This window comes from Engraulis encrasicolus, chromosome 2 (assembly GCF_034702125.1).
Source record: "Engraulis encrasicolus isolate BLACKSEA-1 chromosome 2, IST_EnEncr_1.0, whole genome shotgun sequence".
NCBI lineage: Eukaryota > Metazoa > Chordata > Actinopteri > Clupeiformes > Engraulidae > Engraulis > Engraulis encrasicolus.
In genome coordinates, this window is record NC_085858.1 from 50,079,705 (window position 1) to 50,192,204 (window position 112,500).

The 112,500-nt window shown below is 42.3% G+C and overlaps 5 protein-coding genes across 10 annotated transcripts in view; 3 read left to right on the plus strand and 2 right to left on the minus strand.

The window, feature by feature from the left end:
• Positions 1–19,234: 19,234 nt before the first annotated feature.
• Positions 19,235–24,353, minus strand: pla2g10 (phospholipase A2 group X). The gene is made up of 4 exons (XM_063216519.1): positions 24,227–24,353; positions 22,474–22,642; positions 20,954–21,060; positions 19,235–19,793 (listed from the first exon to the last, which is right to left on the minus strand). The coding sequence occupies exons 1-4, from the start codon at positions 24,261–24,263 to the stop codon at positions 19,645–19,647; spliced, it is 462 nt and encodes a 153-aa protein (XP_063072589.1). The 5' UTR covers positions 24,264–24,353; the 3' UTR covers positions 19,235–19,644.
• Positions 24,354–24,832: 479 nt separating this feature from the next.
• zc3h7a (zinc finger CCCH-type containing 7A) lies at positions 24,833–54,066 on the plus strand. Of its 6 annotated transcripts, none has more exons than XM_063190289.1 (23): positions 24,833–24,986; positions 26,243–26,344; positions 27,482–27,521; positions 27,953–28,150; positions 28,926–29,084; positions 29,794–29,874; positions 31,315–31,368; positions 31,499–31,535; positions 31,854–32,296; positions 33,164–33,413; positions 38,306–38,403; positions 39,162–39,312; positions 39,990–40,148; positions 40,478–40,683; positions 41,791–41,891; positions 43,555–43,736; positions 44,434–44,510; positions 44,850–44,986; positions 48,437–48,542; positions 50,333–50,441; positions 52,433–52,566; positions 52,784–52,947; positions 53,268–54,066. In XM_063190289.1, the coding sequence occupies exons 2-23, from the start codon at positions 26,277–26,279 to the stop codon at positions 53,455–53,457; spliced, it is 3,144 nt and encodes a 1,047-aa protein (XP_063046359.1). In that variant the 5' UTR covers positions 24,833–24,986; positions 26,243–26,276; the 3' UTR covers positions 53,458–54,066. The 6 variants fall into 6 exon arrangements, with proteins under 6 accessions (XP_063046359.1, XP_063046400.1, XP_063046385.1 ...); XM_063190330.1 differs by having other exon boundaries at positions 38,366–38,403; XM_063190315.1 differs by having other exon boundaries at positions 24,834–24,986; positions 44,853–44,986.
• A 3,154-nt stretch (positions 54,067–57,220) lies between these two features.
• On the minus strand, positions 57,221–60,471 carry snn (stannin). The gene is made up of 2 exons (XM_063190353.1): positions 59,873–60,471; positions 57,221–58,885 (listed from the first exon to the last, which is right to left on the minus strand). Exon 2 carries the CDS (start codon positions 58,757–58,759, stop codon positions 58,496–58,498), a length of 264 nt encoding a protein of 87 aa, XP_063046423.1. The 5' UTR covers positions 58,760–58,885; positions 59,873–60,471; the 3' UTR covers positions 57,221–58,495.
• An 88-nt stretch (positions 60,472–60,559) lies between these two features.
• On the plus strand, positions 60,560–65,710 carry litaf (lipopolysaccharide-induced TNF factor). The gene is made up of 4 exons (XM_063190342.1): positions 60,560–60,696; positions 62,978–63,256; positions 63,424–63,580; positions 64,640–65,710. The coding sequence occupies exons 2-4, from the start codon at positions 62,986–62,988 to the stop codon at positions 64,746–64,748; spliced, it is 537 nt and encodes a 178-aa protein (XP_063046412.1). The 5' UTR covers positions 60,560–60,696; positions 62,978–62,985; the 3' UTR covers positions 64,749–65,710.
• Positions 65,711–110,820: 45,110 nt separating this feature from the next.
• LOC134440328 (glutamate receptor ionotropic, delta-1-like) overlaps positions 110,821–112,500 on the plus strand; it is a 447,219-nt gene continuing 445,539 nt past the window's right edge. The window contains exon 1 of the mRNA XM_063190363.1: positions 110,821–110,899. Within this exon, the coding sequence (XP_063046433.1) occupies positions 110,821–110,899 (79 nt within the window). The remainder of the gene's footprint in view (positions 110,900–112,500) is intronic.

Below are 112,500 nucleotides of genomic sequence, written 5' to 3' on the forward strand. Positions count from 1 at the left end.
GCTGAAATAGCATTTGGTATCAGAAAACATTGTACAGTGTCTAACAAATGTTTAATTGCATTGTCATCACTATGAGAAGCAGTGTTCTTCAGTGGTGTCAAAATGTGCAGACTATATTTTATGAAAAGGACATCAGTTTGTGAAATTTCCCAAACCAAAAAGCTGAAATCAAAACAATGAAATGAAACACAAAAAAAGGGGGGGAGAGAGAAACATTTCCTTAAAACCTGATGTGTATAGTTATGTACGTGCTTGATATCCGCGGACATGGGAGGGAAGGGGGTGGTAGAACACGCGTCAACTAAATTGTCCAGTGGTCATATCGGGTGGGGGTGGGGGTGGGGGTTGGGGTGTTCTGTGGTCGGCCATGCAGGAGAAAAGGCCAGGCCATGTCTCCTGACACAGAGCGCTCGCCCCTGCTGATGGCATGTGACTCCACGCAGGTTTCAGTTGCACATCCACCTCTCTCCTCCTGCTCCTCCTCGCAGCAGTGACGTCTGCAGCGGACTAGTAGGCCTCCAGTACAGGCGTATAAGCTTGGCTTTCGTTTCGGAGTAGGGTAGGGTCGATTGGATACAAATCAGTGCTGTTTGCATCTATCACACATCGCCTTCTGTGCTCAATTATGTTGTTTTTCCTCAGCAGGCTGAGGCTTCTTACCGGCAGCAAGCTCTCTCGGCCCGCTTCTGTACACTGTCTAAAGTTTACCTGATAGAAGGTCCAGTATTTGATGTGTATTCGTGGTATAGTGAACAAAGTGCATTACAGTGACATGTAAGGTAATGTGTTAAGTGCACATTGCATGTTAATATATCCTGAAAGGATTTACTGACTTGAGGTAAAGCTGCAAGAAAGACAAAGTATGCGAGGTTGAAATTCATTTTCTTAAGCCAAGTAAACAAATATGTTCACAGCAATTTGTACGTCAGTGAAGTATGCCACACATTAACTGGCAGAGGCTTGCGAAGGTCCTTGTCATTAACACTCATGCTCTATGCGGTGTGTGTGTGTGTGTGTGTGTGTGTCTGTGTGTCTGTGTGTTTGCGCGTGTGTGTGTGTGTGTCCATAAGCTGACCTGTGTACAGTGGAGTGATCAAGTGAGATAATTCATTCTCCAGTCTGATAGGTCTATAACTACAATCCCCATGTAGAATACAGTTGCATGAAGTTCTATTGGCAAAGGCGTCTGGAAGTGACTAAGGCTAATCTGTATTCGATCAGGACCGCTCTTTGCAGTGAGTCATGAGCATGACTTGCAGTGGTTTTTAAAAAACGCCCCGTGAAATGTGGTTACAGCTGTTGAAATTGATTTCAGCTATTCCAAATATTAACAAGCTTGCCACCCAAGATGGCTAAAGGAATGATTAGGTCATTTAAAAAAAAAAAAATGCACAGTCATCCCAATATTTTTAGGAGCACCTTTATTAAAATACAAGGCACTTACCATTCATGAGACGCTGTCATTGGAAACGCACACTGAATTATTGTGCATAGTATTGTTAATAATGGTGTATCATGAGAGCCAACTGGAAAGTTGTAGAAGGTTGACTTGACAGTAACAGTAGGTGTACCTTTGTTATTAAAATACAAGACGCTTGCCATTCATATTTTACTGAAATAAGACACTGTAATTGGAAACGTACACATAATAGTGACTGTGCATAGCATTGTTACTAATGGTATACCGTGAGAGCAAAAGTGGAAAGTTGAGGATGTGTTAATGAAGCTTAACTTAACTTAACTCCATCCAGATGACGTACAGTATAGCGGAGACCCTGCAACCTGAGCGGCATAAAGAGTTACGACCCCCTCGGTCATCTTGTATTTCCAGACTTTTAGTCTTATCATGCCAAGCACATGCATTGTCACGCCAAATATAGCCCTGTAAGATCAAGTAACTGAATCAACTCAGGGCACATGGCAACAGCTTCCTCGCTATAAAAAGAGATCCTGGTCGATCTAAATGAGAGCATTAGGCCAAGTGACTAATGTTAATTGTTTGGACGATTTCGGTATCTGCTAGAATGGATCCCGTTGCTTGCCGGAAAATGTTTACTATTGGCCGGAATCAGAACCAGGCAGCACGTCGAGTCTTTTTTCCCCCCTGTATCCATTTCATGGCCTGTATGTAACCAATATGCAGTGTCACTTGGGCTAGAGGTTTGAGTGTTGTGGGATTGGGTTGACCAGCTGTGCCAACTGCTTTAGGCTGTGTTTGTGTCCTGTCATCGTAACAGGAGAGAGAGCGAGAGAGAGAGAGAGAGAGAGAGAGAGAGAGAGAGAGAGAGAGAGAGCGAGAGCGAGAGGGCATTTCATCTGGGAAAGTCATTATTGACACCCCATGTACGTAAACGAGGAGCGATGGCCACGACTCACCCCCCACAACATGGCAGCCAGCGCATGCGGCCCGGGCGGGCGGGCGCCTCACTAAAGACCTGACAGACGCACAGCGGTCGCTAAAACGATACCCATATATCTTATACCCTCGGCAAAGGCCTGGTAATGACCACAAGATGTTTTTTGATATCTAAAATTGAGTAGTTCACACTTGTCCCGATGAGACAGGCCGATGTGAGTGGTTACCTCCGTCAACACGGTTGTGCTTTTAACATGGCTGGTTGGTTTGTACGTCTGTCAACAGCCTAACTCAAAAAAGTTATGAGTACATATAGATCACATTTTCAGAATGGGCCTAAATTATCGGAGGGAGATTTGAGCTGCCTTGGCGGAGGTCTGTGCCCCTTAAGTTATATATACATTATAGTGTAAGTATCAGTGTTGGTAGTAGGGCAGTAGGCAAAAAAAAAAATTGCAGTCAACTTGTAGCCAACTTTTTCTGTTTTATTTTTGATGGGGAACTTCGTGGGAGAGAGAGAGGGGGAAGGGTCGACTTAACTTGGGTCTCCGCATACTGTATATGTTGTGGCTCCTTAGCCCACTGAGCCTCAGCACCCCTCCACTCCTCCTCTCCATGTTTTTAGGGACTCTGGTGTCAGCCAAATGGAACAAAGCCATTTTTGTGCTCATTATAAATGTGTCCATGGGCATTGGAGAGCATGTCATGTGACTGCTTCTGCCTATATTTCCAGCCCTATGAAAGGGAGTTCTGTGTAAACCACCCCTCTTCCCCTCGAGTCATGATACATAATTGTTTAGGGGGTGCCAGTGATTCCGAAATAATATCCAAGTGTGTTATCACAAGACAAAAAAGTGAAAGAATGAATAGAGAAGAGAGCGTTTTTTTAACTGAGGGTTATGGTGAGAGAGAGAGAGAGAGAGAGAGAGAGAATTTATGAAGAAGAAGTCCAGAGTCAGGACTTTCCAAATTCCCCCTTGCAGAGGCCAGAGGCGTGTGCCCTGAGTTACATTAACATTGTGACGTGAAATGGTTGGCTTGGATTGTCACAACTGGCATGTAGATTCCTGCCTCAGCAGACTTGAGGCCTGCGCTTCCCGCATGCATCTGTTGTGCTACTTTTATTGCTCCCGTCCTGTCTTGTCCCAGCTGCAAGTTCTGGTGAAGCATGTGTGCGTGCGTGTGTGTGTGTGTATGTGTGTGAGAGAGAGAGAGAGAGAGAGAGAGAGAGAGAGGGAGAGATGATGGCCAATAATGTTCTGCGAGAAGAGGAAAAGTCATACTTCTCGTCCTGTCACGTCCTCGCTGTTCCCCCTGTTCAGGGGAGAGAATGTACGTGCTCAGCTTTTGGCATGGAAGACGTATGTGTGAGGAGTCGAGACTGGAGAGAGATACCATACAGACATAAGAAGCCCGCTACATTGAGACTGTAGACCTCAGGGTTACCTGCTCACTGACAGGGAAATATTCAATACCCCCTGCCCTCTCTCACACACACAAACGTGCACACACTCACACCCACACACAAACACACACTTCTACGTATATGATGTTGAAGTATCATGTTGAGGTTGTAAAAAGTCAGCGAGAAGGCTTCTGTCTGCGAGTGTGCTACAGATATTTAATGTGCGCTGAGTAGAGATGTCCGATAATATCGGCCCACCGATACTATCGGCCCGATAATACATAAAAATGTAATATCGGTCAATATCGGTATTGGATTTTTGACCTATCAAAACCGATATAATAATGCTTGAATTATTGTACTTTTTTCTCCTTAATTATTTTTCTATTTTGCACAGAAGATGTTAATATTTGGAAAGCTTTGTTGCATTCAATAATGCATCTAGTGGGGCGTTACAATAAAATTAAGCATATTTTGTTCCACAACAGGAGATGTGTAATGTTACCTAAAATTTGTTTTGAGGTAAAATAACCCACATATATCGACATCGGTATCGAAAATGGAGAGTTGGACAATATCGGCATATCGGATATCGGCAAAAAAGCCAATATCGGACATCTCTAGCGCTGAGCCTTAGCCAGACGCAACAGGCAGTCAGATACAACCACCGATATGTATGCTGACTAGATGCTGCCTTCAGCCTCCTGCTACAGCAGTGTTTCCCAACCAGGGGTACGTGTACCACTAGGGGGACGCGAGCACACCTCAGGGGGTACTTGGAAAAATGTATGTAGGCCTACAACAAATGTATGGAGTGTAGTCACATTGGGATAGAGGAACAGATATAGAGCATGGGTGAGGGGGGTACTCATCATATGGCATGTGGCTTAGGGGGTACGCAGGACAAAAAAGGTTGGGAAACACTGTACTACAGCATCGCCATGTTGTCATGCAAGCAGACTCCTGTCTATTTCAAATACACTCGTGATCAAATTGGAAAATGCCAGACTTTTCAGTCGGCATGGACGCATTAATTAAACTGTCACAAAGACAATATAGAAAACGTATCTATGGAACACAACAATGCCAGGGTGTGAGGCGAAAACATATGGCTTCACACATACGTACAACAAGAGGAAAAACAAGATGCAGAAATAAGCAGGCTAATTAGTTTCTGTACAGGCATACAAGGAATAATAGAAAACATATAGCCTTTTTTGGCAAACACATAGCCTATTGGCCTATAGACCTCCCTTTTGTTTGGCATATTCTGTCAGATATGAATTGCTAAGGTTGGTTGCTCAAGTATTGTGCTGCTTTACTTTTAGAATGTTTGTGATTTGTAGTGACACCTCAGCATTCCAACATATGTGCAAAGATTTCCGCACTTCTCCTCTTGTCTGCACCGTGTACAATATTGCGTCATAGTTATTGCGTCATAAACCACTACGTGCTGTTAGTGAGTTAAGTTGTGTTGTGAGGAGTGTTTGTGGGTGAAGATATGATGATTCAACTCTCAAATTAGTAATGCAATCTTCTGATATCGGAGACCATTCCACAACAGACAAAGATGATGCAAGTCATTGCATTACATGGATCTGTCTCGTGTCAGTTGCACATTGATCGTTAAACCAAATAATTAGACCAGTGATTCCCAAACTGGGGGGTCAGGGCCCCTAGAGGTGTCGCGAGCGTACTGAAGAGGGGTCGCCGACAAAAGAGACAATGTATAAAAACGAGACATCCACAGGTTAACAGCTAACATAATCCATGGTTTGTTTAGTAACTGTATTCTGTGTGGTTCATAGATGTATTTGCTGTCCTGTGGATTTCTGGCAATATCAGTGGACAAAGTAGTAATGGAAAATCTAGCAATATTAATTAACAAAAAATGGCCTAGGCCTAATATTGCTAGATTTTCCATTAATAGTTTGTCCGCAAATGTTGCTAGAAATCCATTGCTACACTTACTATGGTTCGTGATGTGTTGCAAAAGTATTCTTAAGTCCCCACTGCAAAAGTTTGAGAACCACTGATTTAGACCAAAGTGTGTTTTATTTGTTTTATTTTTCCATGTACAATGTAAGTTCCATACTGAGGAATTTTACCCAAGACATTTTTGTCTTAGCATTTAAATAATCCAAATTACGTGTAATTGCATTTGACATTTATTGGCCTATTGTGTTCAGCCGCTTGCTTACGCATAGCTGATTTAGATTTTTCTAATTGCGCACATTTTAAAGCACAATTATCTTTGCTTCATAGGTCATTTTCAAACTGTGCTTTTGTTTGTACTGCTCAGTGAGAAAAAAGAAGGCTGTAAAATTGGTAACAGGATTTAATATCTGGTACAATGACGGCAGCTGTGGGTTCATGCAGTGCACTGCGCGGCCATTCTGCCTCTGTAATGTGTTGAGTCTGTTTTTATTAGTTTCCCGTTTTGACGCTGAACTACCAAACGCTGTGTTCTGCTGCTGTGCCACTGTAATGCTTCATGACGAGGGCTACAGGAGAGAGTTATAACCCATGTGTCCCTGTCAGCCGGGAGGCCTAACTCGTGGGGCCTTGATTTGCTTAAGATTTGAAATTGCAGTGAGAAAACCGGTTCAGACATTCAGGTTGCTTTGTAAGTTTTTGTCTGGTGTGTGGTTTGAAGTCAAACCTGTCCCCTGCATTGCTACAATCATAGCGCATTTTGCAATTCAAGATAAGTTTACATAGTAGCGTATTAGCTTATTACTGGTGTTGATAAAATAAGCATTATGCCTGTCCTGGTTTGTAGGATATGATAAGTACAACCTCTAAAACAGCCCCTGTTGAGATCTTCGAAAGTAGACTGAGATGACACACTCTCTATCACTGTGACGGGCTGTTCATATATGTGCCATCTGTTTTAAGCAGATCAGGTCTCTGCACTATTGACTCGACACATTCTGTGAAGAAGCACAGAGACACAGACACGCGCCTGCTCTGCTATGCTCTTCTCTGTTCTGGGGGTAAGGGGGTGGTTGCACACACGCAGGAGGCAATTGGGGGGTGCACTAGCAGGGTGAAGTATGTTGAAAAATCTCACATGACAAGCTTGCCCTCGCACCGGGCGAGAGGGATAGATTTACCCTTTCTCCCTCTGTGGTTATATTTAGAGCTTCGACAGAACCCCATGAACTGAAGACAACGTGATGCGCATAAGTGATAGTGTCCTTGCCTTTACTGTGCTCTCCAAAACAAAGCCAGTGTTTAGTTTGGGGGCCGTCTGGGGCGTAGCTGTGCACTTACGATATGATTTACAGTGCTCCGGAGGAAAATATCTTTAGTATCAATGTCATTTCTGAAAAGTGGATTTCATTGGAGATCAATTAATGAATGTTTTGAATTTAATATCATAATGGCATAGAGCTTTTATGCCGCCACTTAAGTCTGCGTAGGTTTTTGGTATTATAGGCTAGGGCTGCTCGATTATGAGAAAAATCAATATCACGATTATTTCAGTCAGTATTGATATCACAATATTTTTAGACGATATTTCTTGTAAAGACAAATTAATTGTGCTAAACAATTCACAATCTTCCCTCCCTTCAGCAGTTGAAGTGGAGGGTCATAGAGAAACACACAGTGGTATTCTGCACGAGTGTTGGGTAGCAAGTCTGCTCTGTGCTCGGAATGGCTCAAGTGGAGGGGAATGCATTGCGCTTAGCGTAACCTACCGTTTGGCAGTATAGATAAATGACAAAAATATTGTTTCAAATCGATATTATGAAATTGAATATTGTTTGACAGCAATATTGATATCATGATATTAATATGATATATTACACAGTCCTATTCTAGGCCTAATAATTTGTAATGTTAACAACAGTATGAAGTCTGTACAATAGTAATGCCAGCACATATGAAGACCTAGGCCTATCTGAAAGAAACAGCGAAATAGTAGGCCTACTACTAGACTTAATGCATAGTAATTCTAACCTACTGTAACAGTTGGAGTTGTTGAGTAGTAAATGTTAAGTAGTTTTGGATCCATTAATGCTCCGCTGTCTCTTCATGTAAAAGACGCATAAATGACAGTCTGTCTAAGATGCATGTGGTGCGCCTCATATTCTTGAAAGTGTGTAGAATTTATTGTTTTGATGGTTTCATATCAGCTCAATATGCCTAGCAAGCTAACTTCAGTTGTTGAATTGAATATCAAGTGGCTCACCAGTCCAAACTGGAACTGCTATCTTGGTGATCACAGCAGGATTAAATGTTTCACTTCAGACCCCAGGTCAATTAAGACTTGTGATTAAACTAATGATTTCTAGCAAGTAATTAAGACAGCTAAAGATCTTGTTCTAGAAAAACGCAATTAACTGCTTGAGTTGGATATAGAGCGCAGCCATTTCGAGTTTTTTTCCCCCCCTTTGACTGACTATACAGCACGCATCAACGTTTGAGGTCTCTATTCTGTTATGCATGTTAATTGACATGTAAGTTACTTACTTCTGGTTATCACTGATTTTTATTATTTCATTCATTCATTATAATCCAGACAGAAAGATATATAGACTTTGAAATGCATTGTGTTGAGAGACCTACATGTAGTTCTAGAAATTTCTTTCACGGATTTCCTTATGTTTTCGCTTGTCTGTCTTCTGAATTATTTGCAGAGAAACAGTAGTATGTCACAATTAAATGTTGAGGTTTTGTTGAAAATTGCTTTGGACATGTACATGGCTTAATAATAAAATCCAGGACTTAGTTCTGCCTGCTGGAGTAGCCTGTTCCCTATGTCATGGAGGGGGAGTAAAGTCCCCGTGATTAAGAGGACTGGCATCCCTCAACTTCCTGGGCTTCACATTAATGGCTCTCAGAACAGAGTTTGCACAAACCCCGCGCTCGTGTTGCTCACAGATTAAAATATAAAAAGAAACTGTGGAGCTGCATCACTTCAAAGCAAGGCAGGAACAGTCAGGCAACAGAAGTCTCTTTCCAGAACAAACTGGAAAAAAAGATTTATTTCATTTTATTTTAAGGCCCTTTTTGTTCAAGCACGAATGTGGATTACACAGTACATTATCAATACCACATTGAGCTTTGCTTGGGTAAAGAGAGAGGAAGACAGACAGCCATTCCTGTTCTTGTATTTGCATCGCTAGCAAAATGGTTGTAAATGACATTTTGAATAGGTTACAACTGTCAGTACCACATTGCTAAGTGGTGACATACTTTGATTAAAGTTTAAGCTCCCAGTCCACGACTCTTGGCTTGGCCTACCAGTGTTCTCCAAACAGCAGGGATCAAACAGAGTGAAAAATATGCTGACTCGTCCAACTGACATGGAACATTCTGGAAGACTTGACTTGACTTTTATGGCCTGTTCCTGCAGTCGTCTTTCAATGGGTTGGTCCCCAGTTGTACCATTAGTCAGCATTCTTCCCTCTCTTGTGCTCGCTGGAAGTGCATAGCATGACCACCCTTTGTAGTTGGATTGACTGTGAACAAGGGAGTCAGCAGGGGCGGAGCTATAGGGAGGGCGAGCAGGGCACTTGCCCCTGGGCCCAGGGCCCTCCCGTATTAGTGCTGGGGGCCCTATTGTGAGCTTGGCAAGTTGTATAGGGGGCCCTATCAGTGCCTTGCCCTGGGGCCTTGTGTGCAATTGTTCCGCCACTGGGAGTCAGTGAGAGAGGAAGAAAGCATGCAGACATCAGGAAGAGAGGGATGCATGCAGACATCAGGAATAGAAGAGAGGGGAGATGGCGAAGAGAGGAGTGGAAAAGCTTCTCACCGTGTCAGAGAGGTGCACAAGTTCTCTTCTCCTCTCTTCTCTTAAGCAGAGCCACATGAGATCCCCTCAGCTACAGCCAAACTAGTCGGGGAGGATGTCAGTTCATAGCAAAGTGCCTAACGAAGCACAAACACACCGTGTGCCCAACTCAATTTATCATTTATTTTTTTACTGCTTCTCTGCTTTGTCAACATCTTGTGATCCAAAATGCATGCGATGAGGCAGCTCCCCCCACCCCTGATGTATCCTTGATGGACACTATGCTGACACATTATCAACATTACATTTATGCCCTCCTCTGTAACGCTTTAGTATGAACCATTTTGTTTGGTGCAGCAAGCATCATTATATAGGCTGTTTTGTGTATGCACTTCTGTAAATATTTGTAAGTGATATTTTAATATTCTTTAACAATTCTGATTAACACAGATTGTCATTTTGGAATTGCAGAGCTCTTTATTTCCATGTATTTCCCCAAACTGCTCCAAACAATCCCCTTTACCTCTCCTGCAACGTAAAAGAACCTTCTTAGGTCCAGCAAATGTTACATGCTTTCTACTCAGATTGAAGGGTTTTTTTATGCTGTGTTCCGTCTTGGTATTGCCTGTCCCTTAAGGTTGTGATATCTCTCTCTCTCTCTCTCTCTCTCTCTCTCTCTCTCTCTCTCTCTCTCTCTCTCGGGCATGCAGAGATGCTGCGTCTGCTGCTGCTCTTATCGAAGGAAATGAGAAGGGAAGCCGCGGCACATGGCTTCGATTTCTCAAGGCTCCCATTCTGTGTTCCAGCTCTGCCAAATGGATTTGTGTGTCCTGCATGGAAGGATTGGGCTTAGGGATATGATGTGCAGGACAAAATGAGAGAGGCAAAGGGCAGGCTAAGGCAGGGCAGGGCAGGGCAGGGCAGGGTAGGGTAAGGCTGAAAAAGCCTGTATGAACCAAAGTGCCATTACAGGTCATACAAACGTTATATAGGTCTGATGAACTGTTTGTTTCCTCACTTTGGCAAATAGAACTACATTGATTTTAAATGGGTACATTTGTATCTTAAGACTGTAAGTCCATACCCATATCTCCACATCAATTATCAGATCTCTAGACTGTGCGCTGTCAAAAACCTATACAAAGTTTGGCATGCTATTGAGTGCACAGTAATCAGTTAATTTTAGATCAAGTGTCACGTACCTGCCAGAAGACAAGTGAGGGCACGCATGGCTTCACACGCAAGAAGCAAGTCACTCTGCAACCTCCTACAAGTCAAGACATATGTAGCCTATATTCCCAAGCTCTCTAATTTTGACATCGTCATTTCCTTCTGAACGTATCAAATGTTTTGATAATGCTTTCTATGAAGCATGTGTTGATAAGAATCTGGACATATTCATTTCAAGAGATACAGTCATTTCTTGGTTGTAAAGCTTAACTTGCCTAATCATAGGTGTTGTACTAGTACTTGTACTACTAGTCATAATTATACTGTATATAATTGCTGTTTGTTTTGAATAGTAATTTTAAAGTTTTGAATACTAATTCCATATACTGTGATACATTATGTATGCGTGACACTCAAGAAAAGTCACACCAATGTTTATTCCTTAGTATTATAACTACCGCCACAGACTGAAACTACAGTACAGTATACACACATTAACACATTAGGCTCGGAGGATACTTCTCAACTCCTCCTCTCAACTGTGGTATGGGGGTAATGCGTTTTTATCAGTGCTTGAAATCGTACAAAACCCTGCATGCGTCACACGTGACTGTGGCCAATTGATTCCCCTTTCCAACAGTGATAAATTGACGCAGCACCCGTCACATGGATGTGGGCTGAATGGAGTCATGGTTGGTTCGAGCATGAATGGCATTAGACAAGAGACAGGCTTCACCCCCCCCCCTTCCTGAATGGTGTGCATTTTCACATGTCTACAATGACTAAACATGTTCATTAATCACTCCGCTTTCCTAATCTGATTACCACTGAAATGCCACTATATATATATATGAATGCAATTAAGCTAACCGACCATCCCTGTTGCAGCTATCCCTGTTGCATGCTTTAGGCATCTCTTTGTGCTCTCCCATGACCAGTACATAAGAATGTGTGTGTTTTTTTTTCTAGGAAGTGCTGGAGCCGTGTAGAATAAATGTGCCCTGGCTAATGCAATAAGAGAGACATTTAAGGCATGGCCCCGGTGGGCAGACGCTGGTAGCAGCAGTGCTGGTCCCGCTCATCTTGAAATGCCACTGATGGACAGAAAGTCCCCTTCTCCCCGCCGCCGCCACTTACGTTCAGCTGCGAGATATGCACAGACAGGAGACTCACCAACAGAAAATGTCATGTGATAAATGTGCACTTAAACACAAATGCCTGTAACGTGCATGCTATTGTTATTATTTAAAGGCCACTTTGATTTTCCTCCTCAGTTGACCTACAGGTTAGAAGCAGAATTGTAATCTCATTCAAACTACAAAGAGATGGGCGACTGCTCCAGGTTAGAAGAATGATTGCAAATTTGGTGGTTTGTCAACTTTTAACTGGCTGAAAGCACTTTTTTCCACCCCTCCATTGCCTTGAAACCACACTAAGTAAGCTGGAGCAGGTCGTCTTTGGTTTTAACCAAGTGACCATTTCAGTTCCCTCTCACAGTGGTGACTGAAGACCAAAGCCTAGGGGTGGGCGGTATGGACGGTATACTATCGTAAAAGGTATTTTTTCCATCAAGGTATGGATTTTGGCCATACCGTTCTACCGTGATATAGCGCATTGCATCCTGCAGATGGCAGTATAGACAGCGTTTTGAACATCCACCCGACTGACTGCTCAACTCAAGTTGTAGCAATGTGGTTGTAGAGAAACAGCACAATCATCCCCTTTGAATAAGCTTCAAGTGTAAAATGTATGGTTAGTGTAGTGAACTATTGTTTGAAATGGTATGTGATGGCAACACATTTCGATTCTGGACTCCACAATTTACTGGGCACGAAATGCAAGCTAACTAGCTAACAGCCCAAGTCATTCATGTCTATGCTGGTGTCTGACAAAATGTGCTTATTTGTGCTAACATTGGTTGCCTTACATTTAACACATTGCGCCAGCCGTAACAGCTGTATGTTACTGTTTCCAGTTGAGATAATACCATTCATGATATCTGACTGGGTGTTAGTAACTAAAATGACTGTTCACTGTTTAAAATGTGGCATTAGCGATTTCGCTAACGTTAGCACGCTAACCGCTGGTGCAGTGAAAGCTGCCATTGCCATTCAAATGCATTAGTTCTGCAATGCATTGCTAACTGCCTCATGTGAAAGTTCGTTTTTCTAAACTTTAACAATGACAGCTTAAACCATTATGCTTGGCATAATCACAGATGCAAGCACACATTTCAAAATTACCATAAACAACTCCAGAAATAGAAAAAAGGTGCAATGAAAGATGTAGTTGATACAATCCACGTTCAGTTCTATTTACTCTCAATGTGTTCAGTTTGACACCCCTCCCTTTTCCCCCTCTCTACCGTAGTTTAACCCCTTCGACACTTGGTGAAATTGACAGTGTTCTATTGGGTAGCATTGCAAAATGCATTTTGCATAGGCTAGTTTTTGCTTGTTTAAAAAAAATAAAAATGTAATGGCAAGAATTCACACATATATGAAAGGACATTGTGTCATTTCCAAAAATCAAATGCAAAGGTTAAAAAAATGTGGGTTTTTTGGTCATTTTGCAACGCTTCAATTTTAAACAAATGTACAATAGGCCTACCGTGATATATACCGTGACTGAAATTATACCGAGGTATACATTTTTGGCCATATCGCCCACCCCTACCAAAGCCTATTCAAGTCTTGCTTTAAAACGTCAACCCCAGAAGGATGGTGGCACTAGAGATATGCGCAATGGGCCATGGCTCGGAAAGTGGCACACAGGCACACACTTAGTTCTTACTTAGACAGCAGGGTTTGTTTCTAGTGGAGCTGCAGCTTGGGTCTTGAGACCACAGGTGTGGTGATGCAATACCACTTTTTCCACAAAGACCGGGTTCTCCTCAAAGCGGTGGAGGGCTTGGCAATACGGCGCCCTTCTTTCCTGGCACCATCCGCTAAGTGGCAACACAGAGCACAAAACACTGTTTCCAGATCCCAAAGGGGCTAATTGAACTCTGACTCTTTGTTTTCTTGGATTGGAAACTGAGGCCGTGCTACTTATTTATTTTTATTTATTTATTTATTTTCATTTTTTTGTGTATTGACATGGTAGGTCTGTATTTGTATGTACTAAGGGACACTTTACTGGCCACTTGTCTTGGCTTCTGTGTGCCACTCAGCTAAGGCACATGCGACACTGTGGACACTTTATTTTATTATTTTATTATTTTTGGTGTGTGTGTATGTGTGTGTGTGTTTGTGAGTGTGAGAGAGAGAGAGAGAGTGTGAGAGATATGCCTGGGCAAATGTATGTAACAGTGAGCTATATATGGTTATTTTATGTGTAAGTATGTGTGTAACAGTGAGCTATATATGGTTATTTTATGTCTAAGTATGTGTGTAATGTCTTGTGAGCAATGTCTTTATTTATGTATATGTGTATGCTACTTGACACCTTAATTTCCCCCTGTGGTCAATAAACGATACTCTACTCTACTCTACTCTACAAAACAAGCATGGTACATTGACTTGATACAGCTACTTACAGAGAGGAAGTGAATTGTATTGAAGTGTTCTTATCCAATGTCTATCTTCCTGTAATGCCATTTTAAAATAAAATCTTTTACAATTGAATCATTTGTCTGAAGTTTGTTTAACTTTCATGAATCGTGTACTGTAAATTACAGCGAAGCACCCTGCCTAGTCACTGCAGGAGGAGAGGAGAGGAAAGGAGACAGTATGCCAAATATTTACCTGAAGGGTTTCCCCGCACCCTTTAGCTTAGCACAATAAACTATCTCTAAATACCCTCCTCAACAAACCCTCTCTTCCAAAAACCACAACTTGTGAAAGCTGTTGGGAGCATGGCACATAAGGAGCCCTGAAAGTAATTATACACCCAGCCATTAGGCAAATTACACAGCACAGGCTGAACAAAAAGTCAGCCGCACCAACTAGCGCTGCTCTCCGCTCCTCCACTCCTCCCCTGATCTATCCACTCCTGTCCTTTACGCCACTACTGCTGTGTCCTCTTCTGTGCTCTCCTCTCTTCTCTTCCCCCTATCCAATCCTCCCCTGATCTCGCACTTTTCTCCTCTCCCCCTCTTCCCATGTCCTCCGCTCCTCCTCTGTCCTCTCCTCCTCTTCTCCACTCTCCTCACCAACACAACCTCATTAACACTCTTTATTACTTGATTTAATCATTTTATGGGTTTTCAATCTCCAAGCTGACAAACACTTTGCTGTCATCAGGCACTTAATATAGTTGATGTGACATGGGGTTTGTTCTGTAAAGTATATAATTGAGTGATAAGCTATGATGTTCATGACACTGTTGTCTTTTTCAAAACACAGTATATCCACCTAGTTGATTCTTTGCATTCATCATGAGAATTCAAAACCTGTTGGCTGCATATAATATGCAAAGCACCAGTAAAATCACGTACAACTATTTGCATATTTGCAACTGCGTAATATCATACTACTAGTGTTGTAATTACATCCATAACAGTACGTCTAGGTCTACTTAATACACCTCTGATCAAGACTCATCATGCCCGGTGGGTCAAGAGAACCAGAGACATATGGCAGAGTAGCCTAACCACAGGGGATTAAATTAGCACTGTCATTATATTGTATGTACATATATAGTATGTGCGCATCGACAGTCCTATCCACATTCTCTCTCTCTCTCTCTCTCTCTCTCTCTCTCTCTCTCTCTCTCTCTCTCTCTCTCTCTCTCTCCTCTCTCTCTCCTCTCTCTCTCTCTCTCTCTCTCTCTCTCTCTCTCTCTCACACACACACACACACACACACACACACACACACACACACACACACACACACACACACACACACACACAGGCCTCATGCATTTGGAGGGAAAAGGCAGAGACAGCACAGCAGTTGCTGCTGCGGCACAGACACAGACACAGACGGCTCTCTCCAAGGAGGTAAACGGGCAAACAAGAAAATGAGAAGCGTCAGCCCCCCTCTCTGTGCTCCCAGGTCCCCATGTGACTGCGGCAGGCATATGACTTTCATAACTTCTTCACTCATTAGCCTGTGACGGCCCGCACACAATCGGCCGAGTGTTTCGTCGGGCATGCCCCAAATACCCGTGTCCCCAGCGCAGAGCTCAGGACTCCTGAGCCTGGCTCCTCTATCCTCTGTCTCTTGTGTCTTGCTTTCTTCCTCTTCCCCTCATCATTCCCCTATCTCTCCCTCTCTCTCTCTCTCTCTCTCTCTCTCTCTCTCTCTCTCTCTCTCTCTCTCTCTCTCTCGTCCTGGTATTCTCTTTGTCTTAATTTCTCCCTTTCTCTCCAATAGTAGGCTATATCTCCTCTTATCTCTCTCTCACTGTTTATCTCTTTTAGCTGTCTCTTTCTGACTCTGCTCCCTCCATCTTTCCTCATCCCTGCTTCCCTCTTCACCTCTCTCGTGCCTCTCTGCCTCAGTGTGCTGTATATCTCTGTCTCCCTCGGGGAGGGGGTATACTGTGGCGCTGCCTGCTGTTCTTGCTATCTCTGCTGGTGGCACATGAGAGCCCCATGTGAGAGAGGGGACGCGCTGGGGGGGCCACACACAGGTCGGACGGACGCTCGCCCACTTCTGTCAGCGATTCGATGGCAGTGGTCGGTGACGTCACCTGCGGTTTGCGGCCTGAGAAGAGGGACGTGCTGCAGCTCCACCTGACCTGTGCTCTCCACATTGGTTCACTCATAAGGTCAACGACGCCTCGTGACCGTGGCAGTTGCACTGTCATTGTGGTTATTTGCATGCAGGGTTCGTGGAGGGCGGTTGAGGTGGGATTTAGGGGCAAGTTTTAGAAGTTCATCGGGGCTCACGTGTTCTGCAAGCTAAGTGGAAAATCCAAATCATCATCATCGCATCATACATCAATTCACCAACCAAGCAAACATGTGCAGGTCTGTGTGTTCCAAAGTCATGTCAGCGTATCAGAGGGGTCAGAAGGGGTTAAAAACTGAGTCCAGGCCCTGCCGTGGTCAAACGGTAGGGCACTCGTCTACCATTCGGCTGACACGGGTTCTGTTCCTTTGCTGGCCCTTCCCTGTCCCTCTCTCTGTCACCACCGTCACTGTCCTATCATAAATTAAGTCAAAAAGACCAAAAAAAATCATGTCTGTCATTCACCACAGTTGGTCCATCCCTGTCTCAGGGTGCCTCTCAGAGGCCGTCCTTCTCAAACGTTGGTGCAGGACACCACCTGTTGGTTCAGTGTGAGTAAGACAGCTGTTAGCTGCAGTTCCTGGGTGCTGGAGGACCAGTGTCTGTTCTGAGGAGGAGGAGGAAGAGGAGGAGGAGGAGGAGGAGGAGGAGGGCTGAAGGTGGCTCTCTCTGCTTCCCATGTGACACACTCAGTGATGATCTCACTGCACAGCCATGCTGGGAATGACGTGCAGGAAGAGCGTCACGCGCACAACAAACAGCAGCAGCAACCAGGAGAGGGAGGGAGGGGCTTTTTTCCTGGGATGCGTCTCTCTCTCTCTCTCTCTCTCTCTCTCTCTCTCTCTCTCTCTCTCTCTCTCTCTCTCTCTCTCTCTCTCTCTCTCTCTCTCTCTATCTGCCTTCTGACTTTTTGTTCTCTTTTTTATAGGCAACAGCAGGAAGTTCAACTCACTCTTCCAAAATCCCTGAAATAACATCAGTTTGGTCATGGTTTTCTTTGAGAATGTAATAACCGACAGAGCACTGATGAAGGAAAACCCTAAAACGCTTGCTCTGGTCTGCTCAAAAAAACAAAAAAACCCTTGTGCTTGACCTTAGTGTCTTTTTCTGTGTGTGAACTTTCCCTCACTTTTGAGGCTGTAATAATCCAACATGGTCATGATTCTAATTGTAACTGTATAGGATGTCGGCACTGCATCTTGAACACATGTGGAATCAGTCTCAAATGAAGAAAAACAACATGACCTTAAACTGAGTTAGTAGAACAAACATTCCAAAGAGCTCTGGTACTCTGCAGTCTTTGAACTAACATTTGAGTCCATTATTCTTATTTCCGAGTTACTATAATTAGATATGAGCCACATCCACATGCGATTCAAGCGAAAAAAAATTCTACCAGAACTGAGTTGCCGTTTCCACGTAGCAGGATATTTTTTTAGCAGGGTATTTTTTTCTCCTGCTAGGTGTAAACGCAACATGTGGATAAAAAAAAAATCCTCCATTGTAACAAATGCGTTTCAGACCCCTAAACAGGATATTTTTTTCTCCTGCTATTTTTTTCTCCTGCACCTGGATTTTTAAATATCTGCTACGTGGAAACGGAAGGCCAAAACCAATGCAAAACCAATACAAGCAGGAGAAAAAAATATCCACATATAAAAGTATCCAGCTATGTGGAAACAGCACCTAAGTTGCCTTGGAATTGTTCCTGTGAAGAATTTGAAGGAAACTGCCTCTGATTCTACTTAAATGCACACATGCAGAGGACAATTATAGACCCGGGATGCACTTTCAAAGGTTAAACAGCTCTCCCCAATCCTTCTCCATCCTGATCTTTCAATCAATAAATGTAGGCTCATGATACACTGCTCTCTAATTCACTAAATAGTCCTACTATTGTAGTACCGGTAATCATACATGGGACAACAACATGACTTGGATGATCAGCCGTGGCCTAGTAGTTAGAGAGTTGGTCTTTCAATCTAGGGGTTGCTGATACGAATTCCCCCTGTCCTCTCCCTACACCTCCATCCATGGCTGAAGTGCCCTTGAGCAAGGCACCTAACCCCACATTGCTCCAGGGACTGTAACCAATACCCTGAAAAATAATAGTTGTAAGTCGCTTTGAATAAATGAAAGCGTCAGCTAAGTAAAATGTGATGTAATGATCACAATCTGTATGCTGATCACGTCAAGTTCTCCTTATATAGATGTTTCCAAAAGTCAGAGAGAATATGTCCAAACACCCTCTGTTGGTTGCTCAGAGACATTACTCATACATTTCCTCTATTAAAAACCTGTGTCACTGGTGATATAGAGCAGAGAAATTCACATTCGTGCTTTTGTTAGTCTGTACAACACGGATAAGAATCCATCCACCCTCTCCTTTCATGGCCAGCAATACTGACGCTCTTGATCCACTATTCATTACTGGCCTAAATTTAGTGCCCATTTTGAAACACTGAGGTCTTGTCACTGGATTCTCCTAAAATAAACCCTCTTTCTCACTTTACCGCTAAATCCTTGATATAGCCAGCCATACGCTGATGCAGTTAAGTAAAGTGGTCTAAACTTAAGTCTGGAAGACTTAGGTGGGTTTTAAGTAAAACACAGCATTCAGTTGTGCCTGTTATGTCATGTTTTAGTTTATGTTTTTATGTGTGTAATTTGAATGGATGAAAGAGATATTATTTCTGTCTAGACACTGGTCGACACACCTCCTGTTGCAAACACATCGATACTACGGGATGTATCTGACATAAAACGTAAGCTAAGGATAGCAGCATTTTTTTAATTTCAACTTATGTGACTACACTGTGTTGTCAAATTCGCCTATCCAAATAGACACAGGCTTCATTCAGAGATGTGTGAGATCATTTATTTGTCGCCATCACTATTTGACTTGACAGTCTCAGATAAACAAATAATAATAAAATAAATGTATAAAAACAGTAAAGAGTAGAAAAAGATGAACTTTGGCTATAAGAAATTGGACTAATAAAAAGATGTCCATGGCTTTGGAAACGTGCAAATGATGATCAAACATTTCCCCTTTTTGGAGGTCTGTGACTTTTCACCCACTTTTGTATTAACTTAACGTGTTGATCTTGACAAAAAATTGAGGACATTTCTCAAAGGTTGATGCTTTGTCCAAAATGAAGACTCTGGTACACTACATAGGGTGTGAGTTCCATTGTTTTGTTCCCTAGTGCACTACCTCTGTAGTGAGTGAGAGAATTCAGCCACTCAGTCACTTTATGCAACAAATAGAAAGCCCGCCGGTGGAGGATCAGTAGATATTGCAGGTTGGCTGCACATCACCACAGAGGAAGTCTGGCCAGACAGCGTTCTTCTTAATGAAAGGCGATCTCCTCAGGCACTTGGATACCTCCTTGTCACACCGACACAGCATCTTCTCACACTTGTCCTTCTCGGACTCTGAAATGAAACACACTCACACACACACACACACACACACACACACACACACACACACACACACACACACACACACACACACACACACACACACACACACACACACACACACACACACACACACACACACACACACACACACACACACACACGCAAGAAAGTCAGACTAGGGGATTATAAAGCATCAAAAGCTAGACAGCAACAAAACCATCACTGTCTGCCACGATGATGAAAGATTATTGTCTTTCATACATGATCCCTCTCATCGCGACCACATATTCCTGTATGAAAATCCCGAGCTAGAACAAACATGAGATGGCTGGATGCGTTGCAAAACATTAGGCCTAGTTCTAAGCACACACTGCTGAGCAGGCATCCAAAAGGCTCTCTGGTGGAGCAGACCAGGGGTGTCGTTCAGGGGGGTAAAGTCACCAGGGCCCCATGTACTGTATATAGGGGGCCCACACATAGTCCGATTTATGAAGATACACATGTATATGGCTGTGGGGGTCCATGGAAGCTGATTCTACATAGGGCTCAAAATGTGCTGCTACGCCCCTGATGTGCAGTCTGGACCACAGCCGAGGCAAGGCCTAAAATACCCAGAGGTGTGGGCAGGAGGAGACTCCCCCGGCTGGCCCCAGTCCCCGTGGGGTTGGGTCGGATTTGGGCTGTTGGGTTCCCCTCCCATCACTCATAATGAACGCACTGTACTCACAAACCACGGCTTCTGGTTGCATGCCTTCAGCCATGCCTGCTGACACATAGCATTTAGGCACGGGCAAAACACAAACTTTTGTTTGTTTGAAGCCTGCAGTGCAGTCACAATTAGATCTAAGAATGTTTCCTTTCAAATGTAAACAAAAGTGCACTTGCACTCTTTTAAAGAAAAAAAAGAGACCTCAACCTTTTTTTAACAAACCGCCCCTTGACCTCATCATAAGCCTGCCAACGCCCCCCTTAGCGTTAGGAAATAAAATGGACTTGTGCCCCGACCCCCTGCCCCACCTTCTAACTGGTGGTCCATGGAGACCCTGTTGAGAAACACTAATTTAGACGGTAGGCTTGGCAAGGGGAGGGTGCCGTGCAGGGGTTTGTGAGTTCAGCCTAATTCTGTTTCTGGCGTGTAACACACTGTGTGCAGGGCAAAATAGGCATACCACAGTCGGCCTCCTTGTCTTCACATGTCCAACGGTAGTTCCCGGTGTGCGTTTGGCAACCTGCGCGCTCCACATCACCGTAGCAGCAGTCGTGTTTATGACAGCACCTATTGAAAAGGGAAAGAGAACGGAATGTGTGTCTCACAGCACGCACGTCTGGGTTCGGTAGGTGTATACACAGTGTGTACAGGTGTCCGACTGCACAGATGAAGACTTTTCACCTAACTTAATAACAACAGCAAACATTACAAACAGGCCTATATAGCTATGTACATCACGTGTGTGTGTGTGTGTGTGTGTGTGTGTGTGTGTGTGTGTGCATGTGCGTGCGTGTGTGTGTGCCTGCGTGCACACGTGTTTATGCATGCTTTGAGCTGTCAGGGTGTTAATGGGAGGGTTATGACAATATATCAATGCATGTATTGCCTACATACAGTATGTATACTGTATGCATCGAGGTCTTTTACCCAAAACGGATGCAGAATGAATACTGGAGCTTTTCATTTGCAAGCGGAAGAACAACAAACCACCAAAAGGGAAAGAGGGCAAAAATACTCTTGTCTGCACTTCTAGAGGTGGGTCCACACAATTATTTCAGGAAGTAATGAATGGTGTTTCTTGTATTTTGATGGGCTTGAGGCTTCCACTGGCTGTCATTAGGGGCGGCGAGCGTACGGTACGAGAGAGGCCCCCCATTTTGTGTGTGGTAGAGAACTGGGTGGATCGGATCTGTTTTTAGGCAGCTCATTGAGAAATGAATGGGACGTGGGGAGAGAGAGAGAGACAGACAGAGAGAGAGAGAGAGAGAGAGAGAGAGAGAGAGAGAGAGAGAGAGAGAGAGAGAGAGAGAGAGAGAGAGAGAGAGAGAGAGAGAGAGAGAGAGAGAGAGAGAGAGAGAGAGAGAGAGAGAGAGAGACTGAAAACCGCAAGCCCTGCATGGAAAACACACACTGGGACTTAACGACTCATGAAAATCACACCTCGCAATTACTCACTGCACTCAACCAGAGGCACTGACAACAGGAAGTTCAAATGTGAAGAGAGAATGAAATGTGAACCATAAACTGTCTGGTTAATGATATCTCATCTCAAGGCCTGCTACTTTTTGGGCAAGACTGTGGGTTGGCTTGCTCCTTTCTCCTCCAATTGCCCTGGGACACCTAAAATGTTTTGAAATGATTCTGAAATGTATTTGTGGAGATGTGCGATACAGGCCTATACCATATCATGTATGAATATGCTACCAGACTGACACCTTCATTTTCTTGGGAAATTAATACATTGTATCTACTGCACTGTGCAAATTATCCATAACCTCTTGGGCTGGGTGTGATTGGCAGATTGTGTACAAAAACTAAACAAAACAGGAAAACGAAGATGGAAAGAGCAAAACAGAGTAAAAGGAACACACAGGTGCACCCCCCCCCAAAAAAAAAAAAAAAAATTAAAAAAAGAAATGAATAAAACACATGCACGGGGAAAAATAACACTGAAACAGATCTGCAACAAGTGCTCCTCACCAGTCTGCCCTGTCCCTGGGCCAGCCCTGGCCCCCTAGTCCACAGTAGCAGCCGTACATCATGTAGGAGAGGGCGGACCGGCCCGTGCTGCACTTGATGACTCCAGCCAGATCCAGCAGCCCTCGCTTTCTCCTCGCGGACCTCTGTGGTGTGGCGAAGGCCAATCCCACTGCAAATTCACATCACAGCACCATTGCATTTACATTACATTACATTACATCAGGGGTACCCAACATTTTCCAACTTGGGAGGCCCACTTGAAATTTTTACAAATGTTCGGGGCCCACCTCTGGCCCAATAAACAATACCACTCAAATGAATAGTCAACAGCAACACTGTAACAAGTATAATTTCGGGGCCCACTTGCTGGAACACCTTTGTGGCCCACCAGTAGGCCCTGGCCCACAGCTTGAGAATGACTGCATTGCACGTTATAACTTAGCAGCAGACACTTTCATGGAAATAGACTTACAAGATTGGGCATACACTGTTTGTGCTGTTTACTGTTCAGTCAGTTCATGAAGGTCATCAGCCTATAGGAAACACCAGGTCTACAACACAGATCTAGAAACTGAGGTAGGCCTATCTTTCTTAAAATAAGAGGTGGCTTGAACACCATGGCAGGGACTACTACAAGGACCACTTTATTGTCACTAACAACTTTAAAGGTGCACTGTGTAAGATTTGTGGCCGGAGTAGGTATTGCAACTATGCTGCTCAATGAAACGCTGCCTATTGCCAAATTTGACCATTTCATGAATATTAATAAATAATGCAATATTTACTAACATGATCACAGGACGGTAAGTTTTGCAGCTAAAAATGCTTATTTCTGGAAATTCAAAATGACGGACCACAGAGAAGATCCCCTTTTTCATATAGGCCTATGTAAAATGCAATTTCCCAGTCATAATGAATACTCTGAATTTAATGGTGGTGGTAAGTATTTGTTGAAAAGGTAGCATTTGAATGGACAGTGTGAATTCTGGAAATGAACAACTAAAAATATTACACAGTGCACCTTTAATGAACCAGCTTCAAAAAGCTTCACTTCTGGCTTGATGGACAGACAATTTCAATGAAGGTTGAAAAAAATAAAATAATCAATAGACCATGAAAGTAACGTTTTCCCATTATATAGGCCTACCCACTGAGTCAGCTGCCTAATAGGCCTATTTAAAATGTTATTATGCCATTGACAAGGTAACCATCATATAATAGTAGCCTACATATTTTCTTTCGTTTGAATATAGTGTGTGCTATAATAATCTGCCCTTTTTAACATTTTGTATTATACCGGTATTATTTTAGTGTACATTGTACCTATGTAGCCTATTCTCCTGCATATCTGTAGGCCCTACTGGAGAAAGAGTTGCTTTTACTACCTATGTAAATTGACAGTGATTGTATTCTGTTCTGTTCTGTTCTATTCTATTCTATTCTATTCTATTCTATTCTATTCTATTCTATTCTATTCTATCTATTCTGTCCTATTCTATTATGTTCTATTCTATTCTATTCTATTCTATTCTATTCTATTCTATTCTAAATAAATGGATAGGCCTACATTTGATTCATTCAGCGTTTTATTATTCGGACAGTTATTAGATTGACGCCCAACATACAAACTTGCATATTAGGCTATGTCCAACATCTAATCTCAGAAAGTCCGCTCATTTGAGACAGTAGCCACATGTTTCAATGTCTTTTGACTGGGAAAATTTAGAGTGAATAAAGTTGAAACAACACTTACCAAAGAGTAAGAAAAGTATCCAATTCAGTGCTGCCATTGTGCGTTCAGGTATTGACGCAATGGTAAGTACAGCAGTCAACAGCTTTTTTTAGACGCGCTGCAAAGTAATCTCCTAACCATCGCAGCCTCTGTCTTGAGCGCTCCGCTGTAATCTGCATGCACTCGATACAATTTAAATACTGTGCCACTGGAAAGGACTGCGCATGCTTTGGATGATCGGTAGCCTATTTAACCATTTCCATGCTGCAAATTTGACGATATACCTACAGCCTATTTATTTAGCCTACTTGTGAGAACTGCAGTTGCACACGCTAGGTAATAGGCCTACTACATGTTAGTTTTCGCCTATTAAAAATGTAGCCTATTAATTGCTATTAAATGTTTAGACTCTGAAAATGGACGAGGAATATGCCTAAATCTTATCTATGACACATTTTATCCGTTTATGCATGCATGTGCAGGGGAGGGGGTAAACAAACATGCGTTCAACTTTGAACTAGGCAACTTCATCCCAGTGCATCTGGCATGCAACTTGCATTCTCGAGTTTCATGTTGTGGATGCACTTGGTGGTGATCGGCAGGGGGAGCTGTTTCACAAATGCGGACACGACGACTTGGTTAGAAGGGCTACGAAACAATCATGAAAATGGTCTGGATCACATTGCCTGAATAGTGAAAGGAATAGCCAGCTAATGTCTTTGATGTGTTGCTAACTTTTCCGGATTTGAGAGGAAACTGAGTTACCATAAAGTTTATAACGGTGGGTATTCGATATGATTTAGAAGGTTTGTGATCGATCTTTTTCTAGAGTAGTTTTGGGAGGGTTCACAGAAAGCCAAAAGACATCTTGCGCGGCAAAAACCACATAGCTAGTTAGCACATGCTAGCTGTCCGCATTGTACGTTTATGGCCAGTGAACTGTCTGGCGTGTTTAGCTTTTGTTCGGCGCTCTTACTACTGTCCTTAGCTTGTACCGCCACAAAACCTTATTCTTTGTACTGTCTCACCAGTTCAGCTGCCGTTTCCTCAGGTATAGTCACCCATGGAAAATATGATAGCTTGTTTGTTAAATATATGTTACAAGACGGGCAACGTTAAGACAATGAATTTGGCTAGCCGTTTCTGCCCTCTCAATTCCAAAATATTGGCTAACCCATGTTCACGGCTGTCAGACGGTTTAGTTGTACGATTCCTACTAAACTGCAGCCATGTATCTATTGCTAGTCAGCCATAAATATGTTACATTAGTTTGCTTTTAAGCATGCACGTTCTCCATATGTTTCCTTCAGCTGCATTCCATGCCACCCACTTCAACAAAGTCGGTGGCATGCACGCCAAAATGTCAACTTGGCACAACATTTGGTACCGTCGACCTAGCTTTATATGCTTTGAACGTTGATCTTTCTGAGTGGCGTGTGGTGACTTAATATTGTGTGTTTAATACTTAAAGTTGCAGGCAGTCAGTTTAAGCACAGTATTGCCTTCAGAGGACGCATGCTTCCTTGTTTGATCTGTGTAGGTTGGTAGGTTAGGTAAAGTTTGAAAGTCCTGCTGTTGTCAAACTGTTAGCATAATCCACTAAACAGGAAGTGATTCACTCGTGATTTTATTCCATTCAGTCGTCAGGCAGATAGTTCTAGATAACTGCGTTGATGTGACCAGAACTAGAGCTAGTTGTGTGCGAGCAAGGTTTGTAGAACTACGTCTGTGTTCGTGGGTGAAATATCCATACAGTCGGCCTTTAAATCAACTGGTGTTTACTGTTAGATGATTGCACAACGTGCCTGTAACTTGTTAGTAATAATTCATCATGGTTTCTTTGTTACTAGGCTTCGTTCCTTTCAGTTGTTGACTAAGTTCTCTGAACAATAAGCACATTCGTGATTATCTTTGGGTGCTTATTAATAATAATGGTTTGCTGTGGAGATGGGCTTGGGGCATAAACTAACAAACCAGTCACCAGCTTTTCAATTGGTGTCTCTCTCTCTCTGTCTTTTTTCTGTCTTCTCCTTCTAGGTGAACCCACATTGTTCCTGAGGCACATGGAAACATGTCTCAGTTCTGTCAGGACCGAAGCAGTCGATGGCAGGACATCCAGAAGGGGCTGCAGTTCATACAGTGAGAAGGGGGCGCTGAGGGGTCGGGGGTTCACTGGGGGGTTACTGGGTAAAGTTCTTGTTATGAGGAGGAAGGGGAATAAGTGAGTCGACAGATTCTGCCAGCGACCTCACGTCAGTGTATTGTGAGCAGCAGTTGGCCCACTTTTGAAGTTCTTACTACATCTCAGGGCATGTTTGATTAAAAGAGCAGCACAGGTATCCTTAAGTGCTTTACCGTACATGAGATACAGAAAATGCTCAAAGGTTCATTGGAGAGGTTTATACATTTTGAACGCAGACCACCGTACAAAAGCTATAGTCCAACATATTTCATTAGATTAATAATTATTATTAGTAGTAGTAATTATGGTAGAAGGCGGTGGGTAACAGTGTTGCACTTCCTAGGTATTTCACGTTATGTGCCATGCAGAACAAGTGTCCAATAGAGATAGGACGGTAGCGAGTACATATCTTCATTATATGCGTTGAGTTAGATATACCGGTATGCTGTTTTAGGAACTAAATGTAGATGATTCCTGTAAAAATATTGATATCAAAATATCATCTCAATATCGCCATTGGATCACATGGTAATAATGTGAAAAACTACATCCTGTGGTCCTGTGAATATGGAGGATATGACTTCACTTAAGAGCTTAGTAATGGCTACCACCTTTTGGCCCTGTGGGAGACTTCTATTGCCCTCGCGTCATCCCAGAGCAGCTCCTGTCAGTGGACCCGCTGGGAGCTGAAGCATATGCTTGCGTCCACACGGACATCTAATTATTTTCCTCTATGACAAATGACTTGACAACACCTTCCACTCTCACTGGTCTCCTGGGATTATTTGATTATATGCTCCATGTAATTTTCCTTTGGGCGGAATTATACTCGTGTTGTAACTTGAGGCTATTTTGTTTATGTGCCTCCATGACGAATGACTTGACACTATTTTTTTTCTCTCTCTCTCTCTCTCTCTCTCTCTCTCTCTCTCTCTCTCTCTCTCTCTCTCTCTCTCTCTCTCTCTCTCTCTCTCTCTCTCTCCCTCCCCCTCCCTCCCTGCTTCCTGGGCTTATGATTTATTCTTCTCTTTGGACTCAACTGTAGTTGTGTTAAGTTGATGGTTACTATATTTTGTTTGTTTGATTCTTTGCAGATCCACATTACCTTACCCAGGAACACAAGATGAATATGAGGTATGACTGTCTTTTATTTTTGTTTTTTGTTTTCCCCCAAGAAGTGATAGACCTGGCAACGTTAAACTGCGGAAAGTGGTACACTTGGTAGACTGTACTTTTGTTAAGCTCATACAGTACTTACTCTGTTTTCTGCATATCTCTAGCCTCAATTTGTGGTCTTTGTTTTCTTTAATGCATGTCATGTTTGGTAAAACTGTATTGAGTAATGTGTAAGTGACTTGCTGTTGTGTGGGTCGGATTAAGCAGTGTGATTACAACACAGCACATCACTACATTCATTCATCTTTGCAGCTCATGAAGAAACGGGTCATGCAGCTTATCGAAGCACATCCTTGATGAGACATGACTTCCTGTTTCACCCTACAAGTATATGTGCCCTCATGACCGTGTTGTCGCTTACTGGGTGTTTTTTTTTTTTTTTTTTGCAGGTCTTTATCCGTCGTCTGGTGAAGAACCTGTTTGGCGAGGGAAATGACGTGTTCAGCGAGGGCGAGTGGGCACGAGCAGTGGAACTATACACAGAGGCCTTAAACATAGCAGAGTACGCCGAGTCAGAGGATATCGTCATATCTTCAGCAACAAGGGAAAAGATGTGCGCTAACCGCGCCGCTGCCTACTTAAATATGGTGAGTGAATGGCACCTGTTGCTTTGCTCATGCCGCTGTGGATGATTGCAGTCATTTCAATACAAAAGTCTAGCCTGTTCCCTACATCAGAAGGGGATTTGATAATGAATTCAAATCGATTTGCTTGATCAAAATGGAGTTGGTTTAAAAGTTTTTACTTATTTTGACCCTGCAAATTCATATAATTTTTTTTCGCGGAGATGTGAATGTGTCTGGGGCATAACATTGCAGTAAGAAATTGTTTTGCCTTTACAAAGATTTGCAAAATGTTGCAATGTTACTATGTTGTTGACGGTAGATAAGTTAATTTTGGAGTGCATTGTATTTGCTGGCTTTTCAGAAAAGTGTATCAGCTGCGTACCAGCTAAGGCTGGGTTCCTTTCCAATTTAAACTGGAAGGAAACTATGCCAAAAGAGCAAACACATCAACTGATTCAAAAAGCGCTGTTGTTCATACCGCTTTTTAGATGCGTCCTAGCATATCCATAAGAGGGTATGTCCGTCCGTCGGTCTTTCCACCTGAAACACATTCTTTAAATCGGACAAAACACGATCTTCGCCGTCATTTTTCGCGTTACATTGAATTGTATTCATTAATTTACGTCAATGAGCAACAAGTGGACGCATCTTTGACCGCCTGTCAGACTTGTTTATTGTTACTGTATGTCTGCCATTTGTATGTCTGCCATTTGTATGTCTGCCAGTTGTTATTATTGCTTTGATGACTGTTTGCTGTTATTGACTGGTATTTTTGCTTTTGATCTCCTCTGCACAGGGTTTGTACGATCAAGCTCTTGAAGACTGTGAAAAATGTCTTGAACTAAATGAGAGCAATTACCGGGCACTGTATCGCAAGGCGAGATCTTTGAAGGAGATGGGCCGCCACACAGAGGCCTATGATGCCGTCGCCAAATGCTCACTAGCAGTGCCCCAGGTGAGCGAGAGAGAGATGCGGTGCATGTTGGAGTCGATGTCTATATCAGTCTCTGAAGATTCGCATTCATGTAGGTCATGTTCGGTTGTGGTGTAGGTCACGTCGGTGTTTCCTGCACAACTTTCGTAAGTCAAGGTGGTGGGGTGGGGTGTTAACTGGCTTCAGATACACATGACGATTGTCTATTTTGTGCAGTTTCATATGGAATATTATATGAAAACCCTAAAAGTACACATTTTCTGATGAAGTAACTTCAGAAATAACATGATCCATCACACAAAATCTTTTCCAGGATACCTAGTCGAGGTGGTAGGTGTTTGTTGTCAGGGTGGTCGCCTTAAAAAGGTGCTGGGCAGAGGCATTGTGTCTTTAAAGATTCTCATTCATCCAGGCCATGTTAGTCTAGATGGTTTTTGCAGTCTGAATCAGCTGGGCCCTTTATCTGAAGAGCTTAGACATTTCTGACCTCAAAAGCCAGTTTCTCACAATTAGTCATTTGACTCATCTTCCTGTACTACCTCTCAATAATTGTCTCATGCAGCATGCCTTGTGTCTTTAAATTCTGTATTGTGTCTATACATTTTGTAAGTCAATAAAGTAAATGTTGATGAAGTTATTTATAATGTAATTTAACAACACTCACATTTAGTATGCAAATGTTTTTTTTTTTTTTTAACTGATGCATTTTACTTCCTATTTTCACTCCTAGGATTCCAAAGTCATTCAGCTCACGCATGAACTTGCACAGATATTAGGATTAAAAATTCGAAAAGCCTACATTCGAAGCAAGGTAAGACTTGGTCTTGTACTGTTGTTTGAAATTGTTTGAACACTTGCACACATTATTGAACTCCCCTAATCGCTTTTGGTTTATTGCAACACCAGTTGATGAACAAATGTAAGGTGTTGCTTGGACAAAGCATATTTGGAAGTATTGTGTATTTATGTTGGAAGTGGAACCTTTATCTCTACAGCCAAATGTCCAAATACTTAGTCTGAATGGTTAAGCAATATGTCAACAAGCCAAGAGTAGGTCGGCTTTGATCTGTGAGCGGTGTGTTTACGAGTAGACAGATGGTCTAGGAAAAGCACATTCCACCTCTGGGCTAGTGGTGTCACGTTCTCCTTCCTGTCCAGTGGACAGGGCTATGGCACAGTGAATTGTTGCTGTTGGAAGCTCAGCTCATCATAGAGTCTAGACCATAAAGGACTGTGTATATGAAGTTTGCTGCAACTTTGAGTCCAAATTTTACCTCTTAATAGGGCTGCACAATTGATCTGAAATTGTGGGGTTTTTTTTGCCATGAGGGAAAATCACGATTTAAACATGATTGCACAGGGAGTAAGCGCAATATACACTAGTGACCTGCCTTGGGGCATCCTTGATGCCAGAACATGTTGACAGGCTTGTGTGTCTGGCCAAAATCAAGCTATTGGCTTAACATGATTATTGCAGTTCAGTTTTTATTTTGTTCATCACTCAATGTAATTTCATGATTTTACATAACATTCTGCACAGAATTCAGTTGTTAATTGTTGCTGAGCAAGTGATTTCAGTTTTGATCCAAATTGTTGTGATTATCTTTTTTTTTTTCATAATCGTGTAGCCCTACCTCTTATTGTAAGATGTGGACTGTGTAACATTGACAAAAATACACTATAGAATCATAGTTTATACTCCATTCATTGTGTAACAGACAACAATGGAATGTAAACAAACAGAATTTCTGAAGCTCTGTTGTATGTGGAGCATATCAGGCCCTTATGCTTCCATTGCAGTTCCCTCTGCTCTTTCCAAATGATGTTTGCATTGTCATTATCTACTCCAGTCACCAGTAAAGGACTTGAGTGAGGGAAGGACTGAGTGAGGAAATGCAAATACAGAATGTTCAGAGATCACGATGTGATATGTAGCAGCTGAATTGAACATAATGCATATTATGTAATACATGTTACCACACACTGCAGATTTTATTTTTCATCTCTTGATGAAGAGGCTTCCTTGCCTCCTGGGGAAAATTCGAGACAGATGTGTGGGCGGTTACCTGTGTGTGTGCACACTTGATTGACGGGTCACCCTCAGTTTATATCTGTAGTCAGGCTGAACATTTTTAGCAACATCTAATGGCATGCCCTGAGAATTGTGTGTTATCTTGTTATGCCTGATCAGTGACCATGAAACAAATTCTTTTTTTTTCCTCGCAAATGGATCTGATTATGCTTCGAACAGCCTGCCTTAAATATTTTACCCGGTTCAAGTGTATCAAGTGCTTCAAATGACAAGGTGAGATGGCCAGTGCGTATGCCGCTTTGATTCAGTAATAAGTCTGCATGCGCTTTGAGCTAGTCTGTTAGAAATGTTATTAAAAAAAACTTGTTACAATTTGTTAAAACTGTACTTTTCTTTTTTTCAGTTTTCTGATTCTGCATCAGTGGACAATATTGAAACAGGTAGGAGTAGTTGCATAATTTGCTGTCCTTCATGGTCTATAACTGCTACCAAGCGAGTGTGGAGAAGATCTGTATATTTCGCTAGTTTTCTGCAAAACGGCTATTCTACTGACCAGTGGGACGACCATAGTAACTACTTTCAGTGACGTGTTGACCTTGTGCATGTTTTTAAGGTGCATTTTGTGACTATACAATGCTATGGTGGACAATTTGTCGGTCTGAAACCAGATTCGTTTTTTTGTGGGTTCACACCTGACATGGGTATGTTCACATTGATTTCTAATGTGTCCCTTTTTTCGCCCTCTCTCCCTGCCCCAGATGTGTCCCCGGCCTCCACAGAGCCAGCTGTCCAAGTGCCCTGCCCCCCTCAGCTGTCTGTCGAGCTGCCAACCTCCTCCATGCCAAGTACAGTGCCATCCCTGAGCACTCCCCCAGCCAGCCTCGTAGCCTTCGAAAAACCCATCGAACCCGAAAAACCCCAGCCCCCTCCACCACAGCTGACTGTCCTACCCCCCATCTCCTCCATCAGCCCCCTGCCCGCCATCAGCCCCCTGCCCCAGGTGCCCCCCCAGGTCTCCCTCCCGGAGCCCATTGGCCACGAGCCCAGCCCGCTGAGCAAGCCGGTGCTGGTGAACGGCAACAGATCCCATGAGGTGTTCCAGGTGCAGGTACCTGAGCCACACCTGGACTTTGATTCCAAGATCATTGGGGACGACCTGGATGACCTCCTGGACAACGTCACCCACGAGCAGTCCTCTGAGGTAAGGCCATGGTTAGCCTGACGATTATAAGTAGAGTACTTGTATTAATCACGAGGGAAATTAAGGTGTCTGACGTCTTGCATAAAATACACAACTACAAGATACACATTATAGCTCATGGCAGTAAACGTATAGCACACATTTGTGTACAGCAATTAACCTGGCATCATTTCACATTAACCCACACACTCACACTCTCACACACTATCTATCACTCCATCACTCTCGGTCACTCTCACTCTCTCACTCTCTCACTCTCTCACACTCTCACACTCTCACACTTTCACAATCACAGCAATTAGCATTAGGATTAGCACTCCTCTGAGGTGTGGAGATGGTTATCTGGGGAGCGCTATGGCGCAGTGCTTTAAGCCCCCCACATTTGGGTTTACATGCCCATAGAGACCTAGACTAGAGCCTGACCTGAATCAGGTAGGGGACAGTCAGCCTGACTATTAGCGAGCTGAGGAGATGATTAGTCTGACTTTTGGCAGTCATCAGAGGTGAGGAGATGGTTAGCCGTCCTTAGAGGTAGCGGACAACTGTTCAATATTTACAGTATGTGTTACTGAATTATTTCCCCCTTTCCAGTCTTCTATAATACAGTACAATTGACAATTACAACATTCTTCTGACCATTCTTAAGCACGTCTATTGCATGCATATATTATGTGATGTACTGTAGTGATGCATCTAAGGTAAACTATTATTTAGCAGAGGATGACTATTTGATTCCTGTTAATTGCTGCTTTACTCAGTGCGTAGTGATAAACTGATTCATAAAGATTAGAAAAAGTGAACACTGCTACTTCGGTGTACTGTTATCAGTTAACGTGGTTGTCTCTTCTGTCTCTCCCTCTGCTGTAGGCTATCCCTACGATGGACGGCCCCCTTCCTCTTCCCAACCGCATGCCGCCGGTCGGCACGCTGCCCAGCCCGCTCTTCATGCCCCCACCCAACTTCCCCCACCCCTTCCTGGCTCCGCTGGGCTCCCTCCCCTGCACCATCACCCTGCCCCCGCCTTACCACAAGCCCAACCACTACTCCATGGGTCTGGACCCCTTCCCCTCCGCCCTGGACTCCCTCGACTGCCTGTCGCTCTCCAACTCACAGACAGGTCAGATGCGGGTCCTCGGGTGTTTGTGTGTTAGTTGATGTGTTTTTCTATGTTCAACTCAGGGGTGCATTTCTTGAAAGCGTAGTTGTTAGCCAGTTAGCAACTTTGGTAGTTTCCAATTGGAAATTGCATTGCAAACAACAAAGTGCGATACAATAAGCGCTGAGTCAAGTGATTTGTATTTAGCATTCAACAGGTACAAGCGGATTGCAAAAAAGTTGGGACACTTGGTATTTTGTGAATAAAATCAAAATGCTGGCATTTTCAAAACATTCAATCTATGCATAAGATGCGCAATGGCACAAGGTCAACGTAGGAACAGTTAAAATGAGGCAAAAGCATTGTTTTGAGGGAAATATGTGGTCATTTAAAATTCGACCCATGCAACAAATCTCAAAGTTGGGATAGGACCAAAAAATGTTTTAATAGTTGGATAATTCTAAAGATAACACAAGGAAGAATATTTTGAAAGGAACTATATTAACTGCCAACATGAATGCACAAATAAAATACCATCACAGAGAGGCTGTGGCACTCAGTAGCGAAGATTTTGAGGGACTAATTACTGATCTATTACACAGAAAGACTGAATTATCAAAATTTCAGGCATATAAGGCTTATTTCTATAATGTAGAGTTCTGTGAAATAATTGCACGAGTTATGAGATCATGACAAACCCATCGGCAATAAGCAAACTATGACACTCCAACAATGACAGCTGTTGAAAAAATGACCATAAACACAACACTTGATTAAGGCACATGATGCAGACATTAAACAGTGTTGCAAGTGGCAAAGCTCATTCTAGATCAGGGGTCAGGGACCTATGGCTCTAGAGCCACATGTGGCTCTTTTGGGAACAGTATATGGCTCTTACTCACCTAGGGTTTACAACCGTCCCTTGAAATACGGAATAGTCCTTTATTTATAAATAAAAGTACGGGTTCCATATTGAGTTGAAACGTTTCTGGGGGAGGACTCCCAGACCCTCGCCATAATGAAGTTGACAGTTGGCAACCCTATACTTACCTGTTATCAATAAAAGTAATAACTTGACAGTACACTCTAAAATTGTTGGGCTTAATTGAAATACATGCTTTTCAATGTATTCAGTGTATGGTATGGCTCTCATGAAAACATTTTTTTTTAAATTTGGCGCTTATGGCTCTCTCCACCAAAAAGGTTCCTGACCCCTGATCTAGATGGACATAGGAGACACATGAAACTGTCCTGATTACAGAATGGAAAATATTTCATTCTTTTTTAAAATCATGGAGTCATGCACCCTCCAGGTTATGAAGAAAATGAATACTTCAGCTTGATTTAGTGGTCAGTCTGAAAGACAGCATATATGATGGTAAAGGGGTGCATAGATGCCTTGGTTATGGTCTTCTTACTCATGTAGAGCATTAAAATGAGGGCTGAATTATATATTCAGACTTTAAACAGCATACATAGCTACCAAGGCATTATATTGTGGAGCACAGCCTTTAGATATTGCCCCATAATGATGGCAAATTTCAATCTCTACTATGTTCCATCATAAGAGTAAACAGGTGACAGAATTGTTTTCTTGCAGTCAGGATATACCACATATTAAGCATAATAAGATGGTAAACAAGTCGAAGAACACGCCTATCAGTTGAGCTGCTGAAATCATGTCTCGCACATCAAAATATCAATTTTTTTTAATAAAATCATCCCATCAGTCAAAGTATTTAAATGTTAAGTCTCCTCCCTTGTGTTGTGTTTAGTCTTATCCAACATAAAAAACATTTTACTGGCCCTGTCCCAACTTTTTGGGAATTTGTTGCGAGGGTGAAATTTTAAATGATCACATAATTACCCCAAAACAATCATTCTGCTTGACTTTAACAACTGATATGTTGTCTGTACACAATGCTCTACCTTATTAAAATATTGAATGTTTTGAAAATGCCAGCATTTTGATTTTATTCACAAAATACCAAGTGTCCCAACTTTTTTGGAATCCGCTTTGTAGATCAGGGGACCATTCCATCAACGGCGATAACCCCAAATCCGAGTTCAAGTCGGTAAACTGTGCTATTTTTAGACACAGATCCGTTCCATCAGTCTTGCTAACCTGAAACTTAGCTGAGTTGCCACGGTAATTTATGCTCCAACTCTAACCTGGTAGCTCCCAGGTTTAACACCAGACTAAATGAATCAGTATTGTAAAAAATTAACCTGTAGGAAACCGTGTCACAATGGGCACGTTCCGCTTCATTCCCGCCATCATTTTACGAGATCAAAGGGAACCAGTCACTCTATTTTAATAGTCTATGATGTGATAATGCCTGTAAAAACTACAATAGTTACCATTGTCTCATTTCGGGGGATTTCTGATAATCGGCACTTTAAAAAAAAGAAAAAAAAAAAAAAAACGTTTATAGTGTTGAAAATAAAAACATGATATTGAACTTTCATGGAGACGAAGACATGAATGGCCCAGTGGGTAGGTGCGGTGCGTAATATGTGGTCGTGGCGGGTTCAAGGCTTGCATGGCCACATGTTATAGAATTGAAAACTTCATGACTTTGGCCTATTCTCTCCTTTGATGTCACCTTGTGGCTGGCTTCATTCGCTATCAAGCAATAGGCCTACAGTTAAAGGGCAATTCCGGCCAGTTTGGATTCATATCCCATCTTGGGTGGACCCAGGGAAAAGGATGAAAGGGGAAACCGCGAGAAATTTTCATGCGTGCTGCGCAAAGTTGTTCAATTGCGCTGTTTTCGGTTAAACCCTGGCCCGTCGGGCAGGTATTTGACCTGTTTTAAAGCTCCTAGCGTGCATTAAAACCTTTTGAACGATTTGGCCGTGGTGTGTGGGTCCATACAAGTCGATCTAGTGGTTCACAGTTCCATTAGGTAGCACAGGTACGATACAACAGGAGTTTTCAAAAGTGGCGCACCTACCTCTCTCAGCTTCCGCCTTCCAACTACGTCCGCAAAATGGTTTGCCAAAGTGATACTTCATAGTAATCCATTTTATTTTTGTCCACCAAAGACGAGCCACAAGAAACATATTCACACGTTCCCATGTCCTGTGTTGTTATTGTCTCGCAGATTCACTTCTCTGTCACTGAACGCAGTTTAGTGACGTCACGGTGTCACATGACTCCTGGAAGGAATAATTCTTTATCTGTAACAAATATTCTGGTTCGAAAAAGATAACCATGGCCACCAAACTCTTCAATTTAACCACCCCAACGGAGGATCCATCTCAAAATATCAAACAGTATATTACGACAGCGCCTCTCTCTCTCGCTTCTGTATAATAACTGGATGAGCGAATTGCGTTCCTTCCAGGAGTCATGTGACACCGTGACATCACTAAACTGCGTTCAGTGACAGAGAAGTGAATTTGCGAGACAATAACAACACAGGACATGGGAACGTGTGAATATGTTTCTTGTGGCTCGTCTTTGGTGGACAAAAATAAAATGGATTACTATGAAGTATCACTTTGGCAAACCATTTTGCGGACGTAGTTGGAAGGCGGAAGCTGAGAGAGGTAGGTGCGCCACTTTTGAAAACTCCTGTTGTATCGTACCTGTGCTACCTAATGGAACTGTGAACCACTAGATCGACTTGTATGGACCCACACACCACGGTCAAATCGTTCAAAAGGTTTTAATGCACGCTAGGAGCTTTAAAACAGGTCAAATACCTGCCCGACGGGCCAGGGTTTAACCGAAAACAGCGCAATTGAACAACTTTGCGCAGCACGCATGAAAATTTCATCCTTTTCCCTGGGTCCACCCAAGATGGGATATGAATCCAAACTGGCCGGAATTGCCCTTTAAATGTAGACCTTTATTCCTACATTTTACAGCATAGGCAATAAAAACACGTTTTCACAACCACCTTGCAGACGCCAACGCTTTAAGTTTGCATTGCAATGATTCAGCAAATGCTCTCTGCCTAACATTTTAGGCTAGCTTCATTTTATCCAAAAACTGATTCACCTGAAAGATGAAAATTAAAACACCTCAGGCCTATGATACAAGCATTTCATTTTTATGCATTGAAATGGTGGTACTCGAGGTTCGGACGAGGCTCCCTTTCATGATTGCGTCAAGAGCTGTCATTGCGCATGGTGGGGATTGAACGGGGGCCTCTCAACCAGAGTGCAGTTGCGTTACCACTCACCTACAAATGCTCACATCTCATCTCCGATAAAGACTTGATTTGACAAGGCATGCCCGAGTCTACTACATGAACGCATTTTCGACAATCGTTGATATGGACTTCCCCTGTACAACGTGCACGAGCGCAACGCCAGCTTTGATGAGCTCAGCTGAAGTGAAACCTCCCAAGGCGCAGCTGATCTTCAGTGGTGGAACGGCGTCAGCCTCAAGTTTAAGCTGCCGTTAGTTGAAACTTGGCTTTTGCACGTAAGTGCTGCTGAATTCAGCGCCAATGATGGAATGGTCCCCAGCTACTCCATGGCTACTCCTTTTGTGGAAGGGGAAACATGGCAGAGTTGTTTTACTTTCTCTACCAGGGACTGACATTTCATTCTAATGGTTGATTTAACAGATTTTCTGTTCCCCAATTGGTTATTGATTACAGCGTTTTCATTTGTGGATACATGTGCAGTATTTCTGAAAGGGAAGTAAGGGACTCTACATGAAAGACTTTACAAGCTGGTATGCCATAGGTGTTGCGCTGCTCTACTGTAAGCTTGACTCCTATGGATGTGGATGTTTGTTTTTTATGTGCTGTGTTTATGAAAGGAGAGTTGCGGATTCCGAATGCCATTCAGATTGCAACTCTATTTAGTCCAAGACACACTATGCGTTGCTGTTGTTGAAGTGAATGATGATCTAATTGTCTGTGGCCATGGCTCTTTTCTTCCCTATGTTTTAGACGACGCTAAAATTACCTCCCATTCTCTTTTCAATTTTGCTGCGCCTATGGGGAATCCAGGCTTCCCTCCACACCAACAGCTTCATCCCATTATTCCCGTGAGTACTTCTCCACGCCACTCATCCACCAAACTATAATGGTTGTGGTTGATCCAAAGATTTTCCATATGGTAGATCAAGATAAGTTGTGGTAGGTGTCACCAATGTCATGAAGTGAGATCAACTCTAGTCTCCTAAATACACCGAACTTTCCCATTGAACTCCATTTATTCTCCTAGTCTCCTCAAGGGGCATGACGGCCATAGGATTGCTGTTTACAGCCTTACGGTAGGGACACATAGGAGGCGAAGCAAGCGAAGCGAAGAGAGGCGAAATCCAACAGTCATCAGGTCGTTGCGGCGAATCAAATGGAATGGAACAGTTATGTTGTTGATTTGATTGGGCCGCGGCAGGCGAATTCAGTCCTCATTTGCATAACATTAAACTTTCTTTAATAGTTTCGCTTCGCTTCGCTCCTGTTCGCCTGCCTTCGCCTCTCTCATAGGAATGAATGGCAAAGTTCGCAAGTTTGCGTGTATGTGTCCCTACCGTTATGTCATATGGATGCCGGAACAAACACCTTATTCTCTACTTTATAAATCGTCTCTGGTTGAACAGCAGGAGCTGCATGTCTTGACACTAAGTACGGTAGTAAAAGACGTGAGGGCCCACTTCAACTAGCAGTTTTTGCTCCCATATTTTGATGTTTTGGGTCCATGTAATAATAATTGCATGAAGTGGGGTGGAAAGTGTGGGGCTTTAACCTGTTTCAGCAACTGAATGACACTTGTTTACTCTTATTCCTTTTTGCGCTGCAGATGAATACTGACAAGCCCTTATTTCCTCCCATCGGGGTGGCCTTAAATGCAATGCCTGAAGCAAATGTGTGTCGGATGGATCAATCCCAGAATCCCCTCGCGGACACTCATGAGTTCAGACAGGCATGTGCTGCCTGCTATGTAAAAACAGGTGAAGATGTTGTGTGTGTCTGTGTGTGTGTTTGTTTCTCTCACCTTCTAACCAGAATACATTTGGTGTGCGTGCGTGCGTGCGTGCGTGCGTGCGTGTGTGTGTGCGTGTGTGTGTGCGTGTGTGTGTGCGTGTGTGTGTGTGAGTGTGTGTGCGTGTACGTGCGTGTGCGTGTGTGTGTGTGTGCGCGTGTGTCTGTGCATGCGTGCGTGCCTGCGTGCGTGCGTGTGCGTGTGCGTCTGTGCGTGCCTGTGTGTTTGCGCGCATGTGTGTGTGCGCGCGTGTGTGTGTGCGCGTGTGTGTGTGTGCGCGTGTGTGTGTGTGCGCGTGTGTGTGTGCGCGCGTGTGTGTGTGTGCGCGTGTGTGTGTGTGCGCGTGTGTGTGTGTGCGCGTGTGTGTGTGTGCGCGCGCGTGTGTGTGTGCGCGCGCGCGTGTGTGTGCGCGCGCGCGTGTGTGTGCGCGCGCGCGTGTGTGTGTGCGCGCGTGTGTGTGTGCGCGCGTGTGTGTGTGTGCGCGCGTGTGCGTGCGCGAGTCAATGATGTGTATTACTCTCTACTGTAGTTATGGTGTTTTATGTAGTTGGTAACGTGAACCCTCAATGATAAAGTATCAATTTCATCACAGATGCAAACAGAGTTCCTCATTTGTACCTAAAACTGGTCTGTGTGTTTCTCTAGGTGCCGGAGTATTGGATTACACCCTTTTTATGGAAGAGCACAAATGCAAAAAAGACATTTTGCTGGGGCGCATCAGATATTCGGCTAATGGTGCGTGGAAACTTATCCGACCCCGGCCAACCAAGACGCAGTATGTCGGCCCCTACTACATATGCAAAGGTAACACCTGCCAGTGCTTCTTTACAGTCTGTGTATGAGTATGCGTGTGGGTGGCTGTATGAGAAAACGAGGGAGACTTTTTTGATCTATCTGTTTACTTTGTGCACCATGTTCTTTCACTACTACATCTGTATGTATGACTAGTGTGACAAATTAAGAGTTGTCCCTTGAATATCGCCATGAGCTCTGGTCTAGACTCAAAGTCTTTGCATCATTGTAAAAATCAAATGAGTTAACATTAGCCCCGAGACACAGTTGGTTAGCGTTAACGTGTTGTAACTTGTAAGTGTTTGTCGTCTGCTAATTTATCTTTTTCGTGTGTGTCGAAGATGTTGCCATGGGCGAGGTGTGCAGGTACCCTGGTCACTGCACGTTTGCATACTGCCAGGAGGAGATTGACGTGTGGACCATGGAGCGCAAGGGCTTCATCAGCCGAGAGCTGCTTTGTGACCCGTTCGGATCCATAAGGACGGTGCACCTGTCCGTTTCAGCCATCCTGCAGGAACACCACGGCATATTCATGTTCCTGTGCGAGGTATGGCAATGGCTAGAGGATGAGGGAGACTAGACGTGCGTGCGTGTGTGATTGGATGGGATTTTCAAATTGTTGTGTGACGTAAGGCTTTGGCTAAATTGTGTGTGTGTGTGTGTGTGTGGATGATTGCATTTTTATTTCATTGCTCCACATTTAGTCAGTTAATTTACTGTTGCACAAGGTATATTGTACCGTTGCATAAGCATAAAGCTCAATGTAATGACAAGAGCACTGAGAAGGATGTGACTACGGTACTAGACTGTATACACCAGGGTTTTCCCCAGCACTTGCATGTCAAGGCAGCCAATTTCATAACAACCACCCACCACTTTGGGCTCTTTCTAATATGCGGACTCCCGTCCTCCCTTGCTCACTTGCCTCCTTGTGGCCTCGTGATGACGTCACCGACAGCAGGATTGTATTTCATTATCTTGCAAAAGCTGAATTCTAATGTCATTTACTCATTTGCAAACAGTATGGTGAATGAAGAATAGTCCCCCAAAAGTTGTTCTTGTTAGGTTGAGCGGGGACATTTGATTGTTTTCTCCATGGAGGCAGCGCGTTAGCGAAACGCTAGCCCACAGCACAGACCGAGGACGGGAGTCCACATATTGGAATCCACCCCTTAAGTAGAAGTCCAGGAAATACTTTTAGGGGGTTTCATATCATTCATTGATATTTCATATGAAACTGCTCAACATAGCTTCTCCAATGTTGATAATCACGTGTGTCTGACACAGAGCAACCCTCCACCGCCTTGACTAACACAAATTCTGTGGTTAACACTGTACAGTACTTCATTAATAATGAAGAAAAGAAGACAAGTGTGTGTGTGTGTGTGTGTGCCAGCCTGCTGCTGAGCCAGGAGATACTGTAAGAAGGTCTCCTGACTCTGACTGTAGTCGACATGCTCCAGGCTCATATTTATGAAATGACATCCCGCGGCCGGACAGGACAGGTAGGACCGGTTCCTGTGCTATTTTGGGTCGAGTTTCCCTGAAGACGTCATGTGGAGGACAATGAGGATGAGAGGGAAGAGAGGAGGAGAGTTATGATAAACGAGGCGCTCGACTGACATTGCTGTCTCTTTCCCTACTTTTCCCTTAGGTGTGTTTTGATCACAAACCTCGGATCATCAGCAAAACCAACACGGAAAACCCAAGTTTGTGCTCTCACCCGGTGACGAAGCATAACTTTGAGGAGAAAAAGTAAGCTATGCCCCGCCCCTCTCCCCTATGCCCAATTCCTCTAACTTGTGCCTAATGCTTGGAGAGAAACAAATCCCCCCTCTTACCAGTTCATTATCTGACAAACAAGATAGACATCAGTATTCTTTCCTCAGGGCATATGCACTATGAACTATCATACTTGAACCTTACACCCCCTCCTCCTACCTCCTTCAACACACTTCACTCCATGCGTCACGTCACGTGACTCCATCCATGTACTGTATGTCACCAATAGACTATCCTAGTATGTATCAAGGTTATTTATTTATTTGTCTCGGTCATAGTATTTTCAAATTACCTGTTGATGGGCTCAGCCATTGTACATAAAACCCTGATGTGTGTTCCAGTCGGGAGGAAGTGTTGTAAACATAGGCGAAGGCATGGTACATAAAAAACGGCCTTTAATTATATAGCACTTACTTGTGTGGGCATGGAATGTTAACTACGCGTCCGCCATGAACGTCCTTGTAATCTCAGTTTCGGAACTATCAATTCAATGGTGTGAAGCTGTGACAACCTCCTCTCTGAGCCCACGGTGTCAGAAACTTGTGTTATTAGTACACATTTAATGAGCCTTAAAGGGGTATGCCACTATTTTGGGGCTTAATACAGTTAAAATCGTTGGCTGGGGTTTATAAAGGTGGTAAAGTGTCTTATTTTTCATGTAAGCCGTTGTCTTGCTGTAAGACAAGTTAAAAGAGGGAATATGTCGCTAAGCTAGTGAAAAAGAGACACTTTACCACCTTTATAAACCCCAGCCAACGATTTTAACTGTATTAAGCCCCAAAATAGTGGCATACCCCTTTAAACTTATTTTCTTTTCTTTTCTTTTGTTTATTTTATTTATTTATGTATTTATTTATTGGCCCCTTTAGCTTTTATTGAGATGGGACTATTGAAGATGGTGACAGGAAATGAGAGATGGGATGGGGATAGAGGGATCAGAAAATTACCTTGGGTCAGAATCAGGGCTCTAAATTAACTTTTTTCCATCACCAGCCAAAATGGTTTTGTAGATGTTAACTGTACTAGCCCAGCACTCACTCACTAATGGGTCCAAGTGGCTAGTAAGTTGTTTTTTCTACCAGCCAAACCGAAATTTCACCAGCATTTGTCCAGTTGGCTGATGTTAATTTAGAGCCCTGGGCAGAATTGAACCCGAGTCCCTGGTGCTGGGGCATGGTTCCTCAGTCCACTGCGCCATGGCACCCTTTATTCACATTATTTATGTACCACCATAGTCATTTGCTGTCACAGGATGCTTATCTGCAACTGTTTTACACTTGAAACATTAATGTGCCCACTTCGGGTGTTTCCAAATAAGGGTTTCAAGTTCAAGCCACAGTGTATTTATATGCACATTAGCGTACAACGCTGTTATTCAATATGCTGAAGTTTGCCATCCAAATGGCTCCGATGTGCATTAACAAGCTGGATGGAGGCCCAGCCATTGTTGTTGTCGCTATTTCGTAACTTGGCCCATGGTCCATGGAGAGAGGAGAGTGTGTGTGTGTGTGTGACGTGCTTTTCTGTGATGGCCCCCACTCACACACACGCATCTCTCTCTCTCTCTCTCTCTCTCTCTCTCTCTCTCTCTCTCTCTCTCTCTCTCTCTCTCTCTCTCTCTCACCCCTCTGTCCAGGTGCCTGGTCCACATCCTGAAGGAGAACACGGTTCGCTATACCAAGGTCAGGCCGATGCACCAGCAGTGCCAGATGGACCTGTGCCGGCACGAGGTGCGCTACGGCTGCCAGCGCGAGGACTTCTGCTTCTACGCACACAGCCTGGTGGAGCTCAAGGTCTGGATGCTCCAGTCACAACAAGGTCAGACTGCCCTCTAATACACACACACACGCGCACACACACACGCACACACACACACGGGTGAACCACCAAATTCAACTCTGAAGCCAACTTTGATGGACCCCATTTATGATATTAGTATGAAAAATAACTTTTTTTGTGGGGCCCCTTCATTTATTATTTTGACGCCCATACACACACACGCACAGCAATAAAAAAAAAAGTTACGTTTGTCCTAATTGGCTAATTGAATCTGCAGTCGCAGCAAGGTTTGAGTCATTTGACACCCCATTGCTGCCAGTCAAACTGTCTCCGCTCATACAAGGTTTGTAAGGTCGCTTTGAATTGAGACTGCTTATTGAGCTGGAGTTTGAGCCACTTGTTACCTCATTCCCACAGCATGGGTCTATTCTATAATCTGTCTCAAATTCAATGTGACCGTACCATGTAAGCAGGTTGGCGAGTGATGGCGGTAAAGGTGTACATGCTCCAATCACAACCAAGCGAGCTTGAGTGCCACCCCATCAACAAGCTATTTTAAAACCCTCTAGGGCAGAATTGAACTGAGATTCCTAATTGACTATTTATTTTGCATTGAGAGTTTGTTGTTGTAATTTCAGTATTGGTAACTAACAATGTATTGTACTAGTTCAAGTTGGTAATGTAGTGAAATAATTCAGTGGACATGAAAATGGAATTATTCATTTCCTGGTTTCAGGTATTTCCCATGAGGCTATTGCTCAAGAGGCCCGAAAGTATTGGAACATGGAGGCACACCCCTCACAGGGGATCCAGGTAACCAGTTAACACTTGTTAGATACCCCTCCTGGGATGACAAAACTGAAACTCCTCTTGACATCAAAGTTGGGTGACTACATTTTAAAGACGTGTAGGGGCACAGTGGTGTACTGCGCTAATGCGAGCACATTGCATATGAGTACCCAGGTTGGAATCCATCTGCTTCCAAACCCTATTCTCTTTCTCTCTCCCCAACCATTTCCTGTCTTGTCTCTACTGTCCTACAAACGCCCCCCACTTCTCTACAAGTGTGTGTTTTGTAGTGTTGTTTCTAATGACAGTTCATGTTCATGCATGAAATGAATCTCTACTGTGATTTTGTTGTTGTGTTTGGAGGAGATCCCCTCGGCGATCAGGAAGTTTGGGCCAGCTAATCTCAAGATGCAGTTTGTGTGCGGCCAGTGCTGGAGGAACGGCCAAGTCAGCGAGCCCGACAAGAACAGGAAATATTGTACTGCAAAGGCTCGGCATCCGTAGGTTTCCCCTCTTTATTCACCTCTCTCTCTCTCCCTCCCTCTCGAACCTCCCCTCTGTGATTTTTGTGGACATCTCTTATCAATTAAGCATATTCTAACTTGCCCTGGGGCCTCATGTGCGAAGCTCTCTTACGGAGGGAAAAAGCTACTTAAGTTGTTTTCCACGGTCACGGTCAGATGTACTAAAACAGACTAGACGTGGAAAACTGCGGATCTCCACGCGAATTTCAGGGCTGCTGTGAAAGTTTCCGTAAGCGTGGAAGTTGCCGTAAGTGGTACATTGTGTCTTTTTGGCGGCACACAGAGGCATGCAGCGCAACTACATGTGTTGTACGTACGCTGTCGGAAATATTGCAGAGATGCAGCCAGTTAAACGTGGATTTTAATGTTGATGCGCGTGATTTACAGAAAAAGAAGAAAACCACCTCAACCGTATTATTAAATGGTAAAAGTGGTTAAAATGGTTAAAATGAAGCAGATTCATGAAACTATCATGGAATTACAACGAAATTGGATGCCCATCAGCAGTATCAGGGTCCCCGCGGTGCATTAAAAAGTATTAAAAAGCATTAAATTTAGAACATGTGATTTAAGGCCGTGAAAAGCATTAAATTTAGCTATTTTTTGAGGTGTGGCATTAAATATGAAAAGGCCTGGCATTAAATTTCACCCAGACACAATGTATTTAAAATATAGATGACTGGACAGTCTTCCGTAAAAACATTTGTTTCATAACTATAAGGCGGCAACAAGGTTTCGATAGTGTCAGTCATGCCTGGGGTAAACAATGCACTGGCGATGGCTGACTAGTAGGCTAAATCCCATCTACCACAGTGCGTGTGACTGACCGCAGTACAGTTGAAAGTGAAACTTGTTAAATTTCATCAATCAATATGCAGCGTGGAAGCTATATCTGTGGTGCCCGTTTACTCGTCGAAAGCGTAAGTCTTAAAATGACTGCATTGTTTTCAAAATCTCTGTTCAAACTTTGTATCTCGTCATCTAGCCTGCTTGTGCTCTGCTCCTTCTCCTAATTTTAGCTACGCCCTCTCGTTTAGGTTGGTGTTTGCTAACGCATATAATTTCATGAATGCATTCACCATTCATACAATAATGCTACTTCAAAGTGTCCTCGAGCTTCGTGGCGTATTATTTGATGCTGTCAGTTGCTAATGCAATCCGAAGTGAGCACGAGTGTTGTGAAGTTGCAAGCGGTGGAAATGCGTGTAAAATGTAACATAAATCGGGCGAGTAACGGAGTGTTTTCTACGAGGCTAAATGTCGCAATGAGGGTATGCGAGGATGTCGAAATCGGTAACCGCGTGGTGTTTGCATCGCTATTCCAGTCGCCGCGTGTCCGCGGTTAGGGAAATGTTTGTGGAATTCATATCAAGTTCCACTGCTGCTGTTTCTTTGCTCCCACTCTGAAGAACGACTTGCTAAACTGAAAGTAGAACGCCTACAGTAGGCCTACTACTGTCTCTATGATGGAGCTGGGGGGAACAAACAGGAGGAGCAGTCTAGAGCTCTGAGCAGTCGTTCCTTTTTAACCCTTTTGACGCCACAGGTGTTATCTCTCCTAGACTAAGGTGCATTGCACTCCAATATTTATCCATTATAAAAGATGAATTGTTGGTCCATTTTTAATTTTTATATTGAAGGTATTTCATGAAATGTCATCAAACTTTTCAAATATACACAATTTTGAAATTGTTTCAGTTTTGGATGACTTTTTGGTTACTGATGTTTTAAACTAATGGAGTGTGTGTGCGCGCCACCTCACTCTTTTTTGTTGTCATCTCTATGGTTAAATTAAGCACAAAAAATGACTAGGGTATTAGAGTTTGGGCCCACCTATACATCAGCCAGATCAACTGAAAGAATATTTTAGCACATGGAGTTACACAGATGCTGGCTACTTGATTTGAAATTATAATGAATTATCTAAGGAAGGGGCCGATTTCATGAAAACTCCCGCAACGTACAGAAACCTCTTTGACAAGTCATGACAAACATCTGGTGCAGAAAGTGACTAAGGAGCAGACAATGAGAATAAAATAACACAGTGAGCAGGCAGTGTGAATGTATGTATTACATTACATTATAGCAATGTAATAACAACAGCAATATTATACCATGTAACACACACACGCACACCTGTGTAGTGGTATTAATTTTAATGTTGCAGGTCTTGAAAATGGTATTAAAATGTATTAAATTGGGTGATGAAAAATGAAAAAAATATATTTCAAGTATTTGGCAGCTATTAAACATTGAATATTTTTTTGGATCTGCGATGTGTCTTCTCGCATTTGTTGGGAACGTCCTCACCGCAGTGCTTGTCTTTCTCTTTTAATAAGGCTACTGTAAAATTAGTCCATCAATTAACAGGTGATTTTATAGGCCTATAGGCTAACTGAGTATTGGCTGCAAGTTATTCATAGGCCTACATGTGGCGTAGCCTAGCCTACATGTGTCATCTTTCATATTTATACCCGACATAAATATTTATTTCTCGGACTGCCTCATCGCAATGTGTTTTGATGTAATGCCTTGTAAATATCAATTGTTGGGAAACCTGCATTGTAGGCCCTACTGCAGTATAACATGACAGTTTTTTTCTGCAGTCCTCACATTAAGTATTAGGCTACCGATGCCTGATTTTATACACGCCAAAGTAATTTTGTTAGGCTATTGCGCGCAGCCTTTTTCCTTTTAAATTGGCTACCTCCGAAACAGCGCCTTCACCTCGCATCATGAAATATATTTCCCGCGTTCCCCTTCCCGCGTTCCCTTTCCAATTCTTTCAACCAATGAATGCACATGAATGGGTCTGTTCATACTAATTAGAATATTCATATAGAATATTTAAGGGAGGAGGCAAGGCGGAGACTTGGGCCCACGTGTGCTCGTTCATGTGCGCAAGATTTCACGGCAAAACCTGGTTACGCACGTATTGATGCATCCAGATTTTTTTGTCCGTAAGTAACTTTCAAGATTTTCGCGCCCGCACTCTCTTGGTAGGAAATCCACGCACTTCTTTGTACATGAGGCCCCTGCTCTCAGAAGGAAAAGACAACAGTTTTTTAAAGAAGACACTATTTTTGGTATTTTTAATAAGGTCCCACCTTTAAAGGTTTTGAACTTTTTAAAATGTATTGATGTGACCAAACTTATTTAATGCATTTATTCAATTATTTATATCATTGTTGATTTTTAATTTGAGGCGAATTCTATTACCTGTACTGGCCATGAAATAGCCACAGTTGCATATTTGGCCATAAATGTAAACAAACAAACTCCCTCCCTCTCTCTCTCTCTCTTTCACCTCAGTTATAAAAAGACCACCTTGAAAGAGTTAGACTTTATATTAAAGCTACAGAATGGTGCATTACTGTCTGCTCCGTGTCATCTACTAACTAATGCATATCTGCCCCTCTGGATTAGGTGGGCCAAAGACAGAAGAGTCGTGCTGGTCAGCTCCATTGAACGCAAGAAGTGGACAACCGTTCGCCCCCTCCCTACCAAAAAGCCTGTCCCTGCTCAGTTTGAGGTACGTGTCTCACCAGGCAGAAATGACGAATACATATGTGGCCAGGCATAATGAATGACCAGAATAATATGAATTTGAGATTGTTGCTTTATTTAAGATCTGTGTGCGTGTTCATATGTGGGTGAGTAGAATGAATAGTAGAGTCACTGGTATAGAGTGGTTGTGGAATTTATTTAGCTAAACTATTCATAATCCCTATCGCTAGTGGCGCAACGGATCATCATTGATCCGTGGTCCGTTCGGACCAATCATTTCGGTTCGGCACACACATGGTCCGCGGATTGATTTATGAAATTGTGCGCATGTTCAATCTAGTCGTTTGGGACGTCTAACTCACGCACTGCATGGAACACAAACAACAACACAAACTGTTCCCGAAATCTTGCCTGTGCCATAGTTGCTAAACATTCCGTGCGATAGCCTACTATACATGCATTTTGAAGACTGACTGTCAAACTCGAACGGTCAATGTCTAGAACTACTCTCGCTAAGTTTGTGTTGCGATCGGTTGAGTTCAGCGCATTTGCGACGCAGTGAGATATGCTCATGTAACGTACCGCGATTGTCGCGTGTGATATAAAACTTTGGCAAACTGAATTCATTTTGTGTTGTGACTCCTGACATTCTCAGGACAGCGAGCAGGTTAAATCATCTGGTTAGACTTTCTGTGCGCTCTGATGTCCCTGCAGAGTCTCCGCCTTCTTAAAGCAGCCGCTGCCCTTTTTAACAGTCAATGCCGATTCTCTCTCTCTCTCTCTCTCTCTCTCTCTCTCTCTCTCTCTCTCTCTCTCTCTCTCTCTCTCTCTCTCTCTCTCTCTCTCTCTCAGAAATGCTGAACCGCTGAGGCAATTGTGTTTCAATAAAAGATTGATACAATTAAGGACATGAGTTCTGGTCTATGCGCCATCTGTCAATAGGTCACAAGACTTTAAGCAATTATTTTGGTAGTGTGCATATTCTCAATTAGACATTTTGATATAGATTAATCTAGATTAATTTCATAATTGCAATGAGATTAATCTACATTCAAAAAATTTTCTATGCCCACCCCTAACAAAGACACAGCTTATGTTTATTTGTGTTATCAATTAAAAAAATAAAATAATAATGATTTTTTTTTTTTGCTGATCCGAAAAATGATCCGATCCGTGGGCTCTGATCCGAGGAACGATCCGAACCGTGAGATTTCTGATCCGTTGCACCCCTACCTATCGCATGGTATTGCAGTGTGTGTCTCTGTGCTTGTGTGAATGTGCAAATGCCCAATTTCCCCTTGCATAACTTGAAAAACCACTGGACTGATTTCCTTACGGTGGTCATCCTGCACCTCATATGAAAATTAGACGTCATATGTCATCTTTTCACCTGGACATGCAAACTGGAAGTATGATGATATTTTTCCATGGTCTGATGCGTCATCACACACCACTATGAGGGGAAATGTGGGGAGGATGAATGTTCCAGAGAACACAACGCTCCATACCATATTATTTGGTCTTTTGGAGAGCCCCCCCCCCCCCCCCCCCCCCCCCCCCCCCCCCCCCCCAAAAAAAAACCCCTACTGAAATAAGGTCAATCAGTAAGCATGTTAAGTAGAGTTTTCCAAACCAATTTAATTGTTGATCAAATTGGTTTGCACTTACAACTTGAGTCATGAAAGCTTGTACGCTACTGATTAAAAACGGAGCAAACGGCAAAACACAAATTGCCAACATCTCTCCTTGCCCTTCAAAAGCTGACGCTTCACTGTCTCTTCCATTTGTTGTTGTGTGTATTTTTCCCATGTCCAGATCTGCATGCACATCTCGGCTGGTAAGAAGTGCCAGTACATTGGGAACTGCACCTTTGCACACAGTGCAGAGGAACGGGACCTATGGACCTTCATGAAGGAGAACAGCAGTGAGTATCACAATCATCTGTAGCGACAGGTAACAGTAATTCGGGCATTCTAAACCCGGAAGTGCGCGTATTTTTGTAGTTTTTACCTTTAAAACTACAAAATTTGGTACCACCGGGTCACCATTAGTACTTCCGGTTTATATCACTGAAAAGACGAGATTCCCGTCTTCAAAACAAGCCGCGACTCATCCATTTCTGAACGGTGTAGCTAATCTTTCGACTGATTATTTGCGACAAATGTCATATTTATGTGAAACACAAGTTTCTACTTAACATTCTAAAAGGGACAACAGTAATTCGGACACCTATATTAAAGTGCAATTTATACAGAGACCACATATTTATAACTATTTTCACGAAGTAGCTAATGTTTGTGTATTTGTTAGCTGTGAATCTGACCCGCCAATATTACTGAAGTACACTTTTAAGTAGAATAGACAATACAGTAAATAGTGGACAATTAAAGGAGAACAGCAGTGAGAACAGCAGTGAGTATCACAATCATCTTTACTGAAGTACACTTTTAAGTAGAATAGACAATACAGTAAATAGTGGACAATTGAAGGAGAACAGCAGTGAGAACAGCAGTGAGTATCGCAATCATCTTTACTGAAGTACACTTTTAAGTAGAATAGACAATACAGTAAATAGTGGACAATTGAAGGAGAACAGCAGTGAGAACAGCAGTGAGTATCACAATCATCTTTACTGAAGTACACTTTTAAGTAGAATAGACAATACAGTAAATAGTGGACAATTGAAGGAGAACAGCAGTGAGTATCACAATCATCTTTACTGAAGTACACTTTTAAGTAGAATAGACAATACAGTAAATAGTGGACAATTGAATCAATGTAGATCATGCTGACAAATTTGCATTGTATGTTGTAGAGCTGAAGATCTTGATGGATTGAGTCAGGTTTATTCCTGTCATTTTTTCGAGTGTTGCGAACGTGCATACATGGATTTGGTCTTCATTCTATTAGACCCGAGCCTTGTCTGGCCTAACTGTTGAGCGCCAGTCACTGCGAGATGTCTCCAGCCTAGACGTCATTCTCTTCCCCTCGTAAAAACGCCAACTCAAAGGGAGTGGAAGAAACAATGACGGGATTTCTTATTCATCTTCCAGATTATTTGGCTGCTGAGACACTTTTCTGACAGAGAAAATGTTTGGATGGCAACACCATGTCATTATATTATGTTTTATCACAACAAGTTTTTGTCATGTTGACGTCTAGTGGTATAAGTAGAGAGGAGAGTCTTGCCTCAGGAGCATGTCTGAGTTTGTTCTCAGAGCCAAAGCATGATCAAATACAGAGTGGGGTGTGGCATCCTGTGTCATTGTGTTTTGGTACACACCCACGTGTGCCACATTCATGACCTCTTGTGGTGAAAACCATTGGTCGTTGTCATGTGAAATCATTAAGTCTGTCAAATTACATTGTATAGTGAGTTAGTATTTCCGATTGAGTTCACATTATGCAATTTACCAGCACTCCGTATTAGGGCTGGGTAAAATAATCGAGTTAATCGATCGAATCGAATCGAAATTCACATAATCGATTCACAGGGCACAAAATCGATTTTTTGGTTCTTTTTCTTTTTGTTCTTTTTGTTTAATTTAGGTCTATGGAAAATACCCAGTAGGTATTAGTCAATTCGGTCTAGGCCTACTTATTACAAATTAGCAATCTGTTAACACGGTCAAGCCACAGCCCTTTGACATTTTTATATAATAAAAATAGGCAACAACATCTTTTGGGGTAAATCCTGGCACCAAGAAGGGAACGGATTGAATCGATTCGGAATGAATCGAATCGAATCAAATTGAATCGTGATTAATCGATTCAAAGCCCAAAGAATCAAAATCGAATCGATACAGGAACATGGCTGCAATACCCAGCCCTACTCCGTATTAAAGATTTCTCGTGTGTGTGCGTGTGTGTGTGTGTGTGTGTGTGTGCTTGCACCTGCCTGTCTGCCTGGTGAAGTTGGTGACATGGAGCAGTTGTATGAGCTGTTCCTGCAGTCGCAGCGTCAGGGCTGGAGTGAGGAGAGCTCCAACAGCACCTTGAGGGACAACGGCAAGCAGATCCACATGCCCACTGACTATGCAGAGGAAGTGGTACGATAAAGTTTCAAAGTTTGGTTTCCAAATCGCTGAATCTCCCTATTGTGTATGCACTTATGATGACAGTAGTTGGTATATCCACATTTCTTGTAATCTTATATATGCTCTTTGTGAAATGTAATTTGTACATGAGTAGTTGGCAACATCCTTTCTGTCCCTGCAATCGTTAAATCTGTATCTGTCTCTCTCTCTCTCTCTCTCTCTCTCTCAGGCTGGGAACCACTGTTGGCTTTGTGGTAAGAACTGCAACAGTGAAAAACAGTGGCAGCAGCACATCACCTCAGACAAACACAAGGAGCGCGTGTTCAACTCTGATGACGACCAGAATTGCTGGCAGTATCGCTTCCCCACCGGCACTTTCAAAGTTTGTGAAAGGTGAGAGGCTGTAAACCAATTACAAGAGTTTTGTCGTTTGAGTTTTAGATGGTACTAGAGGGACACTGACCTTGTTTTATGAAACATTTAACTCAGAAGTAATCAATTTAATTCTGAATGAAAAGTTAGTTCCACTTTGTAAACACTTCACAATTTGGAATGAAAGTGCAATGTAAACTCGATGGAACTATTTATAAAACATCATGTAAACTTGGGCAGTCAGATTTGTAATCAGGAAGGGTGTGCAAATCGATGAATGAATAAGAGAGGCACATTTATTTAAAATGTATCTGAATAAGAGTTTTTGACTTGTCCTGCAGGTTCCTTAAGGGTACTTGCACAGAAGAGGAACTATGCAAGTTCGCCCACGGGGATGAGGAACTGAAAGAGTGGAAGGACCGAAGGGAATTCCTTTTGATGAAACTTGCCAAAGCCAGAAAAGATCACCTGATAGCACCGAACGACAATGACTTTGGCAAATATAGTTTTCTGCTTAAAGATATTAATTAATAATTTTAAAGATGTCATGTAATGCACGGGATTATCCATAATTAAGACATGGTAGAAAGTACAAGTTGGGCGCTTTTTCTTTCCTGGTTTGGGGGGAAAAAATAGGGCTCACGTTTGGCAAAGTTATAAAGGACCAAAAATGAAAACCCTGGCCCGTTCTCCCTCGGTTTGCGATTACGACAAGAGCGAGACCGTACGTATGGAGAGGGCCTCGTGTTTAGTTATCATGGCTTTGTTGCTGTTATCACAGATTCAGATAGGTTGTGCACCAATGCCTTTTACTTTTGCAGTCGTGTTCCTGCCCCCAGAAAAGCAGGGTTGACCTTTTTATTTTTCTTCAGTTGCAATTAAGTGAAAGAGACGCCAAAGGTAAAGCATATGGGGCTGTGGATCACTGAAAGACTGTTCTTCTAATGACCGCTTTAAGATGGAGGAAGAATTGATTGATTTCCTTAGGAAGAAAGAGAATGTTGTTGCAAAATCTTTTTTTTGTTCTTAATTCCATGTTTGGAATAATGATGTTTTCAGGTATTCCAATCTTTTATGTTAATTTTTATCGTCTCTTATAATGTTCTGTCTACCTGTCAAGAATAAATGATTTCCAGCAGATTTTTCTTTTCTATTTATAACATACATTTGCCATCTTCCTTTTTTTGGGGAAGAATTTTTATAAAGATTGAGGCACATTTTGCACAACTCTGCATCGCTGCTTTCAGGTGTTAAAAATAGAACTCAATTGAGAAAGAACTCAAATGGAAACGGAAAAAGCAATGGTTTTGCATGACTGTGCACCATTATAGCTCCTACAAACATGATTTTTATGTAACAAACAAATTTCTGCCAACATGAATGTTGGTCATATTGTGGTATCTAAATAAAAATATTTGTTTGTGGGAGCTACTATGTTGATGTTCAGACATCTTGTGGGCTCAAGTGATTTAACCCTTTGAGGTGTAAGCCTCCCCCCACTCTTTCTACAGCTCCCATAGAAATCCTGGTTTTACTATTTGAATCTGGTGTTGAAATGGATGTTAAGTGAGCATTAATAGCAAGGGTGCCTTTCTTCACATTGATTCCCACAGCAGACCCTTCCTTACTGCCTTTCGTCCACGGTTACGGGGGAACATAGGAGCCGGGGAACATAGGGATGACCCCTGTTGAACAAGTGGCAAATCTGGTAATGGAATACACCAGTGGCTTTGTGTGCGTCTGTCTGGGGCTTTGTTTTGACTGAAAGATGAACCATTTAAGTCATACATTATAACTGTGTGGACCAAGTAACTTACAGTTGCATGATAAAATATGTCAAAGTTCAAAGAAACGCATACATTCAAAATCCTTTGATAAAACTTACATTTTGGTCTCTAATGGTTATGCACCAGATGTGTAGACCAATCTTCAATGATGAACAGATTTGAAGCATTAGTGGAAAGAATCCACATGAGTCCTGTGTTTTATTCCTCATGGGTGCATGATAATCTTGACCACAGTAAATTGAGATTTCCAACTATTAACAAAACGGGTAATGAGAACGATGAGACCAACATAAAGCAGATGTCTTTATTTGTCCAGACTGTCAGACATTTGGGAGAACTGGAGATGAGTGACAAGGATGGATAGCCTTCAGATACATGCAGACAGATAGACATGCCCTTCACATACTCTCCCCATCTCGTCTTTTGACCTCGGGTTGTTTCCAGTTTCAGATAAATAGTCTGCACACTAACAGTCACTGACAATGCAAGTGTTCCTGTGCACTTGTTGCAGTTGAACTTAGACATCATCCTCATTCTTAAAGGATTTATTTAGCATTTGGGTATATTTGGCTCGCAAATCTTTTTATGGCAGCAACAATGTTTGAAAATAACATTCCTTTCAAATGGGATCTATACACTCATCATAAAGTCATCATACAAAAATAAACTTCCATTTTTTTTGGGACAAGTGTATAAGTATCAAACTTCTATCGAGAAAATACACAACCTCAGGTCCACGTGGTTGCACTGACAAAATACAGGCTGGAAGTCGGACACAAGGGCATAAAGTCATGGAATTGCACAGAAATGATTTAACAGTCTTTACAGTTTCACTCAATCTACAAGCTGACTAATCTTTTCAGCTTGGCTTGGGACGATCACACATGAGCATCAGCACCTTCAGGGAAACTCCTCCATGCTAAAACTAAAGATGTGGTTCCCTTCATAAGCACCAAAAACCACTTTGCAGCCTTTTCATCTGATAAAGACTGACAATAAACTATTGTCACAATGAAGCACATTTCATTCCCAGTCAAATATATAGATACCCTGTGAAAGAGCACAAGTCCTTTTTTTGTCAAGATGTATTGGTTCACATCAAGCGATGGCACTGGTTTGGACAACAGACTCATAAGAGTCTGGACTCGGGATAGGAGATGAGGAGGGGAAAAGGCATTCCCACTTACTCAGTAGCGTGAGACTGAGGTACTTTACGAGCAACAGTAACAATTGAAACAAGACATTTGTTCAAATGTGCAGTAATTGTCATGAATTTAGCAAGCACATCTGACATATTGCACATTAACTTTTTTCCAGACCTACAATGATTTAAAAAGGGGGATCATCTGACAGTTCTTTGATGCGGAATAGAAGCCAAGCCATTGTGAAACACTGCTTGGGATACTGCTTTCAATGTTCCTGTCACAGCAAAAGCCAGAGCCAGCTCTGGACACATAGTTACTGCTTTGATTTGTATATAATAGGCATACCTGTAAAGCATACCTGATTCATCAGCACAGCTCTTATTAATGAAATGAAAGTGTCTGAAGAGGGGTAAAACAACACAACACAACAAAGGGGGGCATTCCAAGAACCTGGCTCAGTAGTAAATCAGGTTAAGTTAACCTTGAGGTAGTGGTTAAAAAAAGAAGAGCATGTAGTCCTCATTTTCTTAACTAAATGGCACCAGTGGGCCATCTATTAACAGGTCTACCACTTCCTGTAGGTTAACTTGGCCAGGTGCATCACTTAAAGGGACACCGTCTTATTTTTGGAAATAAGCTTATTTTACACCTCCCCTCGAGTTAAATAATAGGGTTTTACCGTTCTCCTGTACTTTCAACTGTTCTCAGGGTATGGCAGTGCAAATTTTACCTCCATGCTAGCAGTTAACATTGAGTCCTATGAGACCAGCTCACGGCTAACTGGTCTCATAGGACTCAATGTTAACTGTTAGCTAGGAGGTGAAATTTGCATAACTAGAAAACGGTTGAAAGTGCAGGAGAACGGTAAAACCCTATTATTTAACTCAAGGGAAGGTGTAAAATAAGCTTATTTCCAAAAATGGGACAGTATCACTTTAACCATGTTCTTGGAATACCCCCAACATGTTGCATCAAGGCCCTGGAATATTTACAGAGAGTGCATGTAACACCTTTGGCAAATAAATAGTTCACTTCAACATAAAAAGCCATCAAACACCTTCACAGTATGGATAGGCCCCATCAGTAGGGCGTGCAATGAAGAGGCAAAAAAGGGGGTTTAAAAAGCATTACTTACACTCCAAACTAATGCACAAGGAAGTCAGTTGCATGATGACCGTCCATCTTGGAGCTTGTTTGAAATTGGCTGGCTGGCTAGTCGATTAAAGTAAAGCCTTCTGGTCTTTTTTTAGATAATCTCATCCTACCATCAGCACACCACATGGTGTGGCCGACAAAACATTGGGCCAGTGCAAGTGTTGTGTGTGCCCTCATTGGCATATACAGCGGTTAGAGTCTAACCGCTGTATATGCCAATGAGGGCACACACAACACTTGCACTGGCCCAATGTTGTACGCAGACATTGACCGTTAGACAATGAACCTGAAACACCTGGATTTGGCTATAGCAGGCCGTCCGTGTATATTGTCCCTGTGGAGGACCCGATGGGACAGTTCTGGTGGAAGCTGGAGAGTTGAGGTGCTCATTTAATTCTGCTATGATTTGGGCAGCAGTGGTTTTATGGGATTATTTAGTATACAGTCTGGGTTAGCACCCAAACCTCCCTTTCAGACAGCTTCCTCTTGCGTGCACAGTTGATCCTGTTGGATGTGGTTTGTCTCTTGGTGGTATGATGACATTACCCTGGACTTGCTGTCTTGGTCACTGATGTATCAGCAAGATGTGCACCAACAATTTGTCCTCAAATTGTGTTTCAGGTTCATTGTCCAACCCCTGTATGCACCACTAGTCTCTAATGTCTAACTGTCTGTGTGTGTGTGTGTGTGTGTTTCAGTTGGGCTTCATGCAGTGTAGGCCCTAATGGTCCTTCCCCTGCACTTCTGCCTGCTGTTCTTTGTTTTCTTCCTTTGCCAGCTCTTCACTCTTCAAGGGAGGATGCTTCTACTTCACCATCTTCCAGAACCTTATTAGTGAGTACCAAAGACTCAGAAACACACCTGTTGTGTCATTGTGTTCAGGCTACTTGGTCTTCCTCGGTCTGTCTCACAGCATGCAGCATGCAGAGACACACCTACAACCCATGTTTTATGATATTCCAGAACAATGCCTTGATCTTCATGCCTTTGTGGTGGGGGAGGCGTAATCAATCTGTGGTGCTAGGATTTCATTCTGTCGTGCTGCACTGTACCACAGACTCGTCTTTGTATGGGGAGAACGCTGAATTGATATGCTGCAGTATTCAAACATGCCGAAAGAAGTCCAGAATGCATTGCCTTAATCCTGGTAATAGCCAGTCGGACCATTTCAAACAAAGCCAGTTGGTTCATACTTCATCCCATGAGAGCACGCCTGGCAAGATGCAACAGAATTGCTGTTGGGAACGTCAGACCACAATGGTGAGACCCTGATGGTCTTGTCTCAAGTATGTGCGCTCTCTGTGGCAGCCAGCAAGTATATGAAGAACAGGCCTGGACTGGTCATCGGGCATACAGGGCCAGTTTTCTTAGAGACTGGCCAATAAGGTGGCTGGGGCTTTTTTTGCTCACGGTCCAGCGCTTGAGGATAACACACATGAGGGAAGAGGGGGACGTTGTGGACTGTTAGGTCACCGGACAAAGTCAATTGTGGGTCTCTGTGCCATTGGGGGTGAGCCTGGTCTTGTGCTCCACTCGCGGCCCCCTGGCCGAGTACTGGACCATCAGGAAGGGCTCCTTGGTCTCCCCCTCCCCCACGATGCTCTCCTCGTCCTCGGACTGGCTCAGGCGCTGCAGCCGGAGGTAGCACCAGCAGCCGAAGATCAGGGCTCCCAGAGCAGCCACGGCGATGAGGATCACGATGATCGTCACCACACCAGTGGTGGGGCTGTGGTCCATTATAGACATGGTGCTCTGTGTGGCGAGCAATAAGCAGCTGAGATATGACAAGAGAGTGGAAGCGGTGTTGTGTCTGGCCTGATAGGAGCAGTCCAACTGTACGTCTAGACGCTGTCACACCTCTGCTTTTGGCACCTGTTGGAGGGATGACGCATGTTAGACCATCTTTTGGCCCCATGGTTAGAGCATAATGATACTACAGTGCTACTGTAAAACGGTGTCAACAGCAGTCTGCTCATGACATAGGTCTTCTACTTGATTGGACATGAGAGAAAGATACACTATCCATTTTGGTTACTGTTGTTTTGGGATTGCTTTTTTTATTATTACTACTACTACTACAACTATTATTATTGTCATTATTATTATATTATTATTATTATTTAAGATTTCTGCTGACCAGGTGACACTGCTTATAGTAAAAGAGATACAGTAAGATCCATGATATCCAAGACCAGCTACACACACTTTAATGACATACAATTCAAACAGGAAAGGAAACTATATCGGATGGTGCAGTTTATGGCGCAACAGCACCTTGATTTCCAACTAGAGCTACGTAGCACATAAAACCACGAATTTTCGCAGGGTAACATTTAGATCAAAAGGCATTAATTCTATATCATTCTCGATTAAGGGGACCGTGACCAAAAAATGCAAACCACCAACAGAGCTACAGGTTATGCAACTAATTGTCAGGCTTAATACAGCCTTCTCATGCATTTCTGCGTTTTTCTGTCATCTGCTGTGCTCGGTAATGAATATGCCTAAACTCCATCACATCATCATGTTGCTGTGAGTTGCATTCGTCATGTCAAGAATCCCCTGCTAGACACAGTCATGTTCATGTGCCACTCATGTGGCATGTCGCCTGATCTAAAATGACGCTAAACACAAACTGTGGATAGATGATGCATGCTGCCTGCCATCCCTTCCGAGGATGCTATGAGAGGCATTCAATGTTAGAATGTTTAGCTAGCTGTGCTTCAACAACGATTGCAACATCAGCTCAAAGACTGAGCAGCCCAAAATAAATACTAAGAAACACGTTTTTCAACAAAGCTACACGGAAATTTAGCACAGTGGCGTTCGCGTGCAATAATAAAACACAACGGCACTCACCATTTCCTACAAGACGTGTGTTGGGCGTTTTCTGTTTTCGGGCTCTTCCACTAAAGGCTGTGCCACTATGCGCACATCTAAACTGATCGTGTTAAACCCATGCTCTTTCATGTGTGTGTCCCCAACTCCATTTGCCAGATACACCAGGAGTGGTGTTGGCTATCCATATCTCATTCCCTGCTCCTTCGCAACATCCAGCCCAAGCGTCTCAAAACGGCTGTTCTGCAAAATGTCCACATGACATGAATAGGCCACCACTGGACAGGATGTGAGATCAGCAAACCAACATCCAATCACGATAGAAGGTAATTTACTACTCGAAAAAATAAACATTGTTGCCAAAATTATTTGAAAAGAAAAACGATTAGCTACAAGAAATTGATTGGACATTTCCCATTCCATTATACCATATTCACCCTGTTGTGACAGCTAACATTTTCAGAGTCGACTACGCCCCCCTGTGAACGAGATGAGAAATAACGCTTGTGATTATCGCAGAATCGAGAAATCAAGATGAATAATTTAATTTAACACACACACACACACACACACACACACACACACACACACACACACACACACACACAGACACACACACACACACACACACTCTGCTCTACACATTAACAGTAATACAGGAAAGAACTTTGACATTCATTTGGTGACGTAACGTGATGAGTTCGCCCCACGTGACCAAACCTCATTTTTTTTCCACAAACGAAAGTAAACGAAGAAAAACGTTGAAGACTGAAGTCAGTCCGATCCGGAGATTAGGTGACAAAGACTCAGATTGACACGAAGGTTACTTTCACGGGAAATATAAGGTGAAGTACAAGTTTTCTAGTTTTTACTTGATTGTTGATTGGTGTTCGAAAAGAAAAGTTCGCACGCTCAAAAGTTGTCACGTTATCAAAGCTGTCAGGTTGGTTCACTGTAATCAAAGGTTGATTCACTTGTCCCCAGAAATTCACAATGAAATCTTGTTCAGTGTTAAATCGATTAAACAAACACCAAAAAAGGACATGCTTAGAGTAATGTTGTCTTCCGCTTTGTTGGCTAACATAGCTGTGTTAAGATGGCTATGTTAATCCATCCCATTATTGAGACATTCACCCCGTATTGAACAAGAATATGAAAACGTCGGTAGTGGCGTCATGAAGGTTTTTTTTTTTTTGGTTCAGATTGTCACATTTCTTGGCCGTCTGAAGTAGCCTGGACTGCAGGTGGACAGCAAATCAACCTCAGTCTAAACACAAATAGCAGAAGATGATGCATGTCGTGGGCTGACAAGACTTGAATGCTTTTCTTAGATTGATAAGCACGCAAAAAATGTGGGTTATGCTAACAAAATGAAAGCAGAACATACAGTACTGCACTTTGTTTAGGCCGACTGGAGTGGCTGTGTATGGGTTTTCTAAGGAGCCATGGTGGTCGTGGTGGGCGGGGATTCCAGGAAAGCTTATGGCTGCCTGCAGGGCTCTGCCTGACAGTAGGGTACGTCACAACACCAGGCATGTTGCGAAGTGATGCGACAGTGTGTCACTTTACGAACTGCTGGCCAGGGATATCCTCTAATAAACTATCTATCTTCGTAGAATACCTCTAGTCAGATTTTTCATGACGAGGGCAACCGTTCCAACTTTGTATTGGTACTCCCCACAACCCCATCTCATTGAAAAAGCATTGGACAACCTTAAATTTAACTCTACGTTTGAAAAGTTGATAAATTGGATGACTTAATTAGACTCTGATTGCATATAGTAAATCAACAGTGCATTGTAAGAATAGCCCCCCCATCAGCAAGGCCTATGTGAACACGTGAAATGTGAAAATAGGATATTTAAAAACTAATCCAAAGATTCTTTAATATCTGGACAGCTCATCCACCAGTGGCATATAGTGATATAACTCATCTATCCTTACAAACTGAGATCATACATGATCTATTATGAGATTATAGCCTGTGATTCATGTGGGGATGTTTATGAACCATGCACGGATGATAGTTAGATGAGATGTGTTAGGTGGGGTTGCTTGAAATTGGGCCGGGCTGCATCACTACTAAGAGGTGAGGTTCAAGTTGGAAAGCTGCAAATTTGTGTCAGGTATGCTGACCATGGGTGGTTATTATGTAGGATATTTTTAGTCTTTCCTTGCAATTTTGTCAAAACAAGTTTACATTTTGAAGCGAAGCAGGAAAAAGCAGCTACCAGTTTCCATTGAAAAAAAGTGAGGTGTTAGTTTCTAATCTGCCACCGGATGCTGCTTGTCCTACTTCAAATACATTGAATGAAAGGTGTCTGGTGCCACGAGAAAAAGCTGCACTGTCAGTAGAGTAGAGTAACTTTGTTGATCCCCCAGGGGAAATTCAGGTGTCAAGTAGATAACATAAATACACATAATTCCCACATGGACATTTAAAGACACATAGAAGACAGGTAATTGTCGGGGAGGGGAAAAATAAAAACTAAAGAAAAAATAAAAAGGCAATGTGTAAAAACACATACTCTGAGACTTCAGGTAGACAAGTTAAAAATGACCAGAAATGAGTGTTGGGAGATACATCTATGATCTAGTATTGTGATGTAGAAGTAAGAGAAAAAAGACGTATTACACGGTAATCAAGGTAGAACATAGATTCTGGTAAGGTCCATGAACACAATGGGTTAAATTATCATAAAGCAGGCAGTGTACAGTTTGATAGGGGTGAAGATTCCTTAGAAATCAGATCAGATGCAGAGAGAGAAAGATGGATTAGGTGGATGTGTAGTGTTTGAAATTTGCGGGAAGTAGGGCATGGGGTAGGTAAAGTGACTTGACTTTTTGGCCTTTATTATAACTTCTATCGTCAATGACGCCATGTGACGTCATCACAAGGCCACAATCACATGGGAGGACAGGAGTTTGGATAATGGAATTGTCCCCTATTGTTCTTATCCGTGGTTGATCCCTATATAGACGAGATGGTTATTGCCGTTTTCTGTATTAAGGTCACAGGTGCAAGGACAACCTGGCAGAACTTTAACTCTATCAATCCAGTTTGTTCACCTCCATTAAAACACACTACACAAATGAACCATACCTACTTTTCTTACCTACTAATAGGCGGGATCATGGCAAGCGCGCCGCCAGCGGATCCAGGCCAGTACTACTCAGGATATCCGCAGCCCCCATCGTATGAGCAGACGCTGAACGCTCCGCAGGTCCCCTACGGCTTCGCCCCTCCTCCTCCGGGATACTCGCCTGCTCCCCCTGGATATGACAAGACACCGCAGCAAGCCTACTCGCCACAGCAAGCCTACCCGCCTCAGCAAGGCTACCCGCCTCAGACTTTCAACCAGCCCTACCCACAACAGCCAGTCACAACAGTACCAGCAGCTAATGGTATGTGCATACGAAGTTTACATTTTCTTTTTAGTTGTTTGAACGAGTACTCTAAGTTTTAAAGTAGTTTGCTTTTTTATCAAGGGTTTCTCTTGAAAATATATGTCTGTTGTATTGTGCTTAAAATGAGCAGAAATTTTACCGGTCCTTCTTTCCCCTGCCTACAGTGACCGTGCAGACGCTGTACGTCCAGCCTGCTGCTGTATTTGGAGATTTTCCTGTCGTTGTCAACTGCCCCGTGTGTGCCCAAATGGTCACGACTCAAGTGGTGCGCAAAGACGGAGTGCTCACCTGGCTGGCTTGTGTGGCCCTTGCCTTTGTTGGGTAAGACTACTTGTTTGGAAGTTAGAGACACCCCCCAAAAATCACTTTTGCAGAGCAGAGTTTTTTGAAGCTTTGTTTTTAGAGGTAAAAACTCTGTAAATGAAAGGCACAAACAAAGGGAAAGCTCTACGTTTATCAAAATACCCAGGTATGGATAAACAGCCCCTTAGCCTTCTTTATAATCAATGGAACTGGCTTCATGTCCCTAACCAGACAGCGCAGTGAACTTTCTAAAAAACGCCTCTGTGTATCTTACACTATAAATATATCCTCAGATATGAATATTATAAAAATATGTTTTATTTTTCAACTCAAAAAATTATGAGATGTTCAGCAGTGGGTCAAAACACGGCCAACTTTTTCAGTCCATCTTGTTTTAATATTTTGCCAGTGAGCTATGGAAGTGAGCTGCCTTGGTTGGGCTCTGTGCTGTTCAATGCACCTTTTTGACAGTTTTTTAAAATGTTGTACTGTACTAAGTCTATTCTGAAAGTCACGTGAAGTTTGGAGTTCTGGCAATTGTGCAGAGAGTCGACCGCTCTCTGTCAGTTTACATGGCCTACCACTTAGCGGCTGAGTTGCTGTTGTTCCCAAACTATTTCAGTTTCTTATAATAAAACCGACAGTGGAATGTGGAGCAAGAAAATTTCACTACTGGATTTGTTACGCAAGTACTGTGTGTAATTGTATTTAGTCTCGCTGACTTATTTCATTTTTCTGACGAGGGAAAATTTGCTTTTTAGTCGCACCATCAAGAAATTTGACCGCACATGCCCCTGGATGCCACCGATCTCGTGTCAAACAACTCATAATCTTCCCTCTGTTCAGGAGCTTGTGTTGAGCTATCAGTCCCTTTTGGCAGCATAGACAACTGACCAAAATTAATTTTAAGTCAATTTTATGAAATGTAATATTGTTTCATAGCAAAATTGATATTGCGATCAAAATGCCACATATTGCACAGCGCTAGTGTTTTCAGTTATATGTTGACAGATTTTTAAAAAATATCCGCACACATGTAAACAGCATTTCATTTTGAAAAATGTGCTCTCTGTCTAGGTGCATTTACGGCTGTTGCTTGATCCCGTTCTGTGTGGATGGTGCGAAGGATGCAGAGCACCACTGTCCGACCTGCAAGTCGGTGCTAGGAGTCTACAAGCGCCTGTGATCCTTTCTCTCCTGCCACAAATACATACTCACTTTTTCCTATTGACCGCTTGTGCCTTGCCAACATTTTGTCACACTGTTATTATTAGCTGTAAGTGAACTGACTGTCCAGTTATTGAAGACCCGACTTAATATGAAGATTATATGCAAGTTGGAAGTGATATTGTGAAAGATTGATTTCAGTAGCCTATGTGTTGTCTTGTCAGAATGTAGCTGCTTTTACAGCCAAACAGCACGACACGTTGCCTTCTGTGTTGCCTTTTGAGTGTAGAAAAAAACTTCCCAACCAGTCTGGTGGTGGATATGATACTACATATTTAATATTAAAATGTCAAGATTAAGAAAGAGATTTTAAATGGGATTCTAATAAAACAGCTGACCCATGTGAAAAAAATGATAATAATATGCACATCATAGGCTGTTGAAGCCAGATGTTTTTATTTCAACTTTTTATTACAGACACATTATTTCTCTCAATGGCCAGTTAATTCATGCCTGCATTTTAACTCATCGTGTAGTTAAATTTAAATTAAGTTAAAGTAAATGAAATTAAATTTAATTAAGACAGACAACTTACACCAGTTTGTATGGGAAAGTTTAAAGCCCTTTACGCTGTGGGAAATTAAATTTGTACTACAGTGGGACAAAACATGTTTTTAGAGTGAAGATTGAATCGCTGCTGTGGCTTAAACCACAAACCAAAATCATTCACACTGACATTTTGCACCTTTGGTTATTTGCGTAACTGTAATCAGTATGGCTTGCCACTTGTGTTTCTTTTTTTTTTTCACCCCAAAGGATCGTTTACTTTTCTGTATTGCTACACCACTCATTTGTGACCAAACTTGTATATCAAAAACCCATACATGTGTCAGTGTATCCGTCCTACCTTATCTGTGCACACTGGGACACAGACATATGTAATCAGAATTGAAGAATAAACATATTGTTATATCTAACTAATTTTCATCTGCACGTTGTCATTACTATGCCAATCTAGCACTAGAAAGGCCAGAACACGGGATGAACGGCAAAAGTAATCCTTAAAGTGATCCTTAAGCCCCCTTGCATCACATATTAAAAATCTACAGATACATATTTGGTGGAACATGCCTGGTTTTCAAGGTCAAAGTTGGAGATTTCCCATTCATTTTTCCATAGGGTGACATTATAGGAGATACTAGGTGAATAGGATAACATTTTGAACTATGACGTAATGATTTGAAACTTTCACAGTTGCTACACCCACATTAGGGCAAATATTTTTTGTAGAGGTGCACCGAAAATTCGGCCGCAGAAAATATTCGGCCAAAAAAAGACACGTTCGGTTTTCGTCCGAAAGCCAATAGAGTGGCCGAATAGAAAATGGGCATTAATTAAACTAATTTCACTTCTACTCTAACATTTAAAGACTTCTAATACACATTTAGTTTCTTTCAAAAACATGTCTAAACATTTATTGTAGTAAGCCAAAGATTTAAGCAATATTAAAAAATTGTGAAAAACCTAACTTTTGATAACTTTTAATTAAATTGTAATATTCGGTTTCTGTATTAGGCCAAGTGATTAATTATTATTCGGTTTCGGCCACATATTTTCATTTCGGTGCACCTCTAATTTTTTGTATTGCAAGTTTTCTGAAATGTGATGCAAATGACGTCATAGCCTATGTACTGACATATGTGATAAAATATGTGGTAACAGACCAAACATAAAACAAATTGCAATAATACTGGATCATACATTATATTGATCCTTCAACCCCTCTGCATCACATATTAAAAATCTACCCTCATTAATTTAGTGGCACATAATTTTTCCAAGGTCAAAAGTAGCAGTTTTTACCCACTGAATGGTAAAATGCATAGGAAATCTGCTACTTCTGACCTTTAAAAGTAGGTGATGTTCCTCTGAGGTGATGAAGGTAGATTTTTCATATGTGATGTAGGGTGGATTGCGCATCTATAAAAAGTGTGAATAATTACTTTTGCAATTTGTTTCATGTTTAGCATACTGTTTCAGATTTTACCACATAGTAGGTGTGATACCATTTGCATATTTAATCATCACATTTCAGACAACTTGCAATACAAAAAAGATGTGATTTTGCTTGAATGAACTACTTACTAGTTTCAAATGAATATATCATAGTTAAAAGTGTTACCCCATTCACCCATCTCTGTCTCCCTATGGAAAAACGAATGGGAAATCTCAAACTTTGCATGTTCCACTAAATACAGATCTGTAGTGTGACTAAAGGCTACAGTGGCAGTGTCCTTACTATGGAAATCTCTTGTAAGTGACAGTATGCTGGTACAGTCAGTCTGCAAGGCCACAGAAACCATTGCATTTATGAAATATATGATTTAATATTTAAATTACGGTAAACATTGCTGCAGGTCTTCAACTTCGTATTTCCACATTCTCTTGTGAGTCGTAGAATTATCTGACAGGTCTGCCATTTTTACTGCTCGCAGCACGGGCTCTGGACTGTGTGTCTGGATCAGACCCATCACCATGACATATTTTCCTGCAATAACAAAGGGATACGATCTTAGAATATATAAATCACCCATATGAAGTAGTAAGAGAAGTGTATGTAAAAGCCACTTACCATGAATTAGACAAGGTTTCCCTTTCGGTATGTTATTTACGCCACCCACAACAAAGTTGCCAGTCTCGTCCAGCAGAACTACTGTGTTGTTGTCTCTTTGAACTTCGACTACTGTCCCTTGCATCCAAACTACTGACACGTTGAGGGGATTGTCTTTCCCCTGACCAAGTCTCTTTATGCAGTATTCGGACTTTCCATTTAATCCAAGTCGGCTTTTAGCTTCGCGAAGTTGACCAGACAGCACCTTTATAGGAGGACTTCGTGATTTCTCTAAAACAGATTTGTCAGCTGACGCCATTTCATATTCCCGCGTCGGTCGATGTGGAAATTCATGACGCAATATCCTCTTCCTTAAACGTAGGCTAGTTGATATGACATCACCGCCCTTTCAGAAAAAAACTGATGCCATAAGCAGTTCATAATGCACAATTTCTCACTCCAAAAATCCGTTAATAAAATTGCAGTCTTTTGATTTTTTACGATTTTGTCCATTATGTGGAAGTAACACACTGACACACGCGCACGCACGCAAACACACACACACCGCGGATCTCATGTAGTTGTAGGCCTAGTTGCATGCTGGTTGTAACTGCCCCTTATACCCTGGCATAAAACAATATGGCCACAAGGTGACAGTGTCATCACATGTAGGCCTATGTTTTGTTAATAAAGGGATGTTCCCTTTTTTGAATGTTCCCTTTTTTGAATCTTCATAAATGAAGATTCAAAAAAAGGGAACATCCCTTTATTAACAAAACATAGGCCTACATGTGATGACACTGTCACCTTGTGGCCATATTGTGTTATGCCAGGGCAGGGGCGCCGCTAGGGGGGGAAAGGTGGTACTGATTCTAACGGCCCGGCCCAACGCAGAACGGCCCTCGGCCCGCGGATAATAAAATATGAATTATATATTCTGCTTTTAAAAAACAAAAAAAATAGAAATGTATAATTACAAAGAAATAGTAATTTGGAAATATGCTTATTAAACACACAACTGTCGATTCCCATAACGTTTTCGTCAGTTCTTTATTATATTGTCATTTACCCTTCCCCCTGAGCTCTTGCGAAATGGTGCGGTCCAATCTGGCGCGCGAGGCGTTGAATCGGACAGCATCCGAAAAATGCTGGCAGCAGGTGTACAAAGCGACTGAGGTCTTAGGCGTCGGCTAACCCATAGAATGTGTTAGTAATATACAATCTATGTGTTAATCACATGATGGTGAGCTGGTGGTGACAGTGAAGGCAGGTTGGCAAAAACGGGAGAAAGAGGAGAGGGACAGAAGAGGCAGGCAACTAGTAGCCAGGTCACTGTGGCTATCCCCACTGATGGATCTGTGAATGAGCTCGGTGCCGATAAACCCAATCAGGTTTTGTTGAAAGAATACCTCGTGATATATTTTGGTTCGAAAAGACGTACATTTTCCTGTATTTGGGAATTGGGATTGGCTCGAGTAGCTCTAGGTTATTCCATCGCAGAGGATATTCCTTGCAGAGGAATTCATCAGACACAACCTTTCCAATCCCTGAAATGATTTCAGAAACATGCTATCGAAACTGGGAAAAACGTGCCGCTTTCAAGGAACATTCAGTCACTTGAAGCCATGTGGCGAGATTCAGAAAACCGCAGAACAATTGGCTCGCAGAGATAAGTCACGACATGTCAGCCGTAGGCTAGATATGCTGGAGTTTTTAGTGGTTAATTTTATCTGCGTTACGTGGCGATATTGCTGGCTAGTTCTGGACGCTAACAGGAGATGAGATGTGGAAGTTCAGCTTGGCAAAACGCCGACACATGATTGACAAAAGACAGCGCTGCAACTCTACTCATAGTAAAGGCCAATTTATACTTATTGGCGCTGACGGTTGCAGAGCCTGTGCAACCAATTTATACTTATTGCCGCTGACGGTTGCAGAGCCTGTGCACCCCCCGCGCAGAGGCTCTGCAACCGTCGTCGCGCGCCTCAAAAAAATCCTGACTACGCGACAGACGGTTGCGAAGGTCGCAGAGAAAAGGCGTTGTGATTGGTCGTCTCGCTACTTCCTCGTTCTCGTGGCGGCACAGTTCTTCGGTAGTTTACGAGAGCCAAACTGTCAATATTCTGTGGAATACAAACACTTTCTTTCTAGTCTGTGTTAATAAATGAAGCTACAATGACTGAATTAGTAAGTAACAAACAAACAATACATCAGTTTAGCACTCGCGGCACAATGCCTGCAGTCTGACTACTGTACTGTAGCCTTGTAGCTATGTAGCCAAATGTAGCTAACGACATGAGACCTCCTGCGCAGATCTATAACATCAACAGTGGTTGGCGACCATAAGCAACAGGCGCTGTTGCTGAACTATAATCTGCCCTTAAGTCACATTGTGTGTGTGTGTGTGTGTGTGCGCGCGTGCGTGCGTGTCTGTGTGATGCAATTGCAACTAGGCTACTATGCCTCTGTTGGTTGCTTTGAAATAGCCTACCCGGCCCCCGTGCCGTGGTGTTTTGTTTTGTATTCAGTTTGAGACGCTTGTTGCTCGTCATCTAATATCTCATCATGTGCACATGCAGTTGTTGTTGGTGCTGTGTGCTTTGTCTGTGTTGGCATTTTGGCAAAAGGCAGCTACTCTGACGGTTGCTTTGCTTTGAACCTGTCGTCAGAGGTGCATCTTGTCACCAGGCAGCTCGAGGTAGCCGCTTAGGGCCCCAAAGCCTAGGCTATTATGGTGAATAACAGCTAAGACGGTAAATTCTTTAACATTTTCGCTCCCAAATTGCCCTAGAATCGCCGCTGCCAGTCGTGGTGTTTTTTTGTTGGTTTGTTTAGTTCGAGATGCTGCGTGTATTCTATTTCGGCGCGCACACCTGTGTGTGTGTGTGTGTAGAGAGCGCACGCTGTCCTGCCATGTTTAATGTAATGATTTTTGTGATGGATTTGGGCTGCGCAAATGGTCAAATAAGCAAAATAATTTGGTGCCCACCCTTGGATTTCAGAAGCCCGCCTTAAAGGATTTATCCGGAGTTGGAACAAGTTTGCCTGATTTTTGCATGTTTGGGATGAAATACAGTCACTCTAGAGCAAAATCAAGGCAAAAGGATGCGTTTTGAGAAAGTTTGATAATATCACGTTAGCCTCGTTAGCCATATCAGCTATGCAATATGAAAGATGCGGGCATCGTTTTTCGGCGGTTACACACATTACAAAAACACAACATTTTAAAGTCTTGCACAGCTCAAAACAACGTCACACGTACCTCATAATATGTTGAGGGTATCCACACATAAACCGAAGTGTCCAAAGCCCTTCATGTATTCTTGAAAGGTCTGCAGAATGTGTTTTGTGAAGCTACTACCTTGAGAATATCTAAATTACGGTCAAGACAACTATTTGACACTAAAGTCCACCAAGTAGATTGCCGAGTGCGTCGCACCATCAGCTGTGGTTACTCGCTATGGAAATAATCATAGCTGATGATGCGACGCACTCGGCAATCTACTTGGTGGACTTTAGTGTCAAATAGTTGTCTTGACCGTAATTTAGATATTCTCAAGGTAGTAGCTTCACAAAACACATTCTGCAGACCTTTCAAGAATACATGAAGGGCTTTGGACACTTCGGTTTATGTGTGGATTACCCTCAACATATTATGAGGTACGTGTGACGTTGTTTTGAGCTGTGCAAGACTTTAAAATGTTGTGTTTTTGAAATGTGTGTAACCGCCGAAAAACGATGCCCGTATCTTTCATATTGCATAGCTGATATGGCTAACGAGGCTAACGTGATATTATCAAACTTTCTCAAAACGCATCCTTTTGCCTTGATTTTGCTCTAGAGTGACTGTATTTCATCCCAAACATGCAAAAATCAGGCAAACTTGTTCCAACTCCGGATAAATCCTTTAAGAATCAGTTCTGGCGACGGGTCTGTGGTCACGTTCGGTTTAAGTCCGACAGAAAACTTGGATGCAGAAAATGAACAGCGATTTGACGAGACAGCTGAAGGTTAGATATTGCTGGTTAGATATTTTGGATGATCTGCGCATTGCACAGCCTATGGTTACCTGACTGACACCGACTACCAATAAGCTCTGTGAGTGCAATGGAATTGCGTCACGGACCCAGGCGGCAATACTAACCACATGGAGTAGGCGCAAAGAAAGGAAAAGGAAAACGTTGAGTAGGCCTAAGCTATCTGCGCAATTTTAAATGTTAGTGAAAATGATATTGGAATTGGGGGGGTTAATGGCAAAACATTTGAACATGCTTGGCATTTTAGTGATAACATGACAAAAATTATCTGTTACATCAAAGCTCATTGTACAGAAGTTTTACCATTAAACCATCTTCAAAATCTCATAGCAGTTTTCATCTTAAACCATCTTCCCATTTCACAACCTTTTTTGGTGTTTGTGAGTAGGCTATAGATCCAGTTGGCATGTTCGAGTATTCACAAGGGAAAACACAGCCAATTCCCTCTTCGGATAGCGTAAAAACTTACTTTTTAGAATGGGTACAACCGTATGTACACAGCAGGACAGCATGTCTTCTCTCTTCAGGGTCTGCACTGTGTCGTGTGTGTGTGTGTCAGTTTTATTTTGAGCCAACAATGCACGCACAGTCAGTGATGTCATAGGCTTCGAAAATGGAATGGTTAATGGCAGCTGTTAGCAGAGGCAGGGATGGATTATGACCCGTGGGCCAGACAACAAGAAATCCCCCCGACCCCAGAAGTTTTGGGTGTTTAATGGAGATGTTAGAAAACCATTTTTGTTGGGGGTTTTCTGGGGCTTCTCCCCCGAGAAAATGTGAAAATAAGGTAGTTAAAAGTGCAATTTTAACACAACATGACAAAATAGACCAATAATGACGTGTTTTTGTAGCATGTAGGCTTAGCTCTTGGGTCCCTATAGCGTAAGCAATGGGTGTTAAATACTGGAAGAATCGCTCACAAGGTGATACAAGCATGAAACTTGGCACAAGTGTTCATTAGGACATGCTTATCAATGTCAGGGGTGGAGGCACTCAGAATTCCATGTTGCCTAGCAACGGTTGCTAGGTAAAGCACTTTCCCTAGCAACCAGTATCAATTATGCCATTTCTGATTGATTTTGTGGTATGAAGGCATCTGTGCCCTGAGATATTGTCCTAAAATCACTGTAGCAATTCTTCAATAAGTTATATGGCAAATATGTACCATAATGACCCCTTATGAATGTAATTGTATCCACCCAAAATCATTGTTATTATGTGAAATTCCATGTTAAATGGTAATGTCTTTTTAAAATCATGTCAAGTGAAACTGGCTTTACAAATGTCTCTAGGCCTATCTTTATATACATGTACCAAATACTGCCAACTGACCAGGCAAAAAAAAAAAATCAGGAAGAAAGAATGCATACAGTATAGTACATGATACATACGTGCTGTGTTGAGAAGTGTCATCTGACAGTGATCCTCATGCTTACCCCAGTATTATTCATTATTATATCCAAAACTAAATGGACTAATATATTTAGGATGACTATAAAATTCTTTCAACCTAAAGGGACTAATTACAGTGTATATGTCAAGTTAAAGATAAGTTACATTCAAAACAACAGATAGTATTTGGAATGCAAAGACATGTGTTTCTCTCTATACTGGCCAGGTTAATAATATTACACCCCTCTATTGAGTGTATATTGTATTTACAAAGTTAAAAGTACCAAACCTTTCATTTCTATATAACACTAGGCTATAATATTTCTACTACCGATTACTATCGACTATAGCTAGACAAAATTTGAACATTTTCAATTGGCAAAATTTCACTGCCAAAGGCATTGTTTTCTTACAGTCAGCTTTGTGTAGTCGGTGCATTTGAGATGCGCATAAACACATAGTCTTGACATCTGCTCTATCAAGAACACTTCAGCAACTCTGGACAATTTGCACTGGTTTTAGGCAAATTTGACCAAAGAACCTTCCACCGTGCTGAGCCAGTCCATCCCCACTCAGCCAGAGAGGACAACTGCTGATACGACACTACATGCCTGCATAGCAATAGCCAACTGCCCTCTTGATATGCTGTGGCAGGATAGCCTTGGTGAGTGGGAGTCATTGGATCGCAACTGTTTAGAGAAGCCTTCTTGAAATAGAATCACAGAACTCACACCTTGACCATCTCTTAGGGAGGTGTGACATTAACAACTGTAGAGAAATATATCAATCCTCACTATACCCTACCTCAAGAACTGAAGATGATACTTATGCATTATGAATGTGTATTCCCTATGTTTGTCTAGTAATTGATACAATAAAGATGTTTGTGTCACAAGTCTTATTTTGTCTCGCTGACCCATGGGCACCAGAGGAGGTGCGACAGGCAGCAATGCCCAGCAGGTATTAACAACTACCTGTACAATCCTGTTGAGGAGTGAAATGTTCCTTGAGCATTGTTCAAGAGTAACCCAGTCATAGATGAAGGTGTTTAAAGACCACACACATTCTTCCCAAAACCCTCACCATTTTGCCAGATTCACAAACATCAGCTATGGCAAAAGACTGAAATTGGTTTCCATAGTGTTCACAGTCTGAGTTCCACAGCTAATAGTCTGAATGTATTGTGAGTAAGTTTGCATGCATGATGAGATATGCTTATGCTATATGCTTATGCTATAATTACAGTAATATTAATGGTACACCACTGACCGCTCAGCACCACATAGACTAGCCTAGTTTGAAATGAATATTCTTCCCCAAAGCTGTCACTAAACTGAACTTACACTTACTGGAATGTATTCATCTACAGTATAAAGAACTGTGCACCTTGTAGGGAAGCACAAATCTCAGTATACTTTGTATAATGACAATAAAGGCTTTCTGTTCTATTCTGTTCTATTCTATTCTATTCTATTCTATTCTATTCTATTCTATTCTATTCTATTCTGTTCTATTCTATTCTATTATAATACCATTGCTCTCAATGCGACACCACACAGGATGCCCAGAACCAGAATATGAACTTGTTATATTTCCAAGTAGCAGAATTTCAATGGGCCCCAACCTGGCCACCCCATGGTCAAACTGTCCTGATGTAGAGGAACCAACTTGGGTTGCTTTCCTTTCAGCTTTCCTCTCTTTGCACAGCTCTCCATCTTATGTATGGATCGAATGTTTGTATGAATTTAAGAATATTTTGTTTTAATTTACAAAATACCAAGTGTCCCAACTTTTTGTAAACCAGTTTGTATCTTAATATTGTAGCACCCAACTCACTGTATATAGTGATTAATAAAAGCCTACCATGACATGTCAAGAATAACTTTGCTAGGTTACAATTTACAACACAGCACTGTCCTAACTGTATTCATGTATGCTTTTTGTCTTACCAAAATGTTCAGTTTTTTACCTCTGAATTGTCAGATGGCTTTACTAGGCTCATGTATAAAGATAAAGACAGGCCTGATGTGTACTGAGACATGTAAACCATATTGAGACATTATGTCTTCAAAAAGTAAATTGAAGTGTAAATTGTATTTTTCACATAATTGACTTAAATGGAAACAAAATCACATCAAAGGGGCCATTGTCACACGTTGCTAATGTATAACCTCTTGAGTGATTCATGTAGTGATTTTAGGACACACGGTCAATATTCAAACATCACAATACCTCATAATTGCTCGGAACCTGTTTTCATTGATGCTGGTTGCTACTGTAAGGAAAAGGGTGCATATTTGTAGTATGGAGCCTTTCTCAGCATTGCTACAGTGATTTTAAGACAATGGCTCAGGGTACATATGCCTTAATACCACAAAATCAATTAGAAACTGCATAATTGATGCTGGTTGCTAAGGGAAATGCTTTACCTAGCAACCGTTGCTATGCAACATGGAATTTTGAGTGCCTCCACCCCTGATATTGATAAGCATGTCCTAATGAACACCTGTGCCAATTTTCATGCTTGTATCACCTTGTGAGCGATTTTTTCACCCATTGCTTATACTACTAGGCCTTGGCCCGGTAGGCCCATCAAGTCAATTCAAGTCAAGTGTACTTTCTTGTCAAAAATCTATTTAGGCCTAACAGGGTTAGTACAGAAGTTTGAAATTGTGTTTGACCAGTGTCCAATGTGCAGTTTAACAAAATAAATATTTAAATAAGATATTGATAATAATTTCTCTCACACACACCCACCCACACACAACTAGCTTACTCATACATGAATTAACAATTCTTTCTTTGATGCATTCATTCACAGCATACACACAGACGATACACATTCACACATGTGCAGTTTTTCAAACACTGACACACTGATATAGACATGTAAAATACAATACAATACACACACACACACGCACACACACACAGTGAGCAATAAGAATACTGACATAATACACAATCACACACACACACCCACACACACACAGGGCCACTGACAGCTTTGGCCGGGCCGGGGACAAAGTCATCTAAAAGAATGAGTTGTGTCTTTGATGATGTTCATTGCCCTCTTGGAACAGTGTGAAGGGTACAGTTCCTGGATGCCTGGTAGGGGTGACCTGATGATCTTTTCTGCTGTCCTCACCACCCTCTGTAGCGCCTTTTTGTCTGCAGCTAGACAGCCGTGCCAGACAGAGACGCTGCTGGTCAGGATGTTCTCAATAGCACCTCTGTAGAAGGTGGTGAGAGCAGAGGTGGGGAGTAATCCGTCCTTGAGAAGAGGCATATCAACATTCAACATTGGCTATTCAATGCCAGCCAGGCTTCCGGTGCAACAGACACACCAAATGGAAGTTTGAGCCATCTCCTGCGGCCCCACGGCGCCCAGAAGGTCGTCAGATGGCTGCTTTCCTCATCGAGCCTACTCTGCGAAAAGCGTCACAGGCATCCACCAGCGAGAAAAGATGGGCCAGTGTTTCCCACAGAAATTTTGGAAACTATGGGGGCAGCCGGGATTTTCTTTTCCGGGGGTGGGGGGGGGGGGGGTTGTATTCACATAGTGTAAATGCAAATTGGCAAAACAATGAGTACAGTATGACATTGGCGCATGGAGAAACTATAGGCCTAGGCCTACATTTCAGCCATTTATATTTTGAGAAATAAGGCTACATAACATTTTACCCATGGTATAGTAGTACATTGTCATTTATATATTTTTTTAAAAATGCAGTACAGTGAATCATTTCTGTTTACAACACAGTTTCATTCGTCCCTCATGCAGGGGTGTATGTAATGAAAAAAATAATAGAAGCAGAGATAAAAATGTAAGAGTACTGTGCATTTGTTAACGCATAGACAAAAAGGGTCTAAGAGGGTAGGCTATGCCTTTTCCCCACACACACAAAGGTGTACACATTCTACATGAGGGGTGCTGGTCACAGGGCCAGTTTTTCAAAATTCCTCCCATTAAAAGGGCTGAACAACATATTACACATTTATGTCTATATTCACATTCATTACACATTAATTTCTATATGCAGTCCGATGTCTCCTCTGCCTTCTCAATGAAGGCCTGTCACCTAACTCATTACAACTGTAAAACAAAGCCTGGAGAGTGTTAGTAAACTCATCCCAACTGTCCCTTCTCTGAAGGTTTTTTTTTTATTGCTCCCAAACCCAATTTAACTACAACAACTTGACTAGACTTTTGATCCCTCTGTCTTTCAAGCACTTGTGGTTTTCTGTATAGGATGTATTTACTCCAGGAGGAAAATGCGAAGGAAATCGTAATTCAAATCGTTTTAACAAAAACGGAAATCGTAAAAAAAAAAAAAAAAAGTTAAAAAAAAAAAAAAAATATATATATATTTTTTTTTACATTTTCGGAAACTATGGCGGCCAAATTTAAACTATGGCGGGCCGCCATAGTTTCCTCAATGTATGGGAAACACTGTGGGCCTTGGAAAGTTTGTACAATATATTCCCCTAGGTTGTCATGTGGTAGTACGACCTCAGTAATGCCTGGTTGAGTGGTTTTGGGTCGATGCATAATCTTGTTTTATTCAGTTTTGCGAAGTTGCTTCTAATATGTCTCTCCAGCTCATCCTTGATCCTCTCTCCTAACGCAACAGGCACATGTTGAAGCGTAATGATATTTATAATTATATATATTATTAATGACATTTATAATTAAATAGATACATTAGTACAATTAATAATGGGAATACCTATATTTGGAACTTCTCCCAAGCTGCAGAGCAGAAGAAGACAAAGGAGAGGCTGAAACTGAAATTCAAAAAGAATAAGAGGAAAGTAGGAGCTAAGGAGCAGAGGAGAGGTGAGGAGGGGACGCTGAAACTCAAAGTCATACTGTAGTCCTGAGACCCCCTGCTGACAGAGGTTGTACAGGTATCTAAGAAAAGAAAGCGCTGCTGCTGATCCCTGGTGCCAGATTTCGCTGTCACAAGGCTACTGTAAGTGAAAAGTGCAGCTCATCTATCAATCAGCTGGGGGCAGTGTTGTCCTACGTAACAGAGGCATGGGACAGAGTATGGGGTTGAGTAGAGTAGAGTATCATTTATTTATCCCGAGGGAAATTAAGGTGTCCTGTAGTAAACATACACAGATACAGAATACACAAGACATTACACATATCATTTCACATACCTGTATTAACCATATATCACACATATACATACATTAGCCAAAGGCAGATCAAAGGCGCGCTCGCGCACACACACACACAGCAGCAGGCAAAGGCAAAGATGCTCCAGCAAGGTAGATGCTAGAATGGATCAGCCGGATGGACGGGGGGCGGGGATGTTGCTTATAACACTGATTCTTAATCTTTTTTTCAGGCAAGGTACCCTTTAAATTCATGAAAATCTCAAGGCACCCCAAACTTTCTTTCTTTTAATGGTATAATCCTAACTAAACTAACCCTATTTCTTGCAAATCGCAGTGCAGGTCGCTTCTTTTCTTGCCAATGGCAAACAATAGCCAGTCCACTTTCTACCAATGGGGAACTTGCTGTTCTCAATTCTGGCCAATGACAGATGTTTTTTGCCACACCATTTTTCTGTGCTGGGATTGGTTGGCAGAGAAGCTTTGGCCATACTTCCAAATTAACCTGTCAAGATGCTCGTTCAAGGTAAGCAACTAATCATGGTTTATTTACTTTATACATTGTGTGATATGTGATGATACTTAAATATTACTGTTCATGGCGATTCAGTGGGACGCTTGCATATACTGTATGATGGCTATACAGTATACGCTTCATAACTGAATGATGAAGAAGTGTGCACAACGCTAATTAGCTGTTACAGGTACAGTATTACAACGTTAGCTAGGAGTCAGACATCGGTTGGATAATTTGTCCTTAAAGGGACACTGTGCAGGAAATGGGCAAAAAAGGTACTGCAACTATGCTGCTCATTGAAACTGGGCTGCCTACTGCCAAATTTGATCTTTACATGCACGTTTTCTAAGTAATAAACAAATATTTTGGTATGGTCCAAGTCGAGTCATTTTTGCAGTTAAAAATGGCTATTTTAGGAAATTCAAAATGGCGGACCATGGAGAAGATCCCCCTTTTCATGTATGAAAAGTGCAATTTTCCCAGTCATATTGAATACTTAGAATTTGATGGTGGTGGTCAGTATTCATGAAAATGGTAACATTTATGAATGGGCAGCATGAATTCTGGAAATAAACACCTACAAATCTCACACAGTGTCCCTTTAAGTGTTTTTTCCCCTTTATATAACGTTAGTCATCCACATAATACCTGTGTTCAACTCGATTTGCTTGTGGGGAATATTTGCGCATGTAACAATTAACTTCTTAGCGAATCAAAATTGTAACCATAAAGGGCTGTTTTCTGCTCGTATCCAGTAGATTTTTTATTTTAATTTTTACAATGTTACAATCATGTTTTGCCTTTTAGTGCAAAGCGGGGTGTAATGTTTGATATTTAACTCTTAACAATTATGCATTTTCTTTGTTTCTGTTTCAGAGTGCCACTGTTGCCCCTCCCTAGGCATCCCATGAGACATTTTGGTTGTTGTTGGAGATGAAGAGATGCATCCCCTCGCGAGCCATCCCATGTACTTCCGCCAAAGGATTGGCTCCACCACTGTAGTCTGACCTTGCTTTTCTGTGAAGTATCCAGATCGGTGAGATTTTGTTCGAATGTTAGAATATGTGTTTTTTAATTTCTTGTTGTGTATTTTCAGATTCCAAGAAATTGGCGGGAGCAGCAAAGGAGACAGCACAGTGGACGACCAGAGTCAGCAATGAAAAGGGCCAGGTGCTCAGCGTCACAGCAAATGCAGGTTCTGCACTTGACTTGATGATGCAGAGTATTATGAGGAGGCACAGAGAGGCAGGTGAAAGACCTCCACAAGTCCTATGTTGATTATGCATGCTGCATGGATAATAATGATGGCCTACCGACTGTAAGGGGTCTTACACACCAGGGCGGTAAAGCGTCGCGGAACGGCCGCGTTTTTTTACCGGCGTCTGTGAAAATAAATTGAAACCTATCTGTCCTTACACATCAACCGGCGGTAGTCGGGCGTCAGCGGCGCGGGAGGCGGCTCCGCGCCGCGCTGCATTTGGAAAATAGAACTCCAGCGTATTTTTCACACCGGCGACCGGCAGTGTCTCATTGAAATGAATGCCAAAGTAGCACGCTAGCTTTAGCTGTGGTTTTTTTTTAACAGGACTGACCGCGCACGCCGACGCTGTCAGTGTGAAAGGCAGACAAAAACACGCCAGCCGAAACTAAGCAGAAAGACCGCGTTCGTCCCGCGACCGTTCCGTTTCGCCTTGGTATGTTTTGCCCCTAAGGAGCAGTGTTGCCAAAAGAAAATCAGCTTAAGTCGCTATTGGCTCGCTGAAAAGTCGCTATGGCACGCTGATGTACAGACAACAAGCCCACATGCCTTTGACCACAGTAGAATAGTGCTCAGAGCTAATCTGCAGCCCTACTTAACCGTGGGAAACGCTTCTGACGGTGCTGCAGTCACAATTATGATGAAAAACGATGATTTTGTCACTGAAAATATGCGTTTTAAAAAGTCACCAGATGCACCAAAAAGTCACTAAAGGCGCTAGATGAGGGTTTTAGTCGCCAGGGACGCCGAAAAGTCGCTAAATCTAGCGACAAAGTTGCTAATATGGCAACACTGTCTTTTAGGGAGAACTTTGTGGTTGGCCAGACCTCATTGTGTGCCTCGACATCTACCACTTCATGTGGCGAGAGTCTGACGAGAGACTACTCCTCAGATACTCACACTCTTCTTTCCGAACTCTAAGGGCCAAAACATACCAAGGCGGAACGGAACGGTACCGGGACGAACGCGGTCTTTCTGCCAGTTTTGCCCGGCGTGTTTTTCTCTGCCTTTCACACTGACAGCGTCGGCGTGCGCGGCCAGTCCTATTCAAAACCCTGCCCATAGCCAAAGCTAGCATGCTACTTTGCCATTCATTTGAATGAGACACCGCCGGTCGCCGGCGTGAAAAATACGCTCGAGTTCTATTTTCCAAATGCAGCACGGCGCGGAGCCGGCTCCCGCGCCGCTGACGCTCAACTACCGCCGGTTGGTGTGTAAGGACAGATAGGTTTCAATGTATTTTCACCGACGCCGGTAAAAAACGCTGCCGTTCCGCGACGCTTTACCGCCTTGGTGTGTAAGACCCCTAAGCTCCTCCACGTCTTGCTGCGCCTTTCTTTGAGTTGGACCCCAAGGATCTGGCGTTGCTCCGCATAGCCAAGAGGGAGCAGATGAGGAAAGAAGGTGTGCCTGAAATCACTGACGCAATGGTGGACAAGATGATCACCAAAGATGACCTGAAGTGGTACTGCAGGCGGAGGACAAGAGGATAGGAGAGACTATCCTTTAAATTGTCAATACCGGTAAGCTCCAGGAGCTATTGGGAGACCAAGGAAAATATTTGATGGGAGTTCCATGACTGTGTACCATCCGGATGGAGAACCTCTGGAGAGTGCATTAGAGACATGTCAAGTGCTTCCTGGATGTACATGATCCTCTACATGGAGACTGGGACAAACACCGTCGGGGTATCCTACTTACCAACTACTGGTGTGCTATGGTGTCATCCTCTCTTGAGACCCATTAAAGCAAGATTTTTTATCTGGGGATTTTTTAAAATCACAACACAGTATTTAAATGATGCACTTCCTCATCACGTCAAGTCTTGTGCGGTAGCATAATAAAAACAAGCCGTCTTTGCAATGTTTTAATACTGATGGACATATGAAAGGACATGGGAGTTTTGCTGTCCTTAATTTTCAAAAGTTAAGTGTGACAATGGAAGATTGGAGTGAAAAATGGCACAACATGTGATAGCAGCAGCAGCAGCAAGCAGCTTTCGGTGAGTGTGTGCACTTTTTTCCACATAAAAAGACAAATGCCCCTCAGGAGACATTAGTAGCTAGCACTTCAGAAGATATGGCTGTAAACAATTATTATTGATCCAGGTACAGTGTTGCCAAAAACACTGAAAGTCACTATTAGCTCTCTGAAAAGTCACTTGATGACGTTATAACGTTGAGTGTGACACGTTGAAAATGGGGACCGAGTTAGACATCCTTTGCTGGGTTCCTGCACAAAATTGAAAAAACAACGGACATAGAAACGGCAACTCGTAAAAAGAGAGACGAACAATTAAACAACTAGATATCAAAATCTAACCTGATGCAACCAAATGTCTAACCTGCTTGACAGAAAAAGACACAACATCTCAGGCAACTTAAGTTCAACGGATAAAGCTAACGTGTTGATAGCATCCTGTCACGATTACAGCCTCGTGTCTACTGTTACGGTGATGGCGGACGACTTTCCATCCATACCGGTGACACCTTCTAAATCTCCAGTCGCAAAAAAAAAGCCCTGCACGGAACAGACGAGGAATCTACACTGGTCAAAAAGGTTATCCAGACTTTGTCCAAACTCATCAACGACCATGCTGATGCCATCGAGAGGTTGGTGAGCGAGAATTCAAAGAAAATTGATGACAACACCATGAAAATAGAAGGATTATAACAACCAATGGACTTTGCATTCAGTGAAATAAAAGATACTCAGAAGAAAGTAAACAATGTCGACATACGACTCAAAAAAGTAAAGTCCGTTCTTGCCAAGCTCCAAGCACGTATCTCTGACATGGAGACATACTCCAGAAGACAGAATTTGAGGCTGTTCGGCGTTCCTGAAAAACGAAACGAAAAAGTGAAGGACAGTGTTGTACCACTTTGTCAGACCATCCTCAAAGGCAAAGCCGAGGAGGCCATCCACGTAGCACATCGCCTTGGAAAGAAGAAGAATGGGGACAAGAAACCGAGAGGCATCATCATTAGATTTGCCCTACGTTCATACAGAGATGCTGTCTGGAGTAGCATTGCAGACATGTCCGGTCGGGTCGGACATGCGCCGCGCTTACATACACCATGCTTGCACTGCGCTCCTGTATGCAAGGCATGATCTGTTTACATGTATTCTAACCGTTTCGGACTGATACCAGACACATTTAGTGGACGTTAAGTGGACGTCCACTCTTGCGGTGTATGCACTTGAGTTTATTTTCCTGCGCGGACGTCCGCGTTCAATGAGCGGGCTCCATTGAAAATGAATGCCTGCTGCCCGCGAATAGAACATGGACTCGCGAGCTCCCGGACACATTCGGCGAACGCGAATATCTCTGTGTGCATGTACTGTTAGTGATCACAAAGCCATTTCCATTTCTATTAACTTACTGCCCTCCAATAGGCGCCACTTCAAAGCCAACTACTGGAATTTAAACAACTGTCATCTTGACCATGAAGAAGTTAAGTCTCATATATTGTAATTAATCAAGCATTTCCACACTAAAGCTAAGCTTAATCATTCTTTTAGTTTAAACTGGGAATTATTTAAATATGAGTCTTCTAAATATTTAAGAAAGTTTGGTAGTGATGTTGCCAAGACTAGGGCTGCTGATGAACAGAACATCATAAACAAAATAGCTGTGCTCTCAAAGATATATCTCCAGACAACCTCACGGATGGCCAAAGAGTAGAGCTGGTTAATTTACAGGACAACTTAGATGGAGTGTACAAAAGGAAAGCTAAGGGCGCCTTCATTAGATCACGGAGGCGATGGATGGAGGAAGGTGAGCAGAACTCTGCCTTTTTCTCAAACCTGGAGAAGTACATAGCCAATATGAACTCTGTATCTGAACTTAAAATGGATGATGTTGTAACTGATGACCCAAATATTTTTGTCCATAATTTTGCTCCACTACACCTTTTACAAGACGTTATACCAAACAGAATACTCTGACAGCAATGCCCAAACATTCTTCGACATGTTACTTACAAGACATTCCACAACTTGATGAAACAGACAAAACCATGTGTGATCTTCCCTTGTCCTTATCAGAAGTTATACATGGTATTGATCACATAAAAGCTAACAAATCTCCTAGTACGGATGGCCTTACATTCTATAAATTATTCTGTCCGCAATTGTCTAATTTTTTGTTAGGAATTTTTAATGAGAGCTTCAAGGTTTAATAACATTTATTCCAAAGCCTCAAAAAGACATTCTCTTGATAGACAACTGGCATCCTTTCTCTCTGCTGAACAATGACTATATGTTGCTGGCTATCATATTTGCCAAAAGAATTAAAGATGTACTCTCCTCAGTTATTGATGAGTCCCAAACTGGGTTTATGCACAACAGGCATATATCTGACAACATTAGCCTGATTTTAGATCTCATTGACTACTCTCATGAAATTTGTGATGATAGCTGTATTTTTTTCATAGATTTCCGTAAGGCCTGGAAATAACAGAAATCGCTGACATGCTTCTCTGAAAATTGTGGCCAAAGCTGAACTGAACTCTGTGCCGCCCTGTGGACACAAGAGGGAATCACAATTCAGGAACGCGTCACGGACGGACGGACGGACGGACGGACGGGGTCTTTCTGCTTAGTTTCGGCCGGTGTGTTCTACTCTGCCTTTCACACTGACAGCATCGGCATGTACGGTCAGTCCTGTTCAAAACTCCCCCACAGCCAAAGCCAGCGTGCTACCTTGCCATCCATTTGAATGAGACAGCGCCGGTCGCCGGCGTGAAAAATACGCTCGAGTTCAATTTTCCAAATACGGCACGGAGCCGGCTCCCTCGCTGCTGAAGCCCAACTACTGCCGGTTGGTGTGTAAGGACAGATATGTTTCCATGTATTTTCACAGACGCCGGTAGTAAAAATCGCATCCGTCACGCGACGGTTTACCACCGTAGTGTGTAAGACCCCTAAGCCTCTTATAGAGATGCATGGGACGCATCTAAAACACAGTGCAGAGGGGGCGGTAAGTATGCACTTTCGAACATACTGTATGACATTAGCCATGTAGACACATTTTATGGAGATCAGTGTGACATTATGACGTCATACATAACATCATGATGTCATCTTAGCAACTTCTAGCGACTTTTCAGAGAGCCAATTAGCGACTTTCGTAGATTTTTTGGAACATGGCTTAGAAGTCTTTGATCATAATCCATGTCAGATCTGTTCATCACAGAGTTGTTCAAATCACACAGAGGGTACATTAGATGGTCTACTTTCGAAATTCAGAAGAAAAAAAAGGGGGCGCCCACAAAAAATGTAAGTATTGATAAGGTTTGGCGTGCAATGCATGGCCGTTAACATTGAGTCCTATGAGGTAAAATTGGCACTGCCAGAACGGTAAAACCCTATTATCTAACTCAAGGGGAGGTGTAAAACAAGCTTATTTCCAAAAATGGGACAGTATCCCTTTAATAATGGCCTATGGCCAGTTGAGGTTATACTCTAATTTACTCCCTGGACGAGATGCTGTTAAAAATCCCCTGTCACCGGTTAAGTATAGGGTATACAATGAGATGTTTCTTTTCTTGGTTATTACCTCCGCCAAGGACGTTATGTTTTCGGTCGTGTTGGTTTGTCGATCTGTTTGTCTGTCTGTCTGTCAGCAGGATAAAGGTGCCGGTATGCTTGCTGCAAGATACGCGAGCGCGTGCACGTTTCGTTCATGAACGCATTAACATGCGTATTTAATGTCAATTTCGCACGCGTTGGACACGGCAGCCAAATGCGTGCGTCAGGTGCAATATCTTCAAACTCGCTGGGGCCGATCGTAAGATAGACTGCACAGTTCCACGCGTTTGCTTGATATGAAAACGACAATGGCAGCAACTTTTAAGAGCGTCTCGTTGAGTTTGTCCGAAATTTCAAACATTTGTGATCATATTTCCTTGTTGCACTTTGAAAAAGGAGCATGCACATACAGGAGTAGGCTAGTAGCAGTATTCTTTCCTTGCCCAGGGAGCCCCTCTTTTTTTGTTTTGCTGTTTTCCTTGCCATCTGTGTTCCCAATTTCCGCATCCCAATGTTGCGTGCTCTCTGCCCCCTGGATGATACCACCAGTATTTTGCGTCTTGGTCAACTGCTTTTGAAGCAAGCATGTGCTGTCGGTTGCTCGCGGTGACGCGCGTAATTTACAGCTCGCAGCAAGCATACCGGCACCTTAACTCAAAAACGTATGTACGGATTTGCATGAAACTTGTAGCTGTTGGAAAAGACCAAAGTAACAAATGATTCAATATTGGTGGTGATCCGGATCATGAACCGGAACCAGGACTGTTTTTCAAGTTACGTCACCATTGCTAGCCTACACATCTAGACGCCCCTATAGTGACCGCAATTGAATTGCGGGTCAAGGAGAATTTTGATATTCCAGTTTCTAATTCCACAAGAGGAAGGCAGAAAGACTTAAATTAAAAGTAAGGAAATGTTATATCAAACAGCTTCCTTGACGGAGGTCTGCACTCTTTGAGTGCATTTCTAGTTTTGTTTTTAATCACAAAACCAAAGGTGCAAACGCATTCTTCACTGACAGGTTAGGGATGGGTTTGATTTGGTCACGGATTAGGCTCGTCTAAGATTTCCAGACCCTCGTGCGAGCTGACGAAGTTTAACGTAGATGCACGAAGCACGAAGGGTCTGTGTGAGAGCCAGGCTAAATGGAAGCACCCCACAAGGACAGGAACAGAAGATGGTGTGTGTGTGCAAATTGCGCTGGCAATATCAACCCCCAAATCAATTGGATACGCACATGAGGCCAGGTTTTTGAGGGGTGGGCAGCTTGGTTAGCCAGTGTTGTAATTAATTATGCTAATTTGGAGGTTAATTTACTCATTAATGCTGGAATCCGCCTGGATGGGGACAGAACTCCCGTGGAATCATAAGCCTTAGACGGGGTTTTTACTCAATGGGATCCACTACTACGCAATTATTTGCAGGCGTTCTGGCTGTGCATGTGGTGTGTGTGTGTGTGTGTGTGTGTGTGTGTGTGTGTGTGTGTGTGTGTGTGTGTGTGTGTGTGTGTGTGTGTGTGTGTGTAGAGGAGAGAGTGGAAGAGAGGGGATGTGAGTGGGTGGGGGGGCTGGAGCAGCAGGAGTAAAGCGTGCTAAGGTAGCTGGGAAGTGAAGATAGAGGGCAGAGCATAGGAGGCCTCCTGGAACAGAGCCCTGTGATTATCTGAAAGGAGCATATGCAGAGCAGAGACTATGGGGAGCAGAGAGAGAGAGAGAGAGAGACAGGCTTGCAAGCAGACAGACATGCAAACAGACCAATCTGCCGGTGGAATGGTAGCGAAGACAGGAAGGAAGTGAAATTAGAAGAGATGAAGGATGTAGATATATATATATATATATATGTAGAGAGAGAGAGAGAGAGCAATCAGTGGATGGAAATACGAAGACTGGAGTTGAAAGTGGAGAAGGAAAATGAAGAAAGACATCACAAGAGTGTGTTGGTAGAAAAAGGTATACGTAGAGGAAGGGGAGATGGAGAGATTAGCAGAGGGAGAAAATGGACAAGTCCATTTGCCTATGGTTTAGATGGGCCGACACAGTAGATCAGTCACTGCACTCAACTCAAGATGGAGAAGAGAACTTAAGTAGAGAGATAAGGTTATATATCCTTTCCCCCTGTTATTCTACTCCACCACACAGGCATAGCTGCATGAAGCCCTCCTCATACACACATTCTGTCCCAAATCCACTACCTCTGTCCCAAACAGTATATCTCAAATCCACATAGGCCTACCTACAAATTTCTCTGTACCTCGGTTTGACTGGTGAAGTGGGGAGGGTTTTTTTTTTTAAGCTGGTTTAGGGATGCAAAAAGGACATTATCTTTGGTATTTACTGTATGCCCCACATTAACAACCATTTGCAGTGTTTTCCACCAAAAACTTTTAATAGGGTCTATGCTTTACAATGCTGCCGGGCAGCCCAGGATTGCTGCTTGCTTACGAATGGAAGAAGTAGAGAGGGTCTGCCCATGTCAGGGTGATGGTGGATTGGAAAACAATGAGCATGGAGAGCTGATGAAACAAGTATACATATTTCTGTGTATAGTATTCTGAACACACTCCTATCAACTCTTCATGGACTCTCGATCTCTCGCTCCCCCCTCACACACACACACACGTTATTGGCCTAGTCCCACATTACATATTTATTTCTTGGTGTGTGTGTCGTGTGCACTGTGTGTCTGTGTGTGTGTGTGTGTGTCTGTGTGTGTGCGTGCTGGGCATGTGAAGCACCTGTGCCTGTAGTCTTGAGTGTGGTGGTGTGCAGTGCACAGACGGACATGTTTTATACATGGTGTGGTCTGAGGTCTGTCCATCCTGTGTCTGTCTGTCTTTTCCATCATCTCCTGTTTCCCTACCGCTGTATTGTTCTCATCTTCTAATCTCACAGGCCATTTGGATGTTCCCTTTACTTTCCATCATACAATTTGCAAACTGTTTATGCAGTTCTTCTTTCTATGCATTTCTCAATCTCAATCTTCCTTTTACGTTATCTCTTATCTGCTATCCTCCCAGGTTTTTGTCTTTCTATTTTAACTTGTTTTCCTTTCAACTTTTTTTTCTATCGCTCCATCTCATATATTCTCCATATGTGTTTATCTTTTACTCCCCATGTCAATTCCCCATCTACCTAGTCTAGTTACGCTTATCGCTACCTATCAAACCATCTCTCTCTCTCTCTCTCTCTCTCTCTCTCTCTCTCTCTCTCTCTCTCTCTCTCTCTCTCTCTCTCTGTATGCTCTTCCCAGGGGTAGTGGTGTTTCATATATGCCATGGCTTATCAATACCCAAACAGGGTGTGCCTGCTGTCTGTAGTAGCCTTGTTTGTATTCAACATGAAGGGGAATCAAATCTCTCTCTCTCTCGCTCTCTCTCTCTCTCACACGCACACACATGTAAGAACCCAAAATGTAATAACTGCCCATAACGTAATAACTGCCCATAACGTAATCATTTGGGCCCATTTGAAACGTAATAACTTGCCCATAACGTAATAACACTTCCCTACCTATAACGAAATAACATTCGTCTCAATAACGTAATAAGTTATTACGTTATGGGCAGGTAATTACGTTGTTGGCCGAGGTTTTCAGAGAGGTAATCTAGCACAAATGACTTCAGTGTTTGCAATGCACATTACTATTTTTACTGATAAAATTGAGAATATGTGTTTATGTGTTTATCTGTATGTGTTTATGTTTAATGTATGTCATTATTATTATAACTAAAAACTTAGTAGTGAGACCATTTGATTTGACAATAGTGGAGGTGAGACGAAATATGCACAGTCATCTGTGTCATCTGTGCTACATATAGGCCTACCTCTGAATGACCTGCCCATAATAGGCTAATAATGCTGGCAGACAGCAGATTTACTCAACCCTCTCCTAAACAGGATATATTTTGTCATTTTTTAAGATGAATGTAAAAAGTAAGAAAAGGAAAACAGTTGTCAAGCTTTTTAAAGTTTTTATAAGGCAAATAATGTAATGACCTGCCAAATACCTGAGAGTATTATATTATATTAACAGAATGTTATTACATTATTGGTAAAGTAATAATATGACTATGTTATTGGCAACTTATTACGTTATTGGCTTTATTACATTTCAAATGGGCACAAATTATTATGGTACTGGAAGTTATTAGCATCGTAATTACATTATCAAAGCTTACCTCTGAAAAACCTTGGCCAACAACGTAATAACCTGCCCATAACGTATTAACTTAATACATTATGGGCAGAATATTATTACGTTATGGGTAGGGAAGTGTTATTACATTATGGGCAAGTTATTACGTTATGGGCTTTATTACGTTTCAAATGAGCCCAAATTATTACGTTATGGGCAGTTATTATGTTATGGGCAGTTATTACGTTTTGGGTTCTTACAGACACACACACACACACACACACACACACACACACACACACACACACGCACTTGACAGCACACTGTATGTACAGTCATATGGATGGACAGATTGTACAGATACAGATGTGTTCAAATGTATTCAACCCTCAATACTGTGAACGCGCTTAGAGATTCAATGCATATTTATTTATTTTAAAAAAAATAATTACATTTTATATTACACATGTAAATGATATTTTTGTAATTTGTTAATTGACACAATGATTCACACCGTTTAAGATCATCACTCTTAAGAACACCCAAACTACTGTACAACAAAAACAACAACCTCAAAAATTCCATATGGTGGAAACTAAAATATCTCAATCACTGCGCTCATGTTATTCACAAATATTTTGTACTCAATGCACATCCCGCCATTCAGAACACGCATGCATAATGCACACACACAAACACAATATTCTCAAAGCATCAATATATTTATGCATCCATCCAGGCATAGATGTATGTATATATGCCCTACAAATCCTGTCATTTCCATCTACTCATAATTTTTTCTTCGAAAAGATTCTGATAAAATGTGACTTAATTATGAAGTTAACATGCAGCAGGAGTAAACCATTTACTATGCAAATGACATTTATTGGCTGATATGACTTTTTATTCAAATGAAATGGCCAAGGTATGTTGGTTTTATAGCGGAACGCGCACATTATGTCTTAATGGCTGCACTAATAGAAGCATTGTTTTGATTTGTGTGGGTTTCGTTCCATATACATGATGGCTGGCCTTCCTGGCTCCTGTTCTCTTCAACTCTCTTCCTGTGGTCAAACTAAGGTGTTTTAAAATGCACCACTTCATGCACACACACACACACACACACACACACACACACACACACACACACACACACACACACACACACACACACACACACACACACACACACACACACACACACACACACACACACACCTCTATCGAGCTAACAACCTTGTTGCTCAGAGCCTGTTTATCAGTCATAAAGAGACTGATGCATATTCACATACACACAAAAACATGCACACGCACACACACACACCCTTACACCTTAATTTGTTGGATAATGAATAGTACAACAGGCTGCAGTACGTAAACAAGGTTAGCAATGAGGAGTCTGCACTGGCGTTGCCTGGCGCCTCTTCACAAGAGCATATCAGGGCCGTTTGATGTCACGGTTCACTTTATAAAGTCCATAACGAGAGGCCAATGTCTTTATATCCTCCAACATCAAGCTCTCTCTTATTGATGAGTGTCTGATAATGACAGCCTTAATGCTCTCTTTGCCATTCCTCTCTTGATTCATCTCTCCATCACTACTCCCATTATCTTTTCCTCTTCTTGTATTTCATTCCCTACCCCAGGGGTAGTCAATTAAAAGGCACCGGGGGCCAGTTTTTCCAAATTCCCTTCAGCACAGACTCTGTATTCTCTATATCTTAGTAGCCTTAGGATGGTCTATTTATGACACTGTTTTAGATAAGATTTCAATCTCGTGTGAATGCATGGTAGAGATATCCCCAACCCGACGTTTTAGTGATCACAAGTTATTTACGGCCACAGAGAGCACACATATTTGTTTTCATTTTGTTCTGACCTAATGGGGGGCCAGAAGCTTGCCATCCAAGGGCCGCATCTGGCCCCAGGGCCTCCATTTGAATAGCCCTGCCCTGTCCTCTCCTACTACTTTTCCCACCTCTTGTGAAAATGGCACAGGCATACTGCTCCCCAGTTGTCAGTTCGATGTAGGCTACAGTATGCATCTGCCCAGTTACTGTACTAAGCACATCTCTTAAGTGAAAAGTTACTCACTTGTTATCAAGAATGTTTTGCTCACCATTTACAGGCAAAGCTCCACCTGATATGCCAGCTAAGATCTACCTCAAGATGATAACGTGATTTGAGGGCATTCCAGTTAAAGACATCTTAAGATGCGCAACCTAATTTATTACAGTTTTTCTCAATTGGTTTTGTACATTTCTCACAACAGAATAATGATTCTCAAAAGTCTTTGTTCAATTGTGACTTCCTGGTGTTACCTGTGCACATAACAAAATCAGTTTCTCATTGTCTTCGTCATATAGCAAATGCTTTCGGCCACCATGCCATGGTTGTGTACAATTCTCAGTGATTTCGTACATTATCAATTGCTTTTGTCATATCACTCAAAAAGCTTTGTCACTGATTTTTTTTCTCTCCTTTATTTTACTAGGGTAAAAACACATTGAGGCAGTTGCCTCTTTTTCAAGTAGGCCCTAGCCAAAAGAGCAGCAAAAACGCAAAACGCACTCCATAGGACTCACAGTCCAGATAGAAACAAACAATTCACAAAGACAACATATCCACAGACAGCAAAGCATAAAAGATTGAGACATAAAAACATGCAAGACATAACCATATAGAAATATGCAGGACATAACAAAAACATGCAAGCAAGACAAACAGAGCTCATTAATAAAATACACAACAAGGACATAACAAGAAGCATAGACCAGGTGTGTGAATTTTTGTGAGTGTGTGTGAATGCTTGAAACTATCTCACCCCTCAAAACATTTAGGCCCTAGGTCATAGTATAAGTCTTGACATGCAAAATGATTTACCAAGCTGTCATAATGTGTTAAGCACTGTATCATTTCCATTCGATTTTTGTCTATACATTTGATCTGATTTGGTAAATTGCTCGCAGGTAATTCTTGACTGTCTCTAATCAAAGGCAGTAGAAGGGAAAGAGAAAACAGGCATACAATACAACAACAGGCACTGTACTGCATTACATTACTCTATGCCTTTATATTTTACGCTCCACGCAAAATTACAATATTTCCCTTGCACTTTATACAGTATCAGTGTATCGTTTCAAATTTATTGCTTTACAGTTCTATATTTTTTCACATGGGCCTGCAAGACAAGTAAAAAGGGGTGGTAGAGGGCGCATTTTGACACCTCAAACAGAGTTGGCTATTTTTTCTATTTTGCAATAGGAAAACCTGTCAATAAATAGGTCATAGTCTAAATGTATATCTAGTACAATCTTATCTGATCAATGTAATATAAAGTCGAATTTACAACATTTCCCATCCAATCTAAACAACATTTCGCTTCAGAAAAGATCCTCAAGAGTGTACTACTCAATTGACAACATGACAAATTGATTTGACTAGCTTGTCCATACACTATGACACAATGACTAACCATTCTGCTGGTACTGACACATTCATCGACACAAAAACTGGCTTTGGAAAGACAAACTAAGAATTTTGAGCAAGAGACTTGGTTTTGCAGGTCATCCATTGTGTTTTGTTAAAGCTGTCTTGAGAATGAATATTATGTTTTGCAAATTGCGAGAGAGATTTCAGAAATGTACAAAACCAATTGAGAAAAACTGTAATATAGTAATTTAGTAGTTTAGTAATAAACATGAAACAATCAAATTTGGGAATGGCCAGCATAGTTGCAATGCCTTCACTGCTGGCCACACTCTTACATACTTGAATATGGGAATTCGTACACCCTCTTTCCTCCTCCATACAATTCACACGTAGCCTGGGAAATCCAAGGCACAATCATTCCAATCTGAAAGACAGCATGGAATCTATGGCTCAGAGAGGGTTCCCAATCGTGGTATCCAATCAGACAGCAGGGAGGTGATGATTACAGTTTGTTTGAATAGATACAACTGACACAATTGACTATGTGCAACATATGCCAAATGATAGATATCCCTAACGCCCAATAAACAGCCGTCATCAATCGTAAACCACACACCCCTACAGGATTTACAGTAGGCAGTAGGCGGGCTTTACAGTAGGTCTCCAGACCTTTATCTCACTTGTGATTAGGTCTGGTGGTAACCGGGCAAATGCACAGGAACACGCACACAAAACCCCCAGCATCCAGCAGCCTCCCAGTGAGAGATTTTGAACAGAGGTCCCATGCAAGTTGTGAAGGTGGATTAGCTGATGTTAATTAGAAAATAACAAGATCCATTTCAGATAGAGCAGCTTCCCGCTTGAACTCCCCAATATAGACCCACATCTTGGCTCTGATAAAATAATCCTCACACTGCCGATTAATGTTCAGGCTCTCTGTGGCATGTTTCAACAGGGCGAAAGAGAGAACAATTGCACAGTGAAACTGTATGAGGTAACAGGCATATTGTAGTAATTTGATAAATAGTGTACCTTTTAAGTCATTGTTAACTTATTAATAATGAACATATTATTAACTTTATATAGCCCATCTCATACTCAACAAGGTAACCAAAAGTCGCACTACGGTAGATGTTCATGCTTCTACTGAGGTAAATCTATATGGTAGGTTACTAGATGCAATGTCTAACACCATGTTCCAGTTTGGTATCAAGTCAAGTCAAGTCAAGTAGGTTTTATTGTCAATTTCTTTACATGCACTGGTCATACAAAGAATTTGAAATTACATTTCTTGCTTTCCCATGCAGACATAGACTAATCTAGGTAAGGACATAGACAGTATAGACATAGACAGTACTTATACATGGACATAAGACAGTATGGACATAGACAGTGCTCATACAGACATTTAAAGTGCAAGACTGGACAACAGAAGACTTGTAGAGAACATACAGTACATTAAGAGGAGGTAATTGTTGTGCTTTTCCTAAAAGTCCTTTATAGCGTTCTGACATAGTAATAGTAGCATTTTGAAGAAAAATAAATAAATAAATATTAGCCATCTGTCGAGATGTACTAAACATTTGAGACATGTACAAAGCATTTGAAATTTAATGAAAGCAATGAAAAATGCCATTCTGTTGTGGGAAATTGCAAGTTGGTTTGGAGATTTGTCCGTGTTGTTTTGAGAATGTCATCTCAGTTTCGAGAAATTAGCCAAACCAATCGAGAAAAACTGTAAAATAAATATTAAATCAGCACAGTGCGATACCACTGAGCTAAACGTCCAGGCCAATAGGTCAGCGCTACGATACTATGAGGCTTCTCTGGGAGGGGGGTTTACTAATGTTCTACTGCCAACTCTGCTCAGGGTTCCCGCGGGGTCTGAGAAAGTCTCAGACTGCTTGCTAGTTGGCATCCGTTACACTAACACCTCTAAATCTCAGTCCCATCCGGGTCATGAAACCCGTGTAGCTGATGTGCTAGTTTGCAACTCGGGGCTCGAACCCGCGACCTACCAGTTCACACTCCAGTTCAACATGGGAGGCACAGTGCGATACCACTAAAGGTCTAGACCGATATGATGATCTCGGAGGGAGGTTTAGTACTCCATTACACTTACCCTACAGGCACTACACCTATGGTAGGGCCCAAATTAAGCAGACAAATAGAACGTGGCAATTTCCTATATGCAGATAAAAATGGGTGCTAGAACATATCACTCCAAAAGCACAGCCACATGACCTTTTTATGTGACCTTTTAGTAGAGAGACATTTTTCTTCTCTTGCTATTTCTTTCACTATCTGCATTCCACTAGCCTGTCTTTCCTCCCTGCTTTCTTTCTATCTTTCTTTCCTCTACATCTTAGCTGACTTTCTCTCTCCTGTGTAGGGAAAGAGGTCACAGCCAGGCTCACTCTCCTAAATAAAACAAATAAGCTGGACGTTTTGTTTAACCTCTGTTCTACACTGCCCCCTCTCAGCATGTGCACTTATGTGAATTTTTATGTTCTCATCAGATGTTCCGGCTAGCAGTGCAGAGGAGGACCCTCCAGCTCAAAATCGATTTACAAACAAAGGAGGCTGTATGTTTCCTCATACGCAGACAGCTGCTGGCTGTACATTTTGTACATTTTGCATTGCATATGAGGATTTGGGAGGGAGGTTTACTACTGACATCCATTACATTTACCCTACAGGCACTACACCTACAGTAAGACCAAAATTAAGCATACAAATAAAAGTGGTTGTTTGTGTCAGAGTAGTATCTGTGAATTCCACTGACCACTCTGTGACTCTCGTGTCTTGGTAAACAAAAGTTGAGGTGTTACGTTCCGCAATGATTGTTTCTGTGCAGCAACACTACGGCACTACACAAACCTGCAAGCAAAATATTTTGTGTTGCCAGGGTTTGTCTAGATTAGTTGGCTAGTCTTTTTCCTCTGTGTTATTAGGTTAAGCAATTGTGGGCTCAGTGATTATTTTTTATATTTTTTTTCTTAACTATTAATTACATTAATAAACATTAAAACAATTACCGTAGTTGAACTCTCAGATTACAAAACATTGGTTTAGGGTTTGTCTATAGCCTATGGCCTGAGAACTAGTATTGTGGCCTGGAACTAAGTGACTGTTGCATATTTACTGTACAGCCAGAGGAAAAAAGAGAATGTAGAAAATGGAGGACAACAAAGCCATATGTTTGTCTTTCTTGTACTGCAGATTTAATTTTTCAGTTACATGTATGTACGTAGATGTCAGTGCAGCTTCCTTCGCCATTGTCCCTTAGCTTAAAGAAATGTAATTGCTTTCATGTCAGCCCGATTTCAATATGTTTGATCATTTGAAATGAAAGCATGAACAGTTTCTATGCCACATATGGCGGTCGCTCCATACTCTCATCTTGAAAATTGTTATAATTGGTCAGACCTCATTCATCGTGCAGCGTGTCTGTGAGAGCAAACATCATCAATTTGAAGAGGGAACATCATGTAGATAGAGCATATTCCAATATATTCCAATGCAGCATATTTAACTGACCTTGATTAGATTATCATATGCAAACAAAAATGTATTATATTCTTTCTAGACATAACAAACCAACCAGAACTGATTTAAATTCTATTTTGTATTGAGCTGTTTGCCTACGGGGTGTAGCACCATAAATTACATCCTTCTGCATCCTCATTACACACTAGGAATGAACTGAATGATATGTAGGACTGCCGTGCTTCATGTGACTTGCATGGCGGATCAGTGGATGCAAGTCTCTTGTCTATTTGCCAGTGGTCCGATGCCCTATTTGCCCGAGAGCGTTAGTATTACAGAATAATATATTGCTGATTGGCATCTATGTAATACAATAGGCAAGGTATTTCTCATTGCTGCTGCGCTCCACGCTAATCATGCTCCTGTCCTAGACATACTGTGTTAGAATGTACATACGTAGAAAATGTGGTCTCCATGCTGAGGAGTAGAGAGAGAGAGGTTCCATTGGCCCATTGTTTCCGGGTTCTATTATTGCAAGGGACTCACTAGTTCGACGCCCTTTCGGTACTTACCGCTTACGTCATACGACCCTAAACCTAACCTTAACCCTAACCTTAACCCTAAACCTAACCCTAACCTTAACCCTAACCCTAACCTTAACCCTAAACCTAACCCTAACCCTTAAATCGCTTGTTTGAAATGTTTGATTACCATGTGAAATCACGAGAGGGCGTCAAACTGGTGGGTCCCATTATTGCAATGGGTAGGGGGGGGGAATCCCCCTTTAGGCAGACCTAGGCAGACCTAAGGACTGTTCTATTCAATGCTAGGAGCATTATGACACGCCCCTTTAGGCAGACCGGAACCTGGTCATGTTAGGTGCCCATAGAAACCTATTATGTTGGCATATCTCTATACTTAAAGAATCTCTGGTTATGTGGTGTGGCTGGAAATTAAAAAGATGGCTGCAGCTCTGCTGTTGTGGTTTACCTTAAGTACACCAGTGCCTACCTTAAAGGACCAGTGTGTAATTCTAGTAGTTTGTTTTCACAACATTGTGTTGCCCATTCACAAGTGTGATCATTTTCAAGTAAATAGTTTAATCTAATCGTATACATATTTACAGCACTAGTCTGACCAGAGTAAATTTTGAAGCCAAAGATCTAGACCTACTGCAATTTAAAATGGCAGAGCTACCTATGAAAAGAGTATAGGCCTACATTTTCAAGCTACAATGAATATGTAGAAATTGATGGTGGTTGTAAATATTCATGAAAAGATTGAGATACTCAAAAAAAGTACACACGGGACCTTACTGAGCTTAGTGGAAATAGAGTTTTAGTCTCTTGGACATAACAACTTTTTAGGGGGGAAAAAAAACTGCAGACACCCACACACTAACTCACACAGATGTGCAGATGGAAGCCCTCAAGATTGAGTTTTATCACTTACAGACACTCACAAAAGCGTTTCTCGCTTTGTAAATGGGAGAACTAATCTGGTTGTTGGTATCTTTAGGGAAGGCTCCAGGAAGTATGAGTGTGGTGACAGGGCTTTCGGGGATGAATATCTCTGCATGAAGATATGAAACAGTGATGAGAAGGATGCGCTGTTGTGGTGTGGCCGATGCGATGCGGTGTTGCTGTGCAATTGATGTGTTGTCAGTGTAAAGTTGATGCGCAGCGGTGTGATGTGGTGCGGCGCAGGACACTTTGATGCAGCCCCCGTCCCTCTGAATACCTGCTGTCATTGCGTCTCCCAGGTGCGTTCCAGAAGATTGTGCATTTGTGTGTGTGTGTGTGTGTGTGTGTGTGTATGTGTGTGTGTGTGTGTGTGTGTGTGTGTGTGTGTGTGTATGTGTGTGTGTGTGTGTGTGTGTGAAAGAGAGAGAGAGAGAGAACAACTAAAACTGTGAAATCCTACCAAACCTTATCTGTCAGTCATTAAAAGAACTCATAGATAAACTGCATATATGGAGTTGTTTAAGCCTGTTTTTGGTTCTTGCCTTGCATAACAGACATGCTCAATAAATCCCGATGCAAAACATCAGAATTGATCAGTAAAAGCAAGAGGGAGTAAGCTATTTCTTTATTTGGCTAACTGTCTGTTTTTTTTCCTCCATTGTTTGTTTTACTTTCCATTTGATTGTGTGTGGACTCTCTTTACTAAGCTGTTTGGATTTGTGTGTGTGTGGTTTTTGCCTTGTGAATGCAGCTTTCCACTCTGCGGAATGTGATCTAACATATGTGTTAGTCTGAACTCAGTAGTGGTACATTTTAGTAATGGACAGGGGGAGGCTAGGGAGGGGTGTTATTTGATGAAAATGTTCAGATTCAACTTTAGCCCAGATTTTCTAATGCTACCATGTCTTAGGAATACATTGATGTAAAATTTTTAAAAATCAAGCCCGAAAACCCCCCCCCTACCCCAGAAATTACTTTTCCACCCCAAAAACGCCTGTTTTTGTGCTAATCGTCTATAGTTCCCAATGTTTTATGAGGTACAGAGTGAAAATATGTCCATGCTGGATCATCTGATGGCATTTCATGTGGCATGCCATGCTGGAGGTGTATTTTGAGCAAAAAAAAGTCAAATGTCAAGGTCATATTCAAGGTCAAAGGCCATCAATATGGTCTTAAATGCCTATTTTCTGCCATTTTTCCATGGTTCCCCATCTTTTATGGAGTGCAGAATAGAAATATGTTCATGCTGGGCTATTTGAAGGGTATTTCATGTACCATGCCATACTGGAAGTGAGCAGCAAAATGTGTAGTGTCAGTCCTACTTAAGGTCAAAGGTCACGAAAATGGTTTAAAATGCCTATTTTTGATGTTTCAGTGTAGAAAGTTAACTAAGGGCACTTAAATGGCTACTTATGTTGTATATCAATATTTTACACAATGCAATATCTTATTTCTAGTTTATATTGAGGGTTAAAGTAATCAAAATTGCTTAAAATTCATGTGAACTGATCATGGAATATAGCCTCTTTGTACAAATGCGCCCACCTACATTCCATGATCAGTTCAGACCCAATCAGACTTAGCTGGAATGACTCAAGTACATAATAACATTGATATGAGAGCCTTAGATAAGAGATTAATACTTAGTCATTACAATTTTGAGGACAATAAGGTGAAAACATAGGCTCTGAGCAAAGGGGTAAACGCATTGTCTCTTTTATGTCACAATGATCAGTGTGGATCACTTTTGTGATATCAGCATGTCCAGTTAGGAAGCAACACTGTGAGTCCATTTGACTACTGTTGTGCAAATTTAACAAATAGTGGGTAGAAATGGTAAAGGTAATATAAACAAGCCCCAAAACAGAGTTATCCTGTAGGTTGTGGCACAGTCTATCTCTCTTTTTCCATCCTTTCTGGCTGTTTTTTGGTCACATGCATGTTTTCAATGTCCCACCCCTGGAGTTGGTGTCTATCACCCACTAAGAGCATGGACGAGGTGCCAAGAGACATGCCGTTACACCAGGGGACATATAGGAGACTAGAACGGTTTTAAAACTTAGAAGCGGGATCACCATCTCCTTCCTTGGGACAGGTGGCACAGGGAAAGCACTGCCAGAGCCCTGAAAAATCAGTTTTGCAGGGTACTGATGTGCATGTTTCTGCTCAACTGGTCAGAAATAGTCTTCATGAAGTCTGTTTGAGGGCCTGGTATCCACAAGTGAAGCCTATGCTTACAAAGAGGCAAAGAGCAATTTGCATGAACCAAAAAACATCAAGAAAGGCACATTCACCATTGGTAACATTGATGCTGTTGTTGTTAATTTTTCTTCACATGTGAAACTTCAGTTATGATGGAAGAGGGTATTGACCCTGAATAATAAACCCACATTACAATTTTCTAAGCATAGTAGCAACATGTAGATCTGATTTGAAGGTGCCATGCACATAAAGTTAACTGATCCAACTTGCTTGACCTTTGTCTCTTAGGTCCCTTTTGTTATTTACACCACATTATTGTGACACATTAGCAATATTTATGATTAGAAAAGTCAAGAGCTAGATGAACAGTGTGTTAATATTACTGTACAGGTTTATTCATTTTCACATTTGATTTTTTTTTCCGTGAAAAACGGTTTGACAATAGCACCCCCATCAATATTTTGTAACATTTGACCTGTATTATGACCTTGAACCATTGTACTTGCATAGTTTAAAGACCTAAGATCATTAAATGGACCATTATGAACATAATCTATGTGTTGTACTGGGTCAGCAACCCAATGACACAATTTTTTCCTTAAAAATCGATATTTTGTAACCTTTGACCTTTATTATGACCTTGATATTGTACTTGCATATTTCAAAGTACAACTGTGATATGATATGCCACATGTAAGATCACAAAATTGCAAATATGGGAAATAATTAGTGCTTTGTACTGGAACAGCAGTTGAAAAGCACATATTTTCCCCTTAAAAATCGATATTTTGTAACCTTTGACCTCTATTATGACCTTGACATTGTACTTATATAGCTCAAAGTTCTACTGTGATATAGCATCACACATTTTAGACTATTAAATGGGAAATCATGAACATACTCATGTGTAGTTCTGGGATAACTGTGGATAAACTGGCAAAATAGGCGAAAAACGCATCTTTTTGGGTGGGAAAAGTAATTTCTGGGTTAGGGGGGGGGGGTTTCGGAAGATTTTTTCAAAAAAATTACACAGCAGTGTTTCAAACATGTGGTAGCATCAGAAAATCAGGGCTATTGTGGTATTAGGTTTTTACACCCCCCCCCCTATTTATAAGGCTTCGAAACAACCTGAAAGCTGTCTCCACAGGGACATCTAGTGGCCATATCTATGCGCTAATGGTCAGTCATGTCTTGGTTAAAAATGTGTCCGACTTTTTAACTTCAACTGTTATCTCAGCTGTTGCAGTCTTCACTGCATGTTTCAGCGACTCTGCAAACAAGTCCCACACTTCTGCTGCTCTTGTCACTGGTGATGATGATGATGCCGAACATGGTGATGATGGCTCTGTGAATACTAATTAAAAATGTTTTATTAAATTATAGACAACATCCATAGCCTACATTACATTAGATTACATTTCTACAAAGAAAAAGGATTGAAAAGGCTCACCAGGAGTTGATGCGGTAGATGAGCGCATCAGATTACCACACTTGGCGGTGTGCTGTTTTTCTACCTCCAGTGTGTGTTTGGAATAAACTGCAGTTGACAGTAAAGCAAGCTTTGTAATTTGTAATGCGTGTTGCTACATGAAAAGCTCACCGCACAGATGCTGCTGGAAGATGGGAGACATTATGGAATATGCAGGTCTATTACTGTTAGAGATGCACCGGATCCTGATTTTTAGGATCCTGCCGGATACCGGATCCACTGCTTAAGATCCTGCCGGATCCGGAACCGGATACCGGATCCTTCGAAACGGTTGAAACACATAGCCTACTCACACACGTGGGCCCTTTTTGTCACGTTGGCTCAAACTATTTTGACTGAAAAGCCTCGGCTACCGGATCCTGGATCCTGGAACCGGATCCGGATCGTGTGAAAAACCCTATTATCCTGCCGGATCCGGAACCGGATCTTGGATCCGGTGCATCTCTAATTACTGTAGTGTTAGCGGCGTTTGTTGGGAAATGGAGTGTGAGCGAGCGGGCACGGTGCATGAGCACAAATAAGACAAACAGAAACATATTGTACATGTGATCAGTTTTGTCCTCGTGTTGTCTGTCCTCTGTCCTGTCCTGTGGTTTGGGTTTCATTGTAGTGATGGTGTCAATATATAAAACTCACAGTCTCTCAGATTGGTGTTCAATTTTGTAAGTAGCCCTATGTTGTCAGTATGTGTTGCATAAAATAATAAGTATGCAAAATTGCACTGACATGCAAAGGAGCACAGCATCATGAAACCTTTTAACCCTACTAATGATGTGCTATTACCGCCCGCGCACGCACGCACGCACACATGCGCGCGCACGCACGCACGCACGCAAGCACGCACACACACACACACACACACACACACACACACACACACACACACACACCATGTTTCTTTTGCAACGTCACACCTTATGAACAGAGTCCAGTGGTATCCATGATGTGGAAATCTCTGGTCAGTCTAACTGTACCTCGACCACAGTTTTATTGAAAAAAAAAGGTAACACTTTACTTTACGGTACAGTTACCATACGTAATTACTATGTACTTTCTGGTTAACAGAGAGAAGTTACACGATGTATCTAATGGGTAAAAAGGGGGTAATTACAAAGTAAATTCCATTAATTCAGTACCAACAGGGTGACAGAGTGAAGTTTGATGATTAGATGGTTAGAAAATCGGCAGGAGTTTCATAGTAATTCTTGAGATATGTGTATAAGATGCAGGGCCGGTTATAAGCATAGGCCGGCTAGGCGGTCGCCTAGAGCGCCATGTGAAGAAGGAGCGCCGAAATGGCGCTCTCCGATGCGTAATTTTGCGATATGAATTTTTTTTTATGAAGTCGCAATCAACAAAGCGTGGCGAAAGCACTCCTCACGGCAAAGCGCCCCTCAGCCAATAGAGCTAGAAAGTGACGTCACTTCCCCTGATTTCATGGGACCTCAACGGCGTTTTTAGCCGAAAATCGTAGCATGTAATCCAATGGCGGTATTAAAATGGCATTTCGATCCCCTTCGAGTTGTGCCACGAGCTCCATATATGTTGTTTCTGATATTTTTGCCTACTTTTTCGTATGAACCCCTAAACTTTTTAGAAAGCTGTGTTTCTTCACATTTTTCATGCCGACGGCCTCGGAACAAAACATTGATACTTCTGCTTGAATAATCTTTATCTATCCTCTTAAACAGCATATTTGGAGCCCAGCGCATATCATGACTGATATCAGAAGATATTTACTCGCTACCATGTTGTTAGATGGTCAACTGAGGTCCCGTGAAACGCGGAACTAAGGGGCGGGACTTTCGAGCTCTATAGTAATATCGCTTCCAACTGTCTCTGGGAAGTCTGTGAACCAATAAACAGACAGTTCTGAGAAAGGGGGCGGGACGAGTGACACCGTGCGATCTATTTTGAATTTGGAGACTCACTCGAGAGACAGAGAGGGCAAGCGCAAACAGCAGTACTCTGCTGGATGGAGAATTGTTATGTTCTCATTAAAGCACTCATTGCATGATGCAGGAGTTGCAGAGGGTGTTTTGGAACTATGTGATTTAATCAGCAACCGTTTGTGATTATGGAAAGCCTAATAGTTATGAGGTTACTATTTGGAATTAGAGAGTAAAAGAGCTTTGTTTTTGATCTGAGAAATCGCTAGTTAGCATGCTAACATTAGCCAAGTATGCCAAGCAATGAAATCCAGTAAAGTAGCTGTTAGTAGCCTACTCACTACTCACTGACATCCAAGCAATTGACAAGCAATGTAAAGTAAGACTGGTGCAATGTTTAAAACAATTTTAGCTGCCATATCTCCTTCCATCCACATGAATTACCTGCTTGTTGTCAGCTTTAAAAAATGTTTCCAGACCAGAATGACATAGCCTACATGAATCATGTAGAACCATGCACAGCATGTTTTCATGCTGAGTGATGTAGTATTGCAGACAAGTGAGGCTATTTACTATATTTTGTATATTATGAAATTCAATAGCGTGACAGCTCTTCTCCCTTTCTCTCACCCTGTCCCTCCAGTTCAAACACAGATAGCCCCCTTCTCATTCTCCTACTCACAAATGCACCACTATTTCCAGTCCAGAAATGAAATTGGTTTGGAATCATAGACAGCACAAATATGTAGCTTATTAAAATTGTTATGCTGCCATGCTTTGTGATGCTGTAGGTAGTGTAGATAGGCAATGCAGACCTCCTTGGTAGGCCTATTGTCTACACATGCATTTTACATGCAAATGTACTGTATCACTCTCCTGGCATTTCAATTTCATATTACAATTCAAACACATTGATAACCTCCCTCTCATCTGGGGTTGGGGGCCCCACCACCATCACATCCAACACACCACACAGTGAAGCTACTTTCATGCGACTCAATCTGATGTGTTGGTCGCCTGTCAAAAAAAAACAGAAATCCATTTGATGCAAAACGGTTATTGTTCTTGATGCTATTTAGTTAAGCTTACTACGGATATTACTCTTGTGTTCTGTAAGGTATAAGAAAGAGGTTTTTTTTTCTTTCAAAGGTAAGGCGGGGGGGGGTGGGGGAGGGGGGGGGGGCGCAGAACTCAAACTCGCCTAGGGCACCAAATAAGCCAGAACCGGCCCTGATAAGATGGTATGTATTTTGTAATTACCCCCATTTTACCCCTTCTATACCCTGCAACTTATCTCTCTTACTCTGTTGTTATGCAGAAAGTACACAGCAATTACTCTACCTAAAGTAAAGCGTTACCAAAATAATGAATGAATGATGAATAAGATCTCTAAATAGATGGCAGTTTAGGAAAACCTATTTAGCCTCTTGCCATTGTCCACTGTTTGTGTTGGAATAGGAGTTTGAGCTTGTCTCATTTTCTATGCAAACTGTGCTGTGCCTTGATTTATTTCCTAGTGTGATTCATGCGTCTGTTGTTCCTTGTGCATGGGGCTCACACGATCCACTGGGTGATTGAGTGAGACTAACGCAAGGCAATACGCAAGCCAGAGTCTCACCACCTCCATTACCGCAGAGATACACCAGCGGCGACGCGATTCAAGCGACAGAGTGTAGCAGCCTGATCTCCAAAAATTCCGTGCTCCTGGACACGGATATTAAGGACACGAAATCCGTGTCCAGGAGCACGGATTTTGCCAAAATTCCGTGCTCCTGGACACGGAATTGTTTTCCGTGCTCCTGGACACGGAATTGTTTTCTGTGATGGGCACACAGAAGTGCTTTCTATAGGCTATTACCACAGTACTGTGTTAACTCTATCATTAGAAAATACATACCAAATGCTAATCCTAAACAAAATAATGCTATAGCAATTTAAAGTTGTGCCCTGACCAAAACATTCCCTAACCTTAACCTGTCATTAAAGACATATTTTTGAGAAATACCTTTTCCAGTTGGTTGCTAAGCTATCAAACTCATATAATGAATGAAATAAAACTAGCTGTCCAAAACAATCCATAACCCTAACCTGTCAGAAAGAAATGTTTTTTTTTGACAAAAAAAAATGAAATAAGAAAAATCCTGAGAAAACACAAGACTGTGGAAATAGACTATTAGAAAGCACTTCAAACAATTCCGTGTCCAGGAGCACGGAAAACAATTCTGTGTCCAGGCGCACGGAATTTTGGCAAAATCCGTGCTCCTGGACACGGATTTTGTGTCCTTAACATCCGTGTCCAGGAGCACGGAATTTTTGGAGATCATGTTGCAGCGTAGCAGCAAGCGATACGAGAGATTGAGGAGACTAGAGTATGTCCGTACAGGCAGAAGGCAAAGCATTCAAGCATTCCCATTGGCTGTGGTCACTGACCTCTATACAGTCATTGGCTGTCGCGGCTTGTCGCCGAACCGCGTCATAGAAAGTTGAAAAGATTTCAACTTCAAATTGTCGCGCTCGTCGCGCAAATCGCTCTTGCAAATCGCTTTTGTCTCCCGACTCAATACAAAGTCAATTACTTCCGTCGCTCGACTCGCTCAGATCGCCGCTGGTGTATCTCTGCGGTTATTCCCACTCCATTTTGTCTCAATGTGTTTCAGTTGCTTGCTTTTGGTTTTTGGAGTTCCTGTCCAATGATACTACTCCACATAAACCATGGCATGAGACATGTACTGTGTGTGTGTGTGTGTGTGTGTGTGTGTGTGTGTGTGTGTGTGTGTGTGTGTGTGTGTGTGTGTGTGTGTGTGTGTGTGTGCAGGGCTGCAGTGCCAGGGACAAAATCATCTGAAAGGACCCCCTCGCCCAATACATGCAATAAAATGAGGACCCGATTGTGGGCCCCCCTTCTCCCTGGGTCCCCCCCCCTGTTGGCTTTCCTTTGTGTGTGTGTGTGTGTGTGTGTGTGTGTTTGTGTGTGTGTGTGTGCGTGTGTGTATCTGTCTGTCTGTCTGTCTGTGTAAACGTATTATACTGTATAGCCTGTGCATTAGTCTGCCTGACCACCCACACACACCCACCTACCCACCCGCTTGATTCTCTCTCTGTATATACTTGCCCCAGGGTTACTGCAAAAGCAGCCATTCCGAGAAAAGTTATTATGCTGTTTAATGCCCAACAACGACCCCCCACTCTCTGGACTCCATAGCCAGGGTCAACTGCAATTTTCCAGGGAGAATAATGGCCAGCGTTCCCTCACGTCAGCGTTGCCAAGCACGTTGGACTGCTTTGGAAAGGTTAGCCTTACACAACACCACCACAACATGCTATTGTGGTCTTAGATTGCCATGTTGGAATTAAATATTGTCAAAGATTATTTTTTAAAAGTTTCTAACCCTTTCAAACGTCTCTGATATCGTGATGAAATATCTTAATTTTTTCATGTTATACATCATAGCAGGAGTTATACATCCCGTAGTACACACACACATACACACGCACACGCACACCACATGCGTGTGTGTTTAATTAATACACAGTTTTGGAACAGTTGGGGTGGTTGACCTAGGTAGCTATGTGTTTAAGCATTTAGCACAGGTACATTTCCTGTCTCATCTTATGTAAGGATGCATGTGTCTGTGTGTGGGAGGTGTGAGAGAACAGGAGGAGGCTGCTTCTCTGCTCTGAAGGTCACTTCTCAGATGGAATCATGCAGACCAGGGTCAGGTGAGGATTACTGTATAAGGGGCTTATTACACACATATGTGGATATTTTAAAATCCGGATATGTTTTATCCGTATACATATAAACATGAAATGTGGATAAAAATAAAAACTCCATTGTGACAACTGTGTTAAAGGCTCTTTTCCACTGCTGGTTTTCAGGTAAGCCTACAGCTCAACACAGCATGACTCGGCCACACTTTTTGCTTTACGATAGAGTTGTGTCGTGCCCAATCGAAAAGCAAAAAGTGGCGGCCGAGTCGCGCTGTATCAAGCTGTAGGCCGACCAGAAAACCGGCAGTGGAAAAGACCCTTTAGAGTTTTTTAAATGTGCGATCTAGCATTCTATTTGCGTGTCAACAATAGGTCAAAACCGTTGTGTTTTCAAAAATATCCATATACCTGTATGTGTAAACAGCTTCTAAACCACTGTTGAATTAGTGATATACAGGATATGACAAAGACACTCACATGCTTTGTGATGTGACAGATTCTTTTCAACCAACTTGTAATGTCTTCATGATCATCCAGGCTATCAGACTTAGTGTAGAACACAACACTCATTGACGTTAACTCACACAAGTGTTTTGAACCCTGAATGATCATATAGCTTACATAATAAGGCATAGACTTTTGTTGAATAGCCATAATCATTCCAATGAAAATCCATGCAATCATCTAATAGCATGTGGTGTGTGTGTGTGTGTGTGTGTGTGTGTGTGTGTGTGTGTGTGTGTGTGTGTGTGTGTGTGTGTGTGTGTGTGTGTGTGTGTGTGTGTGTGTGTGTGTGTGTGTGTGTGTGTGTGCGCGTGTGTGTGTGTGTGTGTTAATATTTCCATGTGGTACGCCTGCCTCACATAGGCTGAATGATCATGAAGTGAAATGATCATGATGGCCGTGCATCACAAGTTATATTTTATTGTTAACCACAGTGAGGTTTGATGGGCTTCAGAACGAAAATCAAATAAAGCTAAATATACCAGGGCAAAATAAAGTTCTAATGACCTGTGATCTATGTTTTGCTAGGACCAGATTATCAGAACTCTTATGGGACCAGATCAGGTAAATTGAAAGCCAGAAAAGTTGAGTTTCAAATTCTTGTGCAGAACAAAGATTTTATTACAAGACATATAGGTTATGCATAAGTTACGTGCAGTGGCGTTTCTCAGTATAGGTCTTAAAATTATTTGTTGTTGTTGAGCTTTTAGTGCCTTAATTGTGATAGGATAAGAGACAGGAAAGTTAGTAGTAATGAACAATTTATTAGTCATAATGAACACTTAGAATTTGACTGTGGTGGTAAGTATTTGTGAAAAAGGTAACATTTGTGAATGGGCAGCGTGAATTCTGGAAATAATCTAAAGTATTACATTATACATCATATTATTGTTATGATTAGGCCCATTATCATTTCTCTCTCTTTCACTCTTTCGTTGTTACTTTTCACTGGGGCAGGGGTGATGCACCTGTGGTGTGAAGGACATGCATTCCACAGTACCATTTTGTGTTGAGCCCAATGTTAGGGTAAAAAATGAGACAAAAACGGGGGCGCTGTGGCCCAGCGCGCTAAGCCCCCACATTTGGGTTTGCATGCCCACGGGGACCCCGGTTCGAGTCCGGCCGGGGTCATTCCCGATCCCACCCCGTCGTTCTGTCCCACTCGCTTCCTGTCACCATCTCAGACTGTCCTATCAAATAAAGGCATAAAAGCCCCTAAAAAATATATATATTAATATATATATATATATATATTTTAAAAAGAGACAAAAACGGCCCATTCTACAATTATATCAAGTTTTAATCTAGGCCCACGCTATCGTTCATTGCAAATCCCCCCCCCCCCCAAAAAAGAAACAAACCTGCAGCAACCACTTGTTACCAGATTCCAGCGGCTGGCGCACTTTCCCTTCCAATTCCAAGACTTCACCCCTCTCTCATATGCCATTCGCCAGCATTCCCATGCAACAACCAGCAACCTCACCGGCAGCAACCGAATAAATCACATTGGTGTTTACAGCAACACACGACACATGGCCATTCACTGCACCATAGCGCTTTTATTGACTCGTTGATGCAAAACGATGTTTGTGTGAATGGGCATGATGGGCAACACTTTTGCTGAAGAGATGAACGTTTTCTCCTTCCCGCTGTTTCTTTTTTTTTTTTTTAATCGGTCACCATGGGTAAAGCTGCAGCTGAGTATGAAATGGTCGTCACGCAATGGCAACCGGTGCGCTGACATAAATGAGTGTTATAATGTGATAATTGCACCTGGGCGTGTAGGCTCTCTCCGTCCTACACGGAATCCGCACTCTGCCCACAGTTGCATTGGACGCGCTGCTGCACCACGCTGAGATGCGTCCAGGAGAGGGCTCGGGAGCTGTCCATTACACGGCGGTGCTGAAACCCCTCATGTGCGCTCAATAAACTCAACCAAACAATTAAAGGACATTTCTGTCTTGTATGTAGTCGCAAGAAATATCCTTTAATTGTAAGATTAAGAATATTACCATTTGAGTCACTCAGATGTCCTCTTGATCACTGTGCCTTACAAACGTAGATAAAGCTTATCAAGCATGCGTGCGTTTTGTTGTACAAGTGGTATGATAACCAACATTAATAGGTCCATAGCGCACTCGAACCTACATCATCCGTTAGCAATTTAACTAAGCAACTGTGCATTAAAGTTCACAACATCTACCGGAGTTTTGGCTGTCTACTCGTTACCTAGCAGACTCAAATATACAAAGAGTTATCATTACTTGAGACGTGGATGATCAGAGCGCATCGCTTTCTTGTGGATGATACGGGTAGATCTGACAAACTCGGACTCCCCCCTCCCTGACAAACATTTCAAACATTACAGAAACTGAGTGAGAAAATGCAGATGACCCATAGTACCCAGGATTCGGTCGTGTCGTCGGTCTTGCCAGCCACAATCCATCCCTTTGTCGTAAATTACATTGCCAGACATCAGAATTTGTGCAACACAAAGGGAAGAAGAGGAACGCCTGGCACGTTTAGTTGCTCGTCGTTAGGGTTGGCTTATACAAACTTTGCAGTGTCACGTTAATAAAGAATCCACTGCTCCCTTGAAACAACGAGCAGGAACTCTTCGAAGTCGCAGGTCATTAACTGAAGTAACTAGTTTGTAGTCCGAAATCCTTTCTTCAGCAGCTATCCGGGTTCCAGAATTGTTGCCCTGGAGAGCTTTGCCTCCCTGCAGATTCAGAGCACTCGTGCCTCCGTGCCAGCCGCCAACCTCGCTAACGTTACCCTCTTTCTCCCGTAGATCATCGCTCCCGAGTCCGACTCGCCTGGATTCCATCTCTCCCTGCCTTCTCCGGACAGCTTAGCGATCCAGATAGAGAGGCTCTGCAGTCACGTGGCAAGGGGAGGGAAAAATTGAGAGAGCGAGAGCGAGCGAGCGAGCGCGCGGGGGTGTCCGTTCTCTGCAGTTTGCCATTTGTTGTCTCAGACTCGGTAAGCGCTGGAGAGAGCGAGACCTGGCACGGGAGTGCCCACCGGATTCTGTGCGTTCAACTGATCAGCCGTTTCGGTCCTTGCCTTCTCTCCTAACCGTTGCTACCCCTTCATCCCCATCTTTCTTCCTCGGGAGTGTTGGTACCAGTGGAAAGCCGTGTGCGTTTAAACCTGTGCGCCAGACTTTTCTTTTGGGTCTTTCAAATCACTCATAATTCAAGCTGCGGTGGTTTTCTTTTTTAATCCTCCTGCTGCCTCTCATTTGGAATTGCCTGACACCAGAAGGATCGTGGATGAGCTGCCTTTGCACGAAACGGAGATGGAATTGCTGATAATATGCCTTTCCTTTGGGATATTGCAATGCCATTCTGCAAACGCGGACTCAATCATTCACATTGGTAAGATGCAGACAGACCAACTGGACGGAGAGCGACTACGCAAGTCTCCTCTAAGACACATCACTCAAATCACATTTTATTAACACTAAATGGATGGTAGAGTTTGGTGTGATGGTTATTACACGCTGTTGATGGCAGGACTACATAATTTCCGTGTTAAAAAGGCAGATTGTTTAGACTCGCCGGCCGGGCAAGCCACCTGCTACAATTCACAGGCTTCCTATTTTTTTTCTGCTACGCTGTTTTTCAGCTTTTTAAATTGGGCTGAGTAGTCTATGCCATGTATCAGGCATACATACCCCGAAGTGCCGAGTCTGTGTGGATTTGAAAGTATAGCGACAGGCTCTTTATGGTTGTTATAAATGCAGCAGAATCAGATAAAATACCGTTAACCGGCTGAGATGTAAGGGGGGACTAATAAAAACGCGAGTCAATCCGTTTTTAGAGACAAGCTAATCTAGTATGGGCTGAAGTCGTCTCTCTCTCTCTCTCTCTCTCTCTCTCTCTCTCTCTCTCTCTCTCTCTCTCTCTCTCTCTCTCTCTCTCTCTCTCTCTCTCTCTCTCTCTCGCCCCCCTCCCCATCTATGAGCTTGCTTGAACTTTGTATGGAACGTGAGCGAAATGTTAATACCCTACAGCAAGACCAAGTAAATAAATGACGGACACGAGCATTCATTCTTATGCGCAGGAAAACGACATTAAATGCGCTTCCCTCAATTCGCAACGTTCAGCATATGGCGTGTGTCATGATATCCTATATTTCAAATGGCTACAGAATGGTGGTCAGTAACAAGATATCACCATTAATGGACTTACAGAGATTGCATATTTTTGAGGAGCCGCATACACGATCCGAGAAGATGAGATTGGCTCTTTTTTTTACACGCCGTTTGAATCAGCAGGTTTTCATCGCAGTTGTGCAACTTGTTCTGTCGTTTTGATATTTCACTGCTGTCCTCTGCGCTTACTCATATCGCTATGGCAGACAGACTAAACGCGTAGAATCTCTGTTGAGTTTTCACAGATATGCCTGTTTCAGTCTAGGTATATCGGCTTCTCATAATCAATATCAACATCGTCGTGTATTTCAATGTCTAGTTGACCAGCCTTGTTTGCAGTCTGAGCTATCGAGACTTGTTGGAATCGCATTGGCCTGTAAGCGTTGTCGCATAAATAAATCCTCTTGCCAGTGTTGTAATTAACCTACTAAAGTGATCCTTGTATGAAGGAATACTTACAGATTGTACACCTACTGTACATTGCTGCTAATCCATAAAGGATTTTAATTCAATTTTAACTTGGAAAATCACACCAAGAAGTCAAGGCTGACTTTCTCATAAAACATGCGAGTCCATAAACTGCAGTACTAGGTTATTCTATAGGCTTACAGACGTAGTTCCTTCTTTCGAACTACGGTAGGTGTCAAAACAATGTCATTTTTCAGGAGTTTGAAAGATGTCAGTGCTGTTCATGCTGGCACTTCTAATTTGGATTAATTCATTGTTTGAAGCGTGTAATTGTCACCTGATCGTCTTTGTATGGGCTCATAAACCATGGAACCAGCCTTCACGGTTGGACAGTGACAGCTAGGGAGATGGCAC

Coding starts and splice junctions, on each gene's coding strand:
- snn (XM_063190353.1), bottom strand. CDS start 58,759: ATGTCTATAATGGACCACAGCCCCACCACTGGTGTGGTGACGATCATC.
- zc3h7a (XM_063190289.1), top strand. CDS start 26,277: ATGTCTCAGTTCTGTCAGGACCGAAGCAGTCGATGGCAGGACATCCAG. Junction 39,313..39,989: donor TGCCTGCTATGTAAAAACAG/GTGAAGATGTTG, acceptor GTGTTTCTCTAG/GTGCCGGAGTATTGGATTAC. Junction 43,737..44,433: donor GATGCTCCAGTCACAACAAG/GTCAGACTGCCC, acceptor TCCTGGTTTCAG/GTATTTCCCATGAGGCTATT.
- litaf (XM_063190342.1), top strand. CDS start 62,986: ATGGCAAGCGCGCCGCCAGCGGATCCAGGCCAGTACTACTCAGGATAT. Junction 63,257..63,423: donor AACAGTACCAGCAGCTAATG/GTATGTGCATAC, acceptor CCCTGCCTACAG/TGACCGTGCAGACGCTGTAC. Junction 63,581..64,639: donor GTGGCCCTTGCCTTTGTTGG/GTAAGACTACTT, acceptor CTCTCTGTCTAG/GTGCATTTACGGCTGTTGCT.
- pla2g10 (XM_063216519.1), bottom strand. CDS start 24,263: ATGGCAGCACTGAATTGGATACTTTTCTTACTCTTTG. Junction 22,643..24,226: donor GATACTTTTCTTACTCTTTG/GTAAGTGTTGTT, acceptor GTGAATTTGCAG/TGGGATTGGCCTTCGCCACA. Junction 21,061..22,473: donor CCCAGGGACAGGGCAGACTG/GTGAGGAGCACT, acceptor CCTTTTCAATAG/GTGCTGTCATAAACACGACT.